This window comes from Podarcis erhardii (assembly GCF_964252035.2).
Source record: "Podarcis erhardii genome assembly, chromosome: 16".
Classification (NCBI taxonomy): domain Eukaryota; kingdom Metazoa; phylum Chordata; class Lepidosauria; order Squamata; family Lacertidae; genus Podarcis; species Podarcis erhardii.
The window spans coordinates 30,718,151-30,830,034 of NC_138514.1; the positions used below are offsets into that span (position 1 = coordinate 30,718,151).

Below are 111,884 nucleotides of genomic sequence, written 5' to 3' on the forward strand. Positions count from 1 at the left end.
AGAGACAAATGTTGTGTAAGCCGGTTGCCCTGCTGTACCAGCCCACCCTTCCTTTCATCTGCTCTGCCCCACACCACTCACCCCAACTTGCATTGTCACTTGAAGCACTGCTTTCCTCCAGCTTGAAACCCAACATGATATTCTTTTGCCCTCTGCTTTTAACTGCCTAATCAAGAACAATCTAAAAGCACATGATCTTTTCTGCACCTAGACACACAAAAAGAATGAAACGCATTTAGTTTTATATGCATTTAATAGTTTACCAATTGGTACAATAAGATTTTTGTTTTAATATGCAGAAAACATGAATAAATTTTGTTTTACACAGTCTGAGAGCAACAAATCTTACTGTAAAACACAGAGCAGTATTATATACATTCCTTTACTGATTTTTTTTTAAATTTTAATTGTGTCAATATCTTCAGTTAACTCCTACAGTCTGGGGGTGAGGGGGGAAGCTTTCTCCAATGGCAATCTCTACACCGTTCTTAATGGGGGGGGGGGAGAGAAATAAAGATGCTTGTCGTCATGTCAGTGTTGGGATCAAACTTCTAAAAACGTGGAATATTTTGCTAATTCTGTTCAGAAAGAACTTTGGACAGCTTGAAGGATATGCTTAGGACAAGAAAGTGGTTACTTACAGGGACACAGCAGAAAGAGAATAAAAAAAGGCTGGTTAACATCCAGTCATGACTTGCCAATCTGGCTCAACCTTTTGCCCACCCTCTGCCCCCCCCCCCCACAAAAAAAAAACCTCCCAAACAAGTTTCCCTATTTTATACACATCATTTCTGCCACTAATGGAGAGGTTTTGCAGTAGCTAGTACCCTGGGTATTTATTTTTAAATATACACAGCCAGAGTGAGAATATGGAATAATTATGTCGATTTTTTTCTTTTTCTTTTTTCCTTCATTCAAATTCTGTTAAAATTTTGCACTCAAAACAATCCATGTCAGGATTATCAAGCCACTGCGGAGGAAAAACCCAACCCAAACCGTATCCTTTTAAATAGCTTTCATGGGGTGGGAAGATGGGATGAGGGACGGGCAGAGAAGTGAGGCGAGAGAAGAGAAAGCTATTTAAGAATGATTTAAACAGGCAGTTCATTTCACATTTAAAAAAAAAAAAAAAAGAGTTTAGAGGTAAATGGGAGAAGCAGCCAGGTGTCAACAGATTAGACCAGGGCTGGAGGGGTAGGGGTAGCTTGGTGAGGCGAGAGCCAAAGCTTTCAAAATACTACAGTGCTCCACAGCTTCTTGACAACTTGCTAGCAACTAGTATTTTCTGGAGTTTGTTTTTCTTTTAAAAAAAAATTGTGCCCTGGGCACTTCATTGGTCACACCACACACAAAAGCAGGACGGCTTTTAAATGAAAATGGTAAAGTGCAGGATGGTCCAAGTCATCAGCTCTCAGATTGTGTCCAAATCAAAAAAGAGGGGAGGGTGGATTTTGCACTTCCAAAAAGAAAAATGAATCTGGGATTTATTTATTTTTTTCCTGGGCACATCTTAATAATCCATGCAGTTCTGGAATGTGTGTGTGTGTGTGTGTGTGTGTGTGTGTGTGTGTGTGTGTGTGTGTTGATATACGTGTCTAGGTATGTATTTGTGGCTTTGTTCTTTGTTTCAAGAGACTGGACACCAAAACTGGTCTGTTTGCAAGCGTGGTGCTTGACCACTGCCCTTTCAGTTTTAAAAACAGAATGCCACTCTTTGTGTGACGGAACACACAGCAATACACTCCTGAATACCTTCTGATATATATATTTTTTAAAAATCCTCTTTCAATCCAAACCAGTAAACCTCAGCGCTTGAGACTCTTCACGGGAGAAAAAGAAAAGGCACAGGATTAAGATAGCCAGAGCGAAGCACAAAAGCCAACTCCTAGGGACAACTCCACCATACCACCAACTTCTCCCCTTTTCCATTTTCTTTTGTTTTAAAACCAGGGGTGTAACTGCTGGTGCAGTCTACAACCACTCATGGTAATTCGCCTATTATTATAAACCGGCTAAATGGACGTGTAGCTTACAAGTTTAAAGTTACTCAACGCCAAGGAGGTTTCGTGACTACTAGAGGCTACAAAATGGTTCCTTTTTTTATCCTAAAACCATGTATTATGTTCAAAGGAGTGAAGGGAATAGTGGTCAAGCTCCCATGTTAATAGGTACCTTAGTTTTACAGACTCTGTAAATGCAGAGTTTACCTTTAACCCTTAAAAAAAGAAAAGAACTAGGATTTCTACACCTCAGCCAAGAATTACTTTACAATTGCTAACCGGCATTGCTATGACTGCCCCACTACAGATTCAGAAATTCTCAAAAAGGCCAAAACAGCAATGAACTCCCTGTCAAAAACAGCTTAAAAACGAGGGTAAGACTTCAAAATGTGTAAGATTCGGCTTGTGGGAAACTTGCTCACTAAAAAAACTGCATTCTCCAGATGTCAGGACTTGCACCCTAACTTACTCCCCACCCTTTCAAGTCATTCACTGCCTTTGGTTTCCCAGCTCCTGTAAAAGAAGCCAAACACCAAAAAATGCTCCTTGCGGGTGAACCGAAATGTGTGATTAAGCCTTATTTCTACTGACATGCAAGTAACCCTCCAAACAAGTGGGGGGTTTTGTTGCTTTTTTGTTTTAAGGGCCAGTTCTTTTAAAAGCCACAGAGCTAATAAAACAAAATACTTCACGTGTGTTAAAATTTGTCAGACCGACAGTTTGTCCAGACTGGTACGTGGATTTTTGGAGGGATGGACTGAAGGGCTGGACTTAAAAATGCCTATAACAGAACGTGACCAATAAAAGGCTGATTGAACGATGCTTGCTCCTTGGAAAAAAGATGAATTGGGGGGCATTTCTTTCTTTTAGAGCTCTTCAAATTAAGGGGGCAGCTTCCAAACTGAAGCTGGCTTCAAAACTCTGTAACAAGAGCAGGCTTTTGCATGTCAGCAGGTGGATTTAACATGCGGTTGTAAGGTTATCTAGAAGCTTGCAAAGTACCTGCTAGCATAAGTGGTTCTCCTCCTCCTGTTTCCCTCTTTCTTTCTTTCTTTCTTTCTTTCTTTCTACAGTGCTTTTTTTGGAGCACTGCAAACTCTGCTCTCATGTCCCATCACATCTGACCATCCTCTGGCTCCCTGTCCTGCTTTCAGACCTTTTTGCTAACTGGAAAGGAGAGGGAATCACACCACTATTACCCTATTTGCTGCACACTCACCAACTACCAGGGAAAGCAGGGGAGGAGAGAGGACACCCTCAGATATTGTGGACATCGCACAAGCCTGATAAACCACAACCAAAGCCAACAGAAAGCTGAACTGTCAGGAGTCAACTGGGAGATTGAGTCCAACTGTCCAGTTAAGAGCTACGTTCAAGCAAGACCGACAGACTCCCTAAGACACATTTTGCATGGAAAGCATTAAGCGCCAAGTGTTAGAATGCAATAGAACTCCAACAACCATTTCTTAAAAAAAAAAAAAAAATACACGTCACATCATACCAAGGTTTCTCTTCCTATATTGTAGCTTGTTAGTATCAGGATACTAACCTTTTTTTTTCTTTTTAAACGTGATAGGAAGCCAAAATAAAAATATATCCTATTGATTTGGCAAATATATCATGACGAGAAAAAACTGGAAGTTTTAATTAGTTTCCATTAATTACATAAGGTTCTAAGTTGCAGCCTTGTTTATCTAGTATCCTTAGATTTCTTAAGCACACTTAAGTGATGTTGTTACAGAGATACGTGTTTCTTGAAAGAGCCCTCCCCACCCCACCCAAAAAAAGAATCCGTATGAGAGTCACTAGTTATAGGCACCACCCAACAGAAGAGAACGGGTGTTCAGTTTATCCAGCACAGAACGGGATTTTGCTGCTGCTGCTGCTGCTGCTGCTGCTGCTGCTGCTGGTTTAAGTGCCCTTAATTCAACCAACCAGCTTCTGCCTTCGCAGGTCTGATGTGACCAATGCCAGCCCATGTCCTTAAACCTATGGTACTTCTAGACAACGTATGTAAATTTACAGTATACAATTTGGATTCACCATGCATGAATACTTTGTGTGTAACATTTAATAAGCTCAATCTACATCCAGAATAATTTACATGAAAGGACAATATTTATTTTAAACAGAGCTCAATGGGTAACCATGGTATCCGAGTGCATCCAGAGGGGGAGGGAAAGAGGGGGGTGGGCCAGGTGTGAATTCAATCAACGGCACTCCCACACTTTTACTGTTTGATCTACGCTGCCGGTAACCACAAAGGGCGCTGTCTTGTGGAAATCTGCAAGAGAGAGAGGGAGGCGGGGGAAGACAGGAAGTTACTAACAGCACCACAAAGGATAGGTCAATACTAGAGCTGAAAAATGTCCATGATGCTGGATCAGCCAAAAGATTTTAAAATTCAGTACATATACTGTGAGTGGCCATGGCAAAGCTTTATTGTTTCCTACACTGTAGAGAGTTTATGCCTGAAGGGAACCTGCTAAGACTTGCCGGCTTTCATTGTTTTCCTTTAGCTTTTCATCAAAAACCTGTATTTTGAGGCAGTGGAGAAACTGCCTCTGAGTGTCCTCTTGGGTGAGGGCTGTATTAATCGAGGGTTCCGAAAACACACTTGTTCCTCCTCGCTAAGGAACCTTGAGAAGTGCAGTCTGTGCACAGATCTGTGAAAGGAGGAGATACCCAGTTTACCCTAAACTACAGCCCCCATTATTTCCCCCTCTCACAGGGACAGCCATGCCAGCAGATAATGCATACTATTAGTGTAAACTAGCAGTGTAGACATACCTTTACTCTGCCCTCCTCCTCCTCCTCCTCCTAACATTTTTTTAAAGAAAAATGATGGTGCCACTGATGCAACGCACCTTGAGTTACGTCAGCAAACCACTAGCTGAAAGGCCCACGTCACAGATCATCCATCAGCCATCATTAGCAGTACAGTCAGCACAGCAAGTCAGGGATGGCTTGCCAATAAATGTAAAGCAGCTTGGCTTTTATGGGTCCTGTGAACTGGAGAGGTGGGGGCAGAGGAACCACCAGCTCTGAACAAAGGAACAGGGAACAGGGAACCTCTACCTCAAGGGATATAAAGGAGCTTCACTCCTATTGAAGCCAGTTTCAATTTTCATTATGCCTGTACAAGCAACTAATTTTTCCAATTTTTTCTTTGCTTGAAAAAAAGGTCGCTGCACAGAAACAAATGAAACCCAACTGTCTTCACCAGCTTGGCAAAACACTACCAGCATATACTTCCCCTGTAACTTCCAACATGCCCCATTCCCCTTTCTTCTTTTGTGAAGAGAGGGAGGCCAGACATTTTTCGTAGCATGGGGACTTTTAAGCCAACCTAACACAGGTATACTTTGACAGTCTATAGAGAGTATTTAATGCAGTGCAGTGTATCCCTTCTTAGCTGAAGAGTGGTGCCACTGGTTTATGAGTCGGGCTCCAGGTAAAGACTAACCTACAGAGAAGACGTAGGTCTGTACTCAGCTGCGCTGTGCTGGAATAAGTGCACATACATACCCAACGAGGTAACAAAGTGTTCGTGCGCATTGAGAGTCTTCATGCATCTTTTGTTCTTGTAGTCCCAGACACGCAAGGTCTTGTCATCAGCACAGCTCAAAATAAATTTCCCCCCAGAATGGAACAGGACGCCACGTACCCAGTTATCATGGCCCACCTGTTGAGAGAGAGAGGGGGAAAAAATGGCACAAGGTCACAAGAGAGTACATATTGTGTGCACACCTGAACATTCGCAACATGATTTGAAATCCAATGGTAAGATCATTCCACTACTTGCCCCAAACTAACCGCCTTGGAACTATAGGAAATTGAATTCCCCAGATGAGAACAGGGCCCTGTGATGGATTATTCCTTCAATCTGTACAGATTCTATTCATTCTAACTAGTCTGGCTGGATTCCTCAGAGACTGTTTTGAGGTCATCCAGGAAATATTGTCTCATCTACTCCCTTATGAAGCAACAGTATACAGGATTGAAGTCCGACAGGAGGGGGACACACAGGAACTTACAAGTGTCATAAGGCACATGCCAGTACTAATGTCCCACATCTTAATGGTCTTGTCTCTAGAGCCAGAAAGCAGGAAAGGCCCAGGCTTGCCACTCTTCTTAGTCTATAAAGGAAAGAGAAGGAAATTACAAAAATGAATACTCCAGGTGGTAGAAACGCAGACCCACCTTTGGAGTACCTGAGACCTAAAGCAAGCACAAAGAAAGTTGTGCTCCAGGTAAACAGGACTCAGAAGTCAATTAAACACTTTATGTTAATGAACACGGCAGCAACACTCACACACTTTTAAAACATAATTCTTTAGACTTTGCCAATGAACATAAAAAGTTGTTTATGTTCAATTACAATTAATGATCTATTTAAAGAGAAGCTTGTTTTTCTAATGCAACGATACTGCTGTCTGCATTTTTTTAAGCTTATAAATAGAGTTTAGCCACTCAAAGAAATTTTAGAAGAAAGTTCCCTACGACTTACTAACGACATTGCCTGGGGTCACGTGTGGGGCAGGGGAAGAGAAATGTCCTCCAAGCACTAGGCATTCCTGCTGAATTTGGCCTCCGCTGGCTGTTTTCTTCTCTCTTACTCCCTCCCTTCAGTATCCAGCCTGAAGAAGAGTTCTCGAAAATTCAAAGTCACTAACTGGTGCGACTATTTAGCCTATTACCATAAAAAGTTATTATGCTACTGTATTGGACTGTTAAGTTTTACACTGAGGCCACATTTCTATGTCAGATTGTCATGCCCACTGCCAATTATTCTGTTCACCATTATTCTCCACCAAGGCTCACACCTCCTTCTTTCAAATACGTGTGTCTCCCCTTTCTCCTTTCACTCAAGACACCCACTAGAGCTGCTTAAGATACTCCCCCAAAATTCAACTGGGAAGTCTAAAAGAGAAGGGAACATCTATCATACAATCTTTTGCTCTTAGAACCAAAGAGATAAACGCACAACTCCATAATCTATTCTATTCACATTCAGCCAAACGCATTAATCTCTCTTAAGAGTGTGGAATTCTCAAGTGTATGTCTCTCCCTTCTACATGCCTCCATTAATATCTAAGCCAGGACAGGCTCAGGCTAAAACGACTTCTTGAGCCTCACAACTCTCTTCACCTTCCATGCCTTTCTTGGGCAATCATTTCTGCAACGAGCCAGTAGAGGGCAGAGGAGAGAAAGTGAAGCAGCTAAGCAGTCAGCTGAGAGATATGTCCTTAAATCACACACACATGCCTTTTAAGTAAGTGAAAAAAGGGCCCAGGTTCAAACTTGGCCACTGTTGAGTGATAGCACATGTCCACTGTGGTGCCCAAAATAATTCAGAAAAGAAAGGCTATCTCCCTTTATGGAAGTGACTTATTTCAAGAGGCCAAGTATGTAGGATTCTGACACGCTCTAGAACAAGCAGTAAGAGTCTAGCGCACTTGGGGGGAGGGATGTTCTTTAAAAAATGGGTTTTCAGTATGTAACCACACAAGTTTGCCCAAAGCCACCACCTCTTCCTTTTTGAGTTTTTTTTAAAAAGGACTTTGTGCTTTAGATCAGATGTTTATCTGAATCAAAGGGGTGGAATGGCTGTGGGAGACAGCACCAGCATGTGATGGAAATCCGAGGCAACAAAACAGCCACTACAAATCCCACATGTCCATGCATGCCCCAATGAAGAGTAAGAGATTGAAATGTACACTGAGGGGAGGGGAGGAGAGAGGAGAGGAAAGGAGAGGAGAGGAGAGAGAAGCGCAATAGAAGACTCCTTACCTCAGATCCCGTAGCTTCCGATATGGTGGAATAAGAGCTCTCTGGAGCCCAAGAGATGCACTCTACCACATGCTCGTGTTCTCTGAGCTCAGCTTTGCACTCCTTTGTTGCTACCACCCAGACACGCACCGTCTGGTCATTAGAACTACTGGCAATCAGCGTGCCATCCTGGTTAGGCCGCACCATGCGGACCCATTCTCTATGCCCCGTGAAAGTCTTCACGCAGTAGCTGTTTGCAAGGAAAATAAACAAAAAGAAGACCGCTGTTGACAGAACACTACTATATAAAGCAAGAATTGAAGTATTGATGGTTTGGGGACAATGCTGGCGTTGGCAGCAGTTGTAAACAGAATATTTTGACAAATGAAAGGTCTAAATTGAGTTGAGAAGACTGGGGGAAGTCTGGGCAAATGGACAGGAAGAAAACAGCAGCTAGAACAAGGGGCTGTGCAGAAGGTTAAACCAAAGGTTACTTGGGTCATTTTAAGAATCCATTTCCAAAAGGTAATACAAAATATATATCAGAAGGAGAAGTTGGGAGAATCCTCAACATTGAGGCAATCTTGAGATTCTTTTTAAAAATAAACATTAATTATGCCAGTTTTCTTCTTCCCTCATACTGTTCTTTCTCCTTCTTAGCATTTCTACACTGGTGTCACACTAGTTTGTCATTCCTTCTCTCAGAGATCTAATAGGATTCCAAGAAGCACCAAGCCACAGGATCGGAGGGAGGTATACCAGTTAAGCTTGTACAGAAGATATCCCTTTGCTTGCAGTCTTCTCCACCTTTCTGCATGTTTTAAGAGCAACAGCACGGAGCCTTGCCTACATTAGGCTGTTCATCTGTTCATGGGCCCTATCCCACTTGCTGAAGACCAATGGCATATACCACTAGTCACTAGCCTTCCAGATGTTGCGGACTACAATTCCCAACTGCTGGCCATTCTGGCTGGGGCTGATGGGAGTTGAAGTACAACAACAAGAGTCCATGAGGTTCCCCATCCCCATGCATTAGGGAGAATCTTCAAAAAGCAACCAGGCACTGTTTCTTCCATCACATGAACACATTTGCAAGATCTTACCCTGTTTGAACTTCCCACATTTTGATGGTTTTATCCCTCGAGGCAGAGACTATATGATCCCCATTGGGCATGATGGCTACTGAAGAAACATTATGATCATGACCTAGAAAAAGAAAACAACACAACAAACACGCTCATATCAGGCTTCTGCTGTGACTGTGTTAGTTCACAATGTGTGTGAAGAGTACTCGATTCACACAAGCAACAATAATCCTGCATGGTAAGCCTCAATATGCAAACCAGGGACCCAACTGAGAGAAATACAGGACGTCTACAGTGGTTGTCTGGCTATTAGAAGAAGTGGTAATAAGCAACATGAAACTATCATGGCTGCATTTCCCAGTTTCAAAGTCAGGCAAGGCAGGTGCATTAGATGTTCAGCACTTTTGCCAGCAAAAGAGAAAGTGATGTTGCAGCAGCAATGAAGAGGGAGCATACAGTACCGTGTGTTCCAGGCAAGCAGGCATCAGATGGTCATATATGAAATACTGAGAACACTCTGGTTGCCACATCTCAAAAATATATCATTGAGCTGGTAACAAAAGTTTGAAAAGGACAGGCAAAAGGGTGCAAAGGTGGAAACACCACTGCCCCCTTGCATGCATGCCAGAAGACCTGGGAAGGGTATCACACAGCTCTCATCTTTGTACTACAAAATCTTAGGAGAAGCTGGAAGCAGCAACACTCTTCTTTAGAGGATTTCCTTGCTCCATCACTGCAAGAAGAAACCCCTCCCCAAAGTTTTCCAAGCATACAAAGCAGACAAGGGGCAAGCGACTCAGGGAAATCTATTTATCCTGTTGGCTTTAGGGGCAAGCAGAAGCAGCCCAAGTCTTTCTTTCACAGCGAGGCTTGATTTGTATTGCTCCAAAGCTCAGTGTGATGTAAGAAGCTTCTCTCAGATTCTAGAGAACTGGAACGGGAGTGGAGCTTGTGAAGATGTGCTCTCTCGCCAATGCTTCTCTGGGAAACAGCAACCATCTTCTCCCATGCTGGGTCCAGTGACACAGTACTCCTTTCCACAGGCCGTAAATGCAGTTATAGAGGCACATTCTGCTTATCCAGGCTCTTTAAGGACACTCCTAGGCAGCAACAAGAAATGGCCAGAACCACTGCTTCTGCTATTTTTCCCTGGTAAAAAAGGCAGGCAGCTGCCTCCAGAAAGCTGAACAGAGCAGGGAGGGATTGCACATGAAGCAGAATTCACATTTGCAAAATTCACCCAATCCCTTTCAAGTCATATTTTCCCATTTCAAATGTTGAGTCCTTCCCATTGTTTTGAGCAGTTTACAATGCTTCAAACAAGCAAGCTATGGTCTGAACACAGAAGGCAGGCAGGTTTCAACTATGGAGCAAAAATTATGCCCTCCTTGGGAAATATCCAAGATTCTTATATAGCTGGCAACAGAATGAACCAAAATGTGATGCTTCCCATGGGTACTTCAGCTCTAACCATACTATACAGTAGAGCAAGACTGCCTCGCCTCATTTCCCAGCAAGCTAAGGAAATGGGCCCATATTAAAGCCTTACAGCTCCCACTTCGTCAAACTAGCAATAGGGAACACAAGCCTGTTAACATTTCAAGCAGAGACTGCAAAATATACCCAGGATACTGACCAGGCAACAACCATCTTTTTATCTAATAACTCAAAATGCGAACATGGTGGGTCTGTGTTTTGACTATACCGATTTCAGATTGCAAGTGACAGCCCCCATGATTATCTTCTTTCATACAGAACAATTCTCTGCTAGCTTTACATGTGCAGTAATTTTTATTGAGAAGAGAGTATTCAATCGTGTGATGCCCTCCCCTCCACATGTCTGCTGACTGTAGTGGTATAGTTCAGCCATGAGTTTACCACATCATATGTGTAAGGGAGGGGTGCGAAACCTCCAGCCCTCCCCCATTTGAGCTGCAAAGCCAAAGCTATGCCTATCTGCCCTATACACCATCAGGTGTGGGGCGGGCACCATCAATCAGCTGATTAGCAGCATCTGCAAAGTACGCTGAAAGGGATTTCTCAGGACCCAACAATCAGCTGAGAAGCCCCTTGCAAATCGCTATCTTGCAGCATCCCCCCCAAACCTTGGTTTAAGAGTTCTGCATCCCCTTCCTAATTTCAGTTTCAAGAAAAGGGCAAGTCTGGACTGGTTTGATTTTAATTCACAATCCAAGTGTGGGATTCCTCAATTCCTTACCATGCATGGTTCTGATGCACTCAAAGCCCTGGAAATCCCATAGCTTAATTGTCATATCTGCAGAGCAGGAGGCCAATAACTTGCCGCTGTGGTCGAAGGAAATATCCTGCACTGAGTCTGTGTGGCCCTTCAGGGTTCGTTCAAAATCACCTGTCTCATAATCCCATACCTAGGAAGCAGACAAAGAAATTGGTGAACATCTGCCCTCACAAAATATATATATCTTCCAGGCTCTCATTTGCATTCAAAGCAGCTGTCTGGCACTCTGTTCAACATTAATTCAAAATGGAAGAAAGAGATGGAGCAAGGTAAGAACCAATAACATTTTTGAAGGGTATACTGACTTTTCAAATTAATTAGACAATAATAAGCACCTCTCCTTCTCTCTCCACCCAACCCATTTCCAAGATAAATCAATAAGCCAGAAGACAGCACATTTTGCTGCTCTTCCTGTTGCCTTAAACAAGAGCAGACTCCCTTTCTATGGGATGATGCGCATGTTTTATTTGTGTAGACACATAAAACTCCTGCTTTCTATGAGACAAAAGCAATATTCAGACATACCAATGTAGAACACTTTATTTCAAATTCTTGAATATCTGCCTTGCACACATTGGCAACTAAGAATAAAGCCAGAACAAAAAATGGGAGGAACCAGTCACCCAAATGGGTCATTGGATGCAGGGCAGGACACAAGTTTTTAAAATATTATTATTCCATTTGCCTTCACCCCAAGGTCCCAGCATTGGTCACAACAATTAAAACAGAGTTATTAAAAACAGTTTAAAGCAACTTAAAACTACTGAAATAAAGTGGGTCCTAAAAATATACATTCTCAAGTGTCAAAAAGCCAGAAGTGTATCTTCAGCATTTGCCACAAACTATATAATGAAAATGCCAGACACATCTTTGTCAGTAGCGACTTCCACAACTTAGGGCCTGCCAAAGCAAATGCCCTCTGTTGGGTCATGCCCCCCTTTCTGAGGGATGTGGAACTACCAAGGGGGCCTCCTCTGCCAATCTTAGCAGCCAAGGGAGTCTGTAGGGAACGAGTCAGTCTTTAAAGCAGTATTCCCAATTGGTGTTCTGCAGACATTCATGTAACAAAAACCAAAATTTTCAAAAGTAGGGGCTTTTGAAAAACAGGGGATCTGCAGTACTTAGCTAATTGGGAACCACTGCTTTAAAGTATTTGAGGCCTAAAGGGCCAAGCCATTTAAGGATCTGTCTTTTGATTACTCCATCCTCCACTGTTCAACTCAGTCTCTTATGACTCCAGAGCAAAAGGTGTGCTGGGGTTTGTTTTTGTTTTTCATGGGTCATGTATGAAAAACCCAATTGCTTCAGGTGATGTATTAAAACAATATATTATACGACACAGCCCTTAAGTATTAATATACTCACTACCAGTCTGGCCAGTGCCTCCTTGCTTGCCAGCCTCTCCCCACTAACTGTGCCAAAGCTGTTTGACTGTACCAATGACAACCCCAGCAACTCCTTATATGCAGAGTAAAGGTGGCTAAGAGACAGAGAAGTTCAGGGAATGGGGGAAGAGTCCTCTGAGGGGAAAGGACCAGAGATGAATGTAAAAGGACATGGAAGCAGGGATGAAAGAAACTAGCAATTCTGGGGGTAGGAATAAGGTACAAGTTGAATGGAAAAGGAGAATGGGGAAAGACATTACAGGAGCTGGGCTAAAATACTTATGAGAGGCATGTGGGTGTGGGAACAAAAAAATATAGAAGAAAAGCTGTCTCCAATTAAAGACACTAGATCAGCAAATGCTGCCTGAAATAGGGAGGCTGAATCACAATGCCTCCAAGAACAAATGCCTGCACTTAGCTTGAGGAAAGTTGAGCTATAGAACTCGACCTGCCACAAGGAAAATGCTGTGGCAAAGTATTTAGCTACTTCCAATGATGCATTAATATCAGAAGAAAGTTATGCTAGTATTTGCCAGCTGATTGTGCCAAATTCTGCTTCCATCTGCCACACTTTTATAACTGGTTCTGCCCCCAGCACCCCAATTTGGACTGGTGGGCCTGAGTTTTTTAGCCATCCCAAGTGGGCCCTGGGTAGAAAGTATGAGGACCCTTGTTCTAAGCAAAAATTCTTCCGCCAACAAAATATGGGCCCAGTACTCACCAAGGTGGCCGACCTGTGTTCTACCAGTTCACAGTGACTGAATGCTCCTCCATCCAATAATCACTACCATTATCCCTGCATACAGAAAGCTAGCATGTAAGGGTGAAGCCTAGCCCTTTGTGGAGGGAATCTGTGTTGTGTATAGAAGAGCAATAGTTATGGCCCAAAGTGGAGCCTCAGAGCCAAGATAACAGGTTGACCACCTCACTGAGAATCAAGCCATAATGAGATTCAGGCTCCAGCAAGCTTCTACATGAATGAGTCCCAAAGACTGGAAACTACAATCAACATGCTCATCATCTGTTCTTGGTGTTCTTACTAAAGGCCACAGTAGTATAGTACAAAAAGTGGCATACTTGAAGAATCCTAAGCTGTTTAAGATTGTACATTATATTATGCCCGGGAGTGTGCCTGAGGCAAACAAACGCAGGCTTCGAAGAGTGGATGAGAATAGTACATCAACCCATGCCAGCTTCAGGAGGCAAACCACCAGGCTGCGTATTAACTGAAGTTTCTACATTTCTATGGGTGACCACAAACACAGAATGCCATTTTGCAAAAAAAAAAAAAATTACTTGGGCCAACACAGTACAAAAAGCACAATGGGAGCCATATCCCAATTCTGATCAGCTCACACCTCCTGTGTAAATAGCCTGCAGCAACCCCTTGAGGTGCACACTTCTGGAGAGCTGCAAGACAGACCAGGTTTATAGAAGAGTCTTACCTTTATTGTGGCATCCTCTGAAGCAGAAACCATAACACTGAAAACTGGATGGAAAATTACTCTTGTGACAGGACTCCTGTGTCCACTCAACGCATACTTTTCTGGAGGACGAGGGATCCATTCTTTAGGGTCTCGCTTCTGACCAAGTGGTCCACCTGAAGTAAATTCTTCCTTAGCTTCATTTAGTTTGGATTCCAATTCCATAACCTAAATGGTTTTGGAGAGAGGGCAGGGAGAGAGGAGTGGAGAGAACAAACAAAAGTGTAAGACAAACAAAAGGTGATACCTGGTGTTCAACTTTGTGATATATCACCAGCTACACATCACGATATACTGATATATCACAATGTCTGAAATAAGACCTTGCAAGTTCTGAAGGACCAACACACATTGACCATTACCAAATCCACAGCAACCCTGGAACTGTGCCACACAGCTCTCAAATTATCTTCAAGTACAAGCTGTAACAGCTAAAAGGAACCGAACAAAACCTGAGATCCACAGGAAAATATCTGCCTGGTTATCTTGAAATCAATCCAACCCTCCTTAGCTCATTTTAGCTTTGAGAAAATGTGTTTGTCGTCATTTTTACTTTACCTGAACTTTGTTCCCTTAGATATGAGTGCAAGTCTACTGCTCTGTCATTCCTTCCTTATCGGCCAGAATTTTTCTCTTTCCTGCGTTTTGCATCAAATATCCTTGCTACAATTACCTTTTAACAATGCTGCTTGTGTTTGTTTAAAGCAAAAACCTGCCAAGGCTTCAGCTGGATCCTATCTCCTACATACCTCCTAGCCTTGAGACCAGTGGGCATATTTAGAGGAATTGGGAGACTATAGCTGGGTGATACCTGGTTTTCAACTAGCTGAACATCATGATATACTGATATATCACAATGTCTGAAATAAGAATGGAGCTATGTGGAGACATTGACTGACTTCACGGTTTTTCACACATTGTGATTCTTGCATAGCACACACAGACATAAATCATGATTTGCAATACATTGTCAGGTCAAAAATTATAAAACCAGTTATCATAGTATGGACTTCCAACTGGATAGGTTGTTTTGCATACTTCTTTTAAAAGCACTGCAGTAGTGTTGCCAGCAATATACCAACTGAGGCTTGTACTCACCTTCTTTTGTAATCTTATAACTGATGTCCATTTCTTTTCCAAGAGTCCAGCATACTTCTTATCTAACTCTTCATTCTGAAGATAAAGAGAATTGTTGTGAACACATAAATTGTAGGACTGGAAGGGACCCTCATGGTCATCTAGGCCAACCCCCCTGCAATGCCATCAGTCCTGCTTAGCAGCATTTTCTCCCAAAATTAAGAACATCAAACAGAGCAATAATTTGCCAGCTTTTTTTTATAAGAATAGCATTTTCTATTGTCTTAGAAACTGAAGGCATGGAGTTGTGGGGCTTATCAATGAACCCTACAAACCTTTATATATTGCTTGATGCAAATATGTATGAAGCCAGAGATAAAACACATTAAAAGCCAAAGGAACTAGCTATTTAGGGGGAAAAGCTCCTTCCATCTGCTTTCATGAGTGCTTCTATGCTTTTGGGGGGTCTTTTCCCCCCCTTTGGACCATGTGAATTGTTTAATGTGGCTGCAACGAACTGCCACCCTTGCAAGTGTGGTGGTTTAATGGGAATGATGGGTTGATACACATTTTCCAGAACTGTCTAACTTCATTGTCCCACAAGTGGCCAAGCAGATGTCTTTGGGAAGGAACAAGCAGGGAATGAAAAGCAATAACCCTCCATGTTTTTTTGCTCCCCAGCAATCAGTATTCTGTGGCACAGTGCCTGTAAATGTACATGTTCTGTTTCTTTATTGTGCCTAATAAGCTCATCTTCCTCCATGAATTTGTCTGATCCCCTAAGCTTGGGTCCGTCTTGTGGCAGCCAGTGCCATGCTCACACACATTCCGTCAATTACTCTGCCAGGAAGCCACTGCTGTAATCATCAGTGGATGACCTTGATGAACAGGTTTGTGTTAAGAGGCACAATCCTCAGGATATGCATGATCCAATATCAACCAAGAGCACAAAGCAGGCACAAGCACTGAACTATCCGGTGAAGCATCCTGGGCAAGTTTCGCTCCTTACATTATTTCTTCAGGGAAATAACTTCTTGCTTACAGGAAGTTCTCAGAATTTATGAAAGCCAAAAAAATCACACCCTCCTCTCTGGTCTGCCCCCATTCTGATTATCTGTGGAGTCAGGGTGTTCAACAAAGGCATGGCCAGAAACCACAGCCCAGCTGAGAAATGAATGTCAAAGGGAGTGGCACTGGTTAAAGTGCAGCAGCTCCCCCACAACTACAATAATAATAATAATAATAATAACAATAATAATAATAATAATAATAATAATAATTTTACTTAAACAAGCTGTGTGCCCTATCAATTAAGGGAAGAGGTTAATCTCAAAAATCAAAGGAAGTGCAAACAGATGCTATATGCAATGTTGAAGTTCTGGGGTCTCAGAGAGTCCAGCAATACTGGAGATTGTAAAAGGCAGGAGAATAGCAAAACATCAGAACTGGTAATTGGATTATCTTCTTGGTTAAGAGGCCACAGTGGAGGCATTACCACCCTCTGTGATTGGGGGAATTTGGGGTTATTTGTGGAACTAATTTGTGCTGGAGCCAAATGTAGCCCCTGAAGCAGTTGCACACATAAGATTCCAATTCACTGGTGCTTGGGTTTTGGGGTCTTTTAGTTCATTAAGAGTTCTGCCTAATTCATACTCCGACAGCTTCACTACACAGCTCTCTCATAAGGAAGTGAAACACATCTCCCTAATGACTGCTGTATAACAAGGCTGCTTAGCATATCCAGGTCCTCCTTCTTACCTTTTGGGGGAAAGAGTTTTTAATGAGGTTGATGGGTATGCCAGCACTCCTTTCATCAAGCCCCATTTTCAATTACGCGTACAATGAGATTACAACCAGGACTTTATTTGAATGAGATTTGGGGAAATGAAATGTAGGGCCTCAAGTGGGTACTTTGGTTAAGGCAGACAAAATTCTACGCTTTTACAGCATGATTGGTAGGCCTAAAGGGTACTTAGGAGATTAGCATATATTTAAATGGTTCAGAGTCAGAGTCGCTTATATGATCTGAAGAAATAGCACAGTATTTATAGATCACACCAAGATAGCTATTCCTCATTCAAAACCTACAAAGTAAGAGCTGAATTAGGAGTTTCAATTATTTCAAAAAGAGTTGGGTCAAATGCCTTAGGGCTGGTAGACATACACTTCCGTTACAAAGAAAGCCTAAACTCCACCACTTAACATTTAGGTAGTATAAACTGCATGCTTGTTGTTGTAGGGAGCATGGAACACAGAAGCAGCACTGCTGTTTCTACCGAAAGCCTGTATTATTCAAATAAGGTCAGCAGGATAAAACATGGAAGAGGAAGACAGGAAAGTACAGATGAGGTGAGGATAAACTGGTAGCAAATGACACATTACTAGCAAGGCCATGGCAGTTCAGGCAAGGCTTTGCAAGAAACAGAATGAAGTAAGTGCTAAACAACATTGTCTCACAAGAAATGTGCTTAAAAGCGCACCTAAATATTATACCAAGATGGAATTGTTTAGAAATCCTAAATAATATGAAAACAAGAACTGCAGGTGGTATAAAAACTTCTGTTAGAAAGAGCATTCCTATATGGGACTGATCTTGCATTTTCCACAGTCCTTTGGTAAGGTTTCTATGTTTATGTGATATTTTGTTTTTTTAAAAAAATAATTTTTATTAATTTTACAACATAAACAAAAAACAAACAAACATAACACGACTTCCCCAAACCTCCCCTTCACTGCATTCTTGTTTTAAAATTTTTTAGCAATCCTTCATCCCTTTTTATATTTAATTCTCTCTAAATTTTTTAAATTTCAATTTTTACAGCTGTATTTCTTTATATCCAATCCCTTGACATCTTAACATTCCGAAATTTTACAACAATTTTTAAGATAAATTTTGAATTTTTTCCAGTCTTCTTCCACTGTCTCTCTCCTCTGGTCACGGATTCTGCCGGTCATCTCTGCCAGTCCCATAAATTCAGTCACCTTGGTCTGCCATTCTTCCAGAGTAGGTAGTTCTTTAGTCTTCCAATACTTTGCCAAAAGAATTCTTGCTGCTGTTGTTGCGTACATAAAAAATGTTCTATCTTTCTTTGGAACCATTTGGCCTACCATGCCCAAGAGAAAAGCCTCCGGTTTCTTTACAAATGTCCACTTAAGGATTTTCTTAATTTCATTATAGATCATTTCCCAGTAGGCCTTAATCTTCGGGCAGGTCCACCAAAGATGATAAAAAGTTCCTTCACATTCATTACACTTCCAACAGCTGTTATTGGGCAAGTGATATATCTTTGCAAGCTTGACTGGGGTCATGTACCACCTATAGATCATTTTCATTATATTCTCTTTTAAGGCACTACATGCCGTGAATTTAATACCTGTGGTCCATAACTGCTCCCAGTCAGCAAACATAATATCATGACCAATATCTTGTGCCCACTTAATCATGGCTGATTTAACCGTTTCATCCTGTGTGTTCCATTTTAGCAGCAAATTATACATTCTAGACAAATTCTTAGTATTGGGTTCTAGCAATTCTGTTTCTAACTTTGACCTCTCCTTCTGGAATCCTAGTTTCCTGTCCTGCTTAAAGGTCTCATTAATCTGGTAATAATGTAACCAGTCTCGGACTTTAGGTTTCAATTTCTCAAAACTCTGTAGTTTCAACTTTTCACCATCATATTCTATAATTTCACAATATTTTGGCCAGTCTGAATCCATGTTCAGTCTTTTTACCGCCTTGGCTTCCATTGGTGACAACCACCTGGGGGTTTTACTCTCTAACAAATCTTTATATCGGTTCCATACATTATACAGTGCTTTCCTGACAATATGGTTTTTAAAGTTTCTATGTACCTTTACCTTGTCATACCATAAATATGCATGCCAACCAAAGTTGTTATCATAACCTTCCAGATCCAGAATATCTGTATTCTCAAGAAGTAGCCATGGTTTCAGCCAGCAAAAAGCTGCTGCTTCATAGTAAAGTTTTAAGTCCGGCAGGGCAAAGCCCCCTCTATCCTTTGCATCAGTCAAAATCTTAAATTTTATTCTGGGTTTTTTGCCCTGCCAGACAAATTTAGATATATCTTTCTGCCACTTCTTGAAACAGTCCATCTTGTCTAAAATTTGCAATGTCTGGAACAAAAATAACAATCTCGGCAATACATTCATCTTGATAACAGCAATTCGGCCTAACAAGGAAAGTCTCAGCCTAGACCATATATCGAAATCTTTCTTCACTTCCAACCAACATTTCTCATAATTATCTTTAAATAAGTTCACATTCTTAGATGTTAAATTCACCCCCAGATATTTTACTCTTTTTGCAATTTCCAAACCGGTTTCTCTTTGAAAACTATCTTTTTCCCCCATCGTTAGATTTTTTTCCAGCACCTTTGTCTTATGCTTATTTAATTTGAAACCTGCTACTTGACCAAATATTTCAATTAATTCCAAAACTTTTTGTACTGGCTTCTGGCTGTTGTAATGTCAAAACTAGATCATCTGCAAATGCTCTTAACTTATAATGTTTAGTTCCGACCTGTATTCCTTTAACCAGCTGGTCCCTTCTAATCATATTCAGGAAAACCTCCAGTACCGATATAAACAATAGGGGGGATATTGGGCATCCCTGTCGTGTCCCTTTCTCTATTGGAATCTCGTCCATGACCATACCATTTACAATTAGTTTAGCCTTTTGCTCAGAGTATATTGCACCTATACCGTTTTCTAAATTTTGGCCTACCCCCATCCCTTGGAGATTCCTCTTCATAAAACTCCAGCAAATATTGTCAAAGGCTTTCTCTGCATCCACAAAAATCAGCACAGCTTTTCTATTTATGTCAGTTTCTAAGAGTTCCAAAATGTCTATAATGTTCCTCACATTTTCTGACAATTGTCTACCTGGTAGAAAGCCTGTTTGGTCCCTGTGAATCTCCTCTAACAAAACTTTTTTAAATCTTTTTGCTAAAATGTCTGCAAAAATTTTATAATCCACATTCAAAAGTGATATAGGGCGGTAGTTCTTGACTTGATGTTTCTCAGTTTCTGTCTTCGGTATAAGTGAGATGAATGCTTCCTTCCACGATTCGGGAGCCTTTTTCCCCTCCAAAATTTGGTTGCAAACTTCTTTCAATGGTTGTACTAACCATTCCTTCAATGTTTTATAGTATCTCGCAGTTAGTCCATCTGGTCCTGGTGATTTCCCTAGTTGCATATCCTGAATGGCACTCTCTATTTCTTGATCTGTAATTTTCTCATTCAAACTCCTTCTGTTTTTTTCGGAAATTTTTGGCAGGCCGTATTTTTCAATAAATTCTGCTATCTCTTGTTCATTCTTTGGCCCTTGTTTATACAGTTTCTTGAAAAAACTTTGAAAGCAGTTACTTATCTCATTTGGTTTATTAATAAACTTCCCATCTACTTCGAGTGATGTCACCGTATTCAGCTTTTGTCTCTTTTTCAATTGCCATGACAGTAGCTTCCCACATTTATCTGCTGACTCGAAGGTCTTTTGCCTCATTTGTTTTATTTTCCAACATGTTGATTTTCCATTCTATTTCCTGATTCATCAGTTCCATATATTGTGTTTGATAAAACTTTATTTCTCTTAAAATCTCATGAGACTTGGGTTTAGATCTCAGTTTCTTCTCTCCTTCTTTTATTAGGTTCCAAATTTTCTCTTTCCTCTCATTCTGTTTTTTCCTCTTTATTGAATTCTGTTGTATTAGGAAGCCACGCATCACGGCTTTGCTTGCGTCCCAAATTACTCTTTTTTCGACATCTGATCTCAGGTTTATCTCGAAGTAGTCTTTAAGTGTCTTTTGGGCCTTTTTAGAAATTTCTTCATCTCCAAAAAGAGTGTCATTCATTCTCCATCTAAAGGTTCCAGCTGTTGTCAGTCTCATTTCCATCTTCACAGCATTATGGTCGGAGCAGGTTTTTGGGCAAATTTCTGTTTTTTTAACCCTTGATGCCAGATTACTAGAAATCCATATTTGGTCAATTCTAGTCCATGTCATTTTTGCTTCAGAGAAGAAAGTCCCCTCCTTTTCCAGAGGGTTCCTAGTTCTCCAAATGTCAATCAGGTCCATAGTGTCAGTCAGTTCAAAAAAAGTCTTTGGTAGTCTTCCATCATTTGGTAGTCTTCCATACTTGTCTTTGGGCCTTATCCATGTTTGTGGAGACAACTCCATTCATATCGCCCATCATTATAATTTTAAGGTCCAAAAAGTCCATTAAAGTCTCATGCAACTTCTTGAAGAATTCAGCCTTCCCCTCATTTGGTGCGATATTTTGGCTGGTATGTGATGAAATATGGCTAGAGTTGCCACTGAAGAAATTTATAGTACCCATTTTAACCTCTCCCAAATCTGAGTTTTAAGTAAATAGTTGGATCCTTTAGTTTTTGCTGCAAGTGTAAAACATGTTGATTTCAAAATGTATTGTATACGTTACACATAGAATAGCTAGAACTATTCCAGAGGAATCCCCCAATTAAAGGTAATCAACCAAGTCCTCTCTAGAACAGTTAAAGGCTATAGACATGGATTAAGAATTGGGTTTTCTTTTAATGAGATAGGCCATGTGAAGTTAATAACTACAATGTGATAGGAAAGATATCCTTCATGCTTTTTAGTTTCAAGGACAATGTGACATGGTGCAAAAGGTTATAGACATGTGAACATTGTAAGAGCTTGTTTGTTCAGGCAATGTCCCACCTAGTCCAGCATCCTATTCTCAGTGACCAACCAGATGCCTGTGGAAAGGATGCAAGCAGGACCTGAGCACAACAGCACTCTCCCCATCTGTAATTCCCAGCAACTGGAATTCAGAGGCAACAGTGTCTGACAGTGTAGGTGGAACATGGCCATTGTGGCTAGTACTGAATATCTTGGTCCATTTACCTTGCATTCTCAATGTACAGACCTCAAGTAAAATTAACAATTCCACAAACTTGGTTAACTTAACAGTCACTGATAGTAGAAGCTTAAGTAACCATTCAGGTTAATTGCAGAGATTTGTGAGCATTCCATTCCATTACCTCTGTTTAGAAAGTTACTGCATATATGACAGAAAGGTTAATCAGGAGGATCACACAAGGAATACGAAGTCTGTACTCACCACATCAAGCTCTGCTTCCTTTTTAAAAACAGAGTATGCCTCTTCATAGCCATTAGAACGAAGGTAATCTGCTATCGCTCGATTTCTAAATGAAGTGAGATTTAAGTCTTTAATTAATATTCTTTTTATAATTAATTCTGTAGAAATTTCTCTCAACCTCCCATCCACAAAGCTATGTACCCAAACATGCTTGACTGGAACAAGTAAAAGAACAAGTAAACGAATACCTCCTTCCCTTTTTCTTTGAACTAATGGCTAGTTCTCTTTTGGATATTGTGCACAATGGTTTATTGAAGTTTCTGGTGGTCCTTATAACTTCCCTCCATACTCATTGTAGTATAAAAAGGGGTTCTTCGCATGCTGTAGGATAATAGTTATCTACTGCCAGAACACTGATTGGGAAAAGCATTCTTGTTGTTTTGCCTTAACTTCTCAGATGCTTTAGAAACCATGGTATAATTCTGGACCACCTAATAGGAATGGGAAAATTTGCTGTGGTTCCCTTGTGGTTAGGTGAGTTTTCTACTGTTGTGCCAGGGGAGATAGAACATCCTCTTCTGACCAATGCAAATAATCCCAGGGGCTTTTCCTATTACCCAAATATCTAGACGTTGCTAACTGGAGGTGGTTGTCCAAGGATCTGGAGTTTACCATCATCAGTGTGCTGATGAAATTCAATTATGCTTCTCCTTTTTCTTAAATCCCACTGCGGCAGTGGAAACCCTGAATCATTGCTTGGAACCAGTAATGAGCTGGCTAAGAAACAATAAACTGAAACTCAACCCAGGTGTGACAGAAGTGGTGGGGAGTGTAGGATTTTTTGATCAAGTAATTAGTGAACAGGACCTGGACAGTGTCATATGCATCCTTGAACTGCTGATCCACAGAATGGGGCTTCTCTAGGATTCCTAAGAGGTGGCTGTGGCCCAGAGTGCCTTCTTCTTCACAAAGTGCGCCAGCTGTACCCTTGCCTTGGTAAGAGATACATGCCCTATCACTCTAATGCACTCTGTGCAAGTCTGTATTTGAAGAGAATTCAAAAGCCTCAACACGTCAAAAATGCCAGCATCTGTATTTGTAACTGGTACACTCTGAAAGGACCACACAACACCCTAAGAGATCTATATTGGTTACCTGTTTCCATCTTCAATTTTAAGTGCTGGTTTTGACCCTAAAAGTCTTACTTAGCATTAGTATCTGAAGCAACATTCCCTCCCATATCTTTTATTTCTTTTCTTTTTTTGTCTCATCATCAAACCTTTTATTGGCATCACATACAAACATCCATAGTAAATCAATACAGAATTACCACCTCCCCTTCATTTGTCAAATGAAAAGAGGCAAAAAAATCTAACATTACATCTCTAGGTCTCCAGGGAGATCAGGCATCTGCAATGTGTTTCTGCGACAAAAAACCAAATAAAGATATTTAGCCACTAATTTGGTGAGCTCCTGATCATTCCCCAGTAATAGAAAATGTATGACCTCCAACTCTGGTTTCCATTTGGGAATGCAGCATTGTTCTAGAAACTGCTGGCGGAGATCAGCATATAGTTTACTTTTAAGAACCATGTGAGTAAGAGTTTCCATCAGGTGATCTTCACAGGGGCAAATTCTTTCTCCTTCCACCATTCCCGAGAACCTACCCCAAAGGAGGTTTGATGGGTTTGAATTAAACCTGGCCATCGAAAATGCCCTTTTTCTTGAGGGATAAGCAGAAATTCAAGATAATTGTAATTAGTTTCATGCGCCCAAGAAAGCTGAAAGTAAAGAGGGGAACATGTTTTCTCTGCTGCTGCTGTTAGTTCCTGGCATTCAATGTCCAACAACCTAGTTTTTATTATAGACTTGGCAGATGGTGGAGGCATCGATCGCAAAAGTTCCATTGACAGTCCAAGTTGCTGTACCTTTATGTTAAACTGTTGTAGCCCTGGGGAAAGAAAGGGGTCTGACAAGACCACCGAGAAAAGGATATTTATCTAATGTGGGGTAGATGTTTAACCAACATAGAAGAAATCTCGCCCAGGCAACGGTCTCTACCTTGTGGGACAGCAAAAATCTTAAAAAGGAAAGCTGCCTGCACTAGTTCTACCAGCTGGGTAAACCCTGGCAGCCAGACTGGAATTCCATAGAGCAACTGAGCTATTATTTTGGCGTTGAGGACCTTGAGGGCAGAGGGGATATGTGAATTACCTCGTTATGAAAAATAGCATTACTGCCTGCACAGACATCTTACTGGCATTCACAGCCGTTGTATGGTGCGAGGACCATAGATGGAATGTAATTCCCAGATAGTTAAATTCAAATACCTGCTGGATGCGTTTTCTACCAAGTACCCAGCTATAGCTCTGGCGTGAATTCCCAAAAACAATTATTTTGGTTTTATCAAAGTTCATGCATAATTTCATTCTGGACAGATAGTCAATATAGGAATTTAACAATCGTTTTAGGCCAATTCTTGTCCATGAAAGCAAAATCATGTCATCTGCGTATAGGAGAATGGAGATGCTTGATGTGTTGAGTTTTGGGTTATGGGCATCCACCTGTTTTAGTGAAGAAGTGAGGTCATTAAGAAAAAGATTAAAAAGAGAGGGAGCGAGTACACAGCCCTGCTTTACTCCTTGCTTTATAATGACGGGATCTGTCATTACATTCCCCGGTGTTGTTCTTATAGGACAGGTGTTATTTGTATAAAGCTTTTTGATCAAGTATAGTAATCTAGGTTCTAGGCCCATTGTCTCCAATTTGGTCCATAACAGCCCCCTGTCAACAGTGTCAAAAGTAGCCTTGATATCTAGGAAGGTCACATAAAGACATTCTTTATGAAGCCGCGTATACTTAGCGGCTAAGTGAGATAACACCATGCAGTTGCGTAAAGTGGATTTCCCTGGCCTAAGCCCTGCCTGCTCTTGGACCTATGATGTTATTTTCATCAAGCCAAGTAGTTAGTTTATTTAGCAGATGTTTAGCACACAATTTCCCAATGTTTGACAATAGACTTATTGGCCGATAGTTGGATGGCAGCTTTTGGTCACCCTTTTTAAAGATTGGGATAATTATAGATTGCTGCCATGAGTTAGGCATGATACCAGATCTATCTATCACAGTGAATAGATCCGCTAGTATCAGAGCCCACCACTCTGACTTGGCTTTGATCAATTCAGATGGAATAGCATCAGGGCTGGCAGCCTTTCCTGCTTTCATCTGATCAATTAAACTTGTAACTTCGGTAATGGAGACAGGGGGCCACTCATTCGCGAAAGTAAAAATGGCATGGTCCTGACTTTTCCAAGATGGCGGCCGAGACAGCAGCCTAGGCAGAGCTCCTGCCTTCAATAAAGCTTTTAAGTAGTTTTTAGCTACTTCCTGATTCTAATCTCACATTTTTAATGTCTTACTGGCTGTCTCATCGCCTCTCCTTGTTTTTAGTTTATTGTTTTATTGTTTTACCGCTCAACCTGATTTACCACAACAATGAACGCCCGATGAAACCTGCCTCTGTGACTGACTTGCAGTTTTGTCTACTGACTAAAATTTTCCATCCCCAGTTCAGAAACTGAACAAATCGTAAGTAACGAGGATTGTTTTGGATTGTTCCGGGGGTCTTGACCCTGCCCTGATGCCCAAGAAAAAGCAGTTCTGTGCCAAGCCACTTGACCAGATCCAAATCTAAACAACTAAGTTTGACTGACTTCTCAGAATGGATAACTCCCAAAATAGCAAAGGGGGCTACTGATGGGCTAGGAACAAGTTCGGAAGTCCAAACGGAGGAGGGAAATAATCTCCATGGCAGTGACAAACAATCCCTAGATAGTTCCAATTCTCAGCAGCTAGACAGTGACTGGCAAGATCCCCCCAAACAGCTAAAAGGCCTTAGATCAAAAGGTTCAAAGAAAAACAGACCTACAGGAAAGCCCACAAAGATTAGAGCAACCCAAGAAGCTCAAAGTAACAGCCCATACCGCCATTCAAATAACATCTCAAAAGCTAACTAATCTGCCTGGAGCAACAGAGGAGTTATTTACTGGAGAACTGTTAAGCTTGATTGGTGAGCAAAGCCTTCTCACTGGAAGGTCTCTGGCGTTGATCTTCTGGAAGTTGGAGAGCATTGAGGATTGTGTGGCGAGGGGTCAGAAGGAGGAGAGCCTGGTGCAGTCCCCCGAGCCCCAAGGGAAGAATGCTGAGAATGCTCAACCAAGCAGGCTGGAGCCCTTCAATTCTTCAAGGAAAAGCACCCAAGATGCTCAGACAAAATTCTGGCCCTGGAACGTGACCAATGGCCCACACCCCACTAGAAAGTGTTTGCAGTTGGATCAGATAGTTTTGATCATGCGAAATAATTAGGAGAACAAAGTGTGCTGGATTACCAGACCAAGAGTTTGTTCTTCCTTATCTGATCTACTGCGATTAGACATAGGCTCTTTGGACCTAAAAATGATAGAAAAATTGCCGAGCCACCCAAACGTAATTAAAACTGCTTCTCAAATTTCATAGCCACGCCATTCCCCTGCTGCTTCCCAAAATGTGTTGCTTTTTAAGTCGATTTCACATTTCAATTAGAAGGGTGTTTGCAGACTTGGATGCTGTGCCTTTACTTTTGTGTGTGTCACACACCCCTACATTCACAGAACGGTGAAAAAAAATAGAACAAGTAGGAATTTAATAAAAAAAAAATCAATGAATCAAAATTACAACATAGAAAGCAACATCTTAAAAACCAAATCCTTCAATTGACTTCTTCCAGCAACTTCATATAATAAAAAACTGGTTACAAAACATTCCTGTATACATTAGGACCATCCAGAGTCTCCTTTGCAAATGTCCCTGCTACCTGAGGTACTGTGCGCGGTCATATGATCTAGACCAGCATTCACCCACTTGGTCCCTTCCAAACGTTTTGTTGACTACAACTCATCACCTTTGGCCATTGGCCATTCCAGGCAGGGGCTAATGATTGCTGGGAGTCTGAAACACCCAAATGGCACCAAGATGGTGAGGGCTGATCTAGTCACTTCTTGGTAGTGATATGGCAGTTATGAACTTCCTACCCCAAAAATTTCCCTTGGCAACTTCTTTCAGCCTTTTGAAGGCAGATTGAAAACCTTTCCACTTCAGAGAGCTTTTAGCAGAGTTGCAAAGCTGGCTTAAACTCTCTTCTCTGGTGTTTTAAGAACAATGGACAAGCAGGGAGCTAAGATGAGAGTGGTTCAATTGAACCTCTCTTCAAATTGGCCTGCAAGAAATTAAACAAAGCTAACATGCATCACCAGAGATAAGGCCACCTGGAACCTAAGACTATTTACTACAGAGATCCCAGTACAATAACTGTTGGAAGGAAGTGCCTCCTGGCCCTGAATCTGCTCCTTGTTGGATGCAGCAGAGATCATGAAGCATCTGCATCTCTAAATGTCAATGGGAGAATGAGAATATCCCCATTCTTAATGTCAATTTGTGCTACAATTTATTTCCCCCCTTTATTTACTTTTTAAAAAATTGCTCATGTGCGCTCTCTCTCTCCATATATGAAGGCACTTAGTTTAATTATACAGTGGAACAAATATAACTCATTCGCAGGGACTGAAAATTTTGGGCTTTCCCTGTGATGGGGGGGGTGTCCCAATTAACAATCACATTAAACCTTAGTTTATGTTAAACTATGCTTTAAGATGAACAAGCAAATCATGCTTCACTCCCTTCTTCAGTTTTCTAGGGAGGAAATAAAACACAGAGACATTAGACATGAACCAGCACTACTAACAAGCCATGACAGCAAGCCAAGAACAAACCTTGGTTTAACATTATGGTTAGGAGAGAAAAATCCCTGAGTGCTGACTCACACTTTAACATCAAGCCAGCCTCTGGTTTGTTTGTTCCCTCGTGCACTGAAGAAAAGAACAGGGAAGCAGCAGCACTGGGATTATTGAACAACATGCACCACCAGAACATTACTCGTTCACTTCAACTGAGAATTTAAGAACTGTATTGCATTGGCTTGGGAGGTTCAGATCTGCACTAAGAGGATGCATAAATCTAATCTAAGCTGTAGTTTAAAGCAGGTGAAAGAAAACTGTGGCCCTTCATATGTTGCTGGACTCCAACTCCCAATATCTTGCTGGAGGTTGTGAGTCCAACAACATCCAGAAGCCCACAGGTTAGCAACCTCTGGTTTAAAACAACATGAGTACTGGCCTTTCTACTGCTCATTTACTATTGCTTTTTATAATGACTAGGTCATGGGTAGGCAAACTAAGGCCTGGGGGCCAGATTTGGCCCAATCGCCTTCTAAATCCGACCTGCAGACGGTCTGGGAATCAGCGTGTTTTTACAAAAGTAGAATGCGCCCTATTATTTAAAATGCATCCCTGGGTTATTTGTGGGGCATAGGAATTCGTTCATTTTTTCCCCTTCAAAATATAGTTCGGCCCCCCACAACGTCTGAAGGACAGTGGATGGGCCCCCTGCTGAAAACGTCTGCTGACCCCTGGACTAGGTTCATAGCAGGGTGCCAACAGACTTGTAAAAATACCACCAACTCACTTATCAAATACAAGTTAAAGGAACATTAATCTAATGTCATCTTCACAGCTCTGTCCTCCTCTCATGAAAGTAAGATGCACACGAGGATGACAGCACAACCTGCACTGCACTGGCCTGACATCTTCAGATGCACCCTTGCTGCGCAGTAACAGGATGCACAAGTTCCTTGTGTTTGTTGTTGCTCTGCAACGTCACACCTGCTAATTTGAGGCAGCCCCACCCATACCAGATGGAACAAGAACAAAATGAATCTCTCAAACATATAAATGCCTAACAAGCCAACATGTTAACTCTGAGAGCCAGTGTGGTGTAGTGGGTTAGAGTATCAAATTAGGATTTGGGAGATCAGGGTTCAAATACCCACTTGACCACAAAGTTCACTGGGTGATCTTGGGGACCAGTCACTGCCTCTTAGCTTACCTCACCTCACAGGGTTGGTTTTGATGATTAAATGGGTACCAGAACCATGTACACCACCTTGAGCTCCTTGGAGAAAAGGTGGGATATACATTCAATAAAATTAAATTTAAAAATGAGGGAGCCTTGACAGTCGCTTTGGGGACTTTATTGTCCTTGTTTTAGCTATATCACCAAGGTGTTGCTGGTCTACAGGGGCATTTTCATTGTAAGTGTTGACAGACATGGGCTAGAATAATAATATTCATTACAGCATTGCTGGCCAAACAGGACCAGTGGTCAAGGATGATGGGAATTGTGGTCCCAAAACAGCTGGAGGGCCAAGTTTGTTCATCACTGATTTACAGGGTCAAAACCAAATGTTGGAGGTACTTTGCAGACATTTTCAAGTATTCCTTAAAATGCTGGACTATTCTATAGGTTGGTTATCCCTCATCCTAAATTGCAGGAAGGGGAATAAGAGCCTATGGGAGAGCTGCTTGCCTAAGGTGGGCTCATGGCTGAATTGGTCTAATATATCCCACCTTATATCTGTATCTGCTCACAGCAGGGTTGACTAAATTCTGCAAGGCTTGGAGGCAATCACTATTTCTTAAAATGAAAGACCAGGAAACAGAAGTTAACCTTGACACACAGCATCACCAATCCCAGGAAGAGCAGTGTAAGGGGTTTCACAGTTATGAAGCACGTGCACTTACACACTGTGATAACATAACACAGCCCAAAGAGATGCAGCAACAAACTGTTATGCCTGGTCTTTACATGCAGCAAATACGAAGTGGCAGAATGGACTATTTTCATTTCAGATTGCGGCCGGATCAGTTTCTGAATGCTTTGCTGTATTAAAAAATGCTCTGCAATCAAAACACTAATGCCACAGGGTACCCCTGGTACAGTAACTTTTACATGGAAGACACTTGGCACACAGGAGAGCATTTCCTCCCACCTCATTCTCCTGCATGCGTAGACCATGACTCCAGTTCAACTCCTGAAAACAATTTTAGTTTCTGTTACAAGCAAAAGTGTGGGCAGGCTATTCAACCACACCTTCATTAAAATGCTGTAGTCATCAGATGCTGTAGTCATCAGAGGCACTGTGCAGGCTAGGAGTCACCTTCCCTTATAAACAGGTGTGTGGGTGCGGGTGTAAAAATACACTAATTTGTGGAAGGCACAGAACTTTGTTTCTCTTTTTAAAAAAAATCTTGCAGATAGTGTTGAATGTGTGGGTACAAGGCTTCAAGCTCTGCATAGCTTTCTGCTCCTCATGACTGCCAGCAGAACCATTACTAGACGATGTTTTTAATCAATGAAATCAATAGTGGAGATATAAATTCAGCATTTATCACATAATTTGTCATCCTATTTGCAGATGTTATGCAGTTAAAACTTCAGAACACACAGTCTTTATTCCAACCATTTGCAGTTGTTTTTGAGCTACCATGTGACCAAGAATGAGCAAAGCAAGAAGTCAATTTAACAGCAGCAGACATCACAATGCTGGCACATGCTCCAGAGATTAGCATGCATGTCAGTGCAAGCATCAGATATTGACCCCTGCAGTGATGAGGACAAAAGAGACACCCCTGTTCTAACAGATGGTGCTCTGACAGTCAAGGTAGACTATGATCTAAATGAAAGGGACCTTGCATTTACTTGGCTGGCTGAAGCAGGACAATATTTGTCAGCAGATCAGTTAGCAATTAACTGACCAGTTAACTGTTCAAATACTGCTTAAAGATCACCTTGCCAGCATTACAGGTTTGCTTAACATACAGTGTTAAGTTCTTGGAATGCCGTAAGTATCTTAATAGGAGTATCAAATAATTTGGTCTACCGCCCAACTCATGCAGAAAGAGAAAAGCTGTGCCCTTTGTGAGCAAGTGCTCTCAGCCTCAGTGAATCCTTATCTTGCTTATCCAGTTAATAGAACTCAAACACATTCTACTCACTAAATGCTCTCCTTGGAATATGCAAGCCAACTCTGCCCAAAAACCCCCAAATACAGAAAAATGTGCACCAGCAACTGCAATAGATGTACATTTATGGCAAATAAACCCTTCCTCAAGAGAGCATTACAATTATTTATGCTTTTCCATTCACAAACTTATGTTAGCAATATAGAAACCATATTCTGCAGAGTGGAACTGGGACTGAGACTGGGTATATTATAGCCATACTTTGAAAACTGCAACAGTTCCTACCCAGTTTTCAGGCTCAACTGAGAAGAGCTAGTTTTGACCTGTAAAGCCCTTCGCAGGTCAGGACTGGGAACGTTAAGAAACATCTCCCTCCATATATTATCTAACAGGTGCTTTCCCCATCCCAAGGTCTTTCCAGTAGTGGCACCCCTGTTGTGGAACACTCTGCGCAGAAGTTCCACCTGGCACCTTTCTTACTGTCCTTTCAGCAGCAAGTAAAGAAAGACCTTCTTACTTTCCTGTGCATTTTAGATGTCATTTTAATCCTGCATTTATAACTTTGAAGCTTTTAAGATAAATTTGGTATTCAAATTAGAACAAGCATAGGCAAACTTGGCCCTCCAAATGTTTTGGGACTACAACTCCCATCATCCCTGACCACTGGTTCTGTTAGCTAGGTTTGATGGGAGTTGTAGTCCCAAAACAACTGGAGGGCCGAGTTTGCCTATGCCTGAGTTAGAATAAAACAATTAAGTTTGTAAACAGTACTATCACTATAGCTGAAGTATGGGGTGAAAATATTTAGAAATAAAAATATATTAGATATTGTACAAGCAAAACACTCATGTTCCAGACCACAATCTCACAACATAAAAAACCTGGGGGAAATGACAGGCAGCTAAGGAAGAAAAGCAGGGAGTCAGGAATGTACTCAGGCTTAACTGTATAGGTTCCTGACAGGTCTGTGTTTCTTTTTATTAAGAATGTATGTCCAACCAATCAAGGGCCCTAAGGATGGTCTACAATAAAACAAAAACTTCATTCTAATACATATTAACAGCATCGACAATCATTAGAACAGCAGCAGGAGGAACAAAATGCTCAGTCCAGATTGAAGACTTGGCAAAGACAGTCCTCTGAGCAGTAAAAATAAACCTGAAAAGAACTGGGCTTGCCACTGTTTTCTCGTAAGGACCTTCTGTAGCATGAGTAAGGAACCTCCAGAATGTGGGGTAGCTGGGTCCCAATTTGACCTGTAAGGCAGTTTTTCCCAAGCCATTCCCACCTGCCCCACTCCTGATATCCCTATGGCATCAACTGTGGAACAGCCCACAACCACAGCTGCAAAGTTAACAGAAGCATATCAGACATGTGCTTACAAAGCCTGCCAAGTTGAGTAGGAAGATTTTTTTTTTTCCAGAATACAATTTTCATCCCATTCCCACCCATCTCCCAAAAAACAAATTAACATCACGGCCAGCACACTGCTTAGCTCCAGAATTTGGAGGATCCCACAAAATTACTAAACCCATTTCTTCATTCTTGCTTTGTGGCCAGATCTTTTTTTTTAATTTTTTTTTAAAACTAATGTCTAGTGCATTCTGATTAAGATGCCTATAGAAAGCTTTAAAATTGGTTAAGAAAACATGATCGCGTCCAATTCATAACAGCCAACTGAAAGCAAGGTAAGATTAATATTCTCGAGCTACTTACAGTTCATCTCGTTGCCTCTGTGACAGCACCATTGTGGCTGTGATGTCAAGTTAACGTGATTCAGCTGTCTCCTCCTCGTCAAGCAGCTTGGGATTCTGGGATCCACAATTCAGTCTGCCACAAAGTGGCTTCAACCCAAAGGACAATGTGTCTCCACAAGTAAACTCTACCAAGCAGACAGGATGCATTCAACAAGGAAGATTCATTCCATCTAGAAAATGCAAGAGTTTGTTCAATTATTGCTATGAACAACTTCTGCAACACTGAAGTACTGACTACTCATTAGACAAATGTTATTTTTATTTGTTGAAAGCATTTATAAACTGCTTAATAGTTTTTTAAAAAACTCTTAAGCAGTGTACAATATTCTATTAAAATACAATTACAGCCTATAGTTAATAAAACATAAAAGCATCTAACACACAGCTAATAAAACATAGTTAATAAAACATAAAAGCATTTAACACAGAAAAAACAGTAAGTTCAAACACATTAAACAGGGGCTGATCCTATACCTGGGCAAAAAAGCAAGTCTTGTTGGTAGAAGCTGGGGAAATTAAGGGTTGCATATAATTTTGTCATCCATCATAACAAAGAGAAAAGCAACAACTATGCAGAGTGCAGAAAACATAATAAATACTTTTGTAATTCCACTGTTGGCCTTTAGAATGGGGACCAACCTTTAGCTCCATCCTGCCATATGAAATTCACTATTTTGTTTTATTTTAACTACAGGTGCCCACCTTGCTCCTCATCCTCTTTCTTTCTCTCAGTTTGTGGACACATGCCAAACTTTTTATTGGCTTTATACTGGTTTAATCACTTGATGAGGTGCAAATTAGTTTGCTAGAGACCCTTAGCTCCCTTCCCACAGAACACCAGTTCCAGGCAGGGGTCTCCAAGCAGAAGAAACAACTGTAAAAACAGTCAGTCCTATACAATAAAAATGTTCTCTCTTCCTCTTAAAATATTTTTAAAACTGAAAATGGTATTGACACCACTAATACAAATTAGGGAGCAAGTTTCAAGTCATGACTCATCAGCCAAAACCCAGTGAACTACAGACAATAGTCTAATAACATTATTACTATGTTCAACATGCAAAAGATTAAATAGGCAGGTTACAGAGTATCAGTGACCCAAGAACTCAAGTCATTTCTTTCTATACTCAGAGTTAACGGCTATGATTTCTCCACTTTATGGGGTACAGACAGGACAGCTCAGTCGATGGAGCATAAGACTCAATCTCAGGGCCATGGATTCAACCCTCTGTGGGTTAAAAAAAGATTCCTGCATTGCAGGGGGTTGGACTAGATTACCCTTGTGGTTCCTTTCAACTCTACGATTCTATGATTCTATTAAAAGGCATTTATTTTTCCATTATTTTTGTATGTTGTCACCGTCTCTCTTATGAAATCTGAAGCCTTGATGACGCCAGAATGGCAAGGTTACCTTGGCCAAACTGCTACACACTAAATCCATAGAACCTCTCCAAGGCCAGTCCTACAAAAACAACTATCAATGAAACTTTTAAAGGGAGATTTGTGATCATCAATTATTTTCAGGTGATAAAGTGCAGCAAAGAGTTTAAAACACCAGACTGAAGTGGTACAACTCAGACACAGGTTTACTAGACACCTCAATGAAACTAGTCCATACCAACTTTCCTTGGTGGTATCAAGGTAGGATTTTGGGGAGAAGAGTTTAATGCAGTGCTTTTTTGCTTAAAAAAAAAGTAATGTTTAGGGATACTCTCTTTTTTCTACTCATTTTGAAATACTGCCCTGCCCCTCAATGAGGCCAAACTTAGATTGACAAAATATTTAGGGGTATGCATACCCCCGTGTACCCCCAGAAAAAAACTATTGGTTTAATGCATAGTAATATTCAAGCAACAGTACAACAAATTGGTTTTTTAAAAAGAAAACACAACTTTAAGTATCTACACCAAGTGTTAACTTTGCCATGAGCTCACTAGATGGCCTTACTTACCCCATATGCATTAGGATAATACTAACCCACCTAAAGCTCTGCCTAAATGCTATTTTTAAAATGATCAATGAGGAAGGAAGAGCTGCTCAATATGAGCTTGTGATACTTCATGTGTCCTGTTTTAAGCATACAGTCAGCTTGTGAAGTAAGCTCACAACTTACGCGGGGCTTACATTCCAGGATCTCGCCTAAAGCCAAAATTACATATACCGTAGTCAAAACACATTGGGTTCAATGGCATGTGGGATTGCCAAAGTCTTTTTTTCCGCAGGCACCTGCCCCCCCCCCTTTTAAATTACCAAGCACATGAAGCTGAATGCACACAAGTTAAATGCCAGTAAGTTGCACACTTACTGTATCTACATAGTTTTTCATAAAACTTGGGTGTCAAACTAGAGTTGGTAAACATGAAACACTTGAGATTTTTCTTGGAATTTTGCACACAGAAAGCAATTCAGCTCCTCGAGAATTTTAGCATTCTTTTACAGATGCTAACTTCATTAGAGTTCTCATTAGCACTACTTTGCAGACTTTTCTTTTATTCCCCAAATATGAGAAGTCATGAACATTTAAAGATTCTCAGCAGAGCTTGCATGGGTTGGGATAAAGGGTTGACTTTCACCTATGATAACAATTTGCTATCATTTTAAAAGTCAGACAGAATATTATTTGTTGTTGTGGCCTCACAGACACACACACAGTGCCTCTTCTCTCAACTGGCATCATTCCGCTGCTGCATTTCTCAGTGAGGACAGATGTGCCATTCCGACAAAGAGCTGCCTCTATGATCTTAGAAGGAATCCAAGTACTGCAGGTGTTGCTGCTGTGTAAACAGCAGTGTCATCATCCTGCACAGTGCCAGAAGCACTGCCTGGTTGTTATGTATGTACTCTGACAAGAAGTTCTGCATGCCACAAGTCACTAGTAGCAACCAAAGCTACAAAGGTAATCGAAATAAATTAGATCCAGGAAAAGAGGTCAAAGTGCATTAAAAACAAACTCCTACCAGATACCATTTGTAGCCTCCCTGTTTTAAAAGAACCGCCAAAAGGATCTACCATATCCACTCATTGCTTTCATTACCTAGGCCAGGTCAGGTGGTCCCTCCCCAGGATTTTGGAACCAACTGCCTATAAGAACAGCAACTATCTGCTGTGAGGATGATGGTATCAACTGGGCCCCTGAGAACCTACCTGCAGCAGTGGGAGGAATAAGTTCTGGCCTATGCAGCTAGGCTGAACAGGCCCCACCCTGTAAGGCAGCCTTTCCCAACACAGTGCCCTTCAGATGTTTTAGACTGCAATTCCTATCAGCCCCAGGCAACATCTGTCAGGGAAGGTGGTTGTAAAGTCAACAACTTCTGCCTGCATTACAGTCACTTCCAAGATGGTGTGACTCATTGAGACCTAATTTGTTTTTGACTATAAGCAGCTCGTTTCCCTTCAAGCTGGTCATTGTAAGAACTTTTTATCAGGAGCCTGATGTCATTTTTCTCTTCCCTCTCCATCACTTTATTCTTTTGTGTCACATCTTTTCAGATTCTAAGCCTGAAGGTAGGGACTGTGTTGTTTTTATTACTTACTCTTAAGCCATTCTTTCTCAAGAAAGGGGTATAAATGCTGTGACTAGTAAGTATTTCCCCAAAAGCACAAACAAGCAAGTCTGGAAGTCTGCATCATAATTCTGAAACAGAAGCAGAAAGAACGTCTGCAATAATTTATGCACATTAAACCAGTCTACACTTAAGAAGAACTAATGCATTACTCCTACTGAATTCCATCTGATCATCCTAAATTTCTCATTTTTCTACAGAAGGAGGAGGACTAGAAGAATGCTTATAAGCTGGAGGTTGGAATTCTAATGGCAGCAAATCAATATTTTGTTGGGAGAGTAACAGTCTCAAACCGAATCCAATATTACTTGACTCCAAAGGGATTTACATTGTCTTGAACAACAGCCACTCTTGCTGAATAATAAACTGCATTTGAAATTAAGGAGGCTTTCAAAATGAAGAGTCAGCCGTTTTAAAAAGATGCAAATCAATTTTATGAGCTTAAGCAGCTTTTCTGATCCTACCAGATATTCTGCACTCCATGCCAAGCAGAGTAAGACCACCATCCAGTGATATTCTTTAATCTTTTTGCAAGGTGCTTCTTAACCTTGAAGCAAATCTATTTCAACCTTCATTCTAAACACAGAGCTAGAGAGGTTATTGTAAGTCACAGAATCCAACCCATGCTAGATTTGGCCTAGCCAGGGAGGACCCCCCAAAATCAGCTGTTTTAACTCACTGACAAACTGGAACGCGTCCAGAGGAGGACAACCAAAATCGTCAAAGGCCTGGAAACGATGCCTTATGAGGAACAGCTAAGGGAGCTGGGCATGTTTAGCCTGGAGAAGAGGAGGTTAAGGGGTGATATGATAGCCATGTTCAAATATATAAAAGGATGTCACATAGAGGAGGGAGAAAGGTTGTTTTCTGCAGCTCCAGAGAAGCGGACACGGAGCAATGGTTCCAAACTACAAGAAAGAAGATTCCACCTAAACATTAGGAAGAACTTCCTGACAGTAAGAGCTGTTCGACAGTGGAATTTGCTGCCAAGGAGTGTGGTGGAGTCTCCTTCTTTGGAGGTCTTTAAGCAGAGGCTTGACAACCATATGTCAGGAGTGCTCTGATGGCGTTTCCTGCTTGGCAGGGGGTTGGACTCGATGGCCCTTGTGGTCTCTTCCAACTCTATGATTCTATGAACTCCTTTCTCTCTGTCAGAGGCCCAAGGAAAGAACCTTGCACTCAAAGACCTGCCACAACCTTCCATATTTCATTATCACCATGGTTAAGATACGAGGATCCATCAAAATCAAGTTGTAATCTCCCTACAACAGTATACCTAAATGAAATATCCTCTTCTGCCTCTAAGTAAAGTGGCTGGGGGAAAAACAACACGAGTTGAGTTAAAAAAACAATGGTGAGTTAAATGGCACTTATGTGCATCTATGTTTCCTTGTCCTCTTCAAATAGGATCATTCCTCAGGATAGCTGCACAAGTACATACAAAGCGCAACAAAAAATGGCTTTCCTAGGTGAAAGGAAGTTTGCTACCCTTTATAAAGCAAGAGACAATAATACAAATCAGATCGTTTTTGTTTCCTCTCAGCTATGGCCCACATTGTTATCCATTCACATAACTCACTGGGAAGCCACTGCCTCTCTGCCTAGGTCCACTCCAACGTTACCATCAGGACCCATTTCTTGCTGCAAGGCTAAAGCACACAGTACAGAGATCAGCTTTTACATATATCAAATATATTCTCAGAAATTACAAATAACTATCCTGCTTCTTTTAGGATTATCTGATTGTATACAGAGTACAAAACATCACTGTTGGTGTTGAAAGCCAGGGAGTTCATGGACTCGAGTCTTTTCTTAACAGATAGCTACTTATCTAAAATGAGAGCTGAAAATTATTTCCAGATCCAAAAGGCCTGTATCAATTTTTTTTACTGGAAGATAGAATCATTTTTTTTTCTAGCCTAGCATGCAGGCACCTAGAAATCCAATATAAGTAGCTTTGATTTTGAAGAAATTTAGTTTCAAGTAGAAATAAGAGTTTGATTTTGATACCTGACATTTGCTTTTTTCCAGCGTAGGTTTTGAATTTCAAAATAACAATGATAGAATATAATGTACAAAGGGCTGCAGATCCATGGCAGAGCACATGCTCTGTGCACAGAACATCCAAGGTTGAATTCCCAGTATCTCCCAAAAGGGCTGGTAGAGACTGCTGATCAGAAACACCCTGAAGGCCCACTGCCAGTTAGTGTAGACAGACAGTAATGAACTAGCAGGACCAAAGGTCTGAAATAGTGTAAGGCAGCTTCTGAAGTTCCCAAGAGTGCAATTTTCATCAAATGAACAGAGGCAGAGGAAAAAATGTTGGACAATACAGCAGCATGCCATGTGTGATAGGGCTGCCATATTCCAAGGATCAAAAACCACACATACCCCACCATCGGGACACCTCCCCCACCATCCCGCATCTTCCTCGCTCACCCCCTCACTGCCTCTGACCCCTTCCTCGCTGGCCTGTTCCCTCTTCCTTCGCCTCTCTTACCTTTGCTGTCTTGGGCCTCCTGCTCATGATGGGAGGCTGAGCCGCCCCAGGAAAGCTGCGCAAGGCCTGGCAACCACCGGGACCAGCACGGGGCCTGGGAAGGCTACTCCAGGCCACCCCACTTCCTGTTCCGGGACACAGTGCCTTCTGGGCATGAATGTGCCCCACAAAAAACCCAACAACATAATAAAAAAAAATAAAAACCCAAACCTGGACATTTAATCCAAAATGCAAAAATAGATAGGGGTGCTGGCCCCCAAAATACAGACCTGTCTGGGAAATCCCACACATATGGCAACCCTAATGTATGACAACTAGAATCTATTGTATTTTACTACTTCCCTGGTCACCACTGGTCCCATACAGCAAAGTGCATGGAATTCACTCCAAATAAGTAGGCAGAGTGGGGAAGTAGGGAGAGATCAGTTTTTTCCTGTGACATCACACTGCGCTTCTAAACTACAAAATTTCCTTGTTTAAAAATACTCATTGTTTATTGGCTTTTCTTCACCTGAATCTGATAGCTGTTTAAATTCCTCACAAAGAGCTTACTGTGGAAGATGTGCAACCTATATGGAATCAAATCGCATTGAAGCAAAGATGGTTCTAACATGAACGTTCCCCTTTAAAGCAAATGAACTTCCTAATAATTATAGAAACACACAGTTGTGTCTAAATAGAATTACCATGGTGCATTAGCTGCTATTTATATGCTAATACCAAGAGAGACTAAGAACCTTGACCTTTTGATCTGGTTAAAGTGCATTTACTCCACATGGATGGCTATCCACACACAAGTGCACCATTCAGTAGGTAGATTGCCTTTTAAGTTCAACCAAACTAGGGTTAGATAGAAGTCTTATGGACAGTGCAGCTTCACCAGAGTTGCCACTTCCATAGAACTACCTGCCACAGTAACCACATTCGAACACAAAGCTAAACCAGAGGCTTAATGCCACAGGGGAAAAAATTGGCCTCCTCCCAGGTACACATGCTCCCCTTCAATTTTCATGAGCAGCACTGCAGGAGCAGAAATTTTTGCTTCTGCTTTTAGTTCAGTGTAGATTGTAATTTCATTTAAACCAGGAACTGTGGTCAACATTAACTAGGGTTACTTTCAGAAAGCCAGCTGATTTGAAATTGGCTTGTTTTGAGACTAAACATAGCTAACTGCAGTTGGTTGGTTTGGATAGAAGGAGCCCCCAATAGCCTAGGATGACTATACCTGATCATAATAGTGCTAAACCATAGTGACTCTAAACAAGATAAGAATGCTGCAGACTGCCTGTGTGTCTTAAAGGACAAGCAAGCAGGCTAGTACGCCTTTTGTGACTTAATTTTTGAAAACTTTTATGTAGGACTAGATTCATGGTTGTCAACATTATAACCACTACATACTAAAACAAATACTACTCACATACTTACAAAGTTACTGTGTGGGAAAGTTAGAAATCTTTTAAGCATTCATCACCAAAAATCCAGACACCAAAGCTGCTTCCATGCAAGAATGCAATGCTTCTCAGCACTAATACAGTGGTACCTCGGGTTACATATGCTTCAGGTTACAGACTCCGCTAACCCAGAAATAGTACCTCGGGTTAAGAACTTTGCTTCAGGATTAGAACAGACATTAAAAACTTCCTGAAACAATCGATGAACAGAGCTAAGCCTTAATTTGTGACCTGAGTATCATATACAACAGGAAGCGGAGGAAAATAATTAGATGTTAGATTTTCAACTAGAAAAAAAAATATGTATCAGCCACTTGCCCCTATGGGAGAAGTGTAATAAAAATGCAACCAATCAAAAAAAAATTCAAAATGTCAAAAAGCATTCATACCCAAGCTTGTTTTAGGTTTTTATTCTACGCTGTCCCAAAGGCCTGGAGTAGTTACAACACATCCAAGCTAAAATATAAATACGGAAACAGCAAGATCAAATAAAATTTCTAAAAACCTACTCAATGAAACCTTGGCTTGGACAATAAGTGCGCACCTTACAATTTTTCCTGGGAAATGTTGTATTCCTGTTGGAATAGCTAGGATGTTATTACCAATTTTCATACCACCTTCCATAAGAAGATCCAAACACAGCTAATTTATCCTATAAATATTTTCATCATAATACAGCCAAGTACCAGGGGTGTCAAGAGGATTTTAAGGGTGCAGTGCACTGTATGTTGATTGCATCCTCTGCTATGTTAGCAAGAGATGGCATACACTTACATATGCTTTGTGACGTAATTTTAGCAACATTATTTGTTTGCTATTTAATTGTAAATAAAGCCTCTAAGCTGTTTATAAGAAATATATACATCGGGATACCTAATAAATATCAATGTTAAAACAAGTTTCTTAAATAAATAAATAAAATCAAGCATTAAAAATAGAGGCTAAAATTACATAAGAAAATGCACACTGGCATATCTGCATAGGCTTGGCTAAACAAAAAACAGCTGACAAATTTGTATCCTTTTTTGTAGATGGGGTGAAGGGCCCAAAACTGTTTTTCCATGTTTAAAAGGTCTTAACCAACAGTTAAGTTAAGGCTCAACATCCCTGCTCAAACCAGCTCTAAAATCATATAAAGAACTTTCATGGTTTCATGAGGTGTGTAAAGCAGTTTATGTTACCAGTGACATGTTTCATCAGCTGAACTCTCGCCAGCAGAAATACATACATTCTGTTGCAAGAGCAGATGTGGTATTTTAAGTGGTAGGCTAGAGTAGGGGTCAAAAGATCAAGATTGGAAGCAACCAAGATTCAGATGCCCATGCTAGGATAAATTCAAGAGTAAACTGTTTAAAAGAAAGCAGTGTAGTCTAACAGCATTTACCAGATATCAGCATGAGTCAAGCTGCCTTTTGTGTTTTTTGAGCAAAACCAATTTGAGCCTTGGATATACACAAACAGATCCATTTAAGTGTCTATTCCAGCAACAAAATCAAAGACACACAACCCATTTCCCCACATGCGTGGGCAATCTATATATAAAGCCTCTGCACATTACTGCTCCCATCTACTTAACAGCACTCATGCACACACACTGTATTTCTATATATAAAAAAACCCCAACACAAAGAACGCTAACACCAGATGACATTTAGGTGGGCAGAGTACTATTGCGCTCAGGTCCTGCTTGCAGACGTCCCATAGGAAATTGGTTGGCCACTGTGAGAACAGGATGCTGGACTAGAAGGGACATTGGCCTGATCCAACAGGCTATTGTTACGTTTTTTTAATAAGCTTGTTTTGTCTTACGCAGGTTTTATTCGAGCTCATAATACTGGGCTGTGCATATGTGTGTCATAAAAATTCTCCAATAAAAAGACTGATTTGTATCGCCTTTGGTTTTACTTGCTCTCCATTCAACCCCTACAGCACCAGCCATGGAGAGCCACTTGGAAATTCACCTGGTCCTCCCCAATTAATGTTTATTGTGGCGAGTGCTTTTCTGAGGTGTCTAAAACGGAAACATTTTTTAAATCCAACCATGTATTTCTTAGTGCTTTTTTAAGCTACATGATGTCTCTTAAACCTGTCCAGCTTAATTATATATACCAGAACAATTCTATGTTAAGGAGTTCAGTAAGAAAAGTGTTCATCCAGCCTTTGTGCTGCTATTTCTTACTCTTATTCTTTTTCTCTTTCTAAAAGAGATGTACAACAGTCACAAGAACACATCCACCTACTTCTGGCTATCTTCATTTCAGTTATAGCTGTTTCATCTTTCACTTTTGATATTAATACACGAACTTAATCTTTCATATAGATAAAAGTACAGCAAAGAGTGCCAACAAAGCGGTCAAAGGTTTGATTGCTGACCACTACCATAAAACAACGGGAAAGTTGAAAACAAATGTCCAAGTGTAGCAGGAACATTTTATCTGCCTTGCCTGCTCATAACACATAAAAAGTATGTTTATAAAACTCACTTCAGAGAGGACTATAGGGATTAATATTTACCTTGGGGGGTGAGATGGCCTTTACTGCCAGTTTGTTAAGCTTTCGACCTAATACTAGATTGTTTAGGTGCTTGGGGGTCCCTCTTTCTTATTCTGTTGAGTAGGGCCCCAAACTTTTGTCTTAAAGTCCTGCCCTGAAAGCACCACTGAGAGCAGTGTTTTACAAACTTCTTTTCTCCACAAACCACTTGCTAATTATTTATTTTGCCCATTTTAGCAATTGTAATGAACTGTGCTAGAGTCTGTATGATTTTTAACTGTGTATTTATTTATTTAGTATTAGATATTGTATTTTATTGCATTCCATAGAATTCAAATTCTAATATAGTAAAATACAATAGAAGAAATTTAAAAAGCAATTCAGTACAATTAAATATCCATATGAATACTTAATGGGATGGATTTGCTGTCTCCCAGCTTCAACTGGAAATCCACAGGCACACTGTGGAGAACCTGAATGAAGATCGCAGACCATTGGTAGTCCACAGACCAGTTTGGGAACCTCTGTCTTGGCAGCTAGATAACTCAGTTGGTTAGCACGTGGTGCTGATAACGCCAAGGTTGCAGGTTTTATCCTTGTAAAGGACAGCTGCCTATTCTGGCATTGCCAAGGGTTGGACTAGATGATCCCGAGTGTCCCTTCCAACTCAGATTCTATTATTCAAGATCCATCAGAGTAGTTGGCAGGGTTGCTGAAAGGGGTATATTGCTGTACTGGTCCCAGAGCCAGCATGGGACCCAGACCAAGTCCTTTAAAAAGTAAATCTCTAGCCCACTCTACTAAAGTTTCAAGCACAATGGAAAAGCTATAAAGAGCACCTGGTAGTAATTCTATAGCCTGCTTGAATGTTTTGCTCAAAAAGCAACTTATTGGGATAAAGTCAATACTGCTCAGTCTGTTGTAAGGAAGGCCTGACTGGGTACTAAAGTGTCAAGATGGCTGAAATGCTTTTGATCTGGCCGTTTTTTCTTCCCATGTGCTTTGTTCTCAGTCTCCTTCCAAAGTTCCTAACTAGGATCGGTTCTTTAAACGCAGCTTCCTGTGTACATTTTTAAATCTTATTTTCTGTCTTCATGGCACAGGCATTATGCAGAGAGATACTACAAGTGCAAGAGGCAGAATATTATGTTTTCAGTTATGCCACCAAACAGCAGACATTTTTCACAAGTAACATACAGAGATGTACAGTGGTACCTCGGGTTAAGTACTTAATTCGTTCCGGAGGTCCATACTTAACCTGAAACTGTTCTTAACCTGAAGCACCACTTTAGCTAATGGGACCTCCTGCTGCTGCCGCACCGCCGGAGCACGATTTCTGTTCTCATCCTGAAGCAAAGTTCTTAACCTGAAGCACTATTTCTGGGTTAGCCAAGTCTGTAACCTGAAGCGTATGTAACCCGAGGTACCACTGTACTACTAAAAATTAATGTAGTATCCCACTATCACTCACTGCTATACAAGAAATCAACTTAAAATTCATGTGCAGATTTTGCACAGTTTAAGAAATGAGTTAAAGGTTTTCAGAATTAGAACAGGGTAACAGAAAATAATCAACCATCTCATGGGATCACTTTCCACACATTATTCTTATCAATTTAAAAATTCAAGTCCACCTATAGAAATTAAGCTAGATAAAAAGAAAAAGGTTTTCCAATTGAAATTCAAATATAAAAAGTAGATGTTAATTTGATGTGTGTGTGTTAAATTCTGTGCTGGAAAAATGTTTTCAAACCAGAGACTAACATCAGGTATTTGGATCAGTGGTGCATTCTGGAAACTTGTTCAGCTCTTGCTTCTTGACTGCCTCAGTTGAACATCATGTAGAAGAAACAGCACATGAAAAGCTGAGAAGTTAGTTTCTATTTGTCCCAAGTTTTTAGCTTTCTAGAAGGCTATTGTATTTCTATTTCAAAACTGGGGGTCTTTTCAACCTGGACCAAACAAAATATTTCACCAAACAAGAAATGTTAGTTATGCAAACATTTTCAAGAATATAAAGTAACATACAAATTTAGGATGGTTAGTTGTCTGCAACACTGATATGTTTTTGTGTTATTAAAGAATCCAGTATTACAAAGCTTGCTCAATACCCAAATGTACCATTAGTCCTCATTGGCCACTGTAGTTCCACCTTGGTTTCCACTAAAGGTGTCATTTAAAAACAACAACCCTAAGACAGCAATATTGTACATAACAACCTGGGGTTAAGAGCCACTGAACTGAGAAAGGCTACTTCAGAGTAAGTATGTGTAGTGTCAGACTATGCATCACCTTTATTTCAACCCATTTTTACAAGAATCTCTCTGAGGTTCTCTTGAGATGGGACCAGATTATCAAGTTGTCAATTGCTCAGGGAGAATTTACAGGATATTTCCTTTGTAAAAAAAATTATCCATCAAGACAAGCAACTCTCCCATCATGGATTTGGTATATCTGTTTCACTAGCATTTATGAGTTATGAGGTAAAGGGATTTTGCTCCTTTAAGCAAGAATTCTCTGTAAAAAATGTTCACAAAGTTTACTTTCAAGCACCTGCACCTCCTTCTCCCTTTTGCTTTTCCATTATGATCCCATTAATGAATTCAGTATTTCATGTACATAAATGTAAATGCTGCTTTAGATCCCAATTCTACTAGGAACTAAACTAAAACCTTGATCTCTTGTAAGCAATGATGAAGCTATTTTTTTAAAAAGTAATCTTACTTCTCCCCTTTTAAACACTCACACAGAATTGTCATAAGTTCCTGTTCACAATATAAGGACCGGGGTGGGTGGGTAGTATTTTGGCACAGTAGTTTTGAAGGCATATTGACCCAAAACAATGATGCAGAAAAACACAGTAAAATATGAGTGGTCTCATTGTGCAAAAAACTCCAGATGCTTAAAAATTAGCATTAAAACTGGGTCCCTCTCATAAACATGATATAAAAATGCAAATACATAACTAAGTATTTTCAAACATGGAGAGGGGAGCAAGATATTGTCATCTTCCAAAGGGAAATGGCACTAAGCATCCTGGCTAGCTGCTGTTCTTCTAAGTTTTGATGAGGACACAAATACCAAGCACCAACACAATGATTTGGACCTGGAGAAAACTGGTGGCTTCATTTAAGGAAAACACTGGTCAGTCTCTTCTGAATTCATGTAAAGGGTGACTGAATGGTTTGATTAAAGTCGTATTTCTTTAAAGAACCTGAGCTCTGCCAGATCAGATCAAAGGTCCATCTAGTTCCTGTTTCCCACAGTGACCAACCAGGTGATTTGCACAGCCTACAAGCAGGACATGATGGCAGTAACTTTTGTCTGCTGTTCTTCTGCAACTGGTAGTTAGTGGCATACTGCCTCTGACTTAAAAAAGCATTTTTTTATTCTCCATCCCATCTGCATATGTCCTATTAAAGGCCTGATCCCACATCTTGAAAGCTGCAATCCTGAAGTAAACTTAATTGGATGTTAGACAAAGTAGCAGCAGCAGCAGCAGCAGCAGCAGCAGCAGCAGCAGCAATAATAATAATAATAATAATAATAATAATAATAATAATAATAATTTATTTATACCCCGTCCATCTGGCTGGGTTTCCCCAGCCACTCTGGGTGGCTTCCAACTGAATATTAAAAGCAATACAGCATCAGACATTAAAAACATCCCTAAACAGGGCCGCCTTCAGTTGTCTTTTAAAAGTAAAATAGTTGTTTATTGCCTTGACATCTGCTGGGAGGGCATTCCACAGGGCAGGCGCCACTACCGAGAAGGCCCTCTGCCTGGTTCCCTGTAACCTCACTTCTTGCAGCAAGGGAGCCACCAGAAGGCCCTTGGCGCTGGACCTCAGGGTAGGGCTTGCTTCTAAGTTAACATGCTTGGTATTTCACTCTAATGCAGAAAACAATTCCTGAAGTTAATTCTGCAGTTTTTAAATATAATATTTAAATATAATGTTACGCTTAAAGAATAGATCGTACTTAAAGTTTGGTAGGGTATATGCAAACCTAATCCAGGGAGTTGATTGGTTTATCTGTTTTGCAGATCATATATTGAACTGCTAGCCCTAATAACAGCTATGCTGTTTGTTTTCCTGTATGAGCAAAACAATCACCCAAATGCCACATACAAAAACCCTCTCACCCTTTTCTGTAAGTGTGTGTGTGTGTGGCACAGTTCCTTGAGTGATAATCACCTGATATCTTAATACACTTTAAGAATTACAGTGCAAGTAATTAACAAAGCAGATATCCATTAGATTAAAAGGTAGGTATTTAAAATTCCTCAGTGCAATTTGCATGTGCACTACAGTTCACTGTAAGAAAAATTAAGTCACTCGAAGATGGAAGGCAATTTGTAACATGAAAAGATTCAAACTCTTAAGTTTATTCAGAGAAAATGATTTTTCAATATTTCATTTCCTATTATAGGAAAGATAAGAGAGAATGCCTAATGACCTAAGTTCTGCACTACCTGTTCACAATTCTACTGCTACTTTATTAGTCACATCTTCTCTGACTTGCCTCATTACACCAGTACTGCAGCTGTCCATATACCTTTGAAAGACAAAACAATAAAACCATTTTGAAAAGGGTACGTCCGATTTATTTATTATTAGAGAAATTGGAGAAATTGGTAATTTGATCCAAGTATATACATAGTGCTTAAGAACAGCCCTCATTAGTTATTAATAATTAAAAGGAATGTTTATATTGCTTGATCCAAGCTCTGGAAAACTGAAGATTTGGCCCAGCAAAAAATTGTGGAAAGAGGAATGTTGAAGGTTGTATTGTAATTAATAAAGTGGCACACTTAATCACCACACTTCCCTACAATTTATATGGGCTCTTCAGTTACTGGAACAGATAATAACTTGAACAGATTCGTATCTGATTAGTTTTTTAACATCAACATCAGATACCGTAAATCATATGGGGTTGGAGGGGAGTTATGTAGAGAAAGCTTGTGCCACTAATGGCCAGCCAAGCATCTGGCACAGAAATTGGTGACCATATATTTGATTTCCCTTGGTTACAACAATAATCAGCGACAAGGTCTAAAAGTCAATGAAACAGAATGCAACAGAATTGGATGATAGGACTTACAAAGAGGCAATACTCTCCCTTATACGCATTCCTATGTAGTTAGCCCATCTCATCCAAATCATAACATGCTGCAAAGAGAACACACCATCATGGTGTTACGAGTTCTCATTTTTCATGGTCAAGGAGAAAAACATCATCACATTTTAAGCCACTTAGCAACTCAGTGCAGTACACATCAGTTCTCCATGGATTACTTATCTGGATTACATGCAGTGACTGAGTGGGATAAGAGAAAGCCACTCATGGGCAGAATGTTCTGCTTGGAGGAGGTAAGTCTTTCAGCAAGACAACCATACTACAACTACAAAACTCTGTAAACATAGTCCACCTCTGACCAGCTGCAGGATTACATAAAGTAGCTCATACTGAAACAGTATGAACAAAAAGATGTATCTTCCATCTTAAATCAATCATTATTTTTGTTACCTGACATTATTTTTGTTACCTGACAGTTGGTCTTTAAGGTGCTACTGGAAGGAATTTGTTTTGTTTTGACTATGGCAGACCAACACGGCTACCTATCTGTAACTCATCAGAAATATCTCCTGATAAAGTCTGATTAGTACCAATGGACAATATAATCTATGAACATCTTCTGATCCAGGCATAGAGATGTTCCAAAGAAAAAAATGCTTGGGTTGTATCCAACTACATTTTCTTAAGAGTAGACACACAGTAAACACATTTAAATTAACGGACCCAAATTAGTGAGCCATTATTTTCAATGGGCCTACTCTGAATAGGATTAGCACTGGATACAATCCTACGGTCACTTTAGGTGTTCTCATCTTCATTTACTAGTTACATCTCTATATTGTCCTTCCTCCAAGAAGCTTTGAGCTGTATGCCTTAGGACTGCATTGTTGGTAGATAAAGCAAATGGACAATGGCTGAATTTAAACAATATTGTAACGATGGTTGTTATGCTAACCAGACATACAAACGTGGCTTACAGCAGCTTGCCTGCATTGCTTTTTATCTTCTTTGCTTTGCAAATTCACTACAAGGAAGTAGCCTCCAGAGGCAGACCATTGTTTTAAACTATAGTTTATTGATTCAAGCATCACACCAAACCACAGTCTGCAAGTCCCCTTCAAACCATTTGTTTAAAGTTGTGGTTTGCCAGCTGATGCCTTGTCAGTTCAGACATGTCATTAAATTGTTCATTAAGCTTCAAACACTGTTGACTAGCTTTCCTAAACCCACTCAGTGAGCTGCAAAGCAGAATTCAAACCTGAAGCCATTCCCCACACCTAAACCCAACCCTTTAGCCCCTAAACAACCATTGCTCTCAAACAGCCCCAATTGTTAATCTGCTTTAAATCCACAATGTAGATACCCCTTCAAGTGCCATTTCAGCACTAGCTGAGCTCTGATTTTCTGTGTCCAATCTCTAACAAAGATACACTTTAAAGAAGTACTTCAGAAGCAAAAATTATGAAAAGCATTATGAAAATTATGCTGAAGAGAATGCTAAAATCATCTAACACAGTAAGGTTAACATTTCCATGATGTGTCAAAAAAAGAATGGGAAGAGAAATTTGACATCTCAGAAACAATAGCTTCATAGATGCTTGGAGCACCAGTAAGTGGCTCCCTCAGAGAAAACCTTTTTGTTCCAGAAGATCCATCCAAAAACTTGTTGGACACATTAAGCTTAAACAACTCATTGCTGGTTAAGCTGAGCGCACACAATGTTTCAGAATTGTCAGAACAATTGCTTCATTTAATACCTCAACTTAAAAGGCACATTTAAAATTGTCCTCCTAATGCGTTATCAGACACTACTTTACAAGAGCAACCTCTTAATACTGCAAATTTTTATTTATCAAACATACCAACCTTCTTAACACTGTAAGCATAACTAAACCACCTAAAAGCACTGCAGGAATTTGGATGGATGAAATTTTAAAATAGTGTTTGGAATGAAGTTGACAGTACTCAAACTGACACTGTATGAACTTCCTAATGTTGACTGTAAGAAAACTTAGAACAGGATGGCTAAAAATATATTGTATATCTGTTAAGCTGACAGATCAATTTATTTGGGAAGCTGTCACTGGCAGAAGTAATTAAACTATTTGTATGATTTTTTTAAAGTTCTTACAAGAACTAAATGTATTTTGGATTGAACTTTTAAAATTTCAATTATACTAAATCTACAATTATGCTACTACCCACAATGACTACTACCCACAATGGTGTATTCTACCTCCAGAGTTGGAGGCAGTGAATACCAGTGACTTGGAATCAATGGGAAGAGTACTGCTACATTCAGGTCCTGCTTGTGGGCCTCCCTTGGGTATCTAGTGGGCCACTGTGAAAACAGGGTGCTGAACTAGATGGGCCTTTTGGCCTGATCCAGTAGGGCTTTTCTTTTCTCTTTAGCCAATGTTTAAAAAGGAAACCTGGTTAAAGTCTACATTTACCATAAAACTGAGTCATGACATGCCAAACAGCAATTTAAATGTTCCGTAATAAAGTCATATACAGACATATCAAACTTTTGAACTGAAGCATTATAAGAAACATAAGAAGTTATACATCATATTTCAGTTATTGTGTGCTTTCTATGGGACCTAGGGACTAGGGTGTCAAAGGTGTCACATCTCAGGAGATGCCATCACGTGTCTCATCAGGATGGGACACAAATTAATTTTCTTGTACTCCTATTTTACACCATCCAAGTATCTCAACTCTGCCATGTATTCTGTTCTCAAATTATGAGTGTTTACAACAGCTAAACAGCACTGACACTTCCATCTCATTGATAAATACTTTTTGAGTAACTACCACCAGTTCCTTTTCAGGAAAGTTCTGAACACTTACTTCTGAGACTGAGCTGTAAATCTCACTTTGACTGCATCCTGAGCCTTCAAGCAAGTGATCTTGCTTAGTATCCTCGTATATATGTAGAGTCAGACAAAGCCGAATTCTAGTTAAGCAGGTATAGTTTTGCAGTGCAAAAGACATATGGGCTGCAAGGCCAAATGTTTTAAATTGTAATCCTATAATGACTCATTTAGTTATCAGCCAATATGTGGTAATTGTTATACCAACTAGTTTGCAGGCATGCTGTTCAAAAAGAAAAATCAGAAATGGGAAACTTGATTTACAATAGTGATTTAAATCGTCCTGATGCATGTCAATTTTTAACAGACATAGATGTTTCTCTGCTAATGGGGTAGCCTTGAATGAAGACATCTGATTCCTAGCTGTGCATTTGTATTGAAGAGAGTACACTGTCAATGAGTAGCAGCAGCAGTCAAGTCTGTCAAACTCCTAGCAGTCCTTTAATTTTCCTCTTAAAGTGCATGGTAGACTAGATTAGGTGACGTATAAGCCAAACAATGTTCCATCTGAAACCCCACCTTAATTAGCAAACACCATACATTAACAATGACTGCCCAGCCCAGATTATTGCAACTGAACCCACAATTTCCAAAACCAGAACTCTAATGTATAGTCTCAATCCAGGTTTATCCCATGTCCAAATAAAGACATTATTAATCTTCCATTAAAAGTAGTGCTAAGGCAAGTGTGGTACTCAATAGTAGCTAAGCATCCTTTCCCTTGTTTTACAGTTGACAGAAGCAGAGTTCCAATTATGACTGGTAGCATACAAGGTTACCTCGACAGGCTGTGTGTATCCTGTTCACTATATTATTGCTATCTTTGACTTCCCATTATGCCGCACAGTTTGATAATAATATACAATGGGTATGGGTAATATTGGGTATCCAACATTAAGTCATACTCAGAGCAGACTCACTGAAATTAATTGACATAGATAACTTAGGTCCATTAATTCCAACAGGTTTACTCTGAGTAGAACTTAAGTTTGATACAACCTGTTAGTCCTAATCCTGAATTTATCCTTGTTTACATACTTGTAATCTTGCCTACATTTCAGTTGTTCATGATTTCTTAAATTTTATATTCTGAAAAGTTATCCCAGTTTCTTCCAGTAAGCTCAGAGGGTATACATAATGTCCCTGCTCCCTTCTATTTTCACAACTACCTTGTGATTTACATTGCACCAATGATTCTCTCTCGGTCTAAGGTTAGCTTATAAACTTCAAAGCTGAGAAGGCATCTGAACCTGGGATTTCCCATTCAAAGTCCAACACTATTTATTACACCACACTGAACAATCAACAGATCATCCAAAGGAGTTTTTTATAGTATTTAGTAAAAGTGAAGTTCTAAATCCACTCTGATGCATATTTATAAGTTCTACTGACTGATGACTTGAGTGGCATCTGTACCATATCATGCCTAAGACATGGTACAGAAGCTAAGAACGTAGGTAACACAGTAACTGTACCAAATGAAGATTTGGATGAACAGGAATCAAGAAAAAATTAAGTACAGCAATACAAAAAAGTTAAGAATCTGACTGGACTTGGATCTGGGCTCTATTCTCCAAGAAGCCATAAATTCACTTTATGAACTCTTAGATTGCAATTCTAAATGCACTAATGAACAGTGAGACCTCTGCCCAGATATGATTCCATTTGCACAGCTGATTCCATGACTCAGCTTACAGCACTGACAAAGATTATGCATAGCATAATGTAGCTATATTACAAAACAATTTAAGGTACAATTTAAAAGGGAAAGAATGGATATTGCAGAGTACAACATCATAAACCAGAAAGATTTTTACAGAGGCTGAGAACATGACAATGCATCCTTTTACTAGGGAAGGTTTCCCATACTTCTAAGAGACATGATAAGCACACACACACCAGGATCCAGATGTTCACCCCAACATTCACAACATAATGTTAAATTTTATGCTAATATAATGACAGCTACAATCTTTGTTCTGTATTCACCATGTGTCAGACATGAATTGTCCACCCATAAACAGGCACTGAAAAATATAGAAAGGGTCAAACCTTTTTGCCACCTGAAATGTAAATACCACAGGCTAGAACAGTAGGCATCCTTAGAAGTCTTATAGTAGTACCGTTTGGAAGTAAACAACAACAACACCAAAAATACGAAAAACAGATTTTCCTAATGACAACTTTAACCTATTCACAAAATAAAAGCACCTCAACACTGAGTATCACTATATATAATAATTGAGACCATTTTAATTTCTGGATTATATTCAAAGGCAATGTGTGACATTCTAACCCAAAAGGAAGTATATTAAATCTTGCCACAAACTTTACAAAACATTTAAAACGTGTTCCATTTTAGGTTGCACTTCAGCAAGGCCAAAAGGAAGATTATATAATCAACAAGCAAATCATATAAGCATATAATAAGCTAAAAAGACTATCTATATAACTATATATCTATATATAAATATGCCTTGAAAGTGGGAGGAGGAGACATAACAGAACATATAATCCTATTAACTCCCATTTTTTTCTTTGCATATATGCATTTTCTTCCTGCGTTAAGTGTGAGTATTCAGGGTCAACCCAAATCTCAAGGTCAATGGTTTTAGTCAATTTAGAGTTTGAATCCACTTATACAATAGACACTCTAGCAAACAACCAAACTATTTGGTTTGAAGAAATGCAGGAAACAGTAGCCACTCATAAAAGAAATGCTAAAAAAATATACTATATATGGTACAGTTTAATCCACACCCATATTGATAAGAATCAAATTGTGCTTTGTCCGATACAATCTATGTATATTCACCCTTGTTAAGAATTGGATTTGGCATGACAAAGATTGAATATCAATGAGAACACTGCCATCCTTCATTAGGTAAGTGTAAAGAAAGATGGAACATCATGTTTACCATTCCATCAGAGTGTTTTCCATATCCTTTTGTCCTACATTTTTTCTGTACTCTTTAAAAATGTGTCAAAGGATAACAGTGCTCAATTTGATCATACTTGTGGAGAGGAGACAAGACAAGACAGAGTGTAAAGGTAACACTCTGCTACAGAAAACCACCACAAAATGTAAGAACAAATGAAGTCACCATTCACTAATGTAGAAATTTGATATGTACTATTTGTGTAAATATATCATATCTCAAATGAAGTAAAAAAGTGAAAATCTGTTCAATCAGAAAGATAATCAAACAACAACAAAAACCCTTGCTTTCCAACATTGACTGGCTACTTTACTGCTAGACAAATCAAGATCTACGGAAGGGGGGTGGTGAGATAAATAAAGACTACTACATTCACTTGATTTTTATACCACTAGACTCCTCCCTAAAGAACCGACTTCATTGTTACTGCAATTACTATACCTTCCACTCCAGCAAAAACACAAGCAGAAAATGGGTGGTGTGGATGCTATGAAAAGGGTAATCTAGCGATTTCACAGCTTCTGCCTTACTCCACCCAGTTTTCTCCTCAATGGCTGTGCTCGCTGTACTCGCCCTCCATAAACACAATCCAACCAAACAAGAACACACAAAACATTACTGACAAACTAATGTATCTGTGGCAGAGGCTTTTGTTAAAAGTGTTCTCTTTGTTCAAAATATCTGATTCAGGGATATTCTAAACCACTTTGAATAATAATAATAATAATAATAATAATAATAATAATAATTCAGCTACTGAAAAATCCTGTCCCACACTGCCAAGCAATTCAATGGTGCACAATTGTTTAATTATAAATCTGAGAATTCAGACCATTTCACCCCCTCCTCCACAACCGCTAGTGCAGTCTACAAATGTGACATATGCACAGTAGCAAGATGTTAAAGAATTCCAGGAGGGAAATTGAATATGCAAACAGGTTAATGCACCTAAATACATTACTATTCTCCCCCCCCCCTTTGGGTGGACAGAGGGAGAGGCACAGTGAAAAATGTTAGTATAGCTTCCAACACTCATGGCTAGGAAACTCACTGCAAAAATATTTGACCTGCATCAATCAAGCCATACTGCAGTAGTATCGGAACATATTTTTCCCCAGCCAATGCTACTAAAGCAAATAAGATAGGATGTGACTAGTCTCAGAGGTTGAGTGCATAATTTCTCTTTCCCCCACCCACATCACCACTCCAAAAACCTCTCCTATAAGTGTGTGACCAACCTTAACTTCTTCACAGAAGTAAGGTAAAGGGGAAGAGAGAATCACAAAGCTAAATTGTTACAATAAGAGTTGTATTCTGAACAATACAGAACAAACAAGCCCCTTAATGGGATGGGATTCCTTGCTGGCATCTCTAGCATCACTCCTCCTCCTCCCCATCTTTCAAAAGGGCAATTTCTTCTCGAAGCTGCCAGCAATGAGGTTCTACCAGCAATGAGGTGCTAAGCCCCAACATGTGGAATCTGCTCTCCCTAAGTCTTCCATCACATCCTCCTCCCATTTTTGCTGCAGCTTGTTCTGAAGGTCTGAGCCACCTCCTAGAAATGATTTTTCTCTTACTGCAGGGAGATTGGTGGAAAAGGGCCTTTTGACAGACCACCAGATTAGAGCTGCCAGACATCTCTTTTATGTTGTGTACCACAGATCATTTATTTTAATGAGCCAGTACCCCAACACTCATCTTGTTTAAAACAAACAACACAGAGAAGCAGGCCAACTTGCCAACAAACAGTAATTCTCCTCCCATTTTTGTCAACAAGAAAGGAATAAAGAAATTCAAGGAGCATGCCGGGGGGGGGGGAGAGATCTATGATATATTTCCTTTCAACCTGACTTCCTCTTTACTTCCAAGCCTTTATTGGGGTCACTATCACTACAACCTCCTCCACCCCATTTATTGTGAAGTCGCCAGAAGAAAACATCATTATGGAATGCAGGTGGTCAAGCAGTGGAGTGGCAGTAAATATGAAGAAAAGATAATGAAAGAAGAGTGTGGTAGGAGACCAGAGTTGTGGGCTGTGAGACAAAGCTTACAGAAATATGGAACTGAAAAATGGACCGGAGGTTGCAAGTAGGGAGATTCAAGAATAAAATGCTAGTAAAGAAATACTACAGATATAACAACAGAGCTGGGAGTAGAGGACTAAAGCTGAAGAAAAGCAGGGTTCTGAATGTCAGAAGCAAAAGTAAGATGGGTGCAAAGGCTGGTCTAGACTAGAGCATGAAGGGCCTTCAAGCAAGGCAGCATGATGAGGTTTCAGAGTGACAAAGCAGATGCAAGAAGGGGAGATGATAGAGCTAGGAACAGAGGATGTAGAGAGATGCTGTGGTAGTAGGAGGTAGAGGGTACCAACAAATTATGCTTTAAAAGATGGCTTGAGAATGGGGAAAAACCAGAGAGCAAAGGGTGTGATCAGACTCCTCCAGCTAGAGAAAGGAGATGAAGAGGTGTGTACAGAGGGGAGGGGAGAAATGCAGTAAGGCAGGATTATGGGGCGGAGATGCTACGGCAGAATTGAGGAACTGAAGAACTGGAAAAGATCACATCCAACTGGAGAGGGATGCTGAGAATTCAGATAATAGTAAAACAGCAGTATTAGGAGCCTCTCCCCTCCCTCCAATGGAAAATCTATATCCTTTAGTGGAAAATGTAACAGATTCTCCATTAAAGGGAGGCTAGTTTCTCAGCCAAGGTGAGGGGCCACCGACCTCCTCTATAGATAAACAAAATTGGAAGTCAAAGGGCAACTATATACTCATTTGTACAGCCTCTCTAACAGGAAAGAGGGGTAAGAAGGAAAAGAAGCCCTTTAGCTTCCTATTAGAAGACAAGTGTCACCTATAAGATGGGTGTGGAAGAGGAGAAACAAGGTGCAGCCCCCCACTAGAGCAGTGTTTCCCAACCTTGTGCCTCCAGCTGTTTTTGAACTACAACTCCCATCATCCCTGACTAGCAAGACCAGTGGCAAGGGATGATGGGAATTGTAGTCCAAAAACAGCTGGAGGCACAAGGTTGGGAAACACTGCACTAGAGGGTCACACGTGCCCCACTCCCATTAAAAAGGAAAGTAGGATGAAAGAGCAAAAATAACCTTGATTCCACTAGAGACTGAGAAAGCGTAATATCTCAAAAGGGGGGGTGTAAAGAGGGGGAACCAATCTACCCACCCACCTACTATGGGGGGGGGAAACCGAGAAAAGAATAAACAGGGTCATGCCGTTTGGCAGGTGGTGGGTGCACGGAGAGATGTTCAGGAGAGATGCGGGGAAAGAGGCAGAGGTAATCATAGTACAGGGGTGGCTAAAGGCCAGGAGGAAGAACAACGTTTCTGTGTGGAGGGTGGATGAGCGGGAGCAAAGGAAAGCACGCCATACGCGTTTTTCTTGCCTAGTCACCTAAGGAAAGAAGGGGAGAAGAGAGGGGGGTATCCGACAGAGGAGAAGAATGGGCAGCGTGCATTTCAGAGAGATGTGCGAATGAAGGTTGGGGCGTGAAGGGGGGGCAAAACACAAACACGCGATGACGACGGTAAGGATGCGAGTCGGGGAGAGAGAGAGAGAGAGAGAGAGAGAGAGAGAGAGAAGGGAGGGAAGCCTTATTCATCCCTCCCTTTCTCCTTCTCTCCTCCCTTCCCCCCCCCCACCCCCGTCTCAATATCAACGGGCGCGGCGGCCATTTTGAGAGCGAGCTGGAAAGAAGCGAGGAAGGAAGGAGGGAGGGAGAGGAGGAGGAGGCGGCGGCGGCGGCGGCGACAGCAGCAACACGAGCAGCCCCAAGCCGGGGCCTACCGCCTGTTCACCCCGCGCCCAACCCACCCTATACATATATAAATAAAGCTATAATCAAGCAAAGCCATAATAAAGCAAAGCGTGTCGCGCCTTATAGGTGGGACACCCTCCCTTCTCCCGCGGGACCCAGAAGCCGGCCGGCCTTACCCGAGCCTCCGAGGCCGCTCCCACCAGTTCAGCGGCGCCGGTTCCGCGCGCGTACAGTGAGGGGGGTGGGCTGCTGGTCGCTTCCTTGGGCCCGGGGGAGGCACAGAGCCGGCCTCGCCGAAGAAGGGCTCTCTCGGCCCCCTCCCCTTTTGCCGGCTTGTGGAGAAAGAAGATGGAGGAAGCTTGTGGGAGGAGGCTGGCTGAGGAGGGGCGGGCGGAGGGGTCGCAGCGGTGTTCCTTCTTCGGCGGTAATGGTCGTCGCGCTCGTCGTCGTCGTCGTCGTCTTCCTTCGTCGTCGTCGGCAGCAGCAGCAGCGTCGACCGCCCTTTTCCCGCCCCGGTCTTGTCAGTGGCGCCCCGGCCGCCAGGAAGGAAGGAAGGAGGGAGCAGCAGCGGAGGAGGGAGCAGGCTCGGCCCGCTTTAAGAACTGCGCATGTGCGGAGAGGGGAGGGGATAGCAGCCCGGAGACCATCTTGCGGGGAGGCCGACGCGCGCCGACTCCCGGCGTGCAGCGCGGCCGAGGAGAAGGCGGCGGCGCGGGGTGGGCGGCGACGACGACGAGGGTAGCCGCCGCCACCGCCACAGCAGCAGCAGCAGCAGCAGCACCCGCCCGGACTCTGTTCCCGACATGCACCGCGGCCAGCTTACCTCAGCCCGCCTGGCCGCTTCTGCCTGTGTGGCGGTCGGTTGGTTTCTCCTCAACCCTCCCCGTTTATACTCACCATTGTTACTCTCATCAACAATATGGTTATGATTATTACAATACTTCTGTTGGTCTTTATTTCAAACAATCGTCGTTGTGATCGTCGCGTTTTCTGACGAGCTCAAGGCGGCGGACGAACCGCAGCACCAACAACAACATCTTTTTAAAATTCAAAAACGGCTCACAAGTCGCGCTGTCAAAACAATATTTTAAAATTAAAGACCCCCTTTTAAAATAACAGTAACAACCCACCCGCAGAAATCAGTAATCCTTCACAGGCAAGCAGCGGAGAAAAAAATTCTTAGCTAATGATTTATTTTATGAACAATCATGTCTTTTATGTTTCTTAAATGACTGGCGGTTCATTTTCATTTTCATTATCTTTTAGCTTTTCTTTTTTTTTGTAAACCACCCATGAAATATACAATGATGGGCAGCAATATAAATGTAATATTATTAATGACATTACTAACGTCCTCTTGCACGTTTTTCTTACAGAACAGGTGGAAATTCTCTTACACAGTCTAGTTCCACTAAAATTTGTTCTCAACACCTCTTACATCCTTATGTTGTTACAAGCTAAATCTCTACATACAACCTCCTGAGTTCCACAGGTCTTATTCCCAAGTAAAAAAATACGGTGGTGGCCTTATTCATTTATTTTTACTTCAATGTGCCTTTTTTATAAATGCATTCATAGCGCTTCTCTCACACCCTCAAAAAAGGCTTTAGAATAACAATAGTGTCAGTCCTAGTTGCGCTAACAGCACCACGTAGGTGGAAATATCAGCATAGGTGTTTTTGTTCTCTAATACAACCTTTCAGCCATCGAAATGGCCCCAAACAATACAATTCAAAGAAGAAAATAAAATTTAAAAATCCCCAAATAGGTAAGAGTTAAAAGTTTGGCCAATTAATAGTTTCATTCTGAACTTTCATTCCAAAGGGATGAGGGGGCTTGCAAAGTATAAGACTACAGTTCACTGTCTGAAAAGCTAGTAATCTAAAATTAAACTCACAAGGGAGTGGAGGCAGGGGTATACTGGGAAAATACTGTTACTGTAAATTACAAAGCACTTTAATTTTCCTAGGGACAGTACACAGATTAACCTGTGCACAGGCTTACAGTCTAATAGACACCACATTGGAGGAAAAGGGAACAGGGAGGGAAGAGGAAAACAAGTACACAAAGGTTGCCGTTTTTAAAGTTACATACAGGCGACTCAATTTATGCTGGGGTTACATTCCAATGAGAGCATGTAAAGCCAAAATTGTGTATGGTCAAAACCAACCTGGCTACCCGATGTCTGCTTGGAAGCAGGTCTCATGGACTCTAAACTGCATAGGAGGTAGGGTGGGCATATGGGTCAATGCTGCTTATGGTTAACTAGAAGATTGGTGGTTCAAGCCCACCCAGGGACAGTTGTGGGCAGGACTAGAAGACCCTTGGGGTCCAACCCTACAATTCTGTGATTCAATTCTATGTCTTCATTTGCAGAACTCTCCTCTGTTTGATGGACAGCTATTAAAGGAGTCCTCTATCTGAAATACAGTTGGAGCCAAATTTGTTTTGAAGAGGAAGAACCAGAAGACAGAGAAATGGAAGGACTTGTGGTTCTCCATCAAGTTAGCACCTGGATAGCAGACCGAGCTGACACATTATTCACAGTTGTCATGACTTTGGTGAGATGGATTATTATTAATATTATTATTTATTAAATTTATGTACCACCCTTCAGCTGAAGATCTGAGGGCGGTTTGCTAGATAAAAGCACAAAATATACTGTATAACATAATAGCAAAAAAAAACAACCAAGCATGACACATAATGCTGTGACTCAGAAAAGAAGTTTGCTTTGTTCATTATTGTTTCATTAATATAAATGAAAAACTGTTTTTCAAAATTTTGTATAGTTTCTAGTTTAGTTTTTGGTGGAACACTGCAGAATGGAAGCAGTGTTGAATGTGACAAATACATGGTGGGAATGAAAATAATACCTTCCAGCATCCACTTTAACACAGATTGGGATTAAGGTTTCCTCTCAAGAGTTCCTGGTACTTTTGTGATGCTGCAAAATAGCAAGTAGATACACCTCATCCTGTTATAGAGGTATAATCCATCTGGCTTAGATGGAGGTGCATGGGTGAATTAGTCTGAACGAAACTTGAATTGACTTAAATATATAATGCAGACATGTTATGTAAGGAGTTGTAAATGGTGCTTCACCCTCTACAACAGGGGCAGCTAACCTACAGCTCTCCAGATATTGTTGGAATCCTCCTCCCATCCGCCCCAGCTACAATGGTCAATGGTCAGAAATGATGAAAGTTGTGGAAAGTGCTCTTCCGTTAAGAGTTTGGGTGTAATCCTTGATGCCTCCCTTTCCATGGAGGCGCAAGTTACAGCAACAGCCAAGGTGACATTTTTCCACCTTTGCCACATCAAGCAGTCGGTCCCTTACCTTTCCCGGCCCAACCTGGCCACAGTGATCCATGCGACGGTCATCTCCAGGCTTGACTACTGTAATTCGCTCTACGCGGGGCTGCCCTTGAAGCTGTCCCAGAAACTCCAGCGGGTACAGAATGCTGCAGTGAGGCTCCTCACGGGGTCTCTGCCATGGGAGCATATTCACCCAGTGCTTTTTAAGCTGCACTGGCTCCCGGTGGAGTACAGGGTCAGATTTAAGGTGCTGCTTTTGACCTTTAAAGCCCTTCACGGCCTAGGACCCTCGTACCTACGGGACCGCCTCTCCTGGTATGCCCCACAGAGAGCCTCAAGGTCCATAAATAACAACACCCTAGTGGTCTCAGGCCCTAAGTAAGTTAGATTGGCTTCAACCAGAGCCAGGGCCTTTTCAACTCTGGCTCCGGCCTGGTGGAACGCTCTGCCTCATGAGACCAGGGCCCTGCAGGATCTGATTTCTTTCCGCAGGGCCTGTAAGACAGAGTTGTTCCGCCTGGCCTTTGGCTTGGAGCCAATTTGATTCCCTCCCTCCCTCTCTTTCTTTTTTCTTTCCCTTCCCCTCCTGCGATGAGGCTACATTTTAATATTTTAATGTTCCATTATTTTAATGTATTTTATTTTTGTTTTTAAGTTGTAATCATTCATCTTGTTTTTATTGTTGCTTGTAAGCCGCTCTGAGCCCGGCCTTGGCTGGGGAGGGCGGGGTATAAATTAAAAATAATAATAATTATTGTTGTTGTTGTTGTTGTTGTTGTTAAACTTTAGTATCCTTCAAGCTTCCACTAGCAGTCCAGCGCTGCCTAGGAATTCAAATAACACAACCCCTGTGAGATTTTTAGATGGACAGTGTAATTTGTGGGTTTTAGTCATATTTTAGTCTGCCATCTTGATTCAAAATGGCACTTGGCATTCAAACGTCAACCAAGACTGCAGCCCCTACCTCGGGAACATTCGTGTCAAATTTGGCAGCAATATCTCAAAAGAGGTGGCCAAACCTATAGAGCACAGATGGACAGACAGACAAACTGTTTCCAAAATATACAGTAGATAGACAACAGGTAAGACCAGTGTTAAAGCAGATGTGCATCCAGCCTGCTTGATTGCAATTGGCTAAACACCTGACTTCTGGAGACAAATGGCTTCTACTCAGTTATGATGTAGTAATCTATTAATGGCTCTTAAGTAACAAATCAGGTCTCCCTGCTGTCTTGAATGTGACAGAAGCATGCTAATAATGAAAAAGAACCAACATATGCAGTCTTGCCTAGAAGGGCCGTTAGTCTTTATGAGCTTTTTCAGTAGGGAAGACTAGTAAAAGGAATGAAAGACTGCAAACTATATTTTAAAGCTCACTTCGCGTGATTGAAGACAAGATCAAATGGTGTATGAAATAGGAACAAAACTTTTAAAAAGTATTAAACCATGGCTCTGTTAAAAAAGAAATCCTTTGAAGATTGGGCATGCAGATATGTGTGTATAGCATCAAAGAGGCTTCTCTGTGATCATCTATGGGAGTTTTTTTCTTCAAATAAAATAAAAAGAATTTCTGAGAGAATTTCAGTGGGCTGAGGTCTCACAATATCATCTAAGCTTCGGTGAGGCACCAGAAATTTATATTACATGTTTATTTCTTAAGCATACAAATATACCATAGCATTCTAATAATTTAGCAACTGTTGTTTGGTTGAAATGCTTAGGGCACATAGCGTAGATTTGAATTTAGTCTCACTCACAGAATGGAACAATTGTTTTCCCCATTAGCAATATCCAATCTGCCTTCATTATTGCTTGAGTCTATTGTTAAATAAGATGTGCCCATTATATTAATTGGAGACCGTGGCAAAACACAGAGGAAAGAGAGGTTGAAACTGCAGCAAGTACTGTACACTGTTTATCTAAGTTCTACTCAGAGTAGATTCAGTGAAATTAATGGAGCTCAGCCAGTCTTGTCCACTCTAGGACAGGGGCTCATCATGCTTCCCTTTCTCAATACCAACCTCAGCAGCTTTTATTAGGTATTACAGCATGTTCTAAATACCCCTGTCCAGTGCTTTTTTTCTGGGGGGACGCAGAATCTAAGTTTGGCCTCTTTGAGGGGCAGTATTTCAATAAGAGTAGGAAAATGAGAGTACCCCTAAACATTTTTAAAGGAAAAAAGCACTGCCCCTGTCCATGCCAGTGATCCCAACTTAAAAGCTCTCTTACAAACAGTTAGTGCAGTTCTTACTTTCTGAAACAACTATGACTTGGCTTTTCTTCTGGGACAGGTATGAAGAAGGCGAAAACAATCTTGCCATTCCTTTCCAGAAGCTATCCATGCTTCCAGGTCTCCAAACACTGAGGTAAAGGGATACACTACATGAGGTCTGCTTCCCTGTCTACACTTAGTCCCTTTAGGGACTCAGGTTTGCTCCTTTCTTCGTATAAGGACTACCACTCACTGAGTGCCCAAGGTTACTAATCCAGGAGTTTTCTCTCCATCTGTCTCTGACTTGTTAGGGACATGTGTGATCCTCTCATCCTACCCCTCTCCCTGCCTCCAGAACTCCTTTTATAAAAGGATCAGATGCATTTTCCAGGTCCTTCCCCACATCTGCACCTAACTCCCAACAGTTCTCTATCAGAGTCCCTGATATGGGGCCCTGATTCTGCATTCAAGCTGGTAAGAAACTTAAAGTACAGAAGGTCAGTCCCTAGCACTCCTTCACTTCCACAGCAGCCAAATCCTAGGTTTCCAAGGGTCAAATATTTTAGGGGGACAGGCCCTCCAAAGGTGATGCACATTGCCATTCAAATGGGGTTAATGCACCGCGTCATGTGATCAGTTATGCAGGGTAGGGCTTACTTGCCCCCCCCCAATATTTTATTCAAGTTGGCTTGATTCACTTCCATTAATTTAAGTGGGTCTACTTTGACTAATGCTGGGTACAAGCCATTGTATTTCCCAAAGTAGAAGCTTTGAGTTGTGGCTATGTTCCATAAATCACTTCCTTAGCTAAAAATAAAACAGGAAAAGGAGTTACAGACTAGTCTATCTGCAGCAGAAATACGCAAGCATGGTAAGTATTCCGGACCAGAACTTGGACAGCACATGCACTGTAAAGCCCTGATCCTGAAATTGTGACCACTCAATGGTAAGCGGCAGGTGCTCTGTGGTCCTACCAGACCTGAAGAGCAGGCAGTCCCAGATCATGCACAGGATGAGAGAATATGAGGGCTGCTTGACATTTTACACCTGCCTTTCTCAAGGTGTTTTGATTGCACTACAACTCCCATCAGCTCCGGCCAGCATGTCGATTCCAATTGGGCCTGATGGGAATGGCTATTTATACACTACTGGCTTAAAAGCAGCTAGGTCATTCTTTTTCTCAATTGGGATCAGAGCTGGTTTGGAGGGAAATGCATAAAAGGCTGTATTTCAAAATGCAGTTTTCATTTTGAGGGTAGCTGGCTACTAGGGAGAGGCTTTGCTCAGTAGCTGTGACACCTTGATTATGGAATACCTTCCCTGGGCATATTGCCTGGCTCATACGTCACTGACTTTTAGATGCCAAGTGAAGGCTCCTTTATTAAGCTACTATCAGTTAAATCTAGTATGTTAGGCTAATTTAAGACTTTTATGGAATTTGGTGCTGCTGCTTTGAGTCGCTTGCTGTTTTCATTTATTAGCCTGTTTTAATTTGAGACCAAGTGCACTATAGTAGATGCTGGACTTACACCATGGGGACCCGGATTAAATTCCCTGGTCAGCTATGAAGCTCACTGGATAACCATCACTCTGTACAGAAGAATCCTTCCTCAGCTAAAATTATGGATAACAAGGAAAGGCAATCCCCTTTCTGCCACCCCTACTAATGTAGCCCCCCAAAGACTACTGCTTTTCAGTACTACCCTGCCAGCAATTGTGTACAGAGCAGCAGTGATAATTACCCCACCCTGCAATATAATCAGTTGTTTTTAATGAAATGACATGCAGAATCGCTTGCATGGACCTGGTATGGGAGATTAATGCTCTGTCAATCAGGCATAAATCTGGCGGCACAAATATTGTCATAACTAGCTGTCCGTGTATTTACTGAAGGAAATTAACTCCTAGAAATATCTTACCTTTTAATTTAATGAGTCAGTGGGCAAGCCTGCCGATGCCATTATCTCTGTCACCTACATATATCACATAAAACTTACTCTGTGGTGGCAAAAGCCAAAGCCAGGAAGCTCTTTGTAGGTCGTTTGTAGGTCATCTCAGCATGACGGAATTAATACTACCTTTGTCTTCCAATGCTAAGGATCTTATTTATATACTGTGGGCAGCACTATTTTTCTAGAAAAAGACATGCTGGAACTCACCATGAGCACCTCCCTCGTTCTCTTAGAATGGTGCCATAATTGAGTTCCGGCTGAAAAGAAGACATGACTATGTTTCCACTGTTGGAGGCAGTCTGCCCCCGAATGCCAATTGCTGGAAGCCACAAGAGGGGAGGCTGCCATTGTGCTCAGTTCCTGCCTACAGGCTTCCCAAAAGCATCTAGTTTGCCACTGTAAAAATGGGGATGTCGAACTAGATGGGCTCCTGGCCTGATCCAGCTGGGCTCTTCCTATGGCATGCATAGTCATTTCCTCCTAGAAAATGGCTCCTATCTAACTCACCCATCTTGGAGCAGTGACAGTACCTTTCTTTCCCCCTCCAGATTTAGGTTTTTGCATATCAGCCCTTTCAGCTATCAAAGTGTGATAGTCTCTCCTGCTTCAGGTAACCTCGTAGCAGAGAGAGAGAGATACTCAAAGCCCCAGCTTCTTCTAACTTTGCCTCACCCCACTTCTAGGGAATAGGAAATACATATGTTCATACCAAAACCTATATCAGAGTGGTTGGGGTGGGAGAAAATAAAAGACTGAACTGAAACTCTTCCACCCACCCATCTACACACTCACAGTTGACTAGCACTGGTTGATCATCCCTTCTTGCCATTGCTGTGTGGTTGTTGGCTTGGTCCTGGCTATAGCTGGGCGAATAGCTGTAGCGGCAGAGAGACTCATCCAAGCCTCTCACACTCTTGCACACATATCCAATCTCCTCTTCCTATACAGTACATCTTGCCGATGTGTAAGGAAAAGAGAGATTGTCTGATATAGTTCTTCAAACGGCTGGTACTGCTCTCTCAAAGGTAGTAGCAGTTTTGCCGTATTACTGCAGGTGGGAGACCTCATCTCCCTGTTCTTCCAAGAGGATATACATGCTACTGTCCTCCAGTCAATTGGCCCAAGAGTTGTGTTGAAGGATTTATGCATTCGTTTTTTATTTAATTTACCAGACGTGCACTTTCAAACTAATAGATAAAGGTAAAACACCCCTTTCCACACTGTACTCTTCTCCAGTTTTTGTGATATGGTTCTCCAGCCGTATAATGCCTGCAAAAATGTGTATATTAGTGAAAAGTGTGCGCAGAAATGCATTTATCAGTGAAATTAATGTACAAAAATGCATTCTGACAGGGGAAATGGCTTTCAAAAAGAAACACGCTGAACAAAACTACACACATTAACAGTACGTTAAAAGAAATGAGCTAAAAAAATGAGTGCAAATTTCCATGCAGACTTTTTAAAGAAATAATATCAAAAATCAATATAGAAATGGGATGATCTGAAGGCTAGGAAAATTAGAAAATGAGAAACATGGATTTGTACGCCCCTCCCTAAGAGTATCAGCTATTTATTCTAAGAGCTGTGGCTGTCAATCTTTCTCTCCTCTCTGCATGCACCAGATTTGATATATGAGGAGCAAAGAAAGGATATCATAAAAGGGTCACTCACTGCAGTCATTTACATGGAGGGGGGGACCTGTGTTTGGGTGGTGTTCTTGGAGCTGCACATGGTCTAGATGTCACCTGGACCACATCAAAGGGGGGTGCTCACTGTGTAAATTTTAGTTAAAAATCAGGAGTGTTTTATATGACTTATCCACTTACATATGTACGTGTACATACATATACATTCCCTTTCTTTATGGCTGCAGACACACCATACATTTAAAAGACGTCCCCGCCCAAGAATCCTGAGAACTGTGGTTTGCCCCCCACAGAGCTACAATTTCCAGCACCCTTACAGTTCCTAAGGTTCTGGGGTGGGGGGGGGGAGTGTGCTTTAAATGGATAGTAGGTATGCAGCATGATACATAATATGATATTCAAAAGAAGAGGAGGGGGTGCTCTTTTAAACAACTCTGCTTTTTCACTGCCTGCTAAAAACATTCTGTCAAGTGTTTTTTTTTAGAGAATTAATTTAGTTCACTGTTGGGAATTTGTTCTGCTCTGTATGCTTTTATAATTTTAGTACATTATAATGATTTTATTGTACACCACCACACTTTTTATGAGTTGGTTGTTTAGAAATACTCTTAGAAAAATAACGAAATAGGGATTTTTTTCTTCATGAAAATATTTCAATAAATTGTTAATAGCAAAAGGGGGGTAACGCCTCACAAAAATATGTGAGAGGAGCATAGTGCAGGACACCCCCCCCCTTTTTATTAAAATAATAGCAGGTATAATTTTAAAGCTGCCAATGGCATTCAGACATGAAATTTGTCTGCCTTCTAGAACAGCAAACTGGAAAACAAAAATTAGTAATTATGAAGTACCTATATTGTTTTCCTTTGAATGGGAATGTCTGTTTCCTAATTTCATGAATCGTCTGAGACTTCCTTGAAAAGGCCCTTGTAGCAAAACTGATATTGGATTTTATTATTTTAGTACATTTTAATGATGTTATTGTACAACACCATGGTTTTTTATGAGTTGGGTGTTTAGAAATACTCTTCGAAAAATAACAAAACAGGGAATTTTTTTTTCTTTGTGAAAACATTTCAATAAATTGCTGGAAGGGACCCAAGGGTCATCTAGTCCAACCCCCTGCTGTGCCCCCATCACTTGTGCAATTTTATATCAGACCCATCCTTCAATATATAACAACCAGCTGGTTTTTGTTTGTTTTTCCCATTTTGAGGTGGTGGGAATCAATTGGCAGTTTGCTACCTCTTTCGAAATGAGAGTTCAGTTCATTCCAAGAGAATAATCCCTATGGACGTCTCTGACAACCAGAAGCATTTCTCTCTCCCTGAGCTCCCTCCCCCACCCGGCCTCATCCCCATGTGCAGGTTCTGCCATTAAATCTGCAGCCACTTCCAGACATAACACAGTAGCTCTTTTAGTATTAAGGTGGCTTTGTGAAAGCTATATTAAATTAAACCACTTTTGACATTTTATCATGCAAGAGAATACAATAATCATTTCGACGTCCTTCTGACAGGTTACAAAGCATGCGGCTTGTTGGTGTAGAAAGGCATTGATCCCAGGCGTGCAATCAATAGAATGTTTCTAAAATGTTATGGTTATTGAGCTGCTCTCCTTTTCTCTTTGTTTTAAGAAATAGCATGCCCTTTTAAGGAGGTGTTTGGGAAGGTGGCTATAGGGGAATCAAATAAGGAGAGTATGCCAAGTCAACAGAATGAACATTATGTAAATCTGAAGGTGTCTGTCTCCTCTCTGCTGGAGGCAAAGTTATTTTTTCCCAATATAGATGTTGGAGAGAATCCAGAATATAAGGCTCAATTATTTTAAAGATTTTGTCACAGTCCGCAGGGAAGTGGAAATCGTGTAATGAAATTATTTAGGATGTGATGCAGCAATACAAAAGGCTCTTCCCAGGTAACATTCCATAATGGCCATTATAACTATTCCCATGGCCACAAATGCAAGAAACCTTTTTGATGCATTCTTTTTGATGCTATTTGTTGTATCTGGCCTAGCAGATACTACTAGGCTCGATAGAGCAGGGGCCTGACTGTCAGGTATCTCTGTATGAAAAACCAGGCATAGTCCCTTGTTTCTCCATCTGTTCCAACGACATGCCGGTCCAACAAGACACAAGCATGTCAGCAGAATTTCTCACAGACATTTCTGTCATCATGGGGGACCAAGACAAGCACACCCTGAAATTCCAGATACAATGGTCTCAGGTGCTTTTCCTTTCTTTTTCAAGAGAAACGATAAGGTTGCAATTTGAAAACAGGGACATCCACATTGTTCTTGCCTTTAGACAGCCAGACTTCAGTTTGCTTTGGCTCAGGGGACCAACAGAAGACAACCTTTTCTAGTTTGTTGTCAGTTCCCAGCTTTGGGCTCTTGTGATTCCCTCCAGTGTTAATTAAAATTTAGGGTGAGCCAGCCTCACCCATCTAAGAAGCTGCTGGCAGTTTAGTCCTTTCCTCCATACTTCCTTGGGAAGCTGAAAAGCTGAAGGGAAAGATGGTGGGACTTTGGCACCCAAACTTTCCTTCCAAGGCTTTCATGGATGGAGAATAAGGCTATCAGAGAGGCCACAAATCCTAATGCCTAACTTCTACCACTGTTGGAGGCAATATGCTTCTGAATGCCAGATGCACCATTTTTTTAAATTTTTTTTTGCACCTGCACATTGGTAGCATGCAGCACCATCCTATGCATGTTTACTCAAAAGTAGGGATGTAAGAAGGCAGCAATTTCCATTCTAACTCTTAATGGTCACAACCAGTGCTGTTTCTGTTCCACTGCACATCATTTCCCAACGAATCCTACATGAATCATCTCACCAAACACTATTTCATTTTCAAGACTTACATTCATTTCAATAAAAAGGAAATGTCAAAAGAAAGTCATTAATTACATCTCTTTTGTGGACTTAAAAATGTGAACTGATACAGATTATATTCGCTTGACTGATTTCCATTCCTGACTATAGGCAAACAAGCGAACTATAGCAATTCCCATGCCCCCCCCCCTTTTCCCTCACAATTCCTCAACATCCTTCTGTGTCTGCCTTATCCCCTGGTAAGTGTGCATAGGACTCCCACCATCAAGAGGGAAATCGTTCAAACAAAGTAAAGGAGATGAAAGTTGTAGCAAACTGGAATTAATCTATTAATTAATTCCATAAATTCTTCTAGTTATTTCAGAGCTCAGGAAGTGTTAGATGCAGGACGGGGTGAACTTACAGAATAGTAAAGGAACCAATCAGGGAAAAGTTGCTAATCTCTACTAGCCTGCTTCAGCCACTTCTGGGTTCTTAGCATCACTGGTATATTAAGTAAGGGGCTGCCTACTTGTACCACTGTGGTTGAATCCTCATGTGTCTCCAGCTCTGCTATCCTCTTTCCAGAGGGTTTTCCCTGCACCATGTGCCTTACGAAACATACACCTCAGCAGGGAGAAGCGCTTGCACACAAAAGCTCCTCTTCATCATTGCAATCCACTGCATGAGGACTGTACCAATTTATGGTGTACACTGGCCACATCAGTTTCCTATCTGTTCGCCTTTTGTGAAATCAAATGGAAAGCCTCAGTTTTAAGTCTCTGTATTAGCCCCTGCCACTCTCATTTTGAAGTGCCAACCTATGGGGACAAAGAAAATCCAAATGCACTGAGGTCGTGCTGGGAGTGCTCTGTCCCTCGTGGAGGATAATGCCCTCCGATTGACATAAATATCACTCCTGAAGCCGTAGTACATCAGACTAAGCGGAATCCTGTACTGTTTAATGAGATGCTTTAAGCTTCGCATTCTAGGAAAAGTCCTTGATAGCATTATCTGTCATTACTTACACATGCTGTGCCTACTGCTCTGTAGAAATCTATTCCTGTACAACCTGGGCCAGAGAAATGGAAAGAACCTCAAAATAACCTAATCCCGTACAGTGTGCCTTATTTTAAAGCCCAGTAAATTAGTTTTTTAAAACATGTAGTATTACACACTGATCAAGGCTTCGAAATAACTGATGAAGGAGGCAGTAACTCTGTACTATGACTTTTGCACAATTAGATATGCATTTTCTACTGTTAACAGATCTGGTTGTATATCCCTTCACAGCTACGTGTGAATCCATATCTTACATGTATGTTTACAAAAGTGATCACTTCAGGGATCTTTAAGCTGGATATTCATTCATTCATTCATTTTTGCCACTGTGGTTATTGTACTGGAATATTACAAATTTAGAAATGCCAGGACTGCCTTGCTAACTTGAGGGAATTAGCTAGAACTGCCATATAGTTGATATAACTACACAAAATGGCAGACAGCGAGGAAAATTTGTGACTTGAAGTACTGGGACAGAAATATAATAGTTGTTATGAAATATACAGGCTACCCAAATAATGTCAACCATCTCAGACCCTATGATTGACAGGTGAAGCTTGCTGGTGATGTTGCCACTGGGAGCTGCCCCAGTTAGTAGTGACCTTTGACAGGGCTTTTTCAGTGGCAGCTCCCCATTTGTGGGTGAAATATACTGTTCCTGGCAATACTGTTCCTGAGATTGTTGAGACTGCATGAGCTGTGCCCACCAGAGATAGAAACCTGGCTGTTGGTTGGTTTCTTTAAGCCCATACTCCCAGAATTGCACCAGCATGCTCAGCAGAGGCAATCCAGTCAAGCACTTTGCGGCGGTAAATGTCACGTTCAGAAAGGACACTTGCGCTTCCTTGTTCTGCAGCCCTTTTCCAGCTGAAGATTAAAAACGATAATAATAATGTGGGCCATTGCCAAAGGGTTGCATTGTCAGCCGGGGAAAATAGAAAGCACTCTCTTGGGTAGAAAAAGGCTGAGGCAGCAAAAGGCATCAGAAGAGCCTCAGAGCCAATGAGCTGTTACCGAATAACTTGGCTGCTTAATCTCCGGGAGATGTAGAGGAAGCGGCAAGCTGACAGGGAAACAGACAACTTGTGTGTGCAGTGCTTTGGTACCTGAAAAGGGGAATGGAATGAAATTGCAGCTTTATTCTGTACACACACACACTGCAAATGCATTCGTTGGTTCTGAGAAGCAAAAGAAGCAAGCTAGACCCAACCCACCGCACAGATCTCCAAAGGCAACCGAAGAAATGTCAAAACAAAGGAACAGGAGTGGAAACTTATCTCTAGCTATTCTACACTAATAGATGTTACTGTACACATTTTCAGTTTTCTTTCTGCAACCACCAGGGCCAGAAACTTGACTCTTAGGAGTTTGACTGAATTTTGCATTACAAACCCTTATATTCCATACTCCCATACTGCGATTGCAGTCATATTTTTTTTGTTTTGTTTTACCTTCCTGACTGGTAAATAATAACAGAATTTGAGTTCACCATTCCCACCCAGTTCCACTGTCAGAAATGTGCTTATATATGCAAACTGTCATAAACATACAGCGATGCAGACAGAAATATGAAATTGAAATCAGCAACGATTAAGAGACCAGGACAGGCGATGTGGCAATGAGCTGTGCCCACCCAAAACTAAGGAAACTGAAAGGGGAGAGAGTGCTATATTTTGACTTCAATTTTGCAATTATGAAAAATGCCTCCGTTTATCCTTGGCGGCAGACAGGAGGGGGGATGAGTCTTCCTTGCTTGGGGAGCATGCAAACTCAGGCAAGGCCACTGAGCAAGGATGAAAAGAGAGGCTACTTTCAATGTCAGCTACAGAAAAATGCCTCATCAGGCTGACAATCAAGCTAGCGAAATGTTCCCTAGCCCTTTTATTAGCCAGGTGGCCTGTTCTCCACTTAGCTTGCCAAGTGAGCTGATCGAGCCCAGGAGAGTGCCAGCTCCATCAGGCTGCAATTAACAATCAGCCTGGCCCAAAGCCAAATAGGCAGGTGACCTCCCCAAACCGGAATGAAGTGGGCATCGCCCGTTTGTGCTCTGCCACATGCCAGTCTTGATTTGGGGTAGCGGCAACACTCCTCTGGCCTGCACCAAATGCGTTGCAAACATCTGGGAATTAGTATCGTGTGTCGTGTTAGCATGCTGAACGTGGCATTGGTTTGGAAGAAGCATTTTTGCTAGCTAAGCGCAATACCGTGTCTACTCAGAAGGAAGCCTTGCTGAATTCAGCCCGGGCAAATGGGACTGCAGCTGCAGCCGTAATAAGCATGCAACTATTTGTGTGGGCCAGTGAGGAACAAAAAAGCAATGTGAGATCGCTTCATCTGGGCAGCTGTTGTCAGTGACTGTGGACAGTTCTAGCTAGATGGACCTGTGGTCTGACTTGGGATAAAGAAGTTGCCTTTAAAATGTAAGTTAAAAGACCCCTGGACAGATAAGTCCATGGAGTGAGCTCCTGTTGCTCTGTTCCAGCTTCTGCCAACCTAGCAGTTCAAAAGCTGCCTGTATAGGTGCAGAAATGGCTTTAGAGATGCCTGGCCAACCAGTCCTAAGTGATTGCTACTGCCCAGTGGCGTAGCGTGGGGGGTGCAGGGGGGGCCGGCGGCACCGGGCGCAACATCTGGGGGCGCGTGCTCGCACTCGAGTGCTAAAATCCACGGGTTAGGGGGCGCAAATTACTTGCCTTGCCCCGGGTGCTGACAACCCACGCTATGCCACTGCTACTGCCAAGTCCAGCATTGAGTTGAAGGTGCAACAAAAGCCATGTTGTGTATCTTCCTGTTGCCTGCATGAGCCCCTCTTGACTTACCTCGTGCACCTTTAAGCTGAGTGTATTTGAACTGCAGAGATGGGACAACCCAGATCAATGCACCTGTAACCCTGCAAAATGTGCAGAGACATTTTGGAACAGAATGGGAAGCAGTGCCAGAACTGAGGGGAGAAAGGAAGGGAGCTTGAAGACACATCACCCAAGCACCATTAAGTGTTTCGCCAAATCATGGACCCCTTGTAACCTTCTTAAAAACAGTGGCCAAGGGAGCAGGGACAGACACCCACAACCATTCAAGGTGATCCTTTCAACATCCAGTTTGTTCAGCGTTCACCCTGATTTCCTTGCGCAAAGCTCAAATCTTTGCTGCACATTCGTTCTGAAAGCGTTCTGATTTGTTTATAGGGTGCGTAGACCATGAGCCTTCGTCCTGCCTCAATCCCAATTTGTTTCCAGAGAGTTTACACGTCTTCCTGTTAATCACTCAATCCAAGCTTCAGTTTGCTTTTTAACACGATTCACAGTTCCCCAAACAATATGTAAACTGGAACGGAACTCTCCTTCGAAATTTTCACTCTTCTGAATTTTGCGATGCAATTCTCCCATGAAACGATGCTCACAGAAAAATGTATATGGGGGAAAACAATATACAAAATGCACAAAAACCACCTGCAGAATGCATAAAATTAAGATACATTGGTTTTGGAAATGTGTATATTGGGCCGAATGTGTATGTTAGGTACACACTAAAAGGCTGAAAAATTCCAGAATATTTCATTTTTAAAAATCTTACAAACTTGCACAGGAATGTGGAGAACTGAACTGAACCTCGGAAAAGCAAGACGCTGAAATGGCCAGATTCATCCATCCCTATGCTTTTTTAAAAGTGGAAGCATTGTGCTAAGGTGACAAATGAGTGCTTTACTCTGCTTTTAATTGCACAAACAAAAAATCTGGGTATGCGCTTGAATTCCTCCTGGAGCATACTAAGAGTCCAGAGTCTCCCTAATTCAAGCACTTCGCTGAAGTTGTGGTGACCGGCTCTCCTTTGCTTAGAGATGGTTAACAAGGAAAACTCTGATCTCTTCCTCTGATCTCTGGCACTGCTGCTTCCGGCCTAGCCTTGTTGTCTGTCCTGGGCATGCCTGGTCTCCTCCTCTGGAAAAAGGCACAGCCCAGCGATTGCCACAAGTGAAGCCAAAGCGGTTGCATCATTCTCCCTCTCTCCCTCCCTCTTTCAGCAGAACTGCCACAGGAGCAGCCAAATGAGGACTGGAGGAGCTAACTGGCTGCAAGCATCGCTGCCCACATGCTCCCTTTCAGAAATGCTCACAGCAAGGCGGGGTTTCTTTCCTCCCTGCTGACGTGGTGATGTTTTCAGCAATCGGCGTGCTGGCTGCTGGTTCTCTCGTGTGCCGTTATTCTGTCCTTCCTCTCCCTCCTCCCCTTCCCCAATGACGGCATCCCCCACGCCCAGTCGACGTACATAGCAAGGTGTCTGGTGACAACTTGTGGCGCGTGAGCGTTATACGATTCTTCGGAGGCCCCAGGGCTGCTTAGAGACAAGGCCTACCCGAGACCAAACAAATATCTTTCCTGGACTGGTAGCGTTCACTAGGAAATGGACAAAGCACAATTTAGGAGCTAAGAAAGGTTGATCAGGATAGCAATTTCAAGCAGACAGGTAGAAGAACAGAAAGTTTGATACAGAATAGATTGACAGGTCAGTTATTAATACGATAATATAGCTGAGCATTGGGCTTGGTGTTTTGTTTTGTTTTGTTTTGTTTTGTTTGTATTCTCCCTGCTTGGGTTGCATCATGCTTGCGGCGAGTTAATATTAACTGTGCTAATATTAGCTCCTCCAAAGGAACCCTGGGAACGGTAGTTCTGCGATGGTGCTTGCCAAAACTCAGAGATCAGGAGTCCTGTCCTTTTTAAAAAATGAAAATCTGCAGTTCCATAGGGGTGGGGAAGCAAAGACTGGAGGCTGACAATTGCTTTAAGGGAGTTGAAAGAAGTATGACCAGGTCACTTCAGATGCCAGTATGCACAGTCCTTGCAAAAGTGTGTCTTCGTAATCTAACCAAAAGAAGGCAGGTATATTGCAAAAATAAATAAATAAAATAAATCTCTGGCACTATAGAACTCTTGCGTAACAAAACCACTTTTTAAAAAATTAAAAAGAGACTCTTTTGCAAAAAGGCTTCTTCCAGACAATCTGTTTATTGATCTTTAATACTGATTTGTTTATGCACACAATTTTGTGGGAATCAATTGCTATCCTACATTTTCCAGTGTGTTTTTCCATGATTTTCCATACCGCAAAAAGTAGGTGGGGTAGGAAGAGGGCAGAGATGTGGGTTTTTATGCAAAAACCCCGAGTCCACTTTAACTGTGCAATCTAAATTTGCCATTCTATTATTTATTCCCACCTGCAACTGTCTTTAAGATGCCCAAGTCCTGCCCTGGAAAATGCAGGACAACTGCCACTTGATGGTGATTTTGTATGACCACCACACATATTTGGTGCAAATAAATTAGGGCTAATGCTCAATAAACAGGTCATCTGGGGCATTCATCCTGAATAACAAATCAGGACGAATGATCCCTGGTGCTGTTTCCTGGGGCAAATGCATTTATTTATTCCAACACGCCATTGCATCCCTCCCGGTCGCTTACCCTAATTTGGCAAGAGGAGGAGGAATCAGCTGAATCCAGATGTGATGGTTAGCACGGATGAATGCTGTGCTTCTCTGCAGTGGGACTTAGGGTGGCCCGGTTCAAGATGCAAAGAGAGCAGGGCTCCTTGCGCCTTTTAATGTGTTGCGGAAGGCATTCCTGCTGAAATTCCCTCTCCTCTGCAACCATTACAACTTCCTCTATATACTTTTCAGGTGAGAAAAAGGGTAAACACCATCTTCATGAAGCAATGGGCCATTCGGCATTGCCCAGTCTGGTGCAATGATTCACTAAAGGCAAACTGAGGCCAGCTCTGATAAATAGGGATAGTTGGAGCAGATTAAATTATCAGGTTTATCTGAGATTTCTCAACAGGATGACCAATGGTGGACGAACTCCCTGGAAATACAGTTGAACTACATGCAGTTGTGGGCAGGGGTGCCAACATGAATGAAATATTGGGGGGGGGTTAAGGCCCACCCCATGTAATCAATCACAAGTCGTGGCACACACACCATTTGAATGGCAATGCCCATCATTTGAGGGGGGCTGGCCCCCTCAAATATTTTATTGGGGGGGGCTGAAGTGACCTCGGCCAATAGGAGCTGACTCCTATGGTTATGCAACAGTGGGTGGGGGGAGGAGCTCCCCCTCTCAGAGCAAGAACCAGGAACCAGAAATATACTCGGAGTCGAGAGTGGATTTCATGCTCTTTATTCAGCTCATAGTGGTGAGGAGAAATGGAAGTTCCCCCAGAATGTCTGCTTTATATACATTATTTACACAATGGGCCCAACGTGATTGGCTAATTCTGGGATTCTCCTGTAGGCCAATCAGGTTGTGGATTCACTTCCACCTGGAGCTGGATTGGGTGGCTCCTGTAGACCAATCAGACTGTTGCATTCTGGATCCTATTGTTCTAGGACCAATCAGACTGCTGCATTCTGAATCCTACTGTTCTAGGACCAATCAGACTGTTGCATTTTGGATCCTATTCAACTCAGTACATAACAAACCTTAAGCCATCCTTTGTGAGGAGTCATTTGAACTGCAGGTCTAGACACCTTCCTGGCAGTGAAGTGGCCTTTGCACACCTAGACTGCCCACTGGACTCTTCTAGACAGGAAAGACGATAAAAGCCGTCTGATTTGAACCAGAATTTTGCCTGATCAACTGCGTTCTGCTTTGTTCCTTGGCTGCGTCTCCTGGCACTGTTTCCTCGACTCCTGGCTCCCCTCCGGAAGCTGCCCACAGCTTAGCCCTGACAAGGGTGTACTCAGGAGGGCGCTGTCAGATCAGATGGTGCAACAGGAAGTCCCAAAGGTGCTGGGCGGTGCAGTGGGCGAGACCTAGAGCACATTCCAGAATTCTCTGTAGTGCACTGGGGTTTCATTGCACATCTGCAGCGTGGAACAGGTTAATCATCCGGAGCGGCAGCAGAGAACCTGTGGCTCTCCAGATGTTTGGGGACTACAGTTCCCAGCGTTCATAGGTCTTGGTCGTGGTGGGAGGGGCTGGTGGAAGCTGGAACCTATCCATATCAGGAGAACAGCAGGTGACATAGGGTGGATCTAAACACAGAGGGGGAACGCTATAAATAAGTAAAAAATTAGATCATTATAATGAAAGGGGAAAAAATCTCTATTGTGTTTTAACGTTTTCTGCTCTCTGGCGCCATCTGGTGTTGCATATTTATAGTGCTTTCAAATCGCTTTTGTTGTTTTTTAGCATATTTTTTATCAAACATTTCTCGGTTTACAAAAGTATGTGCAATGTCTCATTTTCAAGTTACATTTTCTACAGATCAGTTTCATTTGTTGAGACATTAGTGTTACTGTCAGGGGCTCAGGAGCAGAGGCACAGGGGAGAGAGGAAATGGAGAGCGAAGGGGAAGAATCTGAGGGCAGCGTAGGGGAGTATGACAGTGGCACGAGAGATTCCATGAGCTTCTCCAGCGAATCAGAAGATTCCCAGTGGGGGGCGCCGAGGGCCAGGGCCAGGGCAAGGGGGGTCCCAGGGGGGATGCACCAGAAGCAAGGGGCCAGCGGGGACTCCCAAAGCAGCAGCGGGAGATCAGGACCAGCTCCCCCACCAGAGCGTAGTGGGGGGGAAGAGTCCCATGTATCAGGGCCAGCGTCTCCTCCAGTAGGGAGAGAAGATGAGTCAGGGCTGACCACGCCTCTATCGGAGAGTGAGGGAACGGAGGGGAAGTCAGGTCCAGCTAGCCTCCCCGAAGGGGGAAGCAGTGACAGGAGCAGTGTAACGGTCAGGAGAAAGGTTGCCGGCTGGGCGCGCGCGCCAAGTTTGAATGTACAGGCGCGCGGGACAGCAGAAAACCCGGATTGGGAACCAGGTCCTAAAGCCCGCCGGAGGCAGGGGGAAGACTCAGGGGACTCAGCGTCAGAAGAGTCTAGAAAGGGCAAGACCCCAGTGGACAGGCGGACCCAGAGGAGGAAAGAGCAGAGGAAGAGGTGGAGCAAGGCTAGAGTCTTAAACTGGTGTCTGGGGGGAGGAGATTCAGACGGAGCTTCAGCGGTCTAGAGTTTGAGACGTAGAGCTGCGTGCCGCGGCTTTGAAATCGAAACTGAACTTCAATAAAGACTTTTGTATATAACAACGAACTGGCGTTGGTCCTTTGTGAGCTGGGACCTCGGGCAGCTCTGACAGTTACATTAGGAAGAAAAGGGGGAAAGAGGTGGAGGCGGGGAATGGTGAGTGGGGGTGGAGTCGGGTGGCGATGTTTCTATTTTACTTAATGTATGTGTGAGATTTTGTGTCAGTGTCGCTTGTGCAGTTTATTTACTATTTGCTTGTGTTCCTTTGGTGTTGAGAGAGGTTGGGGGTTGGCCTAGGGTGTGGTTGTTTGTGATTGGCTGTGGTGAACTTTGTTTTCATGTGTGAGTGGGGTGGGTGGGTGTTTTTGAATCAGGTTAGCCATATTGATTCGTATGCTGTTGGTGAGTTCTTGTCGTTGTCTTGTTAGGCCGTGTATGTGATAAAAGGGAGCCATACCAGGGTGAAGGCGTCTTCTTCCATTTGTCCCTGTGTCAGTTTCAGTTTGTATGCCTGTTGTCTTTGTCCATGGAGTTTTCTTGGCAGGGATACTGGAGTGGCTTGCCGGTTCCTGCTCCAGGTGGATCACGTTTGGTCAAAACTCTCCACTATGACCTGTCCATCTTGGGTGGCCCTGCACGGCATAGCTCATAGCTTCTCTGAGTTATTCAAGCCCCTTCGCCACGGCAAGGCAGTGATCCATGAAGGGGATCACTGTCCACTTTTGGTTGGACAGTGTTCTCGAAGCTACAAACATGAGTCTGACCAAACTGCGGGAGGCAGTGGAAGACAGGAGTGCCTGGCGTGCTCTGGTCCATGGGGTCACGAAGAGTTGGACACGACTAAACGACTAAACAACAACAACAGTTTCAGTTTATTGGTTAGTTTTTCTAATAAGGCTATTTCCCATACTATTTGGTACCATTGGTCCATGATTACTCCTGACAGGTAAGCATGGACCAATAGTACCAAATCGCTGTTTCTTTCCTAATGTAGCTGAGTCCATGGACTGGCACGGGACACGGGTGGCGCTGTGGGTTAAACCACAGAGCCTAGGACTTGCCGATCAGAAGGTCGGCGGTTTGAATCCCCACGACAGGGTGAGCTCCCATTCCTTGGTCCCTGCTTCTGCCAACCTAGCAGTTTGAAAGCATGTCAAAGTGCAAGTAGATAAATAGGTACCATTCCGGCAGGGAGGTAAACGGCGTTTCCATGCACTGCTCTGGTTCGCCAGAAGCGGCTTAGTCATGCTGGCCAAATGACCTGGAAGTTGTACACCAGCTCCCTCGGCCAAAAAAGCAAGATGAGCACCCCAACCCCAGAGTCAGTCACAACTGGGCCTAATGGTCAGGGGTCCCTTTACCTTTACCATGGACTGGCTAGACCCTGAGGAGTGGTGGCTGAATTCTGATGAGTGGGCACTGAGAGAAGCCACGATGGAGACTGACTTGGAAGAAGGAATTACAGTGGTACCTCGGGTTAAGAACTTAGGTAATTCGTTCTGGAGGTCTGTTCTTAACTTGAAGCTGTTCTTAACCTGAAGCACCACTTTAGCCAATGGGGCTCCTGCTGCTGCGCCGCTGGAGCACGATTTCTGTTCTCATCCTGAAGCAAAGTTCTTAACCCGAGTTATTTCTGGGTTAGCGGAGTCTGTGACCTGAAGTGTCTGGAACCTGAAGTGTCTGTAACCCAAGGTACCATTGTAGTGGTCTCGGGGAGCCTGAAACAGCCAGGAGATGAGAATCTGAGGCAGGAGAATGTGCAGGATTGGAGAGTGAAGAACAGGAGCGGGAGGAGAGAGAGAGAGAGAGAGAGAGAGAGAGAGATGTCAGGGCTTCCACACACCCGCCTCCTCCTCCTCCTCCTCCTGCCCCCACCTCTCCTGCTCCACTGTCTCCCAGGACCAGGAGAGGATTGAAGAGAAAAGAACAGAAAGTTACTTGTGGGTGTAGCCTTCTCCTGCTTGCATGCAGCTCGGATGGGGGAGATACAAAAGCCGAGCTCATAGAATACAGTCGTAGAATCGTAGAATTGTACAGTTGGGAGGGACCAGAAGGATCATGTGGTCCTACCCCTTGCAATGGGGGGGGAGCTCTCTGTTGTCGCTTCTGCACACCTAGGAGTAGCTGGAAAAAAGTAGGACTGATGCACATGCCTTTCCCTAACTTGTAAGTGTACTTTTTGACAACAGATACTTCCTTCCTCTGGACATGCCTTGCCTGACAGCCCCATGACACCAGCCTTGATTTAGACCACCGAGCTATCCTGCTCAACATTCAGTTTACACATCATTTGGGGTGTTAAGAAGGCATTGTTTTCCTTTCCACCCTGAATTTGCCACGTGTAGCTCGGCTGCTGTGACAAAATTTGGGTTAGGTGATGTTGGTGGCCCAGCCAGACTCACAAAGGCAGCCATGTTACCTGAAGGGTGCAGAAAAAACTAAACAGAAGGAATGTTGCTTAAAGGAAAGAAGCAGCGGGTCTAAATTGCCCTTTCACAGGCTGCATATGCTTTATACCCTTAAAACACATTCAAAACACACACACACACACACACACACACAAGGAGAGAGAGAGAGAGAGAGAGAGAGAGAGAGAGAGAGAGAGAATATTATGGGTACTGTAGTTTGTGAAGGGCTGCAGGGAATTGTAAATCTGTAAGGGGTAAACTACAGCACCCAGAATTCTTTGAGGAGGAAAATGGGCTTTGAATGTGCCTTAAAGGTTGTATTGTCTATTCAACCAGTTAATGGATTTGATGTACAAAACAAGCTAGCAGGTATACAGTTGGTACCACAGGGTAAGAACTTAATTCATTCTGGAGGTCCGTTCTTAACCTGAAACTGTTCTTAACCTGAGGTACCACTTTAGCTAATGGGACCTGCTGCTGCTGCTGCCGCTGTGCGATTTCTGTTCTCATCCTGAAGCAAAGTTCTTAACCCGAGGTACTATTTCTGGGTTAGCGGAGACTGTAACCTGAAGCGTCTGTAACCCGAGGTACCACTGTATTGTGTATTTCCCATTGCTATTTTTAGAGCGATATCTATAAAAACTTCATTTCATCACAAAGGAAACACAAAGCAAATGGTGGGGTGCTCTAAGTCAATTACGTGTTGATCGCGGACCGAAAGCAACAATGGCGAATGACGATTGCACTTGCTGGATCGATTTCTTTTGTGGTCATGGGATGAATAAGCAACAATCGGCAACTGCCGCTCCTGTTTATGTTTTGGTCAGAGTTATCTGGCATCCCTGCAGGTTGTGACCAGACAGATGGTGCTGGAGCGGCAGATCAGGCAGGGATGATATCTGAAGCCAGCAGTGGAGATGGATCTCCTTTATTCTCTCACTTAGGAGGGGAATATTTCTTCTAATAAAACAAATGCAACCTGCAGGTTTTATAAAAAGCGAGAGGAGCTGCAAAATGCTGGGAATTTTTATTTATTTTTAGTGAAATCGTATTTTAAAAGCTGAGTCTACAGGCCTCCTAGTGACATTGTCCAGCCAAATGTGGAAAGGCTACAGTCAAAGTGTGTGCATAATATAATTTTTAGAAAGCAGAGGAACATCAGCTTTACATCCTTTGAAGGATCCAAAGGTGGGGAAGATGTGATCAGACTATTGGAGGCCAAAAGGAAAACATTCCCCTTTTAAGCTGTTTGCTTATTAGCACCCAGATGGCAGATGTGGCCTTACGCAGCAGAAGCAAATATGGTTAAATATTGATGGGGAGAACATGGCCATTATTTTTCTTGTACCTAAAGAGCGTGAGGACAAAGCAAAGGCATGTGGGTTTTCATCAAACTTTCCTGCTGTTAAATGGTTAGCTGGCATCATCATACGCTCCAACACAGAATCATAGAGTTGGAAGGTCCCCCAAGCCCAAACCCCTTGCTGCCTCTCCAGCCCCACCCTTACCCACCTGCAGCTCAGAATAAAGGTAAAGGGACCCCTGACCATTAGGTCCAGTCGTGACCGACTCTGGGGTTGTGCTTTATTGGCCAAGGGAGCCGGTGTACAGTTTCCGGGTCATTTGGCCAGCATGACTAAGCCACTTCTGGTGAACCAGAACAGTGCACAGAAACGCCGTTTACCTTCCCGCTGGAGTGGTACCTATTTATCTACTTGCACTTTGACGTGCTTTCGAACTGCTAGCTTGGCAGGAGCAGGGACAGAGCAACGGGAGCTCACCCCATCACAGGGATTCGAACTGCCGACCTTCTGATCAGCAAGTCCTAGGCTCTGTGGTTTAACCCACAGTGCCACCCGCGTCCCGATGCTCATAGCGCCACCCGCAGCTCAGAATAGAATGTGCCAATTTCAATTTCTCCATTTGTCATTTCTCCAAGCTTTAAATCTGTTGACATCTTAATGCATGTTTCTCCCAACATGCACATTTTTTTGCAAGCAAAGTGCCCCAATAGAACACTTTTCAGTTGCGATTTGGGGGGGGGCACGCTTTCCTGCAATAGCCACAATTTTTTGTATAAGTTATTTGGCCAGAGAATTGCATTGCACCAAAGCTAGAGACATGAAAATGCTGGGAAGTGCATATTGGGTAGACTTGCATTAAAATCTGAATTTCCCTCCAGCACACTTTTTAGCCCTGCTCAACATGGGTAGAGCTCCTCTAGCTCACTTGAGAGGGGGAAATTTCCTTCTCCTTGTTTCAGTCCATACTTAAAAACGAAAGGAGAATCTACTGCACCTTTGCGACCGTGAATTCAGATCTTTTGGATTCACAGCTGCAGAACTGAATGGCCTGGGTCAGGGTGGGGCAGAGACAGGTCTCACTCCACTTCCTGCTTCACTTGAATAAACTTTCTCCTTGCCATCCTCTTTCTTCGTCTGGCTCAAGGCAGCCCTATCAATCTATCCTTACCTTTAATTAAGCAAAGGCAGGCCTGTAACTGACAGCGTGCTGCAGCCACTGGACTGGTTACTCAAGCTGTAAAATCCAGCATTATACCTTGACAGTTTAATGAACAGATTCATCCTGCACACATCCTTGCCCTCAAACAGTTCCAGGCAATGGAGTCTCGTTTCCATCCAGTAGGTACACAGGTTTACTCTTACGGGCAAATATATGTCCAAGCCTTTGAGGGTTCTGGGAAGTCAGATAAAATAAAATTGAGGCTGAAATGAGAGACATTGATCTGCGCTGTCTGCCCAGGATTTGAAAAGAACTCTGAAGATCCAACGGACTCTAGAGAAAACTTGACAGCACGATGAAGACCCCGTTGTTGGTCTGATGATCTTTATCTAGAGGAATTCTACCCCAGAGGTTCTGCATTTGTGACCCTACAACAAAACGTTGCAGCGTAGACTGCTCCTGGTCAGGATTCCAGCCAGCTAGCCAGGTCATTTCTCAGGATTTCCCATTCCATTCTTCCTCCTCCCTGGTTTTCTGGTTTTCTCATTCCTCCCCACAATAGTCAGTAAGCAAGCATTTTGTTGCCATGTCTGTCCTTATTAGATTGATTTTGGGATTCTCCCCCTCCTTAATTTTTTCCCCCATTGCAAAATGGTGCTTTTGTCAACTTCGAATCTGCTCAAGCCTGCCGATACTTTCCTCTTGATGCCGACCAAACTGAATTTGCCGTTAGTGTATAGCAGGAGCTATATACCCTTTTATCAATCAAAGTGCTTCATTCCCTTCGTAGAGAACAGTTCTTTTCCAAACTGGATCAGCGCACCTTGATCCACTTTAATTGCGCAAGCCTCGAGATCTGATACGCGTTGGAATCTCTCCTGCGAAATACTAACCGTTCCTCTGTTTAATTGTGTTCACCTGTTGGATAAGCCTTTGTTTATTCTTATTGCAATACTTCCTGGGATAGCTCAGTTGGTAGACCATGAAACTCTCAATCTCAGGACTGTTGGTTTGAGCCCTGCAAAAGATTCCTGCACTGCAGAGCATTGGACTAGAGGACCCTCGTGATCCCTTCCAACTCCACAATTCTATGATCATTTTGCACATAGCCTGCATGACAAAGGTGGACATTTCCTCTTTGGTTCCTCCCACTTTTCACTTCTGGGTTTTGAATATAATTTGGGATGCCCCTAAACAGCCATTCACCTTTAACCAGCAGGGCCCCCTCCCCTTCTTTTTTGAAACTAAAATGAATTATTCATACAGACTTAAATGATTCATAGATATCAGCATGCTATATAATGAACTGTGTGTATTACTGATGAAATAGCATTGTAAGGTCCTATGGATCAGGGTGGGCCATATAGCCTGTGTGGTCTGGCTTTACTAGAATCTCTGAGTCCTGCCAATGTGTGTTAAATTTACATCCATCATCCTCAGGATCTTCTAAAAGGGCATAACTTAGTGCTGTAAGCCAATTAACTTCTACAATTTGATTGATTTAATCATACGAGTCCCTGAATTGATCGAGCCATTAATTAATTGATTGCATGTGGGAAATAGCAATGGGTCGTCGCCAACCAAGTTTTACTCAGCGTACAGCCCAAGTTCGGCTATTATTTTTAATAGGTCTATTCTGAGTAGGACTTGCAAGCAATATGATTATTTAAATGATGTATAAGCATGTATGTATAGGAAAAGAATTTTATCATATTTTTTTTAACTAGGGCCGCCATACGTCAGAAATGTGGCACTTTGTCCTGGATCTTAGGCAAGTCAATCCAAAAATTGGGGGGGGGGGTGTTTGTAAAAAACAAAACAAACAAAAAACTCAGCAACTTGGGGTTTGTCTAAAAAATCTTGGGTTTTCCTTTAAAAGTTTAACAGTTTGGAGGTGTCCTGGTTTTTACTTTTTGAAATATGGCAGCCCTAATTTAACAGAAGGCTGACAAACGCATGGTGTTCTTTGCAAAAGCTGGATCCCAGAGCCCAGCCACCCTGAGGCAACTACCTCACCTTGCCTCATGGGCGGACAGGCCCTGGGTCCACCTCAAATGTAGGTTCAGCGGAAAAACTGCCGACAGCACCCTCAGATACACACACCCATGGCACATTCTCTGCACCTTCAGATTTTTATTTTTGTAATGGAGGGTTTTGTTTTGTTTTGTTTTGTTTTGTTTTGTTTTGTTTTGTTTTGTTTTGTTTTGTTTTGTTTTGCTGGGGCAGGTTTGAGGCTGCTCATTTTCATGGCTGGTCGCTGGCTTTTTCCGCCTGGTTTTGTTTGGGGGGTTGGGGGGGGGAGGTGTAGGTGTTTTGCCTAGTTTTTCCACAAGGAGGGTTGTGAGCATCACCAGTTTTTCCTTCTGGGAAATGGGTCGTTTGGCGTGCCCACAGCAGTTCCTTAGAATTCCAAGAGTTTCCTTCCTTTCCTTTTTTTCTTCTTCTATTTTTTGTCATTTCTTTCCTTTCCTTCTTTCTCTGAAGTCCCATGTCTGAAGCCTTTGCTAAGGTCCAGGGATTGCATACAGTGGTACCTCAGGTTATGAACTTAACCTGAAACTGTTCTTAACCTGAGGTACCACTTTAGCTAATGGGGCCTCCCACTGCTGCCGCGCTGCCACCACACAATTTATGTTCTCATCCTAAAGCAAAGTTAACCCAAGGTACTATTTCTGGGTTAGCGGAGTCTGTAACCTGAAGCGTCTGTAATTTGAAGTGTCTGTAACCCGAGGTAACACTGTACTCCTGAGGGTAGTAGATGGTGGATGAAGGACCCTGGGTGGGAGACAGGAAAATGTCGGACTCCCAGGGTCAGAGGCTGGGAGGAGAAAGGAAGGATTCCAGGTGAGAGCCAGGAGGGGCTGCTCCCTTCTCTGGGTGGTGGAGGCTGAGAATGGCCTTTAGCAGAGGACTCTGAATTTTACTTCTTCTGTTTGGGTTTTTTTGTAGCTGTTATCTTATTGCATTGTGAAAAACTTTAATAAAAATCATGAGAAAAAGATAGAGAGATTGCAAGAGCACCCCTGTGGTCAAATACAGTCGTACCTCAGTTTTCGAACAGCTTCGTTCACAAACAACTTGGAACTTGAATGTCGCAAACCCAGAAGTAGGTGTTCCGGTTTGCGAACTTTGCCTCAGATGCTCCTGTAGCCAATCAGAAGCCACACCTTGGTTTCTGAATGTTTCAGAAATCGAATGGACTTCCGGAACGCATTCTCTTCAAAAACCAAGGAACGACTGTAGGGAGTGATCTGCTGCTGTAAGGCAAGGTTGACAGATTTTTTATTTTAGTTTTCTGGAGAAGACAATTTCCTTGGCCAGGGGTAAAACTAGACTTTATTTCACCCAGGGCCAAAAAGCCCAGTTTGGCAACCCACACACACAAGGTAAGGAATCTTCTATCGCTTCTTCCTCCTTTCCTCCTTCTCTCTCTCTGCCAGCCCCTTTCTTTCCTCATTCCCACCAGTATGAAATGAGGCAGAGGACTGCGTGGCTCTGAAAGTACATCAGGTCTTGACTAGTTAAAAAACCCTCACCCCTCGCATTTTGTCCTGGGGGAGAAAAAAGCCCCCAAACCACCAGAGCCAAGTCAGTAGGCCAGGATGATCTGGGACACCTGGCAGCTCCGACTTCCTCCGTGAGTACAATGCGGGCTTTTTTGTGCCCTTCCAACTGGAAGCCGCGGCACAGTGCCGGTGCCAAGGGCCGTCTGAGCCGATCTGTGATGCCATCCATCCCTGTCCCCCAGCTGCGGCAGATCTGTGGGGCACGCATTCTCCCTCGGAGAAGGAGGCGCTGAGCCATAATCGGCAGCCATCCGCCGAGAAGCCCATTGAAGGGACAGGGAGCTGTCCATCACCCGGGGCAACTCAGAGACGCAATAGATCACCGGAACGAAGACGCAAAATGTGACCTTGCCGGGAAGGTGGAGGCGGGGGGAGTTACAGAGGAATGGAGCAGGTGGTGTCTACAGCTCAGGTCATGTCCCTTTTGCCATTGTCCTCTGCTCATAATGCAGTTGTGCTCCCACACCTGTGCCTTTCGTCATTGCCTCCACAAATTGCCCCGTAGGAAGGATGCTGTGCCCATCAGGGTTCTCTCCTGGAATTTAGGAAGTGGAGAAGGATGCTAAGCCTGTTCAGAATGCCTTTGCCCTCTCCACCAGCCTGGGGTCTGGAAAGAAGGGTTTCTATTGGCTCAGAAAGAAGAGGCGCTTGCGGGGCACATGTTTCACATCCAGAAGGCCACAAGTTCAAAGTCTGGCATCCCCAAGATTTGGGGAGCAGGTGATGGGAAAGGAACCCCCTGAGAGGCCATGGAGAACTGTGGGCTAGAAGGTGCAATGTTCCTAAGGCTGAAGGCCAGGAACTCACAGACCCCTAGAAGTTGTTCGACTCCAGCACCCATCAGTACATAGTGGTCAGGGAAGGTGGAAGTTTATGGAGGGCACCTCATTGAATGTCTCTGATATAACGGCTGTCGAATTAGATGAGCCTTTCAGTCCAGGTTTAAAAAGGGCACAGGAAGTGGGAGTGCAATTGTGCTCAGGTGCTGCTAATAATAATAACAATAATTTATTATTTGTACCCCGCCCATCTGGCTGGGTTTCCCCAGCCACTCTGGGAGGCTTCCAACAAAGATTAAAAATACATTAAAATGTGGGCTTCCCCTGCATATCTGGTTGGCCACTGTGAGAACCACCATTTCCTGTGGTTTCCATCAACTACAATTCAGAAGCATGCTGCCTCCAATAATGGAGACAGAACATAGCTATTGTGACTAGGTGTATTGATAGCCTTTGATCCTCCGTTAATTTGTCTAATCCTCTTTCAAAGTCATCCAAGATGGTGGCCATTGTTATGTATTCAGTGGTCTGTGTTTGCCTGAGCTTGAGCCTGGACTAAGGATTCTGAGCCCCTGTGTTCTGATTCGATACATGATATCCAATCACAGGACATTTCAGGATTTGGGCCTCTGCCACTGGCCCTTCAACTCTGATTCATGATTCGCAGCTTGGAAGTTTAGACAGCCAGTCACGTTGGGAGTGGGAGTGGCCCAGGCCTTCAGAAATGTATATAAGCAGTTGCTTTGCCCCTGTTGTCCAGTTCTGTTAGTTTAATAAAGGTTCTTGCTGTTATCCAGGCATAGGCAAACTCGGCCCTCCAGATGTTTGGGGACTACAACTCCCATCATCCCTGACCACTGGTCCTGTTAGCTAGGGATGATGGGAGTTGTAGTCCCAAAACATCTGGAGAGCCGAGTTTGCCTATGCCTGCTGTTATCACTATATCTTGCCTTGTGGGAACCCACCTACACTTCAGCCATCACTGCCTCTTGTGGGAGAGGTGCCGACTGAAGAACTCCCTTTTCATCTTTCCTGAATCTTCCGACGTTCGCCTTCATTGGATGTCCACAAGTTGCAGAGTTGTGCGAGACGGAGGGAAGCTGAGGTGCAAGCAGTACATTTGGGAAGGCGTTATAACGTTGCCCGGTTCACACATGACCTCAGTTCCACAGCCAACATATTAAGTTGGCTCTGAGGCCCAGTTGCCACTCCGATGCCAGAGAGGACATAATGGCAATATTGTATTTCGGCTAATAAACAAGCCTTTTTTTCTGGGAGCCATTTGACACAAAAGCGAGACTGTCTCCCGCGAAAAGCAGCCCTTCTGACACGAAACATAAACAGCCCAGCGGAATAAATTATTGCCACATCACCCGCCTGCTGAAGTTTACCAAACGAGCAGTGGCAGATAAGGTTCTGGGGCTGGAGAGAAAGGCTTGTCTTGACCTAAGGCTAAATCTCAGAGCAGAAAGGTCCCAGCGTGAATGGTCAGTTCACAGCCTGTTTGTACGGGAGCGGAGAGTTTGCTTCAGACTGGCGGGCCCTCAGGTTTACCTAACTACTGTTCTTCGGCCAAAAGCGGCATGCCAATTTCCAACTGTCTTTTCCTGCTTCTGGTGCTGGTGTTCACAGAATTGTAGAGATGCAAAGTAGAGTTGGAAGGGACCAAAAGTTCATCTAGTCTGACCCAACTTACATCTGGTTCTTTTCCAATAGAAGAAGAAGAAGAGTTTGGATTTGATATCCCGCTTTATCACTACCCTAGGGAGTCTCAAAGCGGCTAACATTCTCCTTTCCCTTCCTCCCCCACAACAAACACTCTGTGAGGTGAGTGGGGCTGAGAGACTTCAGAGAAGTGTGACTGGCCCAAGGTCACCCAGCAGCTGCATGTGGAGGAGCGGGGAAGCGAACCCAGTTCCCCAGATTATGTGACTACCGCTCTTAACCACTACACCACACTGGCTCCATAGGGGTGGAGGACCACACACAGCCTTCCAGGGTTTTCTGCCCAGCGCTTGGAACCCAGGACACATCTCATCTCCTCAGGCCCACCAGCCCTCCCTGTGCCAGACCCCTCTAATCCCTGAATCCAGCAAATGTTACAATCTAACCAAGCCTTCTAATTCCGGGAAATGGCCAAGCTACAGTGGTACCTCGGGTTAAGTACTTAATTCGTTCCAGAGATCCGTTCTTAAGCTGAAACTGTTCTTAACCTGAAGCACCACTTTAGCTAATGGGGCCTCCTGCTGCTGCTGCGCCGCCGGAGCACGATTTCTGTTCTCAGCCTGAGGCAAAGTTCTTAACCTGAGGTACTATTTCTGAGTTAGTGGAGTCTGTAACCTGAACCGTATGTAACCTGAAGCGTATGAGGTGAGGTGATGGGGGGTGGGTGAAGGGGTTCAGTGCGAGACAGCAAATGTGTGTGGGAACATCCCTTGACAGAAAAAGCCAGAGTTGACGGCAGAGTTTGGGGGAGTGGTATGAGTGAGATGATGATTTATTAAATTGGTACGCCTCCCTTCGTCAGTAGATCTCCGGGCGGATTACAACATAAAAATACAATATAACAGCACAAAGTCCATAATAAAAGCAACAACAATAAAACACAAGCCAGTAAGCCCCATACCCACTGCTGTGTGTGTGTGTGTGTGTGTCCCTCGGCCAGTAAAGCGAGATGAGCGCCGCAGCCCCAGAGTCATCCGCGACTGGACTTAACAGTCAGGGGTCCCTTTATCTTTACCTTTAAGGGCTAAACATAGCCTCGGTTTCACTCGGTTGTGAGAATATTATGAGCTTGGTGCAGAGTGCATTTCTCTCCATACACCCCACATGTGTGTGTACAATTGTATAACAATTTGTTCCCAAATAATCTATACTATTAGGGACGCGGGTGGCGCTGTGGGTAAAACCTCAGCGCCTAGGACTTGCCAATCGCATGGTCGGCGGTTCGAATCCCCGCGGCGGGGTGAGCTCCCATTGCTCGGTCCCTGCTCCTGCCAACCTAGCAGTTCGAAAGCACGTCAAAGTGCAAGTAGATAAATAGGTATCGCTCCGGCGGAAAGGTAAACGGCATTTCCGTGCGCTGTTCTGGTGCAGGATCGCCAGAGCAGCTTCGTCACGCTGGCCACGTGACCCAGAAGTGTCCTCAGACAGCACTGGCCCCCGGCCTCTTAAGTGAGATGGGCGCACAACCCTAGAGTCGGACACGACTGGCCCGTAAGGGCAGGGGTACCTTTACCTTTTTAATCTATACCATTATTTATTGATATTTCTTAAGGTCTCCAAACGACTTGTAATTAATACTACAATTGTCTGGTCGACCTGTTAGCAGCACTAAAGCTCTCTGAAATCAGTGGAAATGCTGTGCTCAAATATACACAGCCCCGTGCCCTCCACAGATGACAGAAAACAGCGCAGAAAATTGTGAACATCATAATTCCACAGGGGCCTGCAGAGGTTAAAAGATCTCATCTGCAGAGTGTTTTAATTGCCACCCAGAGAATCAGGTTGGGAAGGTTCAGTTCATTATTTTGCACAGGCTGCATAGCATGTTCGGCTTTTGATGTACGGCATGAGGCGCCGATTAGGAAGCTTTGATGCTTTCGAGGTTCATAGGTTGAGATTAATCATTTGTGACCTTGGGACTTGGCACCTTCGTTCCCAGAAGCTGAAGATCAGCATCTGGATCTCTGGACTTGCCCCGTTCATTTGTCTGCATGGATATCTGTGTGTGTAACACACACGCACATGATCTGAGCAAATAGCTAAAATGTACTTCAAAAGAAAATAGAGTTTTCCCTGTTAGAAGAGAAGAACGGAGTGATTTAAAAGAGAAGAGGTGTCTCTGGGTCATTTCTCAGTGCAGCAAACATTACAAATTAATAATAATAATAATAATAATTAAGTTTATTGGTCACCTTTTTCTCAAGGTGACTCAAAATGACTTACAATATAGAAATGAACACATACATTTCAACCCACAAACAATATATAACTCATTGCTTCCTGCCCCCATTTGTGTTGTATTTTCTTTGCACTGAAATGCATGAGGTAGAATAGCATAATGACAATGTACCGTGTATTTTTCCATGTATAACACGCTCCCATGTATAACACGCCCCCTATTTTGGGGGACTCAAAATTAAGAAAGGGGGGAGATCCCCCAAAGTTGTTGAGTTTTGGGGGGGAAGGATCGCCCATAGTTGTTGAGCAAACCAAACTATCCTCTGTCCCCTCGCTGACAAAAGCAGCAAATTGCCCGCCCAATTGCCAGAATGACAGCCAATCAACACCAGCCCTTGCCACAGCCACCAATAACAATCTCCGATTCAGATCAGCAACCAATCCCACGTCCCCACAATGCCACTACCCATGTATAAGACTACCCCCAATTTTGAGCATGATTTTTGAATGAAAAAAATATAGTCTTATACGTGGGAAAGTACGGTAATTTTTTGTGTAAATTACATAAGGTACATAATGCTGAGACATTTATTTTTGGGGGCAGAAGACAGGCTGCGGCAGAACAGAAACAGTGTTGCATGAGACAAATAAAGGGCAGAACGGAAAACGGAACTAGGCACTGCTGGTTTCTTCTTACCAGTGTTCCCAATATAGATCTTCAGTCACCTGGTGGGGGGGGCACAATTTTGTGGTTCGCCTCAGGTGCCAAATTTCCTTAGGCCAGGTCTGTGCCCATGTCCTTAAAAGCAGCAATTTGAGGCAAACACCTGCCAATGGAAGCAATCTCTGGCACAGGTGTGTCGGGGGTACATACGCCCCGTGTTTATCAGAACTGGCACAACCAAACTACATCTTTGGGTTTGATCAGCTGGATTCTAGCGTCATCTATAGGTGTTCAGAGCGATCACGTGCCCACCTCCAACAAAACCACATTCTTCTTTCCCTCATTCTGGTCAAACTGGTGCAATTCTACATTTCCCCCACCCACTGGGAATATGGTTATTGCAACTTAGGACTCAGCTACATTAGTAAAAAAAAAAACCACCAGTGTTTTTGAATGCATTATAAACATGCAACACCAGATGGCGCTGGAGAGCAAAAAAATTCTATACAATTTTCCATAGAGGTTTTTTTCCTTTTGTTATAACAATTTAATTTCTGACTTATTTATAGTGGGTTTTTCCTGTGTGTAGATCCACCCCCAATTTTAGGAAACTGCTATGTTCTGAGCTGCAGAGAAATTTTGATACCAGGGATCTGTTTTAAGAAAAAGTCAACTAATTAAACTATAAAGGCATCTGACTTAGGCTGAGAGCCTACCACTGAGAACCCAATTTATTATATTTGTATATATTGTTGAACGCAGCCTTGACCTCTTGCATGAGATGGTGGTACACAAATGCTCTTATACACGAACATTACATAACTGCGCTAAAGGGGGGGGGGATACGCCATTTAGAGTCGTGATCCGAGGTCTGCCTCCCCCCCTTGCTGTAGGGAAACTGCTGCCCCCTGCAGGCATAACCAGGCAACGACTTAACACTTTTCACGGTCCAGGCACCCACATAAAATGGCCCCCAGCCACGGCTTATATCAGCATAACCCGGATGATTGCATTGCGACGCATGAGTGGTTTATAAATAAATCTAATTTTTGGTGGGGCGTGGAATATATAAGAGCTAATCGGCGCAAGGGAGTGCCTGCTGCAAAGCGGACTGTGATATAATAAAAGCATGTGGTTTGTCTCCTTCCAAGGAATCTTTTTAAAAAACAGAGGTTGCAAAAAGAGAGCACCTGGAATGTGATGTTTTTAATGTATAATCAGGTTGAAGCTGCAGAGGGCTGAGGTTTGTCGGAAGGGGCGGGGAATGCAACCAGGCAGATTTGTGATTCCTACTCTCCCTTTTTCCTTCCGCTTTGAAAAGCCTTAACCTAGTTTTTTCCTCCTCCTCTTAGATAGTGGGCAAATGGTTTTTTCTTAAAGGACCGCAGATGCAGCTGACTCCTACCATCTGAGCAGAAAGAACCGCAGCAGAGTCAGAAGCTGAAAAGAAAAGCCCTTGTGCCAGTGTTACACCCAGAGCCCGTGGGGATTATTTTCCTTTTCTCTGTCATGCATGAAAATCATCCAGGTTATCACGGCCGGCTTCACCAGTCCATTAAGCAGCACAATGGAGGGCTGGGGACAGCTGCCCGTAGCTGAGGGGCTGAGAGGAGAGTCTCTCCATAAAGACAGTCCTCTCCTTCGGAAGCAGAAGTGGCAGAGGTGAGGAGGACGGCTCAGGGCAGGCACCTCTGTTGGCTCACGGGGCTTGTGGCCCCAAATGTCAGGAACATCTTGGAATGGAGAGGAAATGTGGGCCTGTTTTGCCTTTAAAGCTCATCCTGCTTCATTTGCACTTCCCAGGACAATACGCAGACCAAAGCACCCTTTGATAACCACAACACCTTTGAATTTTGGGGTGCCCTTCTCTGGCCAAGTAATGCGTACAAAAATGCACAGACTAGGGGAAAACGTATTTCAAATTTCATATATTGGTGGTGATAGAAATGCATTGCATACAGGGAAGTCACTTGCAAAAATAAAAATAAATGTTTGCTAGGCAACATACAGACCCTCTGTTATGTGTGCCGGCGAACAGGCGAGAACCCCACGGGTCTTTTCAAGGCTTTATTTGTGCAAAAGATTCACAGTGCAGAACGTCTCAATTCCATGTCTGCTCAGTCACTAGCAGAATCTGGGAGTGGGCGGTGCTTAAACTTTCCCCAGTGTTAAGTTGTGGCTGAACATATCAGACGACCCAGCGATTCTTCAAACAGCTCTTGTTTATTCACAAGCCAGGACAGAACTGAACTGAAGGGTTCAGTCAGCCTGCTTATATAGAGCTCCAGTACAATGTAACTGTAACAATTTTCTAAAACTATCCAATCACGGAACATCACTTTCGATCCCTTATTTGCATAACTATCTACAGTATCCCCCTGCTGGCCCAGGATGAGAACTTCAGTACATAACACCCAGCATAGCAGTCTTATGACCCCCATCCTATGCCTGCCCTCTCTGCGTGTAAACCGACTGCGCAGAGAGGGCGTGGGCAAAGGGGGACCTGCCTCCCTCCCCCCCCCACTTTGCTCGGGCTCGGTGTTGCGGCTCTCTCTTGCATCTTCCGACCCCTGCATCCCTTCCCCACTGGAGGTCGGGCTTCCCTCCTCACCGGAGGAAGAGCTGCTTCTCACGATCTTCGGAGGTTCCCTGTAACCCAACTGCCCTTCCACCTCTCGCCTCTGAGCTGATGGCAGTTCCCTGACACCCTCCAAGTGCCCCTATTTTCCAGGGACGTCCCTGATTTAGATCCCAGAATGTCCCACTTTTCCTTAGGATCTCCCTATTTTCACTGGAGTATTTTTGAAGGGTATGGAGTTATCCGACCCCCCAAGACATCTGAAGGAAATCCTGTATATGGAAGGTTTAAAAAAAAAAAAAAAAGTTTAATGTTTTATTATGTTTTTATATATGTTGGAAGCTGCCCAGAGCGGCTGGGGCAACTCAGTAAGACGTGTGATGTATAAATAGTAAAATTATCCTTATGGAATGGGGCATCCCTATTTTCATTGGAGAAATGTTGGAGGGTAGGAACAAAACCTATCAAAAAACGTGTAGATGAGGAGAAAGTTGCACTAACAAGTCAACGCACTTCCACGAGGATGTTTTCTTTAAAAGAAGAACATGCAAACGGATGTGGAGAATGGAATCTAAGCATGGAAGGACGAAGAACCAAAATTGACAGGTTTGCTCACCCCTAGTCACCCCTTGCCTGGGAAGGAAGACAGCTGATTTGGGGAACATTTGAGAAGGAAGAAAGGGAAGGAGCTGCAGCTCAGTAATAAGGATGGGAGGCAGGAAGTCTACACCCAAGGGTGGTGAGCATAAGCCATGGGTAGGCAACCTAAGGCCCGTGGGCTGGATGCGGCCCAATCGCCTTCTCAATCCGGCTGCGGATGGTCGGGGACCAGATCTGGCCCAATCGCCTTCTAAATCCGGCCCATGGACGAACCAGGAATCAGCGTGTTTTTACATGAGTAGAATGTGCCCTTTTATTTAAAATGCATCTCTGGGCTATTTGTGAGGCCTGCTTGGTGTTTTTACATGAGTAGAATGTGTGCTTTTACAGTTGTACCTCGGGTTAAGAACTAAATTTGTTCTGGAGGTCCGTTCTTAACCTGAAACTGTTCTTAACCTGAGGTACCACTATAGCTAATGGGGCCTCCCATTGCCCCTGCACCACCACATGTGATTTCTGTTCTCATCCTGAAGCAAAGTTCTTAACCCGAGGTACTAATTCTGGGTTATCGGAGTCTGTAACCTGAAGCTTCTGTAAAGTGAAGCATCTGTAACCCGAGGTACCACTGTATTTAAAATGCATCTCTGGGTTATTTGTGGTGCCTGCCTGGTGTTTTTACATGAGTAGAATGTGTGCTTTTATTTAAAATGCATCTCTGGGCTATTTGTGAGGCCTCCTTTGTGTTTTTACATGAGTTGAATGTGTGCTTTTACAGTTATACCTCGGGTTAAGAACTTAATTTGTTCTGGACGTCCGTTCTTAACCTGAAACTGTTTTTAACCTGAGATACCACTTTAGCTAATGGGGCCTCCCATTGCCACCGTGCCATCACCATGCGATTTCTGTTCTCATCCTGAAGCAAAGTTCTTAACCCGAGGTACTTATTCTGGGTTAGCAGAGTCTGTAACCTGAAGTGTCTGTAACCCGAGGTACCACTGTATTTAAAATGCATCTCTGGGTTATTTGTGGTGCCTGCCTGGTGTTTTTACATGAGTAGAATGTGTGCTTTTATTTAAAATGCATCTCTGGGTTATTTGTGGGGCATACAAATTCGTTCATTATTATTTTTCAAAATACAGTCCGGACCCCCCACAAGGTCTGAGGGACAGTGGACTGGCCCCCTGCTGAAAAAGTTTGCTGACCCCTGGCATAAGCTGAGAACTGGTGGCTGGATGAGTGGACACTGGGAGAAGTGGGGTTCTGACTGGGGGAACCTGTATCAGCCAGGAGACAAGAGTCAGAGGCAGGAGAAGCTGCAGAATTAGAGTGAAGAACAGGGCAGGAAGAGGTGAAGCAAGGTCAGGCTGGTGTCTTCACACCAAGGGCTTCCATACTTCCTCCTGCTGCTGCCAGCACCTCTCCCGCTCCTCTGTTTCCCAGGTCCAGGAGAGAATTGAATCCTGCTTCCTGGGAATCTCAAGTGCAGAGAGCACTGTTGCTCTCAGGTCCCGCTGACAGGCTGCTTCCAAGTAGCATCTGGTTGGCCGTTGTGAGAACAGAACGCCGGGCTCGATGGGTCCTCGCCATAGCTGTCAATCGTCCCTTATTTGGCGGGACAGTCCCTTATCCCAGTGCCATGTCCCGCTGCTGTCCCTTATTGATGATGTCCCTTAAATAAGCTACTGAAGGTAATGGGGCCCTTTCTATGTCCAGCTGTCCTTTGTCAACAACAAATTGTTGCTGTTTTTTTGTGTTGAATATATGCTATATGGTAATTTATGGACCTAATAGGTATCTAAAGCCATTTGCACACAACAAAATATGTATTTTATCAAAGTAATTGTTGATCCCTTAGTTTGGCTGCTGATCCCTTATTTTTGAGGCTACTGGTCCTTTATTTTCAAATCTGTAAGTTGACAGCTATGGTCCTCGCCCTGCGCTAGCAAAGTTAGTTCTTAAGTTTGTCAGGCCTAGCAAAAACCACTCTGCTTTCCACAGTTGCTAGGCTGGCTGCCCGCTTGCAGCAGTGAGGGCCAACGCTCCACGGAGCCGTGTGGTGCAGAACTGCCTCCGGCTAGCCCAGAATTAATATGGGAGAGGGAAACGGCTTTCATGGGGCTCAGTCTAATTAAAGCAATCATCCCTCAACAGAGAAAAGAAGGGAAATTAATCTGCAATTTGATTGCGCTGTTCGCCGCCGCTGCAATAAACCCTCATTACATCTACCAGGTATGGTTTGGCATGTCCAAGGATGAAGCTCGCAAGCCTACAGGAGCCATCTTGCTCGCTTGTTTATTTATTTCACGGCCCCACCCCACATAGAGAAGCGCCTACGGGGGCTTCGCGAGATGGTTAACCTCGGAACACTCCATTAAGGCTTTAATATGACTGGGAACCCATTTGTTTAGTGATGATAGACTAATAAATTGTTCCACTTCATTATCTCCGTAATAACTCTGGAATTGCTTCCGACCATCAAGTGGAGATTGCTCAAAAAAATCCAGCTGCTTTGTTTTTGGAAGTCGGCGATTAAAAAGATGTCGGGGAAGTGACAGGCGCAAGAGTTTGCTGCAGGTTATCTGCTGCTGGGGTGTACAGGTTATCCGCTGCTGCTCAGCATAATGGGTCCTGGACCGGTTGGGTGCAAAGGAACGGTGGCAGGAGCCAGCTGGGGATCCCCCACATGGGAAGAAGTCTCAGAGCCCCGGGAGTGGCAGTGGGACCATGATGAGTGGTCAGAGGGAGAAGTTTGTGGAATGCTCTCCCCAGGGAGATTCGGCTGGCGCCTCTATTATACAGTGGTACCTCGGGTTAAGAACATACCATATTTTTTGCTCTATAAGACTCACTTTTTCCCTCCTAAAAAGTAAGGGGAAATGTGTGTGCGTCTTATGGAGCGAATGCAGGCTGCGCAGCTATCCCAGAAGCCAGAACAGCAAGAGGGATTGCTGCTTTCACTGCGCAGCGATCCCTCTTGCTGTTCTGGCTTCTGAGATTCAGAATATTTTATTTTCTTGTTTTCCTCCTCCAAAAACTAGGTGCGTCTTGTGGTCTGCTGCGTCTTATAGAGCGAAAAATACGGTAATTCGTTCTGAGAGATATTAGTTATGAGATTTAAATGTAATACAGTCATACCTCAGGTTGAAGTAGCTTCAGGTTGAGCGTTTTCAGGTTGCGCTCCGCAGCAACCCGGAAGTAGCAGAACACGTTACTTCCGGGTTTTGCCGCTCGCGCGTGCACAGATGCTCAAAATGGCGTCACACGCATGCACGGAAGCGGCGAATCGTGACCCGCGCAGGTGCAGACACGGGTTGCATTCGCTTCAGTATGCGAGCAAGGCTCTGGAACGGAAAAGAACAATAGAATTAATTGAATAATTATTAAACAATAACAACACAACCAGATGGAAGAAGTAAAATATTGAGATCACACATGGGTGAAGGGGAGTAAGGGGCATGTGGGAATCTATAATATTATTTATAATATAAAATTTCTAATTGTGTTGTATTTACATATAGCAAAAGGAAGCCTAGAGTGATTATGTATATTTTAATTTAGGTAATCTATGTAATAAGCTTATGTTAGATTTTGAATTGAAAAAACATATATCTAAGGGTTTTGTACTAATTTTAGCCAATCCATTCTAATGGAGAAGGGAGGGGGACTTTCAGATGAGCAATTCCTATAATTCCAGTATTTGTATTGTTCTATGTTCCCTTCCTAGAGCTTCCTGGCTGTTTTTTTTATTATTCTTAATTGAAAGTAGAAAAAAAAATCCTAGTGAGCAATGGCTGGGGGGGGGGGGGGGAGCTCCAAATGGCCCTGGCCCATTATACCTGAAGGAGCATCTCCTCCCCCATCCTTCAGCCCAGACACTGAGGTCCATTTCCGAGGGCCTTCTGGCAGTTCCCTCACTGCGAGAAGTGAGGTTACAGGGAACTAGGCAAAGGGCCTTCTCGGTAGTGGCACCCACCCTGTGGAACGCCCTCCCATCAGATGTCAAGGAAATAAACAACCACTTGACTTTTGGAAGACATCTGAAGGCAGCTCTGTTTAGGGAAGTTTTTAATGTTTGATGTATTTATCGTGTTTTTAATATTCTATTGGGAGCCGCCCAGACTGGGAAACCCAGCCAGATGTGTGGGGTAAAACAAACAAACAAAGAAACAAACAAATAAAGTAAGTAAGTAAGTAGGTAAGTAAGTAAGTATAGGGCAGTACACAAATTTAATGAATAACAATTACAGTGGTACCTCAGGTTAAGTACTTAATTCATTCCGGAGGTCCGTACTTAACCTGAAACTGTTCTTAACCTGAAGCACCACTTTAGCTAATGGGGCTTCCCGCTGCCGCCGCGCCACCAGAGCGCAATTTCTGTTCTCATCCTGAAGCAAAGTTCTTAACCTGAAGCAATATTTCTGGGTTAATGGAATCTGTAACCTGAAGCGTATGTAACCCGAGGTACCGCTGTATAACTCTGAAATTATTTATATCCTGCTGTCCTCTAAGGCAGTGTTTCCCAACCTTGGGCCTCCAGCTGTTTTTGAACTACAACTCCCATCATCCCTGACTAGCAAGACCAGTGGCAAGGGATGATGGGAATTGTAGTCCAAAAACAGCTGGAGGCCCAAGGTTGGGAAACACTGCTCTAAGGAGCTCCGGGCAGCATATGTGGTTCTCTACCTGCCTCATTTTTCACATTGGGATCAATTGAGAGAAACGGGGCCCGAGGTGAGCCTTGTGGCTACGGGAGAGATTTGAACCTGGGTCTCTTCAGTCACAGCCTGGGACACACAGACCACTATGCCGCACTGCTGAATGCTGGGGCTTTGCTTAAAGGCGGCGTTCTTTTAGCACGTATGTAAAGCACACCAATGTGCATCTCCGACTCAGGTACGTGTAAGGAATGGGATTTCCACACGGAAAAGCTGGTGGTGTTTCTGAAAACAGCGTCATGATGCATTTGAGACACGGCTTTTGATGAGCAACCAGGTAGACTCTGCTCTCAGTCGCGAGCCTAAATAAATATGTGGCCACTCTCCTCTGATTCCACCTCCCGTTTCATTCTTCAAATCAAACCAGCAAACGAAAAACAGATGTGTACACGGCGAACTGTCAAAGGCTTAATGAAGTTAGACAGAGGCCGCTAACGGCTTTTCAGAGGAGGGTGAAGAGGATCTCTTCTTGATGGCTAATTATGGAGGACAGCCACACCTGTCATTAGACGAATGAGTGGACCAAAGGAACAGCCATTTGTCTCGCCTGATTTCTCTTCCTGCCACATGTGGCTGAAATGACAGGCGTTGCAGGAGAGGAATAATTGAGCTCTCGCATCCCAGAATTCAACTCAGAGATGCTGAGTGGCCTAAGAAAGGAAGGTGTTGAGCATAAAAGCTCAACAGAGCATATATCAATTACTTCCTAAACATCGGAAGAAACCTGGAATGGTGGTTTAACACAAAGTGGAGCACATGCCTTTTATCAGACCGGCTGCTTGCTTAGAGACTGCAGTCAGCAAACGTCACATTCTTTATTCCTTTATTGCTCCAGGAACTGCCTTTGCATCAGGATTCCACCTGAATTCTGCTTCCATTGACAGAATTTCTGAAATTTGCACATTAAGAAACAAGAGCAGTGGAACATTCCTCAGGCGTCTGTTGCTTTTTAGAAATAAGACCCAGTCAGGAATGTGCAGTGAGAGTTGGGTGAATCTGCCCGTTTTTGTTTCTTTCTGTTTCTCATTTTTCCAGACTTACATTCCATTCTGCACAAGTCCACATCAGTTCACAGTTTTTAAAAAATCATGAAAATTCATCAGCATTTTAGTGCGAATTTCTCCTAAACATACACATTTTCATATGCAATTCTTGCCTAATATATACGTTTTTGCAATGCATTTTCTCCTAATATATTGCACTTTTTAATGTTATTTTCTCAAATGCATGCATTCTTTGCCTCAGACGCCTCCCGTGCTTTGAAGGATAGCTGTGTTTCGATCCCTGTATCCCTGTTTGAAATTCACACTGCTCTGCGTTTGACAGTGCAGTTCTTTAGCCAATTAATGTGTACCAAAATGCATATACTAATTGCTGTTATTTGTTAAATTTACATAACCCCCCTTCGTTCACAGATCACAGCGCAGTTTACAACATAAAAAAGGTATGTTAAGATAACTTGCACACAAAATGCATACATTAGTGAAAATAACATTATGTATCTTATGGAAAATTGCACTGCAAAAATGTGTACATTAGGGGAAATGTGAAGGAAAATGCTGGTGAATTTTCGTGAGGACTCTAGAAATAAATACCGTATTTTTTGCTCTATAAGACTCACTTTTTCCCTCCTAAAAAGTAAGGGGAAATGTGTGTGCATCTTACGGAACGAATGCAGGCTGCGCAGCTATCCCAGAAGCCAGAACAGCAAGAGGGATTGCTGCTTTCACTGCGCAGCGATCCCTCTTGATGTTCTGGCTTCTGAGATTCCGAATATTTTTTTTCTTGTTTTCCTCCTCCAAAAATTAGGTGCGTCACAAACTGATGTGGGAATGCAGAGAACTGAGCTGAAGGTTTATAAAACAACAAGCTGCAAGAAACCAAAATGGACAGTTCTGTCAGACCTTAGCTACAACCGAGACTATCCATAAAGGAAGTGATGTCACCACTCTAATAGCTGTCCCTCAACATCACTCCTTGCCATTTGCTGTCCCTTGTGGGTGGCAGGGAAACTCTGAGCATGAAAGCACAATGCCAGGTTGCCACGGAGACAGCAGCCAAGCATCCCTCCTAATGCCTAACCTGGCCTGGAGGCAAGACTTTCCCATCAGCAGAGGCAACTGATGAAATGGGCTTTGCCAATACATCGGACAAGCTTTTCTCTTATTCCAGCCACTCCCATCCCAACTTTGTGCTGAGACCTTCCAAGCAGGCTTCCAAGCAAACGAACGATCGCACATGCAAATCAGAATTCCTATTAAATGCAAACAAGCAAAAGGAAGCTATATGCGCCAAATCAATCACTTTGAATCTGTTGAACTTAGAATTGTAGAGTTGGAAGAGAACCACGAGGGTCATCTAGTCCAACCCTCTGCAGCGCAGGAATCCTGTCCACAGCCATCTCTATGGCACAGAGTGTTCATTTCCCCTTTTGTAAGGAACCGTTCTGTTAGCATAGCAGCACCTGAACTTGGAACTCCTTGCGTATTGACATCAGGCGGCCGCCATCACCATAATCGTTTAAACACTTGCTGAAAACCTTTCGGATTTGGCAGGCCTGTTCAGACGCATGATTTGGCTGCAGCTGTTCTTCAGTTTGTTTAATATAACATATTTTTCACACTATAAGATGCACCAGACCACAAGAAGCACCTAGTTTTTGGAGGGGGAAAACAAAAAAAATAGTCTGAATCCCAGAAGCCAGAACAGCAAGAGGGATCGCTGCGCAGTGAAAGCAGCAATCCCTCTTGCTGTTCTGGCTTCTGGGATAGCTGCCAGCCTGCATTTGCTCCATAAGACACACACACATTTCCCCTTACTTTTTAGGAGGGAAAAAGTGAGTCTTATAGAGCAAAAAATACGTTATCTCTTATTTCGTTTTTAGATGTTCTTAACACTTACAAAAATAACTTTTGAATTGTATCACAGAAGTGTTGGCTGCCCTGGTCTCCTTGGGGAGGAAAGGCAGGATATAATTTTCATAAGTAAATACTGTAAACCTAAATTTCCAGTATACCCATGAATCTCTCCTGTGGTCTGGGGGGGCGATCTTAATTTTTCACAACATCTCTGAGCAGCACTAGGTCAGGGGCATCGTGGGAACTTAAACAGGGGGAGAGATCCGCTTGCTTGAAACTGCTCGGAGCACTGGGTGTCGCCCCTCTTTGTTGTCATTTGCTGCAACACAATGACACGTTTCCTGCCGCAACAGACAGGCATCCTGGCCCTTCGTATTGCAGCGGCGACAATACGAAAAGAAACCCAATGCACACCCCCTGCCGTACCTCTGTCTTGACGTCCCCTCCAATGGATAGCTCAATGTAATTATGTGGATCCCAAGGGAATTGGAAACTGCGAACGGGCTCCTGTCATAGCTGAACTGACACAGATCGCTTGCAGATTGAGATGTTCCTTCCCTGCAAGAGCCTCTGAAAGGGAAAGGTGTGGCCTGCAGCTACCTGCCTCCCCAGCTGTCAGGCACGCTTGTAAGCAAGGAGATTTCAACACGTGCTGCACTTAAGAATGATAAGGGCCACAGAGGAATTGTGGGGGTGGGAGTGTGGATTTCGATTCAGTTCTCCTTTAAAGCCGCTTTTCAAAACAAGATAGCATAATACGCCTCAGTGTGCATTTTTTTCAGGGGACATCGCACAGGTGTGCACTAGGCAAACTTGCAAATAAAAATGTGTGCATTAGGTATGATCAATTCCCACTAAAATACTTGTGAAATTTCACAAGGGCTTTAAAAATAAATAAATGCTGTTGCTATATATTTATATATAGCAAAGGGAAGTCTATAGCAATTAGGTATATTTTAATCTAGTCAACTATGTAAGAGGCTTATGTTACAAAACGAATATGGATTTTGAATTTGATGTTTGTAATTCTTTTTCAGTTTTGGAATAAAGTTTAAAAGAGAAAGAGAGAGAGAGATAGAGAGAGCGCGAAACAGCTTTGGCCCTGTGTACCCGAAGGAGTATCTCCACTCCCATCATTCAGCCCAGACACTGAGGTCCAGCTTTGAGGGCCTTCTGGCAGTTCCCTCACTGTGAGAAACGCGATTACAGGGAACCAGGCAGAGGGCTAGTCCTCTGAGGCTCAGTCTAAAGTTATCCACAAGCTGGTGGAACCTGGAAAAGGCAGTCCAGAGACAGAGGCATGAAAGTCCCTCCAGATCTGCTTCCAACCTTTGTCCAAACCTGTGGCTTCACTTGGAGCTCTCCATGGTCCTGCAACTTCTGCTCCACCTCATCAGTGGACCAGAAAACAACAACTGACATTTGCAACAATGAGAAACCAAGAGATGCCAAATTGGAAAGATTTGCCATTTGTTTTTATTTTCTTTCCTTCCCCCACCTCGGAAAAAAATATTTGTTTTTGCAGATTTCACAACTTAAAATCACAGTTACAAATGGCAGGCGCAGATTATGAATTGAATCAAAGGTGCACCTACCAGAGTTTCTCAAACTTAGGTCCCCAGCTGCTGTCGGACTACAGCTCCCATTATCCATAGTTATTGGGACTAGTGGTCAGGGATGATGGGAGTTGTAGTCCGACAACAGCTGGGGACCCAAATTTGAGAAACACTGAACGCTAATGGGAGAAAAGGTTCCAACCAAGGAGGACTGGCAGATAGAACTGATGGAGTATGTGGAGATGGGTAAACTCATGGGAAGAATAAGGAACCAGGAAGAAAGAATATTGGATATTGTAGACAACTTAAAATGCTAGCAGGGTTAATGTAAAATGAGCAGTAAAGAAAACATAGGGAAATTTTTAGCGAAAATAAATAATGAAGGAATTATTGTGGATATGCAGTAGTAGAGATAAAATGGAAGGAACTACAGATGGGGAGGGGAGTCAATTTGATGTTATTTTTTGTTTTGTTAATTTGCATGTTTTGTTGTACAATGGAAAATTATAAATTTCTTTCTTTTTAAAAAAGGTGAGTGTTTTTGAGGTTTTCACAGTTTCTTGCCCTGTTTCAATATTTTAGGAGCACTGATAGTCTGCCCAAAACAATCTCTGTGTGTTTGGGGGCCAGCAAAGACCCTCGCTGTCCTGTTACATAACCGCAAAAGGTGCCTAGGTCCTATCAGACTTATCCTTTACATGCCCTTAGGGACGCAATACAGTGGTAGCTCGGGTTACAAACGCTTCAGGTTACATACGCTTCAGGTTACAGACTCCGCTAACCCAGAAATAGTACCTCGGGTTAAGAACTTTGCTTCAGGATGAGAACAGAAATCATGCTCTGGCGGTGCGGCAGCAGCGGGAGGCCCCATTAGCTAAAGTGGTGCTTCAAGTTAAGAACAGCTTCTGGTTAAGAACGGACCTCCGCAATGAATTAAGTACTTAACCCAAGGTACCACCGTATATTGTAAACTTGGATGTTTAAGAGAACCAGTATCTCTCCTTTTTTTGGCCTGGCCACCTTTAAGACTTTGGTCAACCGTGATGCTCAGCCATTGACATCTCCTGTCAAAATCCTGCAGCTGCCACCAGCCCTTTGCTTTCATTCTGCATTCCCCAGTGCTCTACCAGATGCACTTAAACCAGGGAGAGAGGGAGAGAGAGAGAGAGGCTTCTTGGTCCGTAGTAACCCAGCAACAGTTTCTTAGCATTGGCCCGGCCGATGTGTGTGCACACAGAGAGACCATTTTCCCAGGAACGAGAGAGGGACAAGGGCATCCCCACTGCCTGGTGTGAGGGGGGGGGGAATGGGAAATTGACTCTCCCACATGTTCTTGCTTAATCCGGGTAGGCGGAAGAATACATCAAGCCCAGGAGCCAGCTGAGCAGAAATATTGGCCTATATTCTAAACCCGAACCTCTGTGGTTGCACTGTTTCTATGGTAACTTTGGCTTTCTGGCCCAGTGAGCCCTCTGGCTCCTTTAGGCAGAGGAAAAGCCATGTGGTCTTTCAGAAAAAGGATTTTTCTTTCCTGCCAAAGATGGCCAGGAGGGTCAATATCCTGAGCAGGACATCAGTTGGCTGCTCTGTCCAGCGTCAGAGCTACAGGGGCTGGATAAATTGGGTGGGATGTGTTTGCTACAGACAGGATTGTCTCTCAGTTTGAGGGGGTGCCCAGCAGAATGCCCTCCTGTGGACTTTCTCCTGCATTGTGTATGCCCATTGACACGGGTAGGGTGAGAGGCAAGGAGCCCAACAGTAGGTGGCGCCAGACCCAATGATAGGCAGAGCCAATTAATTCCAGATTTGCCTCCCCTTCCCATCCTCCTGTGGGTAAAACCTCAGCGCCTAGGACTTGCCGATCGCATGGTCGGCGGTTCGAATCCCTGCGGCGGGGTGAGCTCCCGTTGTTCAGTCCCAGCTCCTGCCCACCTAGCAGTTCGAAAGCACCCTTAAGTGCAAGTAGATAAATAGGTACCGCTTTATAGCGGGAAGGTAAACGGCGTTTCCGTGTGCTGCTCTGGTGCCGGTTCGCCAGAGCAGCTTCGTCACGCTGGCCACGTGACCCGGAAGTGTCTGCGGACAGCGCTGGCTCCCGGCCTCTTAAGTGAGATGAGTGCACAACCCTAGAGTCTGGCAAGACTGGCCCGTACGGGCAGGAGTACCTTTACCTTTACCTTTACCCATCCTCCTACCTGATGTCAGGGGCTGGCTGGACAAGGAGGTGTAGTGGGAGGCACCAGCCAGGGAACCCCCAAGAGAAACCCCAGAGGAGGAAGGCTGAGAGCCTGGGGATTGGTGGTGGGACACTGAGGTCAGAGGGGAAAGATTGGGAGGAGGCAACAGGGTTTTGTGAGCAGGGAGAGCCGGTGACAGGGAGCAGTTCAGACTCTGAGGCTGAAGCAGAGGAGGGCAGGGCAAGAGGCTGCTGAAGAATCTGAGGAGTCTCCTTCTCCTGCTGTGACAAGCTCCACTCTCTCCTGGTCTCCAAGAACGCAGTAATGAGGAGGGCAGGACAGAGGTCAGAGGTGAGCAGACACAGTTTGATACTGTTTGGGAAACATCTGGGAGAAGAGCAAGATCAGACAGGGAGAGCAGGGATCAGGTGGTCTTTGACATACACTGGACCTACTTTGTTGAGGACCTCGAAAATTAATACAAGAACCTGGAACCTAGTCCACAGGATATGGGCAGCCAGGGCAAGCTTTTGAGAACCAGAGTTATGTGCTGGCAGGAGTCTGTCCCCAGGAACAGTCTAACTGCAGCATTTTTGCACCAGCTGGAGCCTCCTTCCAAAATGCCCATCGCAGGAACCCAGCCACAGTCATTTTAGCTTTGCAAGAGAATATGGCCGATAGCCTGAAAGCCTGTTTGATATCCTGCTGCCCCAGGTTTTGAAAACAGCACATTAGCCCAATGGAGAACAGCGGGAGTCAAAAGGAGAGTGCTTCTTGGGATAAAGCAGCCACGTTGCCGGGGAGAGAACTTCTCCCTGGAGGCAAATGGAAAGATGCAGCCTCCACATCCCTCTCTCTCTATATATATAGTGTTGTGTTGGCTACAATGCAATGTTAACAAAGAAGAAATAAAGAGGCATACAGAGGGTTTATTTCTTAATGTTCTGCATGCCCAGCAGAGTTCTTGCCTTCTGGTGCTTGCAAAGATCCTCTGCTATGCTTACCTAAAACAGAAAGTCCCACATAAGGAAGAGTTTTTTCTTCTTCTTCTTCTTCTTCTTCTTCTTCTTCTTCTTTTAAATTTTTTATTTATAGTCTTCAAATTTATACATTTCATTAGTTTTACAATCAATTTGACATTCCAAAATTTGACTTCATACCCCCTCTTTCTGCGGTTCTTTAGATTTATTTCTTAATATCTTCTGCATATCCAACTCACTCATTTAATTATCTACTGTAAATATGGACTCTTATAAAACTGCAGGTTATTATTACACTAACCCTTCTAATGCCTTCATCTGTTTACAATTCATCTGTAAATATTCAATAGACCATTTCCATTCTTTTATTTAAAAGTTTATTATCTTGGTTTCTTATTCTTCCGGTGAGTTTCGCCATTTCTGCATATTCCATAAGTTTTTGTATCCATTCCTCCTTTACTGGGATTTCTGCTTCTTTCCACTTTGGGGCAAGTAACATTCTAGCTGCTGTAGTAGCATACATAAATAAATTTCTATACAATTAGTTCTGACCTTATAATTCCTAAAAGAAAAGTTTCTGGTTTGTTTTTTAAATAAAAGTTATTTTAAACATCTTTTTCAATTCATTAGATATCATTTCCCAGTAAGCTTTAACCTCACAACACCACCACAAATGAAACAAAGAACCTTCTTTCTCTACATTTTTACCGCTCTTTCTCTAATAAACAAACCAGCCAGATCTTGGCCCCAATCTAGGTGGAACGCAGGAGGTGTGTGAAGCCTCTTCTAGCTTTTTTTATGTTTCAACCAACATGCAGGCGGAAGTCAAACTTGACTGCAGCAGCGGCGGGGAAAGAAGAAGCTTAACTTTCTTCCCATGGACTGTTTCTCCACCCCCTGCCAGCTACTCTTCCTGTGGGAATGTTCAGGGAGGCAGGAGAGGATATATTGTTTATTAATAGCCTTCCAAACTTGCGCTTCCAAGTTCTATAACTTAGCAGAGAGTTTTAACATTCCCCTTTTAAACACACAGTGGATAGCTGGTTGCAAGCTTGTTTAAGCTTCTCGATATAGATTCCTGGTAAGATCCCTTTTTTCCTTCTTAAAAGAATAAACATGCCACAATCTTATTTAAGATATATAAAAGTAGTTTACTCACATCATCAGTTCACAGTTGGATCCCTGAAGGCAGACTTAGTTACAGATATATATGTGGATCTACCCCATATGGGGGGTTAATCCCAGTGACTGCAGACTGACAGTCACTGCAGTTCGCACAACGAAAGGAAGATAGACCTGTGCTTTTGTTACCTGCACAGGTAAGGTCATGCCCATCTCTAGTCACATGCAAGAGGAAGTATGTCCCAGCCCAGGAGGAAACAGGAAGTTATCAACTGGCTGGTCCAACATCCCCTTGCATGTCCACTCTAGGAAAACAAGGAATGTTGTACTTGACTGCTACTTATGTATCACATCCCACACTTCCAACCCCTGGGAGACAAGGCACTGGCATCCCAGGGGGGCTTTCTTGTGGACGTGGCCCTGCTTACACACAGAGGTTTCACGCAGGGTCCACACGGTGTGCACCCTCTTCAAATCACCATCCCATATTACATCTCTATGGTAGATCATCTGCCTTGCTTGCAGGCAGTACCGGGTTCAATCCCTGACATCTCCAAGTGCATAGGTCTGAGAAGGATCCCTTTCAGAAATCTTGCAGAGCTGCTCCCAGTCAGTGTGGACAATACTTAGCTAGACAAAGCAACGGCCTGCTTTGGCGCAAGGCAGTTTCCTGTGTCCTCATTCGATATGGATCAACATTTTCTGCAATTTTCCTGGTGCTGCTTAGAGCATCAGTCTTGGGGGCGGGGAGAGACTTACAGGGGGCCCCTGGCAGAGGACTGGGCCCCCGGTAACTGCCTGCAGATCCCAGGTACCCTGACTGAACAACTGCTGCCAGTCTAAGTCGGCAGCACTGGGCAAGGTGGGAATTTTATTTGCACATCATCTTCCTGGAATTCCAGTACAGCATATCAACGAATTGTTGGCATCTGTCTGTCTTGAGACACAATGGAGTGTGCCTCCAGGGGTGAAGTCAAACCACTGCATTAGCAGCACCGAAGTGACCTCTCCAGGGCGCAAGCCTGGGCAGTGTGTATGGAGGTCCTGGGGTGCCCAGATGACAAGACGCCTCTCTTGGCCTCACTGATGTGGTCCAAAGGAAAGCAGAGCAATACGTTTGGCACCAGCTTGGCTTCAGGAGTTGTTGGGAGGAGGCGTACAAGGCACCATCCAACTATCTTAGGGATGGATATATTAACTCTGGATTTGTGTAGGGTTTACTCTTTAGCCTTTTCTTCTCCTGAAGATGTCCCTCAAGGCAGCGGAAGTTTAGAATCAGTGTTTTCCTTCTCCTGGATGGGCTCCCTTCCCAGGTGGACGAGCCCCATCTTCCCCTTACTTCCCTCTACAGAACATGCAAAAACTGCCTTCTTGTCACATGTGGAGACTCCTCTTCTCCCTTCGCTAACTTCACAGATGAGAATTAATGAGCAGTTGATATATTTGTAGTCCTTTTATTACAGCATGATGTTGCAAGCACAAATACACAGCTTCCCACAAGGAGGGCAGTTGGCTATTCTAAATCCGACTTCCGCAGCATTTTAGGTGTTCCTCCCTCCCTCTGACACCTTTGCTCTCTGATACGTTCGGACCTCTGAGTCTGTGGTGAGGGGGGTCCCCCACACTCTCAAGTAATGTCTCAACTAGCTGCCCCCTCCCTTCTGGTTCTCTTGCCATTATCTCATAACTGGGTAACTCCTCCCGAAGCTGTTCAGCTCCTCTCTCTCTCTCTCTCTCTGCTTCTGAACTCCCTGTGGACAAGGGGAACGACTCTTCCCTCTCCAGCTCTCCATCAGAGAGAAGCTGGTCTGTCATGCAATGCATCCCCCAGTCCTTCTCTTCAGACCCTTCCCTGACACTTCTTGATCGTTGGACCCACAATTGCTCTCATCTGCTCAATGTGCCAGATCCTGTTTTCGCACGCAGCCACGTCAATGAATGCAGCGCCCGAAAAGAACACAGGTCAGCATTTTTAAGCAGCAGTTTTAATCAACGTTCACATCAGAAGCAGAACGACGCCGATTCCCCCGGTGCAGAAAGCCACAGCACGTGCTGCCAAACCATGGCGAAAGGGTTTCCCAGATATATTAACATTCTGAGCAGCGACACAGGAAAGGTGGGTCTTATTCGAAGGAACTGTTTCCAGAAGCACCTCTCCGCATCATCCGAAAGCGCTGACTCGTTGGCTCTCTCCCAGCCCTTGCATTAAGTTGGATTAGCCGCTGTCAGGCATCAATGTGGAAACATCGCAAAATGCTGAATAATGTATGTTTGCTCCTTGCCTGCGAAGCTCAAGCGTGGCTCTTTGTGTACCCTCTTGAAAAACACCTGGGTGCTTTGTTTTTCCTCGAATAGCCATTAGAAATATAAAAATGCATCTCTCAGGCTGCTTAGCCCCTTTGCTGATTTGTTTTTAAAGCCCAATTTTATCAGAATGCCATGTTTGTATCCGATGCTGATAGAATTCAATATCACGTCCCCCTGCACTGAATGAATCTGACAATTATGGTTTCTCGTTTTTCTAATCTTTAATGCATTTTGCCCTGTTCCTGCATTAGTTTGTGGTGTGTTGGGGTTTTTTACAAGTCCGCACAAAAACCCTCCAGAATTTCCCCTAATATGCCCATTTTTAATGCAATGCTGCCTAATAAAAGTACAATGAAGGTAGAACATAGCCATTGTGGCAAGTAGCCACTGATAGCCTTATCAAATAATAATAGAATTGTAGAGTTGGAAGGGACCCAAGGGTCATCTAGTCCAACCCCCTGCAATGCAGGAATCTCAGCTAAAGCGTCCCTGGCAGATGGCACATCCAAACTCTGCTTAAAATCCTCCAAGGAAGGAGAGTCCCCCACCTTCCAAAGGAGTCCATTCCACTGTCAACCAACTTCTATCGCCAGAAAGTTCTTCCCGATGTTTAGTCAGAACCTCCTTTCTCGTAACTCGAAGCCCTGGGTTTGAGTCCTACCCTCCAGAGTCCTGTCCTCCATGCATTTG

The 111,884-nt window shown here is 43.0% G+C and overlaps 1 protein-coding gene and 1 long non-coding RNA gene across 4 annotated transcripts; one reads left to right on the forward strand and one right to left on the reverse strand.

The window, feature by feature from the left end:
- Positions 1 to 234: 234 nt before the first annotated feature.
- Positions 235 to 58,032, reverse strand: PAFAH1B1 (platelet activating factor acetylhydrolase 1b regulatory subunit 1). Its single transcript, XM_081843599.1, has 11 exons — positions 57,670 to 58,032; positions 32,772 to 32,982; positions 22,183 to 22,267; positions 15,082 to 15,156; positions 13,945 to 14,151; positions 11,076 to 11,244; positions 8,876 to 8,978; positions 7,794 to 8,022; positions 6,038 to 6,139; positions 5,529 to 5,685; positions 235 to 4,284 (listed from the first exon to the last, which is right to left on the reverse strand). Exons 2-11 carry the CDS (start codon positions 32,801 to 32,803, stop codon positions 4,211 to 4,213), a joined length of 1,233 nt encoding a protein of 410 aa, XP_081699725.1. The 5' UTR covers positions 32,804 to 32,982; positions 57,670 to 58,032; the 3' UTR covers positions 235 to 4,210.
- Positions 58,033 to 58,256: 224 nt separating this feature from the next.
- On the forward strand, positions 58,257 to 94,289 carry LOC309331445. 3 transcript variants are annotated; one of them, XR_014151843.1, is made up of 4 exons: positions 58,257 to 58,354; positions 59,870 to 60,054; positions 63,103 to 63,177; positions 93,654 to 94,289. It is a non-coding gene; the product is annotated as an uncharacterized lncRNA (long non-coding RNA). The 3 variants fall into 3 exon arrangements; XR_014151845.1 differs by lacking the exon at positions 93,654 to 94,289 and adding an exon at positions 65,524 to 65,874; XR_014151844.1 differs by lacking the exon at positions 93,654 to 94,289 and having other exon boundaries at positions 63,103 to 65,874.
- Positions 94,290 to 111,884: the final 17,595 nt, after the last annotated feature.

What these genes read in the sequence shown, in the direction of transcription:
- PAFAH1B1 (XM_081843599.1), bottom strand. Translation starts at nt 32,803, where the DNA reads ATGGTGCTGTCACAGAGGCAACGAGATGAACT. An exon ending in TTATAAGATTACAAAAGAAG is followed by an intron (nt 14,152 to 15,081) that starts GTGAGTACAAGC and finishes AAAACCATTTAG; the next exon opens with GTTATGGAATTGGAATCCAA. An exon ending in ATGTGGGAAGTTCAAACAGG is followed by an intron (nt 8,023 to 8,875) that starts GTAAGATCTTGC and finishes CCTTGCAAACAG; the next exon opens with CTACTGCGTGAAGACTTTCA.